Below are 101191 nucleotides of genomic sequence, written 5' to 3'. Positions count from 1 at the left end.
AATCACTCTTTCAAAAAGTAGCAAGAAGTAAACTGGAACAAGACACCACGGTTCAATCCCCTCACTCAAACGAAACAGGTTCATAATTTGAGTCCAGAGTATGTAGAGAGGTGATACCAGGCTCAGAACTCATCACTCCTGGCAAGGATTCATCAACCTCAGCCCAGCTTAGATTGGGTAGGGATACGAATGTCCTCAGCCAAAGATTATTCACAGCATCAGAGACAAAAAAAAAAAAATGCAGGTCCAATATGTGAGCCAGTTGCATCCATTGCTGTTTTGTTAAAACAGGCTGTTTTATTGTTAAGCTTGCATCAATATGTTGCCTTGACTACAGTCCATTTCTTTTTCGACCCCCTCTGAACACGCCTTTTTAGTTGATTTGCATATGTGATTGCAAACTGTGTTCTAGATGGTAAACTGTGTGAAATAAGTGTGTACCCCAATCCCGGATGATTTGTTACCATTCCCATCAGGACTGTGTGCTATGCACTCAAGCTGTCACCAAAGAACAGCTTTCATAGTTCATCATGTGCCTTAAGTGAGAACCCTACAGTGATATGTCCCTATCTGGTGCGTTAGCTCGGGCTCAACCTTTTGTTCTTTATGCACGGAATAAATATTGCCTTTATAAAAATGGTGGTTGGTGATAGTGATTTAGTGTTTTTAGCGTGTTTCATATAGCCAGTTCCGATTTCCTCTCTTCGCAGTTTGCTTTGATTCAGTCTTTGATTCCTTTTGTTTTTACTCCACTCATCCACCAATTTATACATGAGCTACAGTACCACTACACAGCTGTAACATTGAAAGCCACATTCATTTTTGAAAACGTTCACATACCGTTGCCATTGTTTTATGTTTTTTTGAAAAAACTTATTAAGATTAAATATTTCAGAACTGGAACGCATTTATTGTAAAAAATAGATCCACTTTGAATATGTATACTATAGGCCTATTTGAGGGCAGTTATTTTTATAGGTCATGCTGATGTCAGTACATTCAAGGCCTGAGCATCTAAGTAACAAACTGCATCGTCCCCTAAGGCCTGTTGTCTGTCACCTCCATTTTTCAAGGCACACAAAGCCCATAGTCCACCCCATTGTTTATGAGTGTAAAAAAAGGCAGTGAACTTTGCGACAGTATATTCAGGCCTGAAAATGAACTTGCCACAAAGCAGGGAATCAGAAAGTTGCTGAAAATGTAACCATTTATTTTTGTTTTATTATGTTGCTCTTTCAAACACTTCAGAAAGTTGGAATTTCCTTCAGATGTGTTATGCTAAAGCCAATACAACCAAAGAAAGTCTGCACAAGTTACTTGTAGCAGAGGACACACCTCAACATCAAAAATGTGTGACGATGGTAGGAACATTGTGTTCCTTTTTTTTCACTTGTATTTCCTGCTTACAAACTCAAGAAAAAATAAATTTGTAGCTGCTTGCACTATTGGTAGCTGTCTTCAGTCACAATTAACTAGTTGCTCACATTTTATTTCTTCTTTTATTAATCATTTAGTGCTCTAGGGTTGCCTTCAGGGAGTGGAGACGTAAGTGTCCTTTGTTCTCTTTTTCCAAACCATTGTTTCAAATAGATGCTCTTAGAGGCAAAAGCTATATACATGTCAACGCTAGTACTGAATCTCTGCTGATGTGAGTTTGTACCCACCAGCAGGACAATGACCACATAACTTAAACTCCCCTTGATCCCCGTGTGTCCCAGTCCAAAAGAAGGGAAATATACAGGTAGAGGATTAAAGACAGAGAGAAGAGAGATAGAAATTACTTTTGCAAAAGCCCTGCTTAGATACACACTGCAGCTGATTCCTTTCACTATCACACCAACCCAAAATACATTTTTCATGAACTGTTTCATGCTGTTCTCCCTTTCAAACCACTCTGTGAGAGAGAGAGAGAGAGAGAGAGAGAGAGAGAGAGAGAGAGAGAGAGAGAGGGAGAGAGAGAGAGAGAGAAAGAGAAAGAGAGAGACTGACCCCTCCCAAGAAAAAGTCAACTCAGCATGTTACCCCATTAGAAAAAGGCAGATGTCATGGAAAGTGAAAAAGGAGAGGTTGTGTATAAGATGAGGGACTAGTGTTTCAAGTTTATGTTTTATTGTTATGGTATCAACATATACTGTAGCTTTTTCCTTAAGGGACTGTTTGGTTTCACTTCACATTTTGTCAGGAGTGTAGGAGACAAAAAGAGAGGAAAACAAGCTGTTAGATCTAAATGTAGAAGTTTCCAGCGTTGGATGTCTGGATTTTTCTTATAGAGATCTGGGCAGTGTTTCCCTTTTCTACATGGCAGGCACGTGGAACCTCCTGATACTGGGTGAGTCACATCTGTCATCGATTTGAAACAATAGTTTAAATGGAAAATCATCCGTAAAGAGCTTTAAATGTTCTGTGCACTGTGGAAACTAACTGGCTGAAGAAAACTAAAACCTTTTAACAATGATAGTTTAAGATGACATTTTAGACCAAAAACTGATGTCATATGAAACTTTTAGTATTTAAAACACTTTAAGCTGTAATTAAATTGTGGAGTTGTAAAGTTGACAATCACTACATTTGTTGATAGAGCATTTAAAAATTGATGTTGACCAAAGTGCTTTACAGGGGACAATCATATGAAAACAAGGACAAAACAGGAAATAACTGAAGCAGCAGACACACTTCTATTTCAACTTTTAGTTCAACATTTTACTACTTTGTTTAAGAACTTTCCAACACGACACAATCTGCCAGCAATTCTCACTGGCTGAAATGGTAAAGGGAGAAACTCAAACCCTCCCGTTGCTTATTGGAGCCTCTCTACAGCGGCCAGAGCCTGAAGACTGTGCAAACAAGCCCAAATGAATAGGGAGAAAGGGAAGGCGTGTGATGCTTTTCCTCAACAACTTGAATTATCTGGGCCCCGCTGCACAAAGGACTTCTGTACTTCTTCTTTTAAAATATATTGTTACACTATGAGCTCATCACATAGCACTCGTGGATGGCTCCACAGTCACACAGGAAGAAGATGTGTTGCCACATGTGAAGCGTTTCATAATCTCATGATTTCAATCCTATCATGTCATTATCATTTTATCATTTTTTCTTCTCTTTGACATTTCTATGACTTTCATATAAATTACTTCCTCCTTAAGTTACTCAGTTATAAGTTTCAGTTCTCTCAAATTGCTAAGACCATGCCGTACTTTCCCACATTCCCCTACTATACTATCTAGCTTTTTTACTGGAAATTATTCTTTGGTAAAAAAGGTCAAACAAAAAGGGAAACTTTTGACGGAGAGGTTTTTCCTAGTACAACATATTTTTGAACCTCTGTTTAACTAATCCCACAGTAAACACTTGAGCACTTGAATTATAATAATAATAACTGTAAAGTTTCTTACAGTTTCCATATGCTGTACATATCACCAATCTGGTGTAATTTAGGCGATTACAGTGAACAATCGGAGGATGTGATGCTTCTTTAGTGTTCGTCCCATGCCAGCTGATGTTTCTTCAAAGGAAGTTGAGTTCTCCTGACACCAAAGTGTTGAATTGTAGGTAACAAGGTCCTTGAGCAATCTTAGGAAAGGAGGGTATACATTTAAGGAATTTACCTTTTTTGCAGAGCTGCTTTTAAACTGACAACATTTAAGTAGTCATTGGTGTCACCGTATCTATAGGGAAATATTGAGGACTGATTGTTTTTCAAGGAGTGTGTATTAAGCATGAGTAGCAGATGTTGCATTAATGCTCAGAAAGTTTTGAACTTGTACACTGACAGTCGCCTGGTTTCTTTTCAGCTCTGAACCTCTCCATTCTCATTGTCCAGTCAGAAACAGAATGCCCTGGCGGATTTACTTTGACGAAAAACAAGTGCATTGGTATAAATAACAAACTTTGTTGAACACATAACTCCGAATGTAAAAACACTGAGTTTTATAAATGTAGTTTGCATAATTCATTTCTATCTGCATTTAGAAATTATAAATGGGAAAAAACGACACCATTATATGCATAAAAAAGCATTTTAAATGTATAGCTACCTAAACATATTTTCTTAGGATAAAACCTGTCTTGTTTGCATCAATAATTTTTTCAATTCATGTTTCCTTAATTAAGATCTCGATGAATGTGGGTCTTTTGAGGACTATATTGATCAGCTATGTGGAGAGAACGCAGTCTGTAAAAACACGATTGGTAGCTTCTCCTGCCTTTGTGCTGACGGTTTCAGATCCTCATCCGGGGCTGCAAATTTTTCAGCAGCAACATCTGATAAATGTGAAGGTAAGTTACCATGTAGATTAAATCGAGGACAGCAGAGAGTCTGTTTCAAATGAAATTGAAGTTTTACTGATGCAGTCATGTACACAAAAAGTATTGTATTTTATTATTACTTTTAGATATCAATGAGTGTTTCGAAGACAGAGGCCTCTGCGGACCTAATGCCTTGTGTTTTAACACAATTCCACAATATTCCTGCATTTGTGATGTTGGATACATTTCCACTAATGAAGAGGAAAGTTTTCGTAACGGTGACAACATCACATGTAGAGGTAATATGATTATCAGTAAGCTACCCTCACTGTTCTCTTATGTGTTTGAGGTGAGCACGCGTTGGTGATAGTTCTCGTCTTTTCTTTTTCTCGTTCCTGCTCAAACAGATTTGGATGAATGTCAAGAGGAAAACGTTTGCGGTCAGAATGCAAAATGCATCAACACACAAGGCAGTTATCGCTGTGACTGCAATGCTGGCTTTGAACTGAAATCTGGCAATCTCTCTAGTAATCAGGAGCAACGTGAGGGTAAGAGCATTGTCCCACAAACATGGAAATACATTTTAAGTAAGTTGAAATGACTGTAGTTCTGAATTGTGATTTAGATGAGCTGTTTGGTTTTGTGGTTGATTTTGTGCTTTGTTTATTTTTTATCAAGCCCCACTTTTACATGAACGGCCAGTTGGACCAGGATATTAATGTTCCATTAGAATTGACTTAAACACAATGTAATCATTTTGCTCTGCCTGGTTTGTCTCCATTTTAGACATATGTAGGACTGGTACGACAATCTGCGGAAATGGAACCTGCTACCATGGAGCCAGTGGCCATTACTGTACATGCCATGCAGGGTTCACTAACTATGGAAACAAAAGGGCTCGCTGTACCGGTAAGAACACAGCAGCACTCAACTATACCAACATCCAGCACAGAACTGGTGTTTGATCAGTAAATATATAAAAAATATCACTTTTCTTAGTATAAGCATTATCAGCAAACACATTTCATCACACATAACTCCTGTTTCCTCAGAATTGAAGTGTGATGTATTCAAAGATAAGATCAGTTTGACAGAGGTAATAGCCATTTTGATCACAGTTCAATTTTTGCTAAGGTCTTTTAAGATCTATTTCCTGATAGTATTGTTTAATTCTGCCAAAATTGCATTCACAGGGATTTCATGTTGCACGTGATCTTGTGATGCAGTTAAAAGAAAGCTGTCTGCAGCTTACAATGAGTGAACATCCAAAAGAGCTGGATGGAGAGGACATACTAAAGGTATATTTCTGAGCATTTATAAATTAAAATGCAATTTCACAATGCAAAAAAAGCCTTTAGTTCTGCCGAAACAATGAAAACAGGAAGTTCTGCCCCTTTGAAGCTCTGTCACATGGTGTTCAGCTGTCTGTGCTATGGCAACTGTTTATGTTGATCTGAGGTCGTATGCAGCCTGAAAGTCTGCCTCGACTGACTCTGTCTCCTGTTTCTCCATGCACACACTCATGCTCCCTCTACCCCTCCTCTCCTTTGGCTTCAGAAACTGTTGTCTTTGATCGACAAGCTCTTGTCCGGTGGAGCCTTCAAAAATAACAGGAAAGTCTCCATCTTTTTGACCATGGTGGAGGAAACTCTGAGGCTTATAGGACCTTTCATTAAGGACCCTTGGACAGCAATAACCTCCACTCAAACAGGTACAAAGAAAACTCCATTAGGTTTACATCTTTTCTGATGTATTTCAACAACTGGTAGATTTCTCTTGTATTTAAGTCATCTACAGTATTTTACAGACAGTTAATGCATGTTCACAAAAAATAATAATCCATCTGGATCTAGATTTGAAGCTTCTGGTAAAAAAGGGGGATGACATTCCCCAGGGAACCAAGACATTATCATCCAAGGGAGCTCATCTTAATATTTCGTTGAAAACAGCGGCTGGAGATCCTTACCATTACCCAGGTAATCATCATGCATGAATTAACAAAATTGTAACCACTTTTATTAAGATGTAGATAACTTAAGTAATGTGATGAATGTCAACCTAATCAAGTTTCATCCTTCTATGCTTGTGAAAGGCTTTACAACAGTGTCCTCTCTGAGCTATGCAAACCTGGAGGACTCTGCAGATGGCTTCTTTAGCGGTATGAAACGTCAAGCGGAACACAACTATAAGATCAACTCTAAAATTGTGACGGTCACTGTCAGTAACAGAAACGCAAACCACCTCAAAGAGCCTGTCATATTGACTTTCGAACATCTCAAACAGGTAGAACCTATTTTGCCAATAAGGATAATAATCTATCCCTGCATGAAAATGTTATTTCTATAATAGTCATTAATCTACTTGAATTCACAGTCAAATGAAACAAACCACACATGTGTATTCTGGGATTCTTTAAAAGAAGGAGGGTCATGGTCTGCTCGTGGTTGCAGTGTGGTGGAGTCCAAACCTAAATACACTGTGTGCTCCTGCAACCATCTGAGCAGCTTTGCTGTGCTCATGGCACTCCATGAAATAGAGGTTAGCACTCTCATGTTACAAAGCCAATCATGATGCCTATGAGTCTATAGATTAAACGTTAATCCGTACTGTACCACTTCTCGGTCTCTCCCAACAGGACAAGTTTGAGTTGCAGCTGATCACCTGGGTGGGTCTGTCCCTTTCACTAATTTGCCTGATTATCTGCATCCTGACCTTTTCACTGATCCGCTCCATCAAAAGCCCACGAACCACCATCCACCTGCACCTCTGCATCAGCCTCTTTATTGCCACCCTTATCTTCCTTGCAGGCATCTCTCGTACTGAGAACCGGGTAAATACAAACAATAATAACAGCTTGTACTGTCCAAATGGGTGCTGTAACATTTCTGACACCTTCAAAAACAGCAGAGGAACATACACCTGTAACAGCACAGCTATTGAATGGTTTATGTGGATGCTGATTGAAGATTTATAAATAAGTATATATAAAAAAAAACTGTTCAGCAAGAATTTTCTGCACTTTTCTTCTCCCCAATTCTAGGCATCCTATGTCTTTTTTTTCGTTGCTGTCATCATAATCTTCATCTCCTTCTGCATCAGGTTGGCTGTGCAGTTGTAGCAGGGCTGCTGCATTTCTTCTTCCTGGCAGCATTTTGCTGGATGTGTCTAGAGGGCATACAACTTTTCAGAATGGTGGTCCTGGTTTTCAACACCAACTTCAAAACCCTCTACATGATGGCAGGGGGTTATGGAGTCCCAGCTGTTGTAGTCACGGTTTCTGCATTAGCTAATGCCAAGGGATATGGCACAAAGAGACAGTAAGTTGCCTCCACTTGTTTAATTTTTAATGTATTCCTGAATACCAGGTTATGTTGACACCTTTGCTCAATAAAACTCTCACTACTAATTGCAGCTGTTGGTTAAGCCTGGATTTAATTTGGAGTTTCTTTGGTCCTGTCTGCGTCATCATTACTGTAAGTGGAATTATTGAGTTGAAAGATGTCCTTAAAATGTACAAAGGGCTTCTTTTAAAAAATAAAATTTGCATTTTGTTGGCTTTCAGGTCAACATTTTCTTCTTTCTCATCACTGTGTGGAAGTTGGCACAGAAGTTCTCAAGTTTAAACCCTGACCTAGACAATCTGCAGAAAGTGAAGTGAGTGTCTGTGTGTATGGAAGTGGTAATGTTTATAAATATGGTAACATATATTTGACATATATATATTTGGAACAACACATTTTTTATATGCTTCTCCAATTAACAATACACCGCATAACAATTATTACTTCTATTAAAAAAAAAAAACAGCTATTTCCTTGAAGTGCCCCAGATTTTAACCATGTGTATCTTTGTTGCCTCCTGCAGGGCGTTCATCATTACTGCAGTGGCTCAGTTGACGCTTTTGGGCATCATATGGATCTTTGGTTGTTTCCAGTTTGAAGGGGGGCCAATAATCATAACATACCTGTTTACCATCTTTAGCAGCTTTCAGGGGGTTATGCTCTTTGTCATGCACTGTCTGCTTTCAAAACAGGTTTGTCTAGCCTCCTCCTCTCAGAAATAGAAAACTCCGGCTCTGCCTGTATTTCTGGTGTCAAAACTTAATTTGTATTCTAATTTTAGGTGAGGGAAGAATATGGAAACATCCTGTCCAGATTCTGTGCACCTCGAAAGAAGAGTTACTTTGACTTAAGCTCCTCACACACCAGCAAAGCTCATGTAAGCAATTAGTAATATTTTACTTCAGTGTGTCTCATTTAGGCAATGTAATATCCAGAATGTTGCTGTACACTCCCTCGTTTTAACACAATGCAACATAGAAATGTTCATTTATGTGATAATACAGTTTGATTTCTACTTAAAGTTTATTTGGCTACATATTAAGAAGAAAGAAGTTCTGGAAAATAGTTGTACCATTTAATGAATAACTTATGCCTTCATTTCTCGCCAGGCCACAGTACAATTAAGTGAAACATTTACCATGCATGTGGACAGCATAGTTCAACATTGCTTAGAAGACTTAATTAGTTAAGTCATCTGAACATTACTTGGAAAGCTTCCTAGAAGCAAACACATAGTATTTTACCATGGTTTGAATGTGGCATGGTATTAACGGAGATGTAAAGTGAAGGGTGTCAGAACAGACCTTTCCTGATAAAGAAAGAATACTGACGTGTCCGTTGTGACTCATGGGCGTGACTTTTTTCCTGTTACTCAGGCATCCAAGAGCACCCAGGACACGGGGGAGTCTCGCATCTGAGGACTTAACAGGGATTTGGGAGAAAAGTCTGATTTATTTCAAGAATACTGCCATCTAAGATGAATAGCTTACTTTTGCCCTGACGTGTAGTCAATGCATCAGCTTCATTGCAACATGTTCTTAATGCTTCTTTACATTTTCATGCCTTTTTTTCATTTTTGTTATTGAGTTGGTATTTGCATTTGGAAATGTTAAATAGGAAACATTGACATGTATGATGTATTACAAATTAAGATAAGAAATGACATTCAACAGTGATGAGCATTACATTTTGTTATTCAAACAACACTTTTATGATGACCCATGATAAGCACATAGTAAACTTTATCTAGTGGTAAAAAATGTCTTTATTTACGGAAAAGATGTAAACGTTTTTTTAAATATTCAAGTGATCCTCAAGACCTGTTTTATCAGGTATATGTTTTATGGCTTGTCATGTCATCCAGGTACTTTATTCAACATGCAAAGATAATCTAAAAAGACATATCTAAGACAAGCACTTTTTTTGTGGAACTTATTATCTAAATATGACCACCAAAAAGAAGGACGACTATAGAAATAGATTTTAAATGTATTTTGTGTGTATATATTGCTGCGCAATTAAGTATTTATAGTAAGTTACTGTATTTTCTGCTCCATTTAGCAAGCTTTTACTTGTTCAAAGTATTTCATGTAATTATTGTTTGGTTTTTATTTACTTAGTTCCCAAACCTGAATGTTCAGAGAAAACGTTTGTATAATTGGGTTTTATAATTCAAGCTTTGTTTTAAGCACTGGTTTTAGCCTTTAAGTCAGATGTTTGTTCAGAAAAATGTTCTTTGGATCCATGTTTCTGATTGATTTCATATTTTTTAGGTTGATATATTTAAAAAGGTGTTCTCATACTTTTCATCCATCTCCTAGAAGCATTAAATAAAATGAATAATATTCTGATGTCTGGCCTTGAATAATTTTATCTAAAATATACAATAAAGATTTTGTGAACAACTAAAGGATTTTCTTTAACTTTTTATATGCAAGATTACAAGAAACAGTAACAAGATATCAATAAACTAAAAAGTATGAGTTTTGTTTAAGAGCCAACTTTTATTCCTATCTCTATTTCTGACACCCATACGTTTGCCAACTGTTGGAACACTTGACTTGATTGGCACATACAGAGGAAATAGAAGATTATCTCCTCTTCCTTCCTGTTTGTGCAGAATACAGACAGGATGTTTTCAACAACAACAAGAAGTCTGAAATCTTAAAACTGATACTTGAATATTAATGTGCAAACCTTAAGTAGTCCTGAAAACGTATACTGCTAATTTCAAAGTATATAACACTGAGTAATCTCTCTTTAAACAGGCAAACCTTGGTACTGATGCATGCAATGCACAAGTATACCAGAAACCTTTGAGGCACCTCATCATCATCATGGTCTTTCGAACTCCTTTAATGTCCTTGGTTGTGCCTACTCTGTGTTTATGTGACAGACACTGGGTGATCATAAACATGGTAAAAGTTGAGTAACAGACTCACATTTCTTACCTCTTGAGGGCAGTAAATGTATCGTTGTGAATTTGAGAAAGCAAAATAAGAACATGTTTGCACTAGCTGACTTTTGTGACTGATGAATTATTCAGCATGCACTGAATCAATACTACAGAAAGTAACGACTAAGATCCCCTCTGGTTCAAACAATCAACAGAGAAGATGAATAGATGCAAGGACTACATCAAGGGAGGAAAAGAGGGTAGGAAAATGCAGATCCGGTATATGGAGATAAAATAGCTGCCAAGTCTCTGGAGAGGGAGAAAGTCAGACCAGAGAGAAAGGGAATCTGTCAGAGAGGCAGGGGAGAGAAACGGAGGAGAATGAGAGCAAATGATTGTGAACAGTTGTGATTACCGAAAATAGTAAATTAAGCAGATCTGTTGACAAGAGAGATACATTCGTCCTCTCTCATCCAGTGTTCATTTGGAGTCATTTGAAGGTACGTTTAATTTATAATTCATAACCATTTCATGGTGATTTACCTCATAGATAACACACTTATATGATATTCTTCTCAGTTGCAAATTAGTCTCAAGGACGGTGAATCTCTAGGAAATCCAGGATTTCTCCCTGATTCCATCTATTTAATCCACTTTTACTGTGAATGAGAGCTGTGAGGGATTTTGATGGGATTCAGACATCCGTATTTAAATATTTAAGTGTTGGATAATACAGAAGGGGCACTCCCACCCAGGTCCTGATTTTCTTTGTTATAGCTTGGATGTTAAGACATTTTTTGTCCTCTTTAAAGAACACAGTTAAAGGAAAATAACAACAGATTCTGCCTTTAGGGTTAAGAAAAGATAAAATATCCAGTCAGATTTTTTTTAATGATTTCATGGTAAACAGCACAGCTTTTTTTGTTATACAGACTGCCAATCCCCAATTTAAAAGCTGCATTTACCGACATTTGATATACTATTGATTAAGTAAGTGATGGGATAACAGAACCAAATAAATATATATATATATATATATATATATATACCACCAATTACCTGCTTGATCAGCTGTGAGTTGCTGGTTTAGACATAATAAGAAACGGCACAGGTTATTCGTTTTCTCTTAAACTCCAAGTGGTCTCTTGTAACCTTTGAAGGTCTATGTAAAATTAATAGGAGATGTGGAAGTTTATGTAAACAAAGCAGATTAAGGATTATGTTCTTTTTGCTATCTGTCCGAAAGATGGAAACAAAGAAAAGATCAATTTTAGCTGCAGCTGTGACCTTCTTCTTGTTTTATTTTATAATGACATGTCAGTTGCTGGAGACCTTCGCCACTGTAGAGCATTTATAAGTTAACTATACACACTCTCACTAAAATAGTCTGTGCACATTTTTGCCTGGAGATTGAGAATCAAGTAACCGGTTACAAATATCAAGGCTAGTGTCTGATGCGTGATGTACCAGGATGAAAATTGCTAATGCACAATGGAACATTCAAGTGACATTACTATAGCTCTAGTAATTTTGGGGTGATTTGGTGTTATTATGTAGAATAATCCAAATTGTAAACCCAAACCCTTTATTTCCAGCCTAGGTAATCTGATGCAGACTGATGGCATTATTACAAATGCAGTGGAAATAAATGTGTTGAAACATTTTGTGAAATAGCATACAGATGAAAGGTGGTGTTCAAACTGCCCGTATAAAATCAGCAGAAATTACATAAGTTCCTACATTTCCACACCATAACTGACAGGAAAGTTTGGTAAATGTTGATAATTCTCTCCTCAGGGCATCCAATTGGCATATAGCCGGTGTTCTGTATTTAAAGCTGGCCCGTGGATTATGCCGTGTGTCTCGTTATAAATCCGTCGACCGTCTGTGACTGTCAACAGTAATGAAGAAATAATCACTCTGCACAATCACCCTGCACAATTCTAAAAATATGACACACTGCCATAAACTCAATCCTTTAGACTGATGGGGTTTTTGTCTGTGTTTTCCATGTAGTGTTCTTTAAAGTTTGAATTTGTGAGAATCCATTGTTGTATAAGCAAGCACTTCAATGTGCATGTACTTGCATAACATAGGAAACGTCAGGGTGGGGTAAATAGGACCCAAGTGCAGTAAAAATAATCCAAAAAGGTTTCAACAAAAGGCGAGCTTTAATGCAAAAAAAAGCCGATCACAGAGAAAACAAGAATGAACTTATCCTTAACAAACTGGGGAGCACAACTGGGACAAACATGGAGATGACATGAATTCAGGAACAGACTATAGGGAAAGCGACAACGAACTGACAAGGAAAAAGCAAGACTGAATACACAGGACTAATCACAACACAAGACACAGCTGGAGAAGGGAGGTGAAACACAGGGACAAAAGGTGAACACAATCTGACAATCAAACAGGAGGGAAAACACAGAGACAAGAAGCAAATAGAGACACGACAGACAGGGGGTGAACACCTTTCAAAATAAAACATGAAACCGACAGTCTATGACAATTCAAAATAAAACTGAACAAAACCCTATAATCATGACAGGGAAAGGTTTAGACTGGGTTTCATCCATTCCTCTTTATTATTGCATTTGCAGTAGCTTCTCTTCTTATGAATCTAAATCTTTAGTGTCACTGGCAGACCACATTTCTTTGAGTAGCTCAGAGAAGCATGTATCATAGCATTCACTAGTACACAACTTTGCAGTTAAGACATCTCTTTTCAAGACCCCTCCTGTCTATGAAGAACTTGAGACACATTTTAATAGCAGAACAGGATGGTATAAAAACCTTGCCTGAAACTATCACTCACTGCCTTTGTTTGAATTAATGGACGCAATTATACTTTGCCTGCACTGTTCCGTAGGTAACACTGAAGATGAGAACACCATCTATGACTACATTTTCTACCTCTACGCCATCCATCCTCCTGCAGAACCTAAAGATGAACTCGTCTGAGCAGTCGGGTCCCTGGCCGAACAGCAGCACCTTGCTACCTATCAAATCGTCAAGTTTGGGGATGTCCTGCTTCACTATGACATTAGGCATAATTTCCAACCTCACAGCTCTGGGTATCCTGGCTAAATCCCGTGTCCGATTCCGCCGCCAATCCAAATCCCCATTTTTGCTTCTTACTGTAGCTTTGCTTCTGGCTGATCTTGCAGGTCACGTTATCCCAGGCGCATTTGCTTTGTATATGCACACAGATCAGATGAATAAAATAAAGGATGTGAATCCTGACAAATTATTCTGCAAGATCTTTGGGGCAAGCATGGTGTTTTTTGGATTATGCCCTTTACTGTTGGGTTGTGCCATGGCAGTAGAGCGCTGTGTGGCCATCACCCGGCCCTTTTTCCACGCTGCTATGGTCACATTGGGTCATGTGTGGCGAGTTGTGTTATTTCTATCTTCTGTTGCACTTATGCTGGCAGTTCTACCTTTATTTAAGGTGGGGACCTACACTACCCAGTTTCCTGGTACATGGTGTTTCTTGCTTATCCATGGTCCAAAGTCTAAAGTTGACACCAATTTGGCTCTGGCCTTCTCATGTTTGGGCCTCACAGCACTTACTTTTTCCCTACTGTGCAACATCCTGAGTGGTCTGGCATTGCTGCAAGCCAGGAAGAAGTCCCACAATACAAAATCAGCAGGTCGCTGCACTCGTCGTGCATCATCAACATCTTCAACCTTTTCTCGTTCGTTGAATGAGGAGATGATGGTGCAACTGGCAGCGATCACTGTGGTTTCTTGTGTATGTTGGAGCCCCTTTCTTGTAAGTAGTATTCTTTTGGATTTCCTCATTTGTTTCCAGAACCCTAACATATTGGTCAGGTGTTTTTAAGAATATTGTAAATGATAATGTAATAGCATAACTGATTCTGTGTCTCTTTCCAAATAGATCCATATTCTTGTGATTCAGTTGAAACAAAGAACCTCAGCCGAAGAGAAAGATGGTTACATTCTTCTGGGCTTACAAATGGCAGCCTGGAATCAAATCTTGGACCCTTGGGTTTATATCTTACTGAGGAAGGCAGTGCTTCTGAGAGTTTGCTGTGCTTTCTACCCACAGCGAGCCATAGTGACAGAAAATAGGTCGTCTGAAGACTCACACAGGCAAGCCTTCATGCTGCAATGACCATTTTGCTCTAACCAAAATAAATGATCTTTTCTTGTGTATTCTGAAAAATATACAACTTGGTGTGTGTTTTCTTTCTACAAGGCTTTGTGAGGTCAATATTCAGCAAGCCAGGCTTACAATGCAGCAGTGTGAATAAAGGATGCAAACAGACTTACCCAACATTTCCCAACATTTAGTTAGTAGTCTGCGCTGGTGCTACTATCAATAGCAGCCACCTGCAAAACTGGTGGTTGGGCAATTGGGCGGGGTGTTAGTATTGCCCAATCAAAATTGAGAAAAGCTTGACAGGCGCCGAGTTTAACAAATGGCTGAGCTGCTGGAGAAGGCTCACACCCGGGATGGGAGGTGCTTCTTTGGCAATGACTGTTCAATATGGAGTACAGAAACTAGCCTGATTCGCTCTGCATTTCAGTGCTCTCATTCAGTTTTGGGTCACTTTAGCAATTCGGGCTCACATTATGAACTTTCCGCCGTAGTTGTCAGCCTACAGGACTCTCTCACGTACGTTTGACATATTTCCAAATGTCGTTTGAATGTAAGTTGTTTACTAGCTTACTTAACAATAACAAAAACCGGGCTGACGTAAACTGATTTGAAACTGTGGTAAAACACTTGAAAACTACTGATTAACTCGAAAGCGTTAGGCAAAATTGTATATTTTCTCGACGGTTTCGACATCCGAAGGAAGATTTCTGGTACTCAATTGTTACCAAGTTGTGCAGACCGACTGGTTTAGCGGGTGAAAGGTGACATCGCTTCAGTCTATCGATTCGTAGGTAAGTTATGTGCGATGCATGGATGAAGATATTATTGACGAGGAGATGTTATGTGACCCGATGAAATGTCAGTTTAAATACGAGCTGTGTGGCAACTTTATCCCAGCGAAAAGCTTTCATATAATTGTTTAAACCTTTCCTTATAACAAAGTTGTGTGTACCAGTTTGCACTAGCCTACATTAATCCAACCTCCTGAGTGTAGGCTTCAGCTTATGCCTATTATTTCCTAAAAGCCCTTCTTTTTCCACTCCCTCCATGACAAGAATGCACAATGCGGCGAGTGTCTCAGCCTCTCTGGGGTCCATGGGACTGCTGCGCCTCTTTGGGGTGTCCTGGCCCTGGAGTCTGGCAGCAGGCCTCGGAGTTTATCTGGGCACAAGAAGCTGGAAATACTTCTACATCGCAGCACGCACCGCCAAGAGAGACCTCAAGTAAGTTAAATATGTCCAAATAAAACTAGTGTCATGCGTTTGCGTTTACATCCTTATTTATTTCTCACTTTTCTCCCTCCTCTGACCCTCACCAGTGGACTGTATGTGCTGTTAAGAGTGAAGGTGGCTTTATGGCGCTACATGCGTAATGGAAGCAACATTCCTTCCATATTCGCTCAGACAGTGAAACGGCACCCAAATAAACCTGCACTGATCTATGAGGCCACAGGGGAAACATGGACCTTCACTCAGCTGGACGAGATGTCCAATGCTGTGGCCCACTGGTCAAGAAGTCAGGGGTGGGTCTCAGGTGATGTGGTGGCCCTCTTCATGGAAAGCAGACCTTTGCAGGTGGCGCTTTGGTTGGGCTTGGCCAAGGTTGGGGTGGAAGCTGCACTCATCAACTTCAACCTGCGGCATGATTCCCTTGTGCACTGTGTTGGGGTGTCAGGGTCCCGGGCTATAGTGTTTGGAGCTGAGCTTGCTGATGGTAAGAATGCATCAACAAGGTAGGACAAGCTGATCAAGAAATTAGGTTTTTGATCGTATGTCGTTGGAAGGTACATTATAAAATGCTGTTCTGCAAGATAAAATCTTATTTAGGGGGGGGAAAAAAGGTAGATGATTCCTGAAATGAGCAACGTTCAATTGACATATTCTATATAACATCATGGGATGTGGTGTTGTGTCACCCTTTTATATTTATTTTTGTGTGTGTAACATTATAACTGTGTCTCCTGAATATCATGTGATCAGGACATGCTCTTGCTGATCACATTGCAAGTAAAAACTCCCTCTACTCCATCCCTTTTTGAAGTTAGTCAAAATTGTATTGTGTTGGTTTTCTGTTGCAACATAAAACACACCACTGTTTTTTTTGTGTGTGACTACTTTATTTACTGTAAATGGTCTTTTTTTTCATCAGAGATGTGAGTTTACTCCTCTTCAGTCGGTTGTATAGGCATCATGGCTTCAGAAAGGAAATTCTTAGTTAGTTTGACTTAATAAAGTGTCTTCTCTTCTTATCTCCTTTTCCTCTTACTGAATGACAGCCATGTCAGAGGTCAGTTCCTCCATCAACCAGACCATGGTACGTTTTAGTACAGGAGACCTCAGTGCAGAACATCTGGCCCTTCTGGCTGCTCAACCTCTGGACCCAATCTTAGCCTCTTCACCTAAACATCACCCTACACCTTGTGTCCCCCCCAAAGGCATGAATGGTGAGTACCTATCAGTATCTGAAATCAACTGTAACTCTGTCTAAGACTTCATATCTTAATGATTAGTTTCCTGTTTAAATACCCTATTAAAACAATTTCATATTTGGTTGATAACCTGGGGCTGTCACTAAATAAGTTTTGTTTTTGAATAATGTGTTTGTTCTTCTTCGGATGAATCAATTTGTTGTTTGGTCAATAAAATGTCAGAAAATAATGAAAAATATTGTCTTTACCAAAGCCCATTTTGTTATTCTGAAATCTTATGTTTAGAGTCATTAGGAAATCAGAAAATATTCACATTTAACTAGCTGGAAAAATAGAATTCTTATATACAAACTGGTTAATTAATTATCAAATCACTTTGTAGTTAATGACTCAAATATGAATCTTTGCAGCTTAACCGTTAACTTTAACTTTATTCTAATTTCCCAAAGTTTGTCCTGCATCAATCTCTTTTCACTCTGCTGTCTACCTTCTGAAGTGACATTGCTTACCAGTCCTTATGTGACTCAGGTGGGATGAGGGACTACATGACTATGCCAAGCTATGAGAGTTATGAGTCATTTTGAATTTAAGACATTGTGACATTTTCTGAATAACAATTTAAATCCCTGAATAATGGTACATCTGTCTTAGATGAATAATATTTAAAAGTCATCATTAAAGTTGCGAGCCCAAGATATACTCTTTCCAAACAAACTATAGGTCTATGAAGCACAGGAAAAGCAAAGCCGCAATATTGTATTTATTTTTCCATAATTCTTTAGTTTTATTGATGGAATTCCTTGAGTAACTGAAATGCTGTGAAAACCAAATCTGTTTTTTTATTAATGGTGTTTTGTACTTTCTTCTGCAGACCGTCTATTTTACATTTACACCTCTGGCACGACAGGACTGCCAAAGGCTGCCATTGTTGTACACAGTCGGTACGTTGCTCACAATAAAAGCACCACTCTCCAAAATTGCTGCGTAGTTGTCTAATAATCTCTCCTGTGTTCCCACTGCAGTTACTACAGAATTGCTGCTTTTGGGTATTTTGCCTTTCGCATGACCCCAGTTGACATCATCTATGACTGCCTGCCTCTCTATCACTCTGCAGGTATTTGATGGCAGGCTCCAGCTCTTAAACAATACAGGTTACCTGTTTTAGGTGTGCATAACCAAAGTGTCAGCTTTTTCTTTTTCCCAGGTAATATCATGGGTGTCGGCCAGTGTCTGATCCATGGTCTCACTGTGGTAGTGAAGAAGAAATTCTCTGCCAGCCGCTTCTGGGAAGATTGCATTAAGTACAACTGCACTGTAAGAGGTTTTCTCGGAAAATATCCAGAAGTGCAATATTTTACTAAATCAATAAAACATTAATACTGAACAAGCCACAACAACTATTTTATCCCGTTGTAGGTGGTGCAGTATATCGGGGAGATCTGCCGCTACCTCCTGTCTCAGCCAGTACGGCCGTCAGAAAAAGGACACAAAGTTCGGCTGGCTGTGGGAAACGGGTTGCGCCCCAGTGTGTGGGAGGCCTTCACAGAGCGCTTTGGGGTGGCACAGATTGGCGAGTTCTACGGAGCAACAGAATGCAACTGCAGCATCGCCAACATGGATGGCAAGGTCAGCAAACACCTTTTCACTTGTGTTTCGCCCATGATAAAATGTGAATTAGATGAGAATTTTGTTTATTCTGTGATGACAGGTGGGAGCCTGCGGATTCAACAGTCGCATTCTCCCCAATATTTACCCAATCCGTCTGGTGAGGGTGGACGAGGACAGCATGGAGCTGGTTCGTGACAGCCGGGGGCTCTGTGTGCCTTGCCGCCCTGGTGAAAAATATTAATACTACAATAATTATTTTTTTCTAGATTTGGGACACGTTTTTCAAACATGTTAGTCTTCTGAAATCAAACTATGTGGCGCCTTCATGTCTTACAGGGGAGCCAGGGCTTCTGGTGGGTCGTATCAACCAGCAGGATCCACTGCGGCGTTTTGATGGCTACGCCAACCAGGATGCTACTAAAAAGAAGATAGCTCACAATGTCTTCAAGAAAAATGATTCTGCATATTTATCAGGTTACCCATCTTTTTAATATGTTTTATTAATTTGTAAAAAGTCTTGTTATTCTTCAAGATAACAGTTTTTATTTTTTCCAGACATGAATTTTTATTCCAGTTCTTTTTCTATATGTCTTCTCTAGGTGACGTGCTGGTGATGGATGAAATGGGCTACATGTACTTCCGTGACCGTGGCGGAGACACGTTTCGCTGGCGAGGAGAAAATGTCTCCACCACAGAGGTGGAGGGCGTCCTCAGCAGCCTTCTGTGTCAGACTGATGTGGCTGTGTATGGCGTAACAGTGCCAGGTATGGTTAACTTTGCATGCTTAATGCTTTCAGCCTCACGTTGAGACCATAACTCTCTTTTGTCTTTGATGCATATTGCTTTTGACTGTGCTTACAACTTGATTATCATTTATCTCTATGTGTCTAACAGGGGTGGAAGGTAAGGCAGGCATGGCTGCCATTGCAGACACAACAGGAACTTTTGACTGCAACAGTTTCCTGCAGAAAGTCCAGCATGCACTTCCTTCGTATGCTCGCCCCGTGTTCCTGCGAATTTCACCACAGGTGGACACCACAGGTACAGAGTCCTAACATCCCTACTAAATGAAAAAAATATCAACCTACCTTTTTTAATTATAAATCAACAAATCATAATCTATTGAATGTATCAACATGTTGCTTTGCAGGTACATTTAAGATCCAGAAAACCAGGTTGCAGAGGGAGGGATACGACCCGCGCCGCAACACTGACCAGATCTACTTTTTAAACACTAGAGCCGCGTGTTACGAGGCTGTGGATGAAGAGCTGTACAATGCTATAGCTGAGGGAAGAATGTCTCTATGACATGGACGCCATTGCAGGGCAGTCATGTTGCCTCAGTTACAGAGATGCTGTAGAGAGAACATATGCATACGCTGGTGTAGGGATCAGTCAGGCTGGGTGCTCCACTGACTGGATTATAACATTTCAGGAAACGGATGAGAAGACTACTTACATAGGCAGAGTATTGTAACAGATGTTTTAAACCTTGTATGATTAACACCAGGACATAATGTAAGGGAATTTATTCCTTTAATAATTTGTTGTGTAATTATACATGAACACCTCAAAAAGCCTTTAAGCATCACCGCACAGAGTGGGTATCGCACACAACCAATTTGAAGTAGGATACATGCAGTAGCATTAAGTCAATCTGTTACAGGGTATACTCCCATACATGAAGAACATTTATTTGTAGGTTTAAACAGTACTTGAGTGTAGAGCTATGGAGTTACTAATGTGTGTTTGGATAAAGCTGAAGGCCAGACTTCCACATGCAGCTACTAGATAAAGCACTAACCATAGTCTTTTTTAAAGGAAAACTAATCTCATTTGTGTCATATTTAAACCTCTGAACAAAACTGGCACTTATTTGCAGATACACAAAGGTTGTCACGGTATGTGCCTTATATGAAATATCAGATCTGTGTTTCAAATGTTTCTGTTTTTTTTAAATTCGCTTTTCTTGGAAAGGAGCTCAACAGGTTGTGGTAATCACTAGTGATCCATTGCCATGCAAAGCTGAGCCACAAGTGTCATTGTATAGAACAAATATTTTGACTGTAATATATGGGTGTTAAAGCTATTTACAATTTCAAATTTCAAAGAATACATATTTTGTTGTAACTCAAATTAAATATTTTAAAACAAGTTTGTTTCATGTCATTTATTTAAAAGGACGATAGAGCTGCATTTTTTTATTTGCTCTTTTGGAAATGTAGTGCTGTGATTTTCCACAATCGTCTCTCGTTTCACATTTCAAGCAGCCATTTTCTCCTTTTTTAATTGTATAATTCTATTATAAATATTTGACAATATGTCACCAAAATAAATGATCAGTCCATTGACAATAATATTCTTGTGGGCAGGATTCTCAGCGGATGCTCTTTGCAAGCAGAGCAAAAGTAGGGAAAGGCTCTGGGTGATATTATCCCTGTGAAGGTGTAGAGGGGTGCTCTCTCTCCAGGGTCATAAAAGGTCACCTTGCCCCTGTCCATGTCTAAAACTACTCTTATCACTTCTGGCACCTTAGTCATGTTCAGCGGCTCCCACGGTGCTGTGCAGGCCTTATGCTCACTGTTGCGAAACCGTATAGTCCAGAATCCCTCTGCTGGTGTCAGCACATGCTTGCCCTTCCTGTTGATGGAATCGCTGGCTACTCCCACCACCCAGTAGGTGTTGTCCTTCACCTCCACATCCCAGCTGTGGCGTCCAGAGGTATACCCCTCAGCAGCCAGCATCTCAGCACTGATGTCAAAGCGTTCTGGATTGTCAGGTAGCTTGAAAATCTGGGTAGAGTTCTGCACAACTGTGAGATCCTCTGAGAGGATGAAGCAGCTAGCCGCTGTGTTTGGATCCAGAATCACGGGATCTAGAGAGAAAAAACAAAGTAGAAGTTGTGTTAAATGGTCTGGGAGAAGAGACGCTCAGTAAAACATGGCTATTTATTTTTGGAAGAACTCACTATATTTAACTATAGTCTTCATCTTCTCCCACACTCTAAATTTCAGAGAGCCCAAGTGCTTGGCCACATCAATCAGAGCACCAAGTGTCATTTCTGGATCAAGGGGAGTTCGCCAGGTTCTGCAAAGATACATCAGCAGTTAGTTGTTGAGAATTGTGTCTGTAGGGCTATATTAACCTAAAAACATTAGCTTAGCAGGATCCTTGGCATTAACACTTACCTCTTGATTGTTTCCTTGTAATTCTGAAAGAGAAATAGAAGAGCACAGTTTGAGACCAATTGAGGTTAAGTTTATTAGAAGAAACAGTCGTATCTACCTTAAGAAATGGTATATCTTTAGAGTTCATCTCCTGTTCCACCAATCTGATGGTGTTTGAGAGAGATGCAATTTCATGGTTCATCTCCTCAAACCTCTGGGTAACCTCTAGGTTCTTCAGATCCTTCTCAGCATTTAACGCAGAAAGTCTGGCAGCCTCCTGCTCCTTCAAGAAAATGTGAAGGGTTTCGAATTCATCCTTGATCTGTGTTTCGGTATGTTCAGCCTGGTTCTGGAAAGAAACATGATTAATGGGTGATCATTGCTTCCTCACCTTGGCACTCTAGTACTTTCAAAGTAGCATTTTGTACCTTGATATGTTCTGCCATTTCCTCACAAGCCGTTTTTGCCTTCTTATACAGCTGCAACTTCTCTTTCAAAGGCAGCAGCGCACTCCTCAGTTCCTCCTAGAAAGAAAGTGACATGGCATGTACACATAAAAACAAGGTCAGTGTGGCAAGTATCCCAGCTGTCAACACAATGTCAGGCTTTCAGCTGCCACATACTCTTCCATTGGAGCATTCCCAGTTCACTAAAAGCTGCACAATACAGGTGCATAGATGGAAGAGGCAGAATAATCTTAGGACCTGGTAATACAACACAATTGAGATCATGCACCATAGAGTTAAGGCAGGGACACAAAATGGTACCCAAGAGGTTTATTTAACATTTGTAACCAAGGTTTCCCTTTCTCAAGACAGAAGGCAGAGGAGGGCAGGAGTAGAATAGTGTCACAGAAACCTGGTGGGAATCAAGTTTCAAACCTCTCGGGACCCCAATGCCAACGGCAACCCAAAAATATAAATCTATTATTAGAATGTGAATGAACTCTGCCAAACACCTTCACATATCAGCTTATCAGGCTTAGAGAGGCACAAATTAGCAACACACATTTTTGTTAAATGCTGGAAAATTGTATGTTGACAAGCTATAAATTCAAACAATGTCCAGGTACAAAGAACCACTTATTGTATTTGTTTAACTTTTGATCTGAGATTTTAATGAATTTATTAGTACATTTGCAAATAACCAGTCAAGCTGAAATTGTGTTACCCCTGTGAAATACTGGGGTGACCAACCCTGTTACTAACTTACCTTACAGTCATGAGCACCTTCACCAATGGGATAGAGCCTGTGCCCGGTGTGTGCGGTTCCTTTCCCACATAAACCACAGATTGGCTCCAAGTCCTCCGGACAGAACAATGTCAGCTTTTCTCCATGCTCCTTACAAGCCTCTGGGTCATTCTTGCTCCTGTCCACCTTGAAGGATTCACAGGACTTCTCCAGCACAGAGCTAACCACGATTTGATCCATGGAGGAACGGCGCCAGCAAAGAGGACAGTAATGTGAATCCCCACTGCCCTGCTTCTCCCAGCTGTCTTTTAGACAGGCTTTACAAAATCTGTGCCTGCAAGTGAGCACCACTGGCTGGCTGAGAATGTGTCCACAAATTGGACAGGAAAGGTCATCCTCAAGATGAGCACGTCTAGCAGCCATTTCTCTAAACAGGGCTTTGATGAGAAGGCAGGATTAGAGGCCCCTCCCAGGTCTTTGGAAGGCTGCCTCATCTTGACCTCAGAAATAAGTGTTGATACCTCAGCTCCCAAAAGCATATCCCATGTTATCCTGTGCTTTGTGAAGCATGTACATTGCGCGTTCTCAAATAAACACCACATCCCAAAAAAATGAATTGGCTTAACATTGAAGAGACTGTATCTATGTAGATCAGAGTGAAGAGTACCCTGACCAACACAATGATGACAAAAGACAGTATGGTATGCCATGATCACCACTAAGTTATGTGAGAGGTCTGTTGAAACAACCTGTCACTGTGTAATGAAAGAGTTTACAGAGAAACGATGTCCAAAAAAAGACTCTGGGGGGAGGGTATAAATAGAGAAGTAACTGATTTGGACTGAAGTTATGTGGGTAAAGAAATGTCCTCTAGCTGACCATTGGAATATTTAAGCTAAGTGTTGTGCTACACATTAAGCTTTGGGCTACACATTTTAAGAATTGACCCATGTTTAATAATTATAACAACAGACTTAAATCCTACTGGTATAAAACACAAAGTTGTTTTAAGGTCAAATTGAGGGTGTTTCATATAAGATGTTCTCACAGTAGTGAAGGTTCATTTAGATAATAAATAATAATATGACCTTGGTTGAACTGTAATTCAGTATTTTGTTGTTGGTAGTTGACTTAAATTAGTGCTGTGCCAAAAATAGTACAAGAGTTTGTAGAGCGAGATGGAAAGGAATACAATCCTTCCATTAGGAAACACTCTGTTGCTTTAACTCTTGAGGTTTATTACACCATATGAGAGGCCTTACACTACCCACACAAGGCTTAAAAGGAACCTTTAAATCATAGTTACTGTGCACATTGTATCTGTAGCAAGCCAACATTACCTACTCAAGGCTTTAGTATATTTGTTGACATTTCATTATTATGCTTCATTTTAGAATAACAAAGTCAGATATAATTACATTTTGATGTTTACAGTCCCCTAAAGGCCTTCTAATATAAACAGCCAGGCAACACTGATATCACCACAAAACTAACAGGTAGGAGTCTAACAAGAGTTATTTGGTTTGGAATGCATTCTGTGTAGGTCATTGACCCTGACCAAACTGACCAAATAAGTGAAATTTGAGAAGGGAAAATGTTATTTGTTGAGCAGTTCAGAGCCATTGATAGTGTAACAGTGACCTGCCAAAAGTGTCAACCCCAACACGCTACAGCCTGCTGGATTACTGGCGGCTCTGCATGCGGTTACTGGACAGGTAACAGATGTTTCTTTTACGAAGCATTTCCTTTTGTCAGTTGTAATGTTTGAAATATATAATAACTTTAATAAGGTAGGCTTATTTAAAGTTGTGGCTCAAAAAAACGTTTGTGTTGTTATTAGTTGTATTAATAGCTGTTTTAATTTAGCAAGTGTCTCTGCTCTTCTTATCTTCAAATGAGTTAGTTGAATACAAACAGTTTGGCAAACTGAATAAAGTTTCTGAATGGAAAATGTTAAAATAGGTGGGAAAAGACAGATGGATTGCCATACTGTGATGTTTACAAACAGCTGTGTGTGTTAGTGTGTGTGCAGATATAGGAGGACATTTTACTACAGTGCACACTCTACTGAGCACTGGGGGAGTAGCAGGGAGGCATTAGTTAAAACATTTGCCCATTACAAGACTGTTGTTTGTACAGATGAAATTTCCAGCAATTTGTGTGTTGATCATGGTCATCATTGTCTTTCCTAATATTGAATTAGCCCAGAATCAAAATCACCTATACACAGAAATCAATGTACCAGCTAGGAACAAAAACAAGAACGCTGGACAGACAAAATTAAGGTATAGGCAGGATTTGCAGCATTTCATAAAATAGGTATTTATATTAATACAATCTAAATGCAGATCTAAAAGTAACCAATACACAGCAATACATTAATACAATTAAAATGATGTCCTTGCAATTCAAATAGTTCTGTAAGTTGTGTAGTAGAGGTACAACTAAATAAATAATGAATGGATATACATATACCTGGTCAGGATGATTATGTAAAATATGTATATTTTGAGGTTTACTGTATATACAGTGTGCAGGGTATGTATTTACTGAGACAGATTATTTTGACAAATCTGTGCCTTTATATCTGTAAAAGTTATAATCTATAATAGGAGAAGTTGACTTTATGGTGTTAGGATTCAGGGTATTGACAATAGGACTGATTTACCTGTTTATTTAACTGACAACACTATTAAATCAGCTTACCTTATGATTATTGAAGGCTTCCTTTATAGAATACACTATATGATTCATGTGGCGGCCTGATCCGTAGCATGTTGAACAGACAGGTTCCAGATCAGCTACACAGATGAGAAATAATCGCCTTCCATGTACTTCACATGATTTAAATGGAAGTCCAGGGTTCGCTTTAAAGCAGATAGGGCACTGTCTGGTACCATTTTGTATCCAGAATTGCTCCAAACAACAATTACAAAAACTACGATCGCAATCGAGGCAGCAGAGGACCATGGAAGACAGGAATATTTCCCCACACACGGCGCAGGAGGAATCGTCCAAAACTTCAACCTCCATCTGTGAATCTCAAGGCTACACTGGTGTGTCTCTAGCAGGGAGTAAAAACTCCTTTCCCTCTGAAAGTACAGTATGTACCATGAGTGTTCAAGTGCACATCAAGTCATGCAGCAGGAGAGAGAGGAGAGAAATCTAAACAGCATCTCTAGTTTCACCAGGTTTAGTTTCACCACATTCATACTCACTTTCAAACCATGCTACTAAAAAACTGGAAAGGATGCATGGGAACTCAGGGAAAATGTTGACATTGGGAATAAAAATGCAAGAACAAAAGAAAAACAACATAATAATTCACTCCTAATGGACTGGCTCCCCCCAGGGGGTCCGGGGACAGCCTAATATGAGAAGTAATGACCTACAGTTGGAAACTCCCTAAAGGTCAGGGGACCAGGGCAATGGCAGCCACAATGTTAATACAAACAGACAAGAGGATAAGCATTCAAACAGATAAAAGTCTCCTTTTGACCAATCATTCTCTAAAGGAAATCATCTTAAATGCAATCTATTGCTACTATTAATTTACTTAACTGTTTGTATTACAAGCTCGTAATCACAAAGGAAACCTAAAGGCAAAGTTCACACAATGCATTAACACAACCATATTGATTTATTGGGGACATTTGAAGCTTGTTATATAATGAGTCTTATTATAATAATAAATCCAGAGCAAAATATTGACATAACCATTTTCACAAGGCTGCAGGTTGTGCAGGATTTAAGACAGAAGGGAAACATTTATCGTAGCACTAATTTGTATGCTGCTTTGTTCTCCCCTTACACCCTCTTCTAGTATTTCTGATGCCTTTTTATGTCAAAATCAGTTTTGTAGTGTTTATATAGCTGTTGTGGAGAATATCATGGAGGCTTGCGCTGATAAAAAAAACTAGAGGGTAGTTATTATATCATTTTAACTTGAAACGGGTCACAGGAGCCCCGAACACATCATAAGGGTTCATAAATAGATTTGAAAAAAAAGTACATTTTGAATCACATGGACCACTTTATTGATTTTCACACAATGACTGAAGTGGGAACCTTTTAAGATTGCAAGACAAAATTAAAATGTACAAAGAGAAAAACTGATCAGATGAATAATATATGACACATAATTAAAAGCTAGATATGTGTGACCTTTCTGGTCAGCTGCACTAACAAAAAGAATGAGGTGCATCAACATGGGCCTACCCAGAATGTGTGTCAGAGTTCAGTCATCCATGGCTGCCTAAGTTTAAAATCTGAGTTCAGCTGGGTCAATACTCTTTGCGTGAGATTTCTTTTCTGGCTGACAAGAGATTAAGGCAACTCCGAAGGCATGCTTTATATATACTGCTCAACAGGATACACAGTGAAACTCTGTGGTTCACATGGACATTAAATGTGTGTATTTATTAGTGTAATGTGTGTAACACTGGGGACACTTAATTTAGGTTAAACAAATCCAGGCTGCTGACAGGGCATAAAAGAAAGTCAGGTTATGGCCAATTAATCACCACACGTTTGTGACATAGGGGATTGTATATACATTCACCAAATCTTCACAGAAAGCAATACAATTAATCTTCATATTCTGAAGTGTATTAAATGTGATTTCTATTTAAAATGTTTTTTTTTTCTTCCTTATGTTACATTACATTCTCAATTTACAAACAAATCATTGTTTCCTGACAATGTATATTCAGTGCTCTGATAAGTTTTTAATCATAGTTAATAATACTTTTTGGCGTGAACATTAAAAATCTTTTCCAGAATGATAATATGTATATATTTTTCTGGTCCCTAGCACTTTTCTTTAACCCTTCCCTCGGTCACTATGGCAGAATAACTTCACATGAGTTTCCTGTCTGGGTGTTCAGAGGCACGTCCGGAGCGTTGGTGTCGGACCTCCAGGTGTTTGCTCTGAACGCGGTCAAAGTGCTGAAGCAGCTCATTGTAATCCACCTGAGTGTGAGAGGCACGTTTGGAGGCCACTTGCTGCTTCGAGTCCATATACTTTGACTCATCCACAGTCCTCATGAGCTCCGGGTTGGGGACACAGCGTAAGCGGTGGGAGAGCAGCTGGAAGGCCTGGCTCTGCGGCAGCAGCATCAGCAAGCCGTACAGAGCCTTTATCAGGTAGGGGTTGTTCTCCACATCTAGGAGCTGCAGGCGCAGGTAGGTGAAAATGGGGCTTTCGATGAGCTGTACAAGCTTGTCGACCTCCATCAGGAAGTCTACTGTGACCTCCAGATCTCCAAACTTCTGGATGAGGTCATAAGCATGTTTGTAGTTCTGTGTGAGGAAACAGAGCGACACAGTGCCTACAGGGTTGTGGCACCAGGAGCGATACAGGCAGCAAAACAAAGCACAGCTCTCCTGAGTGTGCAGATCTTTCAGCTGGTTGCGTAACTGGAAGAGCTCAGCCGAGGTGAGCAGGATGGTGTTGAGGGTCTGGACCATAGTGGAGGCGAATTTGAGGTCCTCTTCCTTCAGCAAGATGTCAGCCATGGAGTGGAAGATGTTTTCTGCGTGAAGCAACAGACAGAGCTGTCTGATAATAAAAGCTCCTCTGTTCTCCAGAAGCTTCCTCTCCAGACTGAAGCGTTTCAGCAGGTTGATCATGAACTTGTAGAAATAGGAGTTCATACTGGGGGTTGATGGGGATGAGTCTGCTGCTTTGGAGCCCGTACTGGGCTGCTGACCTGGCTTGTCGCCCTCTGGGACCTTGAGCTCCAGTTTGTTGTCGGTGCTGTCACAGGAGCCGCCTTGGTCTGTTTGGCCAGCAGGAGAGGATGCTATCTCAGCTAACACCTCCAGATCTTTTAGTATAACCTCATCGGATTCATCAGACAGGGTTTTCAGCAGCATTGGAAACAGACTGTCTGTGTGGCGGAACATTTTGCGTGGCGTCTTAATGTAGAGGTGGTATAGCCATTTGAGAACAGCGATGCGGGTCATCATGCCAGTGGAGGAGTCGTGAAGGTGCCGGTCCAACACCTGAACAATACCGTCCAAATCCAGAGTGACCTGAGGCCTGTCTGCACTAGCCGGAGTGAAGAAGCTGATATTACTGAACCCAACAGATTCTTGTGATGCATTCAGCATATCGTTGCTGTCTACCTCCACCTTAGGCTGGCCATCTTCCTTGGTTGGTGACTCTGTACTTCCACTTTTCTCCTCCTCCTCGTCATCCTCAGGAGTCACCAGCTTCATCAGACTGTGATTACAGGCACTGGCTGCTTCTTTGGTGTTCTTCTTTCTGTCGTCATAGGAAAGGCAAGGCAGCACTGCAGTTAGGATGCCAGAGGAGTAGGGGAGAACAGCTCTGCCTGCAAGCTGGATAAACTCTCTCATCCAGGTCATAGCCGTCAGCTGGATCAGGTCGTTAGTGAGTTTTGTTTCATCTGCAACCTGGCAGTGGATGACCAGGATGTTGGCCATCTCTGCAAATTTCACACTTGAGGGTGTTTTCTTAATCTCCTTCAGAAACTCTCCAAGCACCACCTCACAGGTCCTGCGGATCTCCTTGCTGTTGTCTCCCAGGATCTGGAAGAGCCCATCCAGGATTTCAGGGAGGTAGTCCAACAGGTTGATGTCTGGCACAGACTCCAGAACATGGATCCAGGAAATAATAAATTGCCGAGCATATTGATTATTGGAGTAAATTCTCTCTCTGAGCAAGGGGACAAAAGCCACTAAGTCAAACTTGTTACTTTCTGTCACAATGTCTTTCAGCAGTCTGTCAAGGAGTTCAGACCCACTTTTGACATTGGGGTCTGGGTCTGCTGCAAGCTTGCTAAGACCATCAAAGAGCAGGTTGAAGTGTGGTAGCACAGCTCCCCTGGCGACTTTAACTATATTATAGAGGGCCTCACAGGCATAGTAGCGCAGACGGCTGTCTGAGTCATTAAAGCACGTGAGTACAGGCTCAATAAGCTCCTTCAGATACAGACCTGAGTCCTTGCCGAGGGCGATAGAGCAAGCTGCAAGTCCAATGAGACCCCCTTTTCGGCTGTGGGGATGCTGGGAGAGCGCAAACTCCGAGGCAAGGATCTGTATTACATGCCTGATTTGAGTGGAGTTGTTCTGAGCCACAAACTCCCGCACCAGTTTCTCAATCTCTAGAGCTGCGACTTTCCTCTTCTCGTACAGTTTATCATTCAGAGCCCTGACAATGTTGGGCGTCAGAGGCGAAAAGTCCTTCTCCGTGTTCATTTTTGCAGTTGCAGCTGTACCGGATCCCGTCTACTGAAATGTATGTTATTACGTGCGAAAGCGGACAGTTTATAAGAGAAATACAGCGGTTTGACTCGCTCACCAGGAAGCCCTGCGATACAAAGCAGCTGACCGGATGCATCCGCCGGATACACGTCGTGCGTGTTACATTTATTTGGGTCCCGCTTTGCGAGTAGTGTTGGCTCCAATTAGCTACAACGGATACAGCTAATTATTTTTATATTATTTTCGCGTTTTTTAATCGTATTCATACTTTATTATTGTGAATAGTTGTTACAGCCAGGAGCTATCATGGCGAGCCGGGTCTCTTTACACTCACAGCTCTCCTCCATCATTGAGACAATGGCCATGTCCGCCCTGATGCAGGTCTGTGAGCTGGTGGATGAAGACTCTGCGGAGCTCCGTCTGGGGTTGTCTCAGCTCCTGGCGGCTAATTCAGCCCTGGTAGAGAAAGTCAACAGTCTGGAGTGCGAGCTGTCGACTGTGAGAAGCGAAGCTCCTAGGTTGTGTAAAACTAATTGCAGTGTAGGCGTGCAAACTGTATGCCATACAGACGGGGACGCTTATGGTACTGTTAAACACCGACTAATAGCTCAGATCAGAACAGTTATCATCGGCATTTTTTCTGTGTTTACTGATGTGCCTCCATGTCCTACTTTTACTGTTTGACTTTCCAGTGTCTGGGTCGCCCACCATAGAGGGGATCTTTGGAAAAGATTGGTGTATGAATCTGTGGAAAGACAGAGACCCATACAGTTTTGCGGGAGACTCACCACAGTGCTCTGACGTAAGAGGGGTATTCAATATTAAATGTTGGAAATCTGTATGGCCTTGAACAATAAACAGCTGTGGATATTGCAGGTTTGATTGTGAATTATAAAAACTGTATAATATGTTGGTTATAAATGGGTATAGACATGGTTATTACATTATTCAATGCAAAAGTAGTCCCTTGGAATAATAAAGAAAAAATAACATGAATGTGAACACAACAAACGACACAACAAGGACTGCGTCCCAGAATTATTATGTGGTTTTTGGACCAATCAATGAGTCACAAAGGTTAAAGAATTTTACAATTATGGTCTTTATAACATCTTAAAGTTAGGGGAAATGCCCATCACAAGTCCAAAACTGAAAGTTTAAAAACCAAGATATTATCACGAGGGAAACGGCAAATACCAACATTTAAAGAAGCTAAATTTCCCATGATTATTAACGTAAATATTTTTTCAAACATCAACAACTCAACTGATTATTTTAACTTAAGTCCGGCAAAGCATTGCTGTCATTAAAATACTACAGTTTAACATTTAGACTTGTTTTTATTTGCAGTCTGTGGCGACAGAGTCCAACGAAATTTCTGTTACTGAAATCAAAGAGGAGGATTGTGTGAAGGAAGCTCCCAGCAACTGCCAGGAAACACTTTGTACAGAAGGTAAGAGAGTGTAGAAGCATTGACATAAGTATTACAGAAGTGATTTAGCAGCTTTATATGCTTTTTGAGTAATTCACTTTGTATTTTTTAATGCAACAGAAAATGAAGAAAGCACAGCAGAGGAACCAGAGATACTGTCAGTCGGTAACTTGGCCCATGGCAGCACTTGCAGCCTGTCATTAGATCAGGATGGAGAACAGGTTGTGTGTGCAGGTGGTATGGAAGCACCGCTCATGCAGATGATATCCATCAATGACACAGAGGATGCCTTCAGCACTCTTAATAGTCCAATTGAAGAGGAGGACGATATAACTTTCCCTGAAGAAATTCAGCAAGAGCTTATGATAAACACTAAAGATGGTCGCAGAAACTCTGAAAACATCGCTGCTCTGGATGAGTTACTTGATGACTTCAATATGCCTGGTGTAGAATCCGCCGGAAATCAAGAGAAGGAAATATTTACCTGCCAAATATGTAGCAGGACTTTCTTCCACAAGCGCACTCTTACACTGCACATGAAGTCCCACAAGTCAAACTTTTGCAATATTTGTAAGCAACATTTTCTTCGCAAGAATAAGTTAAAGTCGCACACCTGCATGTCTCAGGTCCAGCCTCACAGAGACAGTAAATCATGTGAGATCTGCGGGAAGACCTTTGCAAACCCATCAGCTGTGAGGATTCACTATGTAGTCCACACTGGAGAAAAACCACACAGGTGTGGTTTATGTGGGAAAGGGTTCACCCAGAAAGGCAATCTGAAATGTCACATACGTATCCATACTGGAGAGAAACCGTTCTGCTGTATTAAATGTGGGAAGACATTCACACAAAAGGTCAACCTCAACCATCATTTAATGGGACACAAAGATCTTAAGGACTGATAGCTTGGAGACATCGTAAAGGCTTCACGCCTTGATTGTGGTGCATGGACAACATTTCTTTTTTTTATTGGAATACATTATGTGCTACTTCTCACATTGGTGTAAGTGCACCAACTGTCATGTACATACACTTATAGTATCTGTAGGATACTTTTAAAAATCCTAGTATTAAGCAAGTCACTGTTTTAGTTATTTCTGTTTTTGCAATAAAACACATGTTCATTTTATTAAACTTCTGTTTGATAGAACTCTCCTTTCTTAATTACGAGTTGTGTAATGTGTAATCGAATTTTCCCTTCAACTTGAATAATCGTTTTTATTTATCAGTGTTGTCTTGCCATTTTTGACTTTTGACTTTTACAATCTGAGAAACGCACATTTGATGCGGCTCTTTAAGAGGCATGCAGTTAGTAAAAATGGTGGGGGGTTAACAGCACAAGGCAGAGATACTTCACTTTTCAGGGGAGTCATTATTACAATTAAATGTTTTTATACAGAGAATTGCTTTGTAAGGTATGATGACAGTTCAGTTCAGAATATGATATGATTTCTTGAAAATAGTTCACATTTTAAACAAAACGACTGTACACTGACAAAACCACTTGTCGTATTATGCAGCCAGACACTTACATTTATTTAAACAGTAACACCATTTGAGCCAGAAACATTCCAGAACTCAAGAACATTATGTAATCAACACACATCAACATTTCACAAGTAGTGTTTTCAAAACGGACACATTTTGGTCAGGTACAGTAAATACCAGTAAATGAGGCATAATGTCATGTGAGATAAAAAAAAAGCAAGGGTGAGTCAGTGAAGCAAACAGGGAGTTGTATTACTTCAACATTATTGTGAAGAGGTAGTTTTGAAGGTTTATGCTACATGTGTGCAAACAATGGAGCAATTGTCCAAAGTATGTATTTTGGCATTATTTGACCCAGGCCTTGTGTGGCATGAACTGAGGTATGTATGTTACTCTAAACAACATGCAGAGTAAAAAGGAAGCATTTTCAGTCATAGCTTAATGTTTTATCTGATCTGTGACACATAAAAAACATGATGCAAAATAGACTACTAAAAAAAGGGACAGTTGACCCCAAATCAAAATGTAGTCTTTTCCTGTCGTGCTATTTATCAATCTAGCCTGTTTTGGTGTGAGCAGGTGTAAGGGATACATCAGCTGGCATTCACTCATTGAGTGTTGTAGTTCAGTACTCGGAAAATTGCACCAAAACAATCTAGATACATTTTTAAAATCACTACAATTATGACAACAAAAACAAACCATTAAGATTGTACATGAGTAAAGACAATCTGCTGTTGTTTGGATGCTGCAGCATTTCTCCTAGCAATAAATCTAAAAATACATCAAACAAACCATTATTTTCTCAGCAGCATCATTACCCATACAGGCTATTAAATAGGCCTTTATTTGATATAGATAAACGTTTTTTTTATATTAATCCTTCATCTACATTTGAGTTTAATTTCAAGTTGGCACGTTAACCCACTGAGCGTGACAGAGAGCACTTTAGTAGAAGTGATTTCATCGGTCATTTGAAACACTGGTGGTGATTTAAACCATACTTGTATGCGTAACATTTCCCACAATCCACACAGCTGTAAGGTTTTTCGCCAGTGTGGGTTCGAATATGTATGTTCAGAGAGCTTTTCTGGGAAAAACTTTTGCCACAGTCTGGACAGCTGTACGGCTTCTCCCCAGAGTGCACACGCTGGTGCAGTTTCAGGTACGTTTTCTGAGCAAACCGCTTCCCGCAAACGGAGCAGCTGAACGGCTTCTCACCGGAGTGTCGCCGGATGTGGACCTTTAAACTGCTCAGATAGTTGAAGATCTTCCCACAGAATAAGCACTCAAACTGTTTGGTTGGCCTCCCAGGTTTGGGCTGAAGTTCTTTGGTGCCATTCATGTGGATATTGTTTGAATAGTCCTGAGTACTCGGCGGTAGCTGAAGAAGAACTTGTGTTGTCAACCATTGCGCTCATTGTTGCATCATCTATCAACTTGTCCATTAATGTTGGCTGTGTGCGTTGTTGAGTTTGAATGTCAGTTGTCATGGGGTAGCTGTTTAATTCCCCTGAGTTAAGCTGCAGCTCATCAACAGATCTATGAAGGATGCTGTCCTCATCAAAAATTCCACCAACTGTCAAATAGGAATAAATGCTGTAAAATCACATAAAATATTGTGATTATAATTTCTGATTCTTTTTATCTTTTACTTACTTTTTCTGTTATCTGTGAGCCTCATCTGGCTAATGGGATGATCTTCATACGTCTCCTCTTTGACAAAGCTCAGATCAGGTTCCCTCTCCATTAAGTCGATTGCCTGCCAACACGACATGTGACAACAGCTTTAAATACATTGACCATTCAGTCAGAAAGCATGGGGGGGGAAATAAGCTAGTTGGTGTTATAAACACTGACCAGGGGCCCCATGCTTGTCATTGCAGCAGGCGCCAATGTTGCTTTTCTTTGACTTAGGGCTTTTTCTTCTCTCCACAGATCCATGCACCAGTCTTTTCCATAAACTCCCTCAATGGCTGGAGCAAGCTGCGGCTGGTCTGGAAGAAGAAGCAGGTGTGAAATTCCAACAAATGGTAAACAAGCGCCATTTACATTTAGAGATATTAAACTGGTTTGAATCAAACTAAGAACAGCATTAGTGATTCGTTTTAGACCGGATGGGCTAAACTCGACCTAACAGAGTTGGGGTAAGCTAACAAGCAAACAAGCACTGACATATGAACATTTAATGTATGCAGAGGCAGTTTGAACCAGTTTAACTGTCCAGATGGTGGACCCTGCTGACCTGCAGGCTGTCTGCGGCTGACACTGTTAACATGGGAAGGATAGGTCTGTGCCTCCCTGGCTGCTCTCAGTTGGACCTCCAGGAAGTAGCACCTCTTCTTCAACGCCTCATTCTCCGTTTTGTGCAGGGAGATCTCGGTGTGAAGGACAGAGGAGCATTCATCTGCCAGGTTCCCTATTTCAACCAGAGCCGTCTTCGTTAGCTTGTCCAGGACAGCGGCTAACTGCGCCCGAAAACTCCGGTTGGTGGTGTCGCACATCATCTTGAAAGGGAGCCTGAATATTTCCAAATTATTTGCAATATTCCTAGAGGAGCGGCTTTACGCTTCCATCAAATATGATATAGCTGTGCCGCGATGCATTGTGGGAAGATATTGTTCTTGCATTTCGAAATGTACGAGGAGCACCTGAAGGCAGCACAATCTGAAAAAAACGTTATTTGACTGAGCTAGAGACTGAAACGTTTTATAGTTCAGTGGGAATGACAGATAAAAAAGTAATGTTAGTACTGCCACCAATTCTGTCTTAAACAATGAATACTAAATAGATTAGAGGCGGACCCTTTCTTGAAACAGCCTTGTAGTGTTTACAAACGTGAATGTTCACTGCCCTCCAGCGGCCACAAGGAGGAACTGCAGTACTACGCCACATTGTGGGTAACTGGCTGTCAGCATTACTGTTATTGTTAATAACAATATGTACAAATAATTCTGAGTGTAGCGACAATAAATAATACAGTAATACCAATAACTGTATTTTTAGAGCAGCTTTTACAGCAAGATTTTATCATTTAGCAGCATAGTTATTTGTTCAGTTCGTATTTGATCCAAAAGCACATTATCTTTAATTATTATCATCGTCAACGATAGAAATCTAACCTGAAAATTGTGTTTACACAAGCGCCAATGCAGACAAGGTAGAATACTGGAACTTTATAAAGTATCCAGTTATAAACCAGATCATGTCACAACATAGTCTCAGTAATCAGATTTCAAAGTCAGTTCACATAAACTGTGCTGTTACAGCAGTAGCACAATATCAAGTTTGCACAGTTCGAAAGGGGAACTTTGATATATGAGCGGTAGACAGCAGATACATTGTACCTTTGTATTGTTAAAGCAGGTGATACACACTCAAATCTGGAAAGAATATAACTTTATTATGCACACATTATTTCAATCAAACAGCAGTTTCTTTATTGACTGGCTGTTTTAGGTAGTTCCATTTATGATTGTCCCACTAAATGTTGGTACACCAGATTCCCTACCATACATGTTTAAACTAGGGTCTAGATGTACTGTAAGGTGTTTTTTCAGATTACAGTTCTTTGTAAAGCCCTTGCCACACTTCATACAAACAAAAGGTTTTTCTCCGGTGTGTGTACGCTGATGCATATCAAGAGTGCATTTCTGAATAAAGCCTTTTCCACAAATAGGACAGCGGTAGGGTTTCTCCCCAGTGTGTGTGCGCTGGTGTGTGTACAGATGTCCTTTTTGTGCATATCTCTTTCCACACAGCGTGCACCTGAACGGTTTTTCTCCTGTGTGACTTCTCTGGTGTATTTCTAGCTGGCTAAAGCATCTGAAGTTCTTCCCGCACTGCACGCATCCAAACCTCTTAGCAGCTGAGTTCCTCAAATTGTGAAGTTTCATATTTCTGAGCACACTTAAGCTTTGGGTGGCAACATTTTCGACAAAGCTTTTCCCAGCAACTAGGTTTGTGTGTGCAGGTGTAAGCTGTGGATTCCACAATGTTTCCCTCCTCCCTGGTCCAGCAAAAGACGGCTGATTGCTCAAGGTCACAAAGCTGTCAGTAAACAGAGGCTGCTGACGATCTGCCATGGGTTTTGTACGCTGCATCACTTCTGGACCCTTGTGGGTGTCTTTGAATTCTTCCCTTCCTGTTGACAACAAATACACAATTTTAGTTTTTGTACATCATGTTATAGCATAAATATCAATGTGCAACAACATTTTTATTTAATACTCACTGTGTTCACTTGTCCTATCAGGTTCACAGTCTATGTTGTCCACCTCTAATGGCTCTTCTTTTACCACTATCAGTTCTGGCTGATCTCTCTGTTGGTTTGGGAGCTAATGATTTTCACAGCTGTTACAAATAGGGATATGATGCATACAATACAGTGACACAATTTGATCAGTGTACAACTTACTTCAGCTATGGCATGCTCCTCCTCTTGAGGATGATGCCACTTGCTTATCTCAGAAGAGGAACTTTCCCATGGACTTTCACTAGGAGGCAATAAACTTAGATTAGAAACACCAGGCAGGGTGTAGCTCTTTTTGCACAGTTATGATGAAGTTGTAATTATTGTGCCAACACCAACTCACTAACGTCTCACAGGCTAAAAACAGGAATCAACAAGCCTACCTTTTAATGGCAGGTCTTGTCCTGTCAGGCTCCACAGTCCCTTCCTCCGAATCGTCCCTCACCACTGCGCATACTGCTGTGTCCTGTCTGCTGCCCTGCGCTATATACAGCAGTTTCTCCATAAGCTGCAGTTTCTCTGTGAGCGAGGAGATTTCGTTCCGCCCTCGAGTTATCTCAATTTTTAGCATCTTGGACTCTATCTCGACCAGTTTGCTTATTTCCATTACAGCGGTTTTGGATAACGCGTCCATGATGGAGACGAGCTGTGTCTGGAACGAGAAGACTGTCGACATGGTTTAAGCCTTTGTTGGGACCTTAAGTTGCACACGAACGAGTTGTTGCTGCAGAACACAGATCTTTAAATCTTCAATGTGAAAATGTTGTCACAACGTAAAACAGGAGAAGAGCTGTCTGTGTGCATGCCAGCAAAATACGCTTGAAGAGTGTCTTCAAAACTCAGGTAGTTCAAACGATGCATCATTTCCATCTACCGGCTTGGAGGAAGCATAGCACCGTTACAAAAAACTACAATATCAAGCTGTAATGTTGACGCTGCTTCTTTTTGACTTCAGTGTCTTTGAAACTTGAGTGAAACTTTCCAAACATCTTCTAAGGTATTATGTGAATTGCCTCTTTTTAAACCTTTTTTGAATCAAGTATGTTGTTGTTGTAGCTACTTAATCTGAGACTACACTGACCAGAATGCAGTTCGGTCTAAACACTGATTGTCCATTGGCGGTTTTCTTTATACATCCATGATTGGTTGGTGAGAAAAGTTTCAGGAAGTAGTTCCTAAAATTACATTAGCCGACTAAAACTCCTCATGACAATCTGCTGCTGGGATTACTAGTAAGTAAGGACAGATATATTTCCAACATCTATTGTAACTGCTTACAATTCAGGTTTATTGAAGAAATGAGCAAAGATTTTCATACATTAATTCGATACTGGCTACCGCAATACCATGTAGAATCGGCTGGGGTTTGTAGCTTTTAGCGCCAGTCTTTGTATATATACTCAAATGCTACTTACATTGCAGTTTCAATATAAACTTTAGCAAAGATAAACTTTGCTCATCACATGTTTCCTCTTAGATATACAAACACACTGTATGTGGATACTCTTTACAGGCACATCATGATGACTTGCAAAAGTTGTTGTAGTTGACTTCCTTACATATTGCTCAAAACCTGTTATTTCCCCATCTCTTTCTCTGTACTGACAAGTCAATCCTTTTTTTTAGAAAGCTATCTCATGGCTGGCAGAAGAGTTGTGGTCTTCCCATCCTCAGCGGAGCTTGGTCCAGTGTTGGCCCAGCTTGTGACATCTCGGGCTGAGAAGGCAATCACCTCTCATGGCAGGTTCACCCTGGGCCTTTCTGGAGGAAGCCTTGTGTCCATGCTGGGCAAAGAGCTGCCCGCCCTTCCCGACCTGGACTGCAGCAAGTGGGTGGTTGGTTTCTGTGATGAGCGGCTGGTTCCCTTCGATGATCCTGAGAGCACCTATGGGCTATACAAGGTAATTTTTCGGGTTGCAGTTGTTTGTCCTGGTTACTTTAATGTACGATATTCTATTACATTGGAGTCAAATTTAATAGTTTGTTTTTTGTAGGGTCAGTTGTTTTCCAAGGTCAACATCCCTGACAGTGGGATCTTGACCATTGACTCATCCTTGCCAGTCAACGAATGTGCTGAGGATTATACCCGCAAACTGAAGGAGGTGCAGACATCTTAACAGTTCTGTGATCAACTTTGGCTCTAATGTCCCACACCAATATGTTTGCAAAATGTTTACAGTATTGTTTTGCTGCTTCCAAACAAATAGGTCTTCCCAGGTGATAGCTTCCCGGTGTTTGACCTGTTACTGCTAGGTATGGGGCCTGACGGACACACCTGTTCCCTCTTCCCAGACCACCCTCTCCTGGAGGTGAGGGCCGTACTTAAGAGAAACTATCAAACATACACAAAGAATATGTAATGTCTAACTGGGTGTCTGTTTAAGGCTTGTCATTGGGCATAAATAAATCCCTCGGCCATATAGGTCTCAGGAAGTACACAGTTTGCCAATTCAAAGCTTTGTTAACAATTGTTTTTAAAAGCTTGTCATATTTTGGACCATCATTATAAACCTAAAAACATAATTCCACATCTGGATGTTAAACCATGTTGGACAGTGACACTATCTTAGGATTGTCTATACATTTGATTTAATTACAAGTTTCTGTGCATGCAAATGTTTCTGTAATATAGGCTTATAAAAGTATTTGATCATTGATGTGGTCCCTGCTGATCTAAAAGAACCATGTATGTTTTCCCTTTTATATTTCAAGACACTCCCCTGACAATGTATAGATCATTGATGGGTTTTAATTAAGGCGAAACTTGAATTCTGTGGTCTGCACTGCCTTCTGTCTTTGAGGCAGTCTGACTCATTACACATCATATAATTGAAAGTCACAGTACAGTCTTTGGTTGTGGTTCTCACACTGACACTTTTTGGGTGACTGTGTACTTTACACAAGATGAATGATTGGGTTTTGGTGTACCCCATATTTAGGAAACCAAGAAGATTGTGGCCCCCATCAGCGACTCTCCCAAACCACCACCACAGCGTGTAACTATGACCTTTCCAGTGGTGAACTCTGCGCGCTGTGTGGCTTTTGTGTCAACAGGAGGAAGCAAAGCGCCCGTTCTGAAGGTATGTGTATTTCCTTCAGAACGTATATGAAGATATGTGTAATTCTCTGAACACATATCATGTTCATAATCTTAAAACCCTTTGTTTCCACGGCATTATAAGTCATTTCAGACTTGGCCATATTTAGTTACAAAACCCAGTCATTATGAATTGGACAAAAAGTGTTTATTAAGTGCAAAAGCATGAACAACATTATTGAAATTACTCTACAGTTTTAATTACATGACTCAGCAGTTACAGTTGGCAGAGGGCCTGGGACTAAAGTGACAGGATCATTAGCTTGACCACAAATATATGCCTCTATTCTATTACAATAATTATTGGTATGACCCACTGACCAGGCTGAAATATGATTCATACTGCTGAGTCATGTAACACAATTAGAATAAGGTTAATCGCTTAAGATTAATGATCTAGAATACAAAAATATAAGAGACACTATAACAAATACTATAATAAATATGTGCTATATGAATGTTAAGTGCTGTTGAATTCTTACTCGATGACAATTTCCTTTCAGGAAGTGCTGGAGGGAAGAGAAGGTCCAGCTTATCCAGCAGCCCGCGTTGTCCCGACTAATGGCGAGCTGTTTTGGCTAGTGGATGACCCCGCAGCTGCCTCCTTAACCATACAGGTAGAGAGGCTAGGTTCAGGGGCCAAACTATAAAGCTGCCCATCACATAAATGATGGCAAGAATCTAACCTTAAAGTAGTAACTTGAAAGAAGTGCAGAACATTCCTAGCTTCAGACGACAGTGTTATTCCTTTATATAGATGAGTTGGTGAGATAGGGTATGGAGATGATTAAAACACATTAAATATGGTTGTAATCAAAGTCATAGGATTCAGCACTTATTGGAATGTGGTTAGTATGAGAGCTTGAGGTGTAGCTTTTCCCCAGTAAGGTTTTTACTTTAATAGATGTCTGAACATAACTGTACAGAATATTGCAGAGTTTGATACTAGAGAATGCACTTCGGGTGTGGGAGACATCTTGCTCTGGCTATAAACTATCAACAGAGAATGAGTTGGTGTACATGTGTGCATTTAGAACAATCTATTTTCTTTTGTTGTGATAACCCCGTACAAAAAAATACTAACTCATAGTATTTCACTGACTAAAAATATGTCTGAGGTAGATCTTTAAATTTAGAAATGTTTGGCTTTGAAGTTCAGGAGATAAAACAGAAAACAGTTCATATATCTGACAACGTTATAATTAATACATTGTATTTGGGTGCATTTTAGAAACGCCTTTTAAAAGGTATTTTCATTAACAATTTGGAAAAATAAAATGTGAATTGAACGTTTGCCTCATGGTTTTTACTGAGCTATCTTACTCCATAGCCCATCCCCTTTAAGGTCACCCCACCCCTTTAATGCTCAACTTTGCAGCGTTGTCACATCAGGAGCTGCTGCACAGATTTCGCTGTTTTTTCTGCGATGACCGAGCAAAGTAAAGAGACGCCTTTTATATAGCAGTGTCTCATCAGGAGGCACAACTATAGTACCATTTATTATATTGTATATTTCTTAATTTATTGCCGCAATGCCCGGGCTCGCCTGGCTCCCCGCCGCCGTGCTCCTCCTGCTGCTGTCCGGCTGCTCTCCTGCTCGGGGATATTTCGCCGAGGAGCGCTGGAGCCCCGAGTCTCAGCTCCTCGCTCCCCGGGTCCTTGTCGCCCTTATCTGCAGAAACTCCGAGCACTCTCTGCCGTATTTCCTCGGTAATATTGAGCGCCTTAACTATCCCAAGGACCGTATGGCTTTGTGGTAAGTTGATCCGAGGACGTGTTTGTTTTCTTCCAAGCTATCAAGCAGCTAAGAAGTATTTGTAACCTCCATGTCGCTAGCTAATGTTTAAAAGTTATCCTAAGACTTTACTTTTGAGTTGTTTTGCATAAAAACTGCATTGGAGGCTGTTTGGCTCAGTTTTAGTGGGTGAAAATGGGGTGGACCCCCAGGCACTCACGGGGTGCTAATAGGAACAATGTATCCAAGTTGCTTTGCGGGTCAAATGTACATGTGCAAAAATGTCAACAAGCAGGAGAAGAACTGACGACGACACCAGAGCACTAATGCTGCTTTACATTAACCTTAGGTGGCCACTGTGGTCGTACAGAGGTGAGCACATCTGGTCACTGCTCATTATCAGGGGGTATGCATTGATCTGTATACGTGGAGGGGAGGGGACTCGTCTTGCCGCAAGGGGAGCTGTATGATTTAACCCAAATCCAACAAAGTGACTTATTGTTGAGTCTGCACTTTCCATTAATGCATACATAAACCTTTTAGTGTCATACCAGCTACCATCCCCCCCAGCCTGTATCATGTCCTTACTGCGGGTAAGGCATCTGTGTTATTTGGAGTAATTGACTGTTTTATATCCGACAGATTCCATCTTGTAAATCTTTAGCTTCAAAGGACGCCAACTGGGAGGAGTTTTGTTGGCTATAGAGTTAAGTTTGAACTGTAAAGCATATAATCAGTAAAAACTTAATAACTTCTCTTCCAAGATGTAATTAATCACTCATTTGACTACATTCTGTTTCACTCCTCTCATGGACATTTTATGTAATTCATGTTCAGCCTTCATCATGAAAAGTTGTGAAAACAAGAACTGGGACAATTTGGGTATTTATCTTTGTGCAGGGACAGGACACCCTCAAATATAGTTTGTGAGCATGGAAGCTAAACCTAGTTGAATTATCCCCTATTATGGCTCACTAAAAACGTGTTTCTGTCGACCACATTCAAGGGTTAAAACAGTTGAACCCAAGCTGTGACAAACTTAACATTACAAAATTATCTTGTGGGAGGTGCAAAGGGATGTTACAGACCTCTTAAGCATCTGTCTGCTGTGCACAGGCTAAGTTTAGGGAAGTGAAAGGGAGGATTTTCTCACATAATAACAACATGCTGCAACAGCCCCCCCATGTTTATACCCTCAGCTCTCACAGCTCTCAGCAGTGAGCATGACTGCCTGGAGGGCTCAGAGAGGTATGCTCTTCGCTCACGGACATTTTACTTTATTGAGGGGCTTTTTATTTTTTGGGTGACCTCTTCTTCTGTTAATATGGTTGAGGTAAGAACCGTGATGTTTACATGCTCCACATCACATTAAGATACATCTGTAGAATCCACACAGCTGTAAAATGTTATAAACACGTTATGCTGTATGCCCTTTGTTAAAGCTATTTGCAGCTGCTAGTAAGCATGCCAAGACACAGAATCAGAATCTGCCAAATTGTCATGGAAATCTTGTCTTTAAATCTAAGCCCTGCATTTTGTACTCACTGGATGTGAATGGATTGACAGCAGGATTTAGAGATGAAAGGTTTTACCAAGGAGCTGCTATGTTCTCACAGATCCATGTGAAATATGTTGAGATAAGTTTGGCCTTCGTCCTTCAGAACAAAAAGCAAAGTCGACTGTAGTGCAGATGTTCTTTTTGCAACAAACAATGTTTCCCTCCACTACACTACATGCCTGAAGCCAGGAAGATGCTGGATTTCGTTTCGCGGCATGATTTCTCTGACCTTTTTTTATAAAGAAATTCAGGCATTTGTAACGGTCTTAATTGTGTTCCCACTTGGCCTAATGGATGGCTTCTGCCAATCATTTCCTTTTGTTTTAAGCTATTGAAGAAAAAGTTTTACCTTTTTATATAATGGTATATTGTATATAGTATGATTGCTCTTATTACATTTCCTTGATTCCTATATTTTGAAGTCTGATATGCTACCCTAAATGATGTCAATAAGATAAGAGTGTCTTTGTTATGGGATGTTGGTATCATTAACACTCATGTCAGTTCCCACAGCTGCAGACAAAGCGCTTACAAAAAGTGAACATTGGGCTTTCGTAATGTGAGCCATGGTGTTGTCTTTCAACTCTTGGATCTTGCTCTGCATTCAACCAATGTTACTGTTCTCGTGTTTTGGCCTCACGTGTTGATAATGTTCAACCCCTCTAATGTTGAATAGACTTCTTTCTAATGATTTACCTTTTGTTGTTTATTGACAGGGTGGCAACTGATCATAACAAGGACAACACCACCGTCATTCTGCGGGATTGGCTTGTAAAGATGCAGAACATTTACCATTATGTGGAGTGGAGGCCTAAAGAGGAACCAGAGTAAGTTACTTACTAGAGTCTCTGGTGAAACAATGTATTTCTCAAAAAGCTCACTCTGACCACTACCCAAATGTCTCTTGTAGAGGTTATCATGATGAAAGTGGTCCGAAACAATGGACAGACCTCCGCTACGAGCATGTAATGAAACTTCGGCAAGCAGCGCTGGAGTCAGCTCGTGAGATGTGGGCAGACTACTTCATGGTAGGTCAACAAAACGCACAAAGTGAAGCACAATAACTCTGAAAATGTTTCCATTTTGAGCATGTGCTTCTCAAAAATCTTATAGCACCAGAAGGCTTACTGCAGAGTCAAGTCAAAAGCACCACCACAGTTGTAATTTTGTCCCCATAAAGGGTGTTGAAAATTGCCACAGTTATATTTTTCTGCCTCCATATGGTTAAAGCTTATCTGGATCCTTACAACGGCACAAAGCTTGACTCGACATGAACCCTATTTTAGAATGCTGGACGTTTCTATTTGTATTCCCCAGCCCAGCACACACTGCTGAGCTTCAGTGGGGTATAATTTTGAAGCAAAGTACACCCAGAATTGGAAGGATTTTGTGCTACCATTTTTAACCCTCTTAAAAACTGAGATGAGCAGTCGGTGGGGTTTGAAACCAGTTTTTGAGTGCTCCATTCAACTCTCATGAACTGACTGAGCATTACTTTTGAGTATTCCCCAAGCCAGTTTATGGTGTGAAACACTTTTTTAACAATTCACAAACCTATTAACACTTGATCACCTTTCCTTGTGTAGCTGGCAGACTGTGATAACCTCCTCACCAATCCTGACATGCTCTGGAAACTCATGGGAGAGAACAAGACCATCATTGCTCCAATGCTTGAATCCCGTGCAGCCTATTCAAACTTCTGGTGTGCAATGACCTCCCAGGTACATTGTTGTCGATTGAATGTTCATGTTTGTTTACGTAAAACTGCTTTGTTTGATTTTATGAATGCTCTTAAACCTGTCTTTTTTCTTTAGGGTTACTATAAGCGCACTCCTGCGTACTTGCCCATAAGAAAGCATGTGCGCAAGGGCTGTTTTGCAGTTCCAATGGTCCACTCCACCTTTCTGATTGACCTCAGGAAAGAGGCGTCCAGGCAGCTGGCCTTTCACCCACCTCACCCGGAATACAGCTGGGCTTTTGACGACATCATTGTGTTTGCGTTCTCCGCTCGGATGGCAGGTATGTCACAATTCAATGCTTAAGTCTACATATTTGTATCTAACCTTTTTAACCTATTTGGTTTCATATTGGTAAAACATTGGACTGCTCTGCTCTCTACAGATGTTCAAATGTTTGTATGTAACAAAGAGACCTACGGTAACCTTCCTGTGCCTCTGCGATCCCACAATACCTTGCAAGACGAAGCTGACAGCTTCTTGCACGCCCTGCTGGAGGTTAATGGTGAGTAGCTTGCGTTCCAACTGAGGGCTTTACTTCTGCATCCATCTCTCTTTTTGCTTGATATTCTTCCTTCTTCTTTATCTAATTATTTCCCCATCGGCATGGGTTTCTATATATCATTTATATACCATTTCTGCATCCATCTTCCCTCTCAATGTGTAGTGCGAAATCCCCCAGTGATGCCTTCCAAATACATACCTGTTCCTAGAAAACAACCTGACAAACTGGGCTTCGATGAGGTGAGTATCGAGTGATGTGAAGATGGAGTCTGCAAAAATGGCCCTCTTTCCACTGCTGTGCTGATTGCCTCCCCTGCTGTTAGAAACCTGTTATTACATTGACTGGCTCCACTCTTGCCCATGTGTAGGTGTTCATGATAAACCTGCAGAGGCGCACTGACCGCCGAGAACGTATGATGAGGACGTTATATGAGCAGAAGATAACATGCAAGGTTATTGCAGCTGTAGATGGAAAGTAAGTTCACTCTTACCTAATGACTTACTCCAATTTTACCTTTTTTTGCATTGCCATTTTGTCACATCTGTTCTCCTTTCTATTTCAGAGCGATGAATATCAGTGAAGTTCATAATTTAGGCATCCACATGCTCCCTGGATACAATGACCCCTATCATGGCCGCCCACTGACAAAGGGAGAGCTGGGTTGCTTCCTTTCCCATTATAACATCTGGAAAGAGGTGAACACCGGAGGCCAAGCATTTGAGCGCTTGTGAACCAGACAGATGGGTTAGTGATTGATGAATCTTTGTGTGGCCTTAGATTGTGGAGCGACGACTGGAAACCTCCCTGGTGATTGAAGACGACCTGCGCTTTGAGATCTTCTTCAAACGACGCTTGATGAACCTGATGAAGGAGGTGGAGGAGGAAGGGCTGGACTGGGATCTCATGTGAGTTTGTGCCTCATTTACAACCTTAAAATGTTCCTTAAATCTCCTAAATTAGCAATTGCTTCTCACACTTTACTTCTATCTCTTTCTTCCAGTTATATTGGTCGGAAAAGAATGCAGGTGGATCATCCAGAGAAAGCAGTGCCTAATATTCACAACTTAGTGGAAGCAGACTATTCGTATTGGACTTTAGGCTATATGATGTCATTACAAGGTGCAGAGAAGCTTTTGAAAGCAGAACCCCTGAAGCGGATTTTGCCAGTGGACGAGTTTCTTCCGATCATGTTCAATAAACATCCTGTGTAAGTGTACCGCACTCAGTACAAGTACAGAACACACACAACTACCACTTCTGATCAGAAATGTTGCTTTATTTTGTTTGTTCTTACTGACATTACCTTCTCCTCCGCAGATCTGACTATATGGAACAGTTTGAAACCAGGGACCTAAAAGCATTTTCGGCCGAGCCTCTTCTAGTGTATCCAACTCATTACACAGGCGACAGCGGCTACATCAGCGACACCGAGACTTCCACAGTGTGGGACAATGACAAAGTCCGTACAGACTGGGACAGAGGGCGCACAGGAAAAACTGGGGAGCAAGCTGAGATCAGCACTGAGGCCCAGAACTCAGATGTGCTCCAGTCGCCTTTGGACAGTGCAGCACGGGAAGAGCTATGAGAGCTGTGGAGAATGTTACAAACCACCTTTTATAATCATGCCTCAGCTATACATTTTTGGTTTTGTGTCACATCCCTGGATCAGATTTGGAGAAAGATTGAATTTATCCAACTGTGATAAGTTAAAAAGGGACCAGGGGTGTCTTGTGTTTTTCATCATGTTGTCAGTTTGTCATTTTGACTTTTATAAAGGCACTAGACTTGCCATGTGGAATGGCATTTGCAGTACCCAACTTCTGTCTGTCATACAGAAATGAACATATATATAAGCCAGGAATGCAATTTCACTTTAACATTTCAGTAATTGGGCACTTAACTTTGTCCTTATGTGAGATTACAACATGAAATGCTTCCTGTTGAATACATTTCTCAAGACAAAAAATATATTTGAATGTAACCGAGCAAAATCAAGACTTTGTGTTTAAATCACAGTAAATCATTTTTCTATGCGTTTACCCAAGATGAGAAACATCAGCATGTCTTTTGCTTTGATACTTTAGTATTTTGTGTTTTTTAAACTTCATATTACTGTTTTATTAAATAATCATTAGCCATCACATAAGATGCTTTAACCAGAGCTTCTCAAAGCAACAAAACACACAGTCAACAAATGCAGTACTCCGTATATACCAATGCTATTCCTTATTTCTGTGTCTTTTCTCTCCGCTTTGGGATTGTTTCCAGACTAAACACGCTGTTGACATTTTTATGGTTAGACCAACCACTTTACATGTCTCAAACTTGGTGATTTGGGAGTAACTAAGTATTTTAAGCCCTTTAAGTTCACTTTAAAGAGAACCCACCCAGCCACATTCAAACAGGCGTTAGTTTCCAACTCTTAATCATTTTCAGTTAAATGTGAGTTTGGGTGTGCAAGTCTTGATCAAATGTCCCTGCAAAAGAGAAACAAACAACAAAAGGTTTGTCAGATCTTACAATTTAGTAAATATTTATTCTGTCTCTGTTTTAATTGGAGCCGTTCACCCACGGATATTGCACAAACATGTTAGTGCTGCATTGTGCCAAGGATAAATAAACTTTTCTATTTTTAAAAAAGCTGAATTTGTGATTTATGTGATGTTGCGTATCACAATGACTGTGTAACCAATTTATCTCTGTTGATGTTAGTTAGTGCAAATTTAACAAGATAGGGAGAACAAACAAACGCATGAGTTATCACTAACATAACTTTAGCCCTTAAAACTAAATGTACTATTTTGACAGAAAAATGTTTCATGTGTGATTTCTCTGTTAAAGTAGCTGTTTATTCAGACCTCATGTACCATGTGAAAAGCATGTGGCAATTCTGTGGTGAGCCATTATTTGCATTTATGCGTAGTCAATTTGTTTGTCATGCAAGCATTGAGTTTATACTCACTTGCTTTTATCTTTGTAACCCTCAAGGTGTCATCATTTTACCGACTGCTCTAATGTGAAGCTGTGAAGGTTGTATTGTATGTCCCACAAACAGTACAACCTTCACAGTTCCCAATACGTAACAACCAAGTCCTCTGAATATGAGCTCCTCTTTCTCATAAAGAACTTGAGTTTATCAAATGTTGAAAACTGATATAGTATAAAGGTTTTGCAGGTGGTATAATTGTCACAGATCTGTAATCTGTAAAAACAAATGCTCTATCCAAACAGTTTGTACATCACACATTCTTTTTTATTTTGAGTGAAGAGACAAAATTAACACTTGCAACTTGTGACATGGGGTAGTGTGATAGCGTAGGTGGGGCCTACAGTGACAACTAGATACACTTCCTCTTCCATGGTTAAAAAAAAAAAAAACAGCTACCTACCCACTCTACAAGAGGAAGATTTTTTTTCAGACCACAACTGCAGCAAGCTCAGAGCTGCATGCTAATAATCCTTCAGTGTGTGTGCGCTCTGCCGTGCAGTATTCCTGCCCCCTCAACTTTTATCGGTGTGTTGCAACGCGACCTTAAGGGCAGGTGATGCTGGATTGGTGTCGATAGGGTCTGGCTCCTGTGGTGATATTGTAGAAATGGAAGAAGATCAAGTGCCAAACAAAGATTCCCCTCAAGCCACGGGTGAGTAATGAGACTTCTTGAGTTAATTTTGAGAAAATGTTGCCTTCATATATAACATATGTTACCCATTACGCTTGTAGGTATGTTAACACTTTTGGGTTCATTTTAAAAAGTCTTCACTTGTAATGTTCATTTTGGATGTGTGGTTCCTAATTGCAAATTTGCTGACATTGCTGAAGTGGCATTAGGACATGCTTGTGTATGCTTAATGTGCCTGGTTCTGCCTTTGCAAATGCTGTGTGTCACCCTCCAAGTCAAAGGAGGATTGCTGAACTTCCTGAACTCTTTATCCGTTTGACACGTTACTGTTCAGTTTTTTCCGTGTGACTTCTGTAATTTTATTTAACAAGACATGGCTTTCCTGTACCTTTGCATAAAGCCCAGAATAGAATACTAACTATAGATATCCTTTTGATTGGTGTGACAGTTAAGTAGATGATTTTGAAATATGTTTGTAAGTTCATAGGAAACATTTCACAATGTGACTTCAAATCACAAACGTAAAATATACATCATATAGGTCTACAGCAAACAAAAACAGTCAGTAGTTTGGCTCTGATTAAGAATAATTTGACACTTAAACTCTGTGTTTTAGTTTTACTGAAACCTTTTATATTGCCTCTCAATTCTCCCTCTCTTACTGAAACACTGCTGGTGTGAAAAACAAAGACTGTTTTTATAGGACGTGACACAAATTGGAAACAGGATGTGGTTGACCAAAATTTAGACGTCTCTGAGAGAGTGAGATTGCTTTTTCTCATTGTTGCATCTGTTGTAAATCAACAGTTTTTAACGGTCTGGCAGGACCAAAAGTGAACTATCAGTTAACTAGTGGGAGTAAATTAGGCTGAGACTTCATTATCAAGGTGACAACCATGTTGTTCCAATATTACATCCAAGTTCTTAGAAATATAAAGGAAATGCTATAAGCCATTAATTCAGAGGAACTCAATTAGATTTACTATGACATACTATCTATTTATTAGAAATTATATCTCTATCATGTTAGCACACTCAACATATTAATGCTATGTGTTGCACATAAAGTTTTGAGCTGATGCCTCTGTGGTAATAAGTAGTGCATAGGTTAACTATAGTGTATGCTTCAATCAGCAACATGTCAAGGGACCAGTAGAAGCAGTTCTGAGCAACATTGCTTATTCATCATTCATACCTACAAAGTTCTGTTTGTTTTGAGGCATTAGGTCTGTGTTTGATGGTTGGATCAGGTTTAAGATCTCAAATTTACAATGGTGTACTTTGCGATAAATAGTTACGTGTATCTTAGCTTTTCCATTACTTATTTCAGATGTGAAGAAAGTGCAACGTAAATCGGAAACCAAGCGATATAGTGAGATCTTCAGAGACTTTGATAATCTTGAGTTAACTTTAATTTCTTGGTAAGTATTTCACATTTACAAATTGCACAGTGTAACCACATGTTTATCTTGTCCTTTTCATCACTGGGCTTGCCCTGAGTACTCAATACAATAACTATACAGTTAGTGAGATGTCATTCAGACATGCTTTAAGCATGGCTGGTCAGAGTAAACCAAATATGATCAAACTATTCAGATCGAGTTGTCAACGAGTTGTCAACTTATTTACATTTTTCTGTGTTTCCCTCCCAATACATTATTTCCCTTTTCAGCGAAGAGGATGATCAGGAAGACATAGACTCCCAGTCCATTGCAGAGTCCATCTCGACAGAAGGCGCAGATCTCACAGAGCAGCATGATGTTTCTGTAAGGAATCAATACCAAGCTTAAAACTTATATTGTGATTTTGTTACAAATAATATTATATTTGCTTATCCCCCACATATTGTGTGTTGGGGATTAGTGAGTCAAACTCAAGTTTTAATAGAGTCAACCTTTTGTCCACAGGTATGTGCTGAGGCCAATGAACTGGATGGAAACCAACCAGGTATGATTTCTGTCAAAGAGAGGAGATGGAACAAGGAGAGTGAGTGGAGGTGTGTGTATGTGTGAGTTTGTGCTCTGCTGTTTGTGTCAGTTTTAACATTTTATTTATTTTATATAGTAGTCTATTTTCTTCTATCTTGAGTTCTATTCTTGTAATTAGCTGTGAGTTGTAATTGCCCTGTTGTAACAAGATTAGGATAAAGGAGCCAGGATTAAAGCACGAGACAGCTGCTGTCAGTTTTTGCCTCAGACACAAGCGGGAAACAGAGGGGTCTGCTGAAAAAGGAACTGTCAGTGTTCAGCACGCAATTAAAGTAAATACAGGGTAGAAAGAGAAAAGGACTAGGCCGCCTTTACCAAGTACTACAACTCAGTTTGACCTTAACTACAGGTCACAGCACACAGTAAGAGAATAGGAATTACAGACACGGATAGCATTTAAAAAAACACAGTGGTAGTAATAATGTATAAAGGTATTAACAAACTATTTTTATTTCTCACTGTAAGTGCGTTTTCAATGTCTTCTTTTAGCTTTTAGTCTAGATCCGTTAAATGCCGCCACTGATGTTGTATCCGGTTAAAAGTGATTCCTTATATCAGACTGCAGAGAAACCAGTTAATTTGTGTATGTGTAATCAAGTCTCACTAAGCACATTGCTAGAACATGCCCTTTGACGATCTGGTTTCATGTGTTTCAATTGGTTTGGCATCTCAACCCCCCCTTTATTCAGTCACACACCATGAGGAGGTAAACCTCACTGATGCTCCTCTAAAGCCTGTCACTTCACAATCTGGACCTGACAAGGATAATCCCCAATCCGAGTGCGGGAGGAGGAACCCATGTGGCGGCACAGAATCTTTTCGGAGGCTCATTTCTGAAAGTGCTCTGAGCTCTTCCTGAAACAAAACACAGAGAAGAAGGCAACAAGAGGTCAACCCTGGAACCCAATCTAGCTGCAAAGTGTTTTCATTTTGATTTTGCTTGAAGACAGAGATCAAAATATCCCACTGCTTGGATTTGTATACAACTGACTTGATGAGGTGTCTGATTAAAAAAAGAGCAGACCAGAACCAAAATCTGCATCTCTGAGTGAAGAAGTGAAGGGAGAAGTTGCTGCACTCTCTCTAGCTATGCGTGCATACTCAGTTAAAAGCAAAGCTGCTTCTTAGAACTGAACTGTGGACCTTTCAGAGTTCACTTTCTTGAACTGCATCTGTTGCTCTAACTCTTGTTTACAGAAGAAAATAAGGATATGTTCTAATAGATTTTGACATGTTGTTGCAATTGTTGTGAAAGTGTAGCACAGACATAAAGAGGAAAGAAGAAACTGACGTGGGGAGTGCTTGAGAGAACACATGATTGTCTCAAATTCACCATTTTGGTATGAGTCAGACAGGAAGGAGCAGAGTGGTTTTCATATAAACGCCCTGTCTGCCTGGCCACAGTAGAGTTGTGACGGTGTGTACGGTGTCTGATACTACACACTGGCACTGGACTTGTCTATTATAAGTGAACAGGTGTAAGAGGGAGGGGCCAGGCAGAGAGAGGAAGAGAAGAGAGGAGGGAAGTTGTTTAGCTAAAGCTGTTTGTCTCTGGTCCATAGAACAATCCTCTCTCTGGTCACTTCTCCATATGTGCCTACTGAAGGACTTAGTCGTATACATCCACTGTACGTGCAGTGTTCTGAGACCTGTTGAAACCACAAGGTTTTTATTCTGAGGAGCAGATCTCACTTGGAAATTGCAGTCATTGTTTCCTGCGTGGGGTTTTTGTCAACCATTTTTATAAAGTGACATTCTTTTTTTAAGTCCAGTTGGGGTATTTCTCTTTACACTAGGGAAGTGTTTATTTTAGGCTGAAGGCTGTTTGAGGAGCAGAAAAAACTTGTGCATAACCTAATGGACAGTGTAATCGCTGGGTCCGGCTAAGAAGGCGTGGAGCCTGCAGTGATGGTGATGTACTCCCTTTCAGTCCAGGAAGCAGACCTGGCTCTCTGTCGATGTGACGATGGAGTAGAGACGGCCCTGCAGTACACCAAGATGTGGTGCCGCTACGCAAAAGACATCCTGGCCTGGATTGAGAAGAGAATCAGCTTGGGTGAGCCGGGAAAGAAAACTGTTATGTAAAATGCAAATTATTGTCATAACATGGTAGTGGTTCCATCAAGGCAGCTGTGCTTACAATGTTATGCATTTGAATAAACAGTGAACACACAAAAATATGAGTTGTTACTTATAAAATGCAAATTTGTCCCAATGTGACAGAATCCACTGCATGGAAATCCTCTTCGCAGTCACTGGTGTTAGAAAATCTTGCTATTTATCTGTTTTTAAGTGTGGGCTATTATATTTATAAGTATGTGGGACTTTTTTCAAATGATGTCTAACAGATTTAAACCTGTTGTTGTTTACCGAATTGAAACTCTAATCTCAGAAACATAGCAACAAGACACCCACATGTTCCTAGAAGTCAGAAAGAATTTCTGTAGTCGGCAGGCTTCAAGAGAATAGATCCTTCTTTCATGTTGTTCATGAATGAAGAACCAATACTTTAGGTTAGAGGGTTGTATGCAAAACACCATGTTGTGACTTCCCATGACATGGATTCTGAGGGTGATTCAGTTACCTCAGTGAACCACAAACTGTACACACGGAGGGAAAGGATTAGACGGCAGATTAACAGGGCACAGTAGGGTAGTAAAAGAGACGGGTGCTTTTGGAATAAATAGGCAAGCAAATATGTCCGAGTTCATCTTAGTTTGTGCTATCAACAGCAGACACAAAATGCAGAAATACGCTGATCTTCTTCAAATGTATTTTTGGTTCATTTGATATGGACAGATACAGTATACAGGAGAATGTACTTTTAAAAACAAGACATTGTTAAAGGTTTGTTGCTGAATTAACCAGGATTTGATCTCTCTGTTAGAAGTTATGAAGTTTGCAACAAACGTCAAACGATGGGGTGAAAATTAGATGAGTTTTCAGTAAATATAAGGGTTATCTGATGAAAAATTGAGGCTAAAAACAAAGCAACAATCAATATGGTGGTTCCAGATAAGTCAACCGACTAACTCTGTTGATCTTTTCTCAATGTACATGTAGTGTAAGCTAAAAACTATTTTGATTTTGTTGACAGAACAAGAATTTGCCAAAGGTCTAATGAAGACAGCTGAAGGAGCAAAAGCCAATGTGGGACAGCAGGTACAGCTTGAGTTTTTAGAACATGATTATAACAATGTGTCACTGTTTAATGTGTCATGGAAATAAATGAGTACAATAGAGTAGTTTTATATGACATTTTACCTCTCTTAGCAGTATTTACAATAGAAATGATGTCTGAAGTTGTTTTTGCCATTGTAGGAAATGATGCCCCTGCAGTATATCTACACAATGGCGCTAGAGCAAGACATCAAGAACAGTGTGGCTTCTAGAAAGATGTCAGAACTGCTTCAAAACCGCTGTCACCAAGTATGGAAGCCCACACACACACACACACACACACACACACACACGCAAAAAGTTTGAGTTTTATTATAAATCTTCTCTGACTTTTTGAGGCAGGTATGTAGCTATGACTTTCTGTTTAATCCAGTATCTCTGTCCCATAGGCCTTGGCTGCCAAGAAGAATGAGATTGACAAATGGCGCCGGGAATTTAAGGAGCAGTGGGCAAAAGAACAAAGAAGGATGGTAAGTGAATTAGGAATATCTTGTTTGTGGCTGACGTTGAGCTCAGTTTATTACACTGTCAGAACTAATTTATATCACATTCCTACAGACTGGATAACAAGCCAGAATGTAAAGCAAACATTTCTCTCTGTTAAAAAATCTCTCTCTTTAAAGACCTTGTTGATTTCTGCTTAACACATGTTAGACCGCACATGGCTTGCACAATAGCAACAAACTCATCTGTGCTTTTTTCCCCTCTATGTGTCTGCTTTCATGTTCTTTTTTCCAGAACGAATCAGTGTCAGCTTTAAAGAAGGCTCAACAACAATACATCCAGCGCTGTGATAATCTAGTATTGGCTAAAGCTATCACTGCTAAAGCCTTGGATGACACAGCTGGAATGAAGACACTGGATAAGAGGCGGAAGTCCAAGGATGACGCCCAGGCTAAGGTGAATGTCCCCTTAATGCAAATTACATGGCAGTCCTAGTGCAGTTAAGTACAGAACAGATACTGTGTGTTATTATTTTGCTGTGTGTTTATTATGACACAAATGAAGAAATGTGCAGATCTCAGGTCTTCTGTGTTTCTCCTACAGGTGGTGGAGGCAGAGATGTTGTACAAACAGTGTGTTATTGATGCTAAAATTCACCAGGATGAGTTAGTGAAGGTCAAAGAGAGAATTATTTCCCACATTCGCAAGCTCATCTTTCAAGGAGACACTGTGCTTAAGGAGGTTGGTATCAACTCAAGAAAAACTCTGAATCTGTCTTTCTGGTAGCCTGCTTCCACTCCACTGCAGCCCTTTCCAAATATGCTTAAGCATGGTTGTGGTATAAATTAAAGACATGCTGGAATAATTGTGTATTTATTTTAGACACAAAGTGAATCTCCCTCGTATAAATACATATGATGCGACAATGATACGTTTGCTTGAATGTTATAAATTACTTAAGCATTGCTTTGTGGTTTGCACGCTTCTCAATATGGGAAAATATAAAGGAAATACTCTTGCAGAATTGTACAGTCATGTCAACTTTTATTTCAGTCATTTTTACTGCATTTAAAAGACTTCTGGTAAATCAGCATAGTAAACTCACTGCTTTGTCTCTCCATTATTTCTCCTCTCTGCATCAGGCCACAGTCAACATGTTTTACTTCCAGCGGCAGCAGACAGAGCCTGTTCCCCTTGGCTATCACAACCTGGAGGTGACATGCAGGTCCCTGGAGCCTGGAGAGCCCTATCTGCTCTACATCCTTAGCAAGCGTCTCCCTGAACAACCTCTCCAAGTCTTCACCTTCCAGGACTATATGCCACAGTGCAAACAGTTCGTAAACTGACCAATGACTGTCTCTGATGTAACTTTGGCTGTAATGTTTACTGTGGATATCACCAGAGCGTGTAGATCTTTTATGTATCGTAATCTATTGGTTTTGGGACAGAAATGTAACTTATTTTAGGAAGAGAACTCTTTATAATGTTTTAGAAAGAAGCACTTAAGAAGTAACTGTGTGTTCAAATCTTAAATATATAGTTTATTCATTTTAAGTGGGTTATAAGTGGAAAATAGCTTACATTTTGTGTTCACTTCAACTATCTATTTATTCATTGAAATGTTGTCCCCACCCATTTGTTGATAGGAACAAGCGAAAAACCAGTAACCCTCTCAGCTTACTGCCGGACTCTTCCCCTATGACAGATGATAGTCCTTTCAGACAACACAGCGATGGCAGTAAGGACTTCTCATGTATACACTGTAATGAGGTAAATGATGCTCTTTAATAACATTATTGTTTTCTTATGTGTTTTGGTGCAATAGGGAGAACAGGGCACAGTGACAATGAGAGTTTTGGAGGCAGTTTAGAATCTCTGTCCAGCCCTGGTGAGCACAAGTCTGCATTTTTTCCACTAACATTTCTTTCACGAGCATATGAAAACATTTCGAAGATAAACATGTTTTCACTCCCGTCTACGGTGTCCCTTCTCTTCTGCAATATATAATTGAAGCTCACACTAATAGGAGGCTGCCCAAAACCGCATCCACTTTGACTGTGTCATCAGACGACATGGACGAACGAGATGTTGCCTCAGAATCAGGTTTGTTATTCCCATGGTACGCCTCCAAAACCAAACATGTGAATTACACAGCATGATTGTATCCTTGACCTCTCCACTCAGAATACATTGACATGCAGCCAGTCAAAGTGCGAACGCTGTCAAGAGCTGCACTGACGCACCAACTGAGGAAGATGAAGAGCAAGATGGTCAAATGCAAGCATTGTGAAAACTACATTGTTGTCAATGGAGTCGAATGTGAGGAGGTAAGACATAGCAGAGATGAACAGTGACAGGGTGTATTGAGAAGAACAGCAGAAAATGAATGATGAATGGTGCTGAAACTGGTTGATAATGTCTTATACTTGTCCTACTTTCAGTGCGGGCTTGCTTTGCACAGAAAGTGTATGGAGGTGTGTCAGATGGAGTGTGAGAACAGGAAGGGGACCGTGTTCGGGGTGGACCTCTCTCTGATGTGTCAGGACGGGCAGGACAATGTCCCCTTTGTGGTGCGACTGTGCACATCTGAGATTGAGAATCGCGCCCTCTCAGTCCAGGTATTATTAATATCACCCAAATGTTTTATAGAGGCTATCAAGTTAGTTGTTGTTTCATAACAGTTTGTTGCTTCCTTTTTTTCTACCCCCAGGGGGTGTATCGTGTGAGTGGCTCCAAGCCTCGCATCCAGAAGCTTTGTCAAGCTTTTGAAGTGCAAAAGGAGCAGGTGGAACTTTCTGACCTTTCCCCACATGACATTACCTCCATCCTTAAGCACTTCTTCAAGGAGGTATACGAGTCATTGCCACATTGCTTCACTGACTGAATAAGGCTGATTAAGTGACCTAGCACTTTATATTTGCTTCCATGACACTAGGGCCTAATTTCTAACAACAAAAAGCATGCAGTAAAGAATATGAGTGCTTGACTTTATGAACATATTTGTTTTTTGTTCTTCAGGAGGTTTTTTGTTTATAAAAGTAATAACTATATTATAGACATATTTAGAATGGTATGTTCATTTCAATTACACATTTGAACCCATGCACAAGTACACAAACCCTGAGTCATCAGTGAAATCATGCACAATACCTTTGATATCACATTTCTTATTATGATTGTTATAAAACATGATATTATTATGTTTCATTCTTTAAAATTCCATTTGCTGTCAGGTTTTAGAGAGTTAGTGCCAAACCTGTCATGTTTTTTCTCTCTCATCTCAGTGAGCAACCTTTCTCTTCCTCACTCTCTCCCAGCTCCCAGATCCCTTGCTAACCTTTGACCTGTACCATCATTTCATCGCAATGGGAAAGACCATTCAGTACCTGAGTGAAAGGGACCCGGCATCAGACACTAACGAGATAATGGACATAATTTACAACCTGCAAAAGCTGCTACAGAAACTCCCTCCATATTGCTACAGCACCTTACAGCACATGATGTCTCACCTCCAAAGGTAAGCATGCCGCAGACCTTTCTGGTTACAGTTTAGCCAACCCTCCTAGAAGATTGGCTTTTCATGGGTTTTAAATTTGTGTGCTTCGCAGAGTTTCAGAGAACTACGAGAACAAGATGTCCCAGAGCAATTTGGGGATAGTGTTTGGGCCAACACTATTGCGCCCTCTAGTGTCTACGGACATGTCAATAAATGCCCTGCTGGAGACCAGTTACCAGTCTGTACTTATTGAGTTCTTCATCACACATCATGACAAGGTTTTTGGCCTTGAACGAAGACCCAGTACGCCCCCGCCTCCAGCTCCCACTGCACCTCTACCAGACAGCCCTCCCAGAGCTTCCTGTGCCCTGGATGGGGACGTTTCAACCAGAGAGCGGCCACACTCACTAGAAGTAAGTCTCAAAACATCCAGCTCAAACAAAGTGGTTAGTGGTTACTGATGTTTTCAAGGGATGGATTTTCACAGGACTCACAAATACACAATCTTTTATTTTTAAAGCATTTGACTGCTGCTTCCAGTAAAAAGGATCCATAGCAGTTGCTTTGTATAGGGTAGAGAGAGTTTGTTGCTGAGCTACATGTTTAGCTGTGGTTTTTAAAGTCTTAATTAGCACCTGGCACCTTATCAGGATTAACACGCACGGCAGCTGCTGCTTTTTTATTCCTGCTTTCTGGTCGCTGACCTGCACTGCCTTCTGTCAAGCTATACTGCTATGCTTTATAAACAAAAAATCGTTAACCCAACTGTAGACATTTACAGTGGTTATACCTGATGGCTTGAACTACACAAAAGTAAGAGTATCTTTTCATAGAATGGGTTTAAATAACCTGCTAATAAAATACGGCAGAATCATCCAGTAGTAGTTAATGATATTTCCTGTTAGAATCACCGTCATACTGTAGTTCTGCAGTATGTCAGATCTAGACGTGGTCTGTAAACACTTGCACCACTCAACTTGTGTCATCCCAACAGAGTCGAACAATCAAGAGGCAGTCAAGTGAGGGTTATATATCTGACAAGTCTTCATCCAATGAGGCAGTGGACCAGCTCAGCCCTGAAGCCAATGATAAAACAGGTAGGCGGGACGTAGTGATAGAGCAGTTCCTCCTGACTAGAATAGGTGAAAATATTTGATGTTTATAGATGCTTGGGTCTTAGTTGTTGGTAAAATTGGTAAGAGATTATCATGCTATCTTGTACCTTTGCTGCTTGAGGACCTTTTTTAATTGAGCCTTTGGAGATCTAGGTATTACACATACAGCCCCAATTTTTTCACTTCACTCCTCACAGACTTGTGGTTTGTTCTAGCCTACTTTTACTCAATAATTAACCTACGCACCAAATACATTGGAAGCAGAGTGCTACAAGGGTCAGTTGCTGTTTCAATATTTCCAAGCACTTTACACATTGCCTCCAGTTATTTATGGAAAAAGATTTTCTTCTTCTCTTTTTTGCTACCCATCTAGTTGTATTTATCTATAGAACCGGGTGAGTGATTGCATCTAATCTTTTCTTCTTGCTTTACTCTTACTGTTCTGAGGTGCTTCTTTCTATGTGGCTACAAAAAAAAGCAGTTTTAAGGCCTATATTCACAACCAGACAGACATATTCATCAACCTCAAATCCAGAACACACATAGTTGTAAACACGTTTAAATCAGTAAATAGATCCAGTCTGCTCTGTAGACCTTCCATACAGACTCTGTATGAATGCTTTAAGGTAAGGTTTGAAATGTCTAGAAAACAATATGCAGGGAAAGCCAAGTTTAATGTACTCAATTACTTGTGTTTATTTCAATTTTCTGAATCACATCTTGGTTTTCCTCTTCTGCTTTAGTCATGGCTATGAGAGGTGCATCAAGCGACTCTCAGGGTGAGCCGGATTCTGTTTTGGTAACCCAGCCACACTATCGCTTCACCAGACAGCCTGTGAAATATTACCGTCATCATAACCCAGGAACAAGACTCCCCCACCCAGGTCTTGTAGCCAGACAGCCTGCAGCCTCAGCGAGGGGTTGTACAGGAAGTGCTGACAGCAGCCGCAGCTCTTCTCCAGAACCAGGGACACAGAGACTTTCCCAAAATGTAGACATCCAATTTGAGAACGCCCACCAGCCACACCAGTCTGCCTTTGCAGCAGAGAATAAAGTGGACGGCCCTCTGAGCCCCCGCAATGTTGTGCAGTACATGCTGGGAATTGACTCAATATTTGCACCAGCGGCAACTGAAACATCAATCAGCACAGGACAGAAGTCTTCTCAGGCGGTGGCATCTGGGTGTCAGGCTGATCAGAGCAAAAATATGTCCTGTAACATACAGAGTACTGGACAGAGGCTGGTTCTGTGTCAGTCACCAAAGACACTTCCTGTTGAAATGAACTTCACCTCACCGGCACAGAAGATCCTGTCAGGCCTGAAACTGAGGCGCAGCCTCTCAGGGAAGGACGAGCAGCTCTTTGTCTGAGGCGCTAAAGAAATATCAAGACTGTTCACAGGAAAGGATTCAAAAACACTCAAGGACATTAAACCATTCATTCTCAACATGCTCTCACATCTTACACTCAAATATCTATACAAGAAAAGTACTTAACGAAGGTTTGATCGCCTTAAAGTTAAATGTGTTGAACTAGGATTTGAGTCGCTCTGAGAGGGTACACAGTTAAAAGGTTCAAACCTAATGCTTCCTTGGACGCAAACGCCTTTTATGACTAATATCCTTGATTTGATTTTGATTTGAGACCATCCAGCTGTCTTATATACAGACCAGACAAGATAGGTTCACCTATTTATCCGTTTTTTTTCAAAATATGTATTTTTCTTTTAATATAACTTGCAGATGGCTGGAGGTTGCAGATGAAAAGATGCAAACTATTTTTCCCTGAACATAATATAGTCAGCTAAATACAATTGCCATCAAGAGTTGTATTTTTATGGTGAATTTTTTACATGTTTGTTTTGCTTATACATTTTTTATAGGTTCCAAATGGCAGATTATGTTGTACATAAACTAAGATATGCCTTCATGGGTGTCATTTGACTGTTGTTAAGTTTTATGCACCCTTCTCTTTTTGACACAAGGGGGCAGTCTTCTCCCAGTGTGTGGAGAAAATGCCAGACACAATAGCAGAAGGGCAATAAATCAGTTATTTGTAATAACATGTTTTGAGATGTCACTTTTCCTACTTTCATATGAGCCTTTTTTCATCCATAGACCTGTTTCACTATATATATAGATTGCAATGGCATATAAGGTGAAGCAGCAATTTCTGATGTCCAGATGGAATTATGATTCTCTTTAAGTCTTCTCCTCTTCATCTGCCTTTGTCCTGATGATAAAAGGCTTTTCTCCAGAATCAGGCAGTTTAAGTATAGCATACAAACCTTTTTGCGTCATGAAAGATTCCCGTTTCCCATGTAGAGGTAGATTAATGTCTCAGTCCAAGTATTTTCCTGTACCAACTGCGTCCTATTAGACTCTGTCTAACCTTGAACAGAGAATGCGAAAGATCATCCTCATCTGAGTTATCAATAGGCTGCATCATCGCTCATCTTCCCCTCATCATCTTCTGCACCTCCCTCCCTCCTTGTGTGTCCATCTCCTCCCTCTGCGCCTTTTTACGCACAAGTCAGAGCGCACACACGGCTGGCGAAGAAAACGGGAGAGACAATAGACAATAGTTTGTGTCATCATGGTATTTGGATTTTTACCGTAGGCAACATGCGCGCCGGACTGTGAGATACAGGTGAACAATCTGTGAACGCGTCTGATCATTTACTGGTCGAAAGTTTGCCCAGGTTTTGATGTTGCCAACTGAGATTTCAGGAGGAGTGTGCTTCACCTCAAGGTAGGACTCCGTAACTCAAGAACAGGTTTTTAGTGAAGGCAGACTGGTGATTCACAAGTCATCGTATTTCTTGAATGTGTGTGTTCCTTATTCCCGCATCAGGGAAGAGACAGAAGAGAAGCGGTTGTATTACTGTTGAGGGTCAGTATCAGATATCTGCTTTGGAGAATACTTGATGCTTATCGTGGATAAAATGTTATTATCACATTAGTTTACAGCTGTTTTATGAGTAATCACATTCAATTGTTTAGACAAAAAAAGAACTCGTAAAAACTCTACTTTTTACTGTTTATAACACGAGGATAATGTTGGCCATTTCAACATATTTTCACATTTAACTTAACATATTTCCTCTTCTTTGTATATTAATTCCGAGCTCAAAGGATTGGTCATTAGCCTACCTTTTAAACCACTGGTACTTAACCCGTCAATCTTCCCAGTGCGCTTTGAAACCAACTTTGTAGAACAGTGTATTGATCCTCATATGATATGGCAATTATATTACCTTCCATTATATCTCCAGGCGACTTGCAGAAAGTTAATTAAATATTTTTTAACATTTTATTCCAGTATTCATTATCAGAGTGTAATGATTGATGCTTTACTAAATTATGTCAGTAATGTCTTTCAACCGCAATTAGGCAAAAACATCATATCAGATTAGCTGCATTTACATAATTCATTTGTTTTATTTTATTAATTCATTTTCCATTGCAAAGTGGCATTACCCGAAGGTATTCAATATCTGTATTGAATGGATTTTATTTTAACCCTAACCTTAACTGTCCAAGCCTCCCCAAAAGTAACTATATATTTTTTATAAAACAGCATTATTTACAAATATAACAACAAAATCTCTATCTCAATATCCAAGAACATGAGACTATAAATATTATGATAGACATATTGATTAAGCGAGAGAAAAACAAAGGGAATACCACAGAGACCGGTAAGGCCACAGCAAGGCATCAACATTGAAGTGCCTGTGAAGAAGTTCTCAGATTGTTTTGTTTTTCTCCGTCCGCCAACTTATCTGACCGATTTTGAAAAGGCATGGGACAACATTTGCCTTCAGCGACTGTCAGTGCTTCTGCAACACTCTATTTTATCACACAATGAAACAATATGAAACAACAAAAATAACCGGAAACCTAGCTGTTAAAATGTTGACTGTTATTTCAATGAGAAATGGTAAAGATTTACACAATAATTTCAACAAAACATTTTCGTTTGAAATGGAACTGGAACTATTTAAAAGGAAATGCTAAACATATGTGAGAACGTACTTTTTTGTACAAAATTGCATAAATATCCTCTTTTTTATAATGTCATATTTGGAGGCCGACATAAACTTTTAAAATACCACATTTGACTTTACCAGACAATATATCGATTTCGAAAGGGTAATCTTATAGTTACCAAAATATGCATAATATAATTTTGGTTCTCATATTTAGGTGTAATTCCTTTATTTAGATATTAAAGAAACATATCTCGCATTTAATTTTTTTCTATTGTCCTCGTTATTATTTTTGTATGTATTAACTTAAAGCTGCAAATTCAGCCTGCATTTAATATCTGTCCTATTTTGTGTATATTCTGAATGACTGCATTCCCTAATCTGCGTGCATCGGCCTACATTGTGTCTCATGTATTTGTTTTTGTTTTGGAATCACTGCATTGGTTTTGCTGATATCTTGAAGAGAAATTAGAAATATTAAAAAATACGTTGTGCATTTTTTTTTCTATTTGTAGCGATCACATTGAGGGAAGGAGAGAAGGGATGAAAACAGAGGAAAGCCCGCAACCCTGTCAGCAGCAGCCTCCATCCTCAACGCCTTTCGGTGAGTTAATGTGCTACATAAGGCCCAAACGTATAACCTCGCAATGAATAATACAAATATTACGCCCGTTACTGCAGACAAATATTAGAATATAAGGGCTCGACATAAACGTGGGCATACTATTTATTAATTTGAGGCTCTACAGACCAAAGGCAAGAATTAACATAACATAGACTATTATCACGATCAAGTTTAATGTCATATTGCATAGTTTGGACACAATATAAATTCCCATAGGAATAGCGTGAGTGTATTAGTAAACATGCAAGTACGATAAAAACAATGCCAAAACCAAAAACAACACACACACACACACACACACACACACACACACACACACACACACACACACACACACACACACACACACACACACACACACACACACTACTATGTTGTCATAGTAATAAAGTAGGCTATTTTTCTTTCTGTCCAGGAAATAAAACAAAACATAATATTGCTGCATATTATAATAAACTACAACAACACACAAATGTATTTTTGAATTTTAGAATTCAAATTATACTCGACTTTTTAAAACTTGAGATAAAAAATGATATTAGAAAGTGGGGTTTCTGTAAAGATGTTCCTATTGGATACACCGGGCATATGAAAGAGTCTGATCATTTTGTCTGAGGGTCAGCAGTTTTCCATTTAATGTAGGCCTACACATTTATTTTTTATGTCGAAGGCTATTATTATTTTAAATCCATGTAACAGCATTTGTTGATTTTTTTGGCCATTAGGGAACTTTGGGGGAGTAGACACATTTCCCTATGGGGTGGGGCTTTATTTGGGATACCTCGATGTTTTGGAAATACTTGGCCCTGCATCTGAGTCTCTATCCACGCACTGATATTTTCCTTCCAGGTCCAGAGTACAGAGGTGGGGGAGAGGTGTGTGCGGGCTGCGAGTCTCCCATCGCCGACCGCTTCCTGCTGCGCGTGAACGAGCGCTCCTGGCACGAGACCTGCGTCAAGTGCGCCGTGTGTTTGAGCGCGCTCAGTGGGACTTGTTACTGCAGGGACCGCCTGCTGTACTGCAAACACGACTATGAAAAGTAAGAGCAAAACACACATACTGAAGTTCACACACACACACAAACACACCGAAGTGCGGTTCGCTGTTTATTTGGGCTCATTGAATGTGTGGGAGAATAGGGCAACAGTGCAAGTATTACGGCTCAAACATTCAAACATGAGTAATTCTGAAATATAAGCAGAATACTAATGCTCTTAATGACCATATGCCAATCTTTTCTTCTCTTGAACTCAACTCTTAAAGAGGAAAACGTTACCCTATATTTGGCTCACTGGCAACTTTTCATTGACAGCTCACACGCAAATACACAGAACCCACAAAGTATGTAAAAATGTATTTCTCAGTCAAATGATTGATGAGTACTGATGAATAGGAATAACACAGACTAGGTGCTTGACAAGATATGTGTGGCTCTTATTGAAAACATAGTGAGAGCGAGATTCTCTCAAAGACTTTATACAAGCTTGTTTACATACCCAAACAAAAGCAAAAATCTAGGGGGGGATTCCCAACAAAAAAACCACACTTGACCACGCCTCATAGAGTACACAGCGCATTCTTCATGTTGAAAGACCTGGACCGTACCATTCAATTAAGCATCATTTGACACACACCTCATCAATGCAGGTGTCAAGAAAGGTCATTTTTCTGTTTGATTTTGAAAAAACTAAACATTTGAGTGAAGCCATCAGTGCATCTTAAGACATAGGATTGGCTGTGGATTTCCACATAGGCAATATAATTCTTTTTACAATTTCAGGATCCACTTAATTTAAAACATTGAAGTCAAGATTTCCTAACATATAGAATTGCATAGTCATTTTTAAATTATAATTATTTGTCTTGAATAATGCAGATGGGTTTGTCGGTTTATGTCGAAGAGTTGTAGAACCATTACTGATCATGTCCACAGCCATTACACTTGGTTTTGGACATAGGCCTTTTTATACAATTCAAAGGTTTCATCCTTCAGCTGTTCAGGCCACGGTGTGTGTGTGTTAGTGTGTGTGTGCGTGCTTGCGTGCATGCGTGCATGTGTGTTTTTGATGTGTGTGTATTTTATTTTGGTTATTTGGTGTGTGCCGCCAGTGGGTGTGCCTGCGATGGGGGCTCCAGGGCTAGACAGCTGAAGGACGGGCCTGTAGCTTGTTATCATTGTTTTGAAAAGTGTCAGACGGCATCCAGCAGCACAGACTCTCCCACTGTACCTGACATCTGGAGGAGAGGGAGAGAGAGATAGTTAGAGAGTGATAGAGGGAGAAACTGGCTAATGAAGGTCCCATTGTGTGACGTTTATCTGGAAAAATGAGGGGAAACGGTAAGGCAATAGCTTATCATGTTTTTATTTTTCAGTGATGGAATGAAAAAACCTGTTTGCTTCCCTCATGTAATGACTGTAGTTGTAGATCCAAATTAATAGTCAGCGGCTCATTCACTGTGGTGTTGATTTAGTCCCCTATACATTGCATGTGGATGGTTGCCTTGTTGTGTGAGGCGGTGCCAGACTTGGCACACATACTGCCAGTGACCTTCAGCAGATCAGCAACAATGTCTCCTTGTTTTCCCTGCAGTCTGTCCATCAGCGCTTTACACTACTACCCTCCACCCCCCCATCTAAAGCAGGTGTGTGCATTGTAACAGATAATATATGTCCAAGAATTTGGAATATGCATAAAAAAACATCTGCAGCTATTAGGTGTTCTTATTTTTGTTTTAACCCTCTCCTTGTAGCTTTGTTCCACTTTAGTTCCAGCTGGTTGGAAGAGTCAGTTGCATATATACACATTCATTGTCAGTACTTTTTAAAAGTGTGGATGAAATGTATTAAGATGGTAAGACGACATCTTGAAGGGTTTTATTGTGCATACTTGGCTAGCCATCTCATGCAGTATCTGTGGCTTGTCCAAATATTTTTTATTTTATATTTGCTTTGATTACATCACTCAGTACTCACTTACAGGCAGACCTCTTCTCCCTGACACTCCGTCGGCATAAGCTTAAAGCCACACTATTACCTCTTACATTTGTTCGCATGCGTTTTCTGTAGTTGGTATTCCCAAAAGAAAATGAATTTAATAAATACTTAATGTGTTTGGAGAGATATATCAGATTATTTTATAATTATTCTCTTCTGCTTAGGTAAAAAAAAAAAAAAAAAGCATGGATGTCTATCAATAATAATGAGAAATCTAATTTTGAAATGTGACCCATCCCCCATCCTGATTCAACTGGACTAAACTGCCTTCGAGGCAAAAGTTTATTCAACATTTGCATGTTTAATATTTTGCAAAGGATATTTCGCTTCACAGCGATTCTCAATTGATCACTGTGATGCTCAATGTTAGGCTTAACTGTAGACTTAAGGATGAAACACTCTTATTCAATATCTTCAAGCTATTTTTATATCTACAGTTTATAGAATAAAGGTTCAGTTTAGAGCCATGAGTCACATTCAAGTTCAGTCACTTAAACTTCTTATAATAAATTAAGGCTCACCTTCCTGCCAATCATTATCTATGTAATAAAACAGGAGATATATTTAATTTCAAGATTCCCTGGTTTCAATCTGTTATGGAAATGAGGGGATTTAAACACAATAAACACAAGTGCATTTTGTGGATTTATTTTTGTTTTGAAACCTTAAGACATTCTCTGGAATTCCCTTCCGTTATAAGCAGATGTTCAACGTGAGGCTTTAGAAAATGTTGTGGCAAGGCTTACCTCCGTGTTTTTAATCTAATGGTGCAATGCATCATTGCATTAAAACGAGGATGTATTGCTCCACGGGCAGAATATAAAACACATTTATGACATTAGAAGCATGAGAGGTATTTAGTGACTTTTCTTAAAGATCTAAGTGAACTATGGTACATTTGTGGTCAATAAGTTTAAAAGAAATGTGTTTACTCTGAAGTAAAAACATAATTATTTTTGAATAAAAGTTACAACATGATTAAAAACTGTATATTTCTGATGGAAAAAAAGACAATCAAACCACATGATAACAAGAGGGGAATGCATGAATGTTGTTTACTATCCTCAAAATCTTTTGCACACATTTTTTACAGTCATTTCCTTTTCCACACTGGCTTGACATTATGTTTCCTTGCCAAAATGAACAGTATAAGGCCAGTGTTCCCTGGTTAATAGTGCCGAGCCGAGACAGAATGGAGGTAGTCTGGCTGTGCGGAGCCTGCAAGCTCCCTTGTAAGCCCCATAAAGGCAGCTTCAGCCCTGTGAGGAACAGGTCACCAGGGTGGATATTTACTAAACCTTAGGTTTAATACCTAACTCTGTGGGGTGGAGGGCACATCAACTACATCGAGGTCCACCGACCCTGTCTTTGCAGCCAGAGAGAGGGAGACCCCGACGCCAAAGTTATGGAATCTCCCTCTGCTGACCAGACAGATATATGTGAGTCTAACACTGGTGGCCTGACAGAGTATCCTCTCAAGTTACCGTGCATTTATGAGTGGAATTCTGAGTATAGCTGCTCTAAAACACAGAGGCTGAGGATAGAAACTGCATCTTCTACCCCCTGTCTCCCCTCCATACCCCCACCCCAGCCACTGTTTCTCTCTGTGTCTCTCTATCCGTTACCTCGTTCATCACTGTCTGCTTTGTAATAATATTTCTCTATTCCAAATCTCATTTCCTCCTCGTTGAGATTGATGGCAGCGATGACACCAAACAGTTTATCTCCCCGTTTATCCCTTGTTTTCTCTTAATCGCCTCCCCTCCCTCAGCGCCTCTTTGTGTCTCAGGATGGGAACGGGAGGCGGTGTTGGGGAGGCTGATTGGGTACAGTGGTAATTACCCAGCATTCAGTAGCTGTCCTGTGATGACAATCCTGACACTAGGCTGTAGGGAAATACTATTAGTGAAAATTATGCAACAATACGTAAGAAGGACAACAAGCTCTTATCCCCAGCAGCTAGCAACAAAACTCTGGTTAAAAGTTTAATGTCATATTAATATGTTACTTTAAATGTATAAATCAGAACATAATGTTATCATATACAATGCCAGGTCTGTTCAACAAAACATAAAAAACACAAAACTCTCTGTTTGTTAAGCATTTTGGTTTTATTGTATTCTGAGATATTTGCCTTTAAAATTGGAGATGATTTGTTTTTTTATGTAGTGCTCACAGCAATAAAAAGTTACTTTGAGGAAAATGTGTAGCATAAAAGTAATGTCTTTTCAGCAAAACAGTCATGTAAAGGATGGCCTGCAGAGCCCAGGAACTTTTGATCCTGGGCAAATGGAACTTAAATGATCTGCATTGCTATGAATCACCTGAGACAAGTGAGAAAATATTAGATTTTTCTGCAAGGTATAGTTTGTGGTTCAGTGTTGATTTAGGTGAATCATGGCTGCACCGATTGACAGGACTGTACTTCATGTGTAAATCCCAGTAAGTAACACAGAAAGAAAGCGTGTGGATATGAAGCGTTCAAACACTTCTCCCTTACCCAGGAGCCTTACTGAGAATAAACCTGCAGCTCAACAGTTGATGATGGAGGTGTGCCAGGTGAAAGTAAAGTGGGGAGTTTTTGTTAAGTTGAAGAACAGTAAGATTTATGGTGTAAATGAAAGAACAGCAGGAAGACAAATCTTGATAATGGGCAAAGGGTACAAAATGGGATGAAGAAGGGAACGGCGAGGTGTCTGATATTTTTAGGAAGGGATGCAGCCTCAGATTTTGGTCTGGGTGCATGTGTATATGTGTGTGAGGAGGGGGTGATATTGCCACTGTTTTTGCATAATGTGAGATGAAACCCCATCATCTTTCCTCCCCCACAACAATTTTATAACAGACAGCTAATAAATGTTTCATGGCAGAACAAGCTGCTCGCCTTGGCTTTATTAAATCTGAGATAATAAAAGCAGAGAGGGAGAGGAAAAAAGAGAGAGAGAACAGGGGGTCGCACCAGAGAGGGAGAGATAGGGAGATCGGCGTAGACTTTTCTCAAATCGACCGGCTGTATCTCCTGTTTCTGGGGCAACGGGTCCCGCTGTCCCCCGCCACCCCCTCCCCGCTGCTTCCCACTCCGCCAGAGACAGACAGGAAATGAGAAACCGGCAGACAGGATATTGCGTTCTGGTGGCCTGGGGATTAACTGTTTTATCTAAACTAACACACACACACACACACACACACACACACACACACACAACACACACACACACACACACACACACACACACACACACACACACACACCCACTCACTCACTCACTCACACACACACATCTATATCCTCACACATAGCATTCATTCTTGGTAGCATCAGGTGTAGATGGCACACACATATCATGCACGTCATGCAGGTTTTTTGTTTTTACTTCAACCAGGAACATTTAATTTGGGTCTGAATATAGCAGACATCATTGCTGCTCTCATGTTGCGTTAGTCTTATTACTAATGTGACCGATTTACAGTTTGAGTCATGACAGGTGTATAACTGTGAGATTGGCTGACGGTTTGTGCAGAAATGCCTTTAAAGAGGAATTTCATACACTGCAGGCCATCATGGTCATCGGATAACAAGCATAACATAGCTTTTACAAATTTCAAACAGCGTTCATTGAGCAAGAATGCTGCTTATGATGTTTTATTGTTGGATATGGTGCACGAATGATAGCATCTGTCAGTGTTTTATTGATGTTTGTACCCAGGCACCTTATCTGTGTTTACAAACTGTACATATTTGTGTTGATATATATATGTCTATGACTCTGTGTGTGTGTGTGTGTGTGTGTGTGTGTGTGTGTGTGTGTGTGTGTGTGTGTGTGTGTGTGTGTGTGTGTGTGTGTGTGTGTACTGTATATATGTGTGTTTTTGTGCGACCGAGTGTGAGTGAGTGAGTGAGTGAGTGGTGGCAGGGGTAGCGAGTATCGTGGGGAATGCTGGGAGATTTTAATAACACAGAAGCAGTGCAGGGAGATTTAATAAAAGGAGATGATGTGATTACTGAACCCTGGCTCTGAGCCATTTTGCTTCACAGAGCAATATCCGCCGAAAGTGCACACACACACGCACACACACACACACACACACACACACACAGACACACACACACACACACCCTAACACACACATCTAAGAATTGGATACTAAAAAGTATACAACTTAAAAGTATGATTGTTGCATATTGTTTGTTCTTTTTGCATTCATCACATGAATCCTTGGGAAGGATGTACTTTAAATTTTAGGGAATGTGTAAACATCATTATCTGTATGAAACACATGGTCATTCTGAGCACAACACCTTATTTAGAGATAGAACTAGATAAAGTCTATGGGTATGGAATCTAAATGAGTGACAGTGGTAGATCATTGTTGAGGCACGGGTTCAGAGTGAAGCTTTAATCTGTCCAAGTATTTCTAGGCTCGCTTACACACAACTGATCCAATAGTGCAATACGAGGCAATCAAAACCTAGAGAAAGTGTAAGCATACCCATACCTATATAAATATTCATAAATTATGAAAGCAAGCACAACAACTGTAATCGCTTTAAGACACATCCATATTTATGGAATGATTGTGTTGCGGTCCACACAATGTTTTGCTTGTCAGAGCTCACAGGCAAAACAATGCCACATGACACAGCTTAGGGAGATGATGAAGATTCTGTTATTCTGTTTGTATGTCTAGGAATCTACAATAAAGCAAGACGGAAAAGGGGTGATTATAACCACCCAGTACTCACAGAACAACACCTTTGTCTGCCTCTCTGCATTTGATCTCATAATCAGTGAGCTTGTAATTAGTTGTGCCCCCTAACCCCTCAGAAATCCTCGGCACTAAACATAAAAGTGCCCGCAGCTAAAGTTACTAAGGTTTTGTACATCACAAGCTCATAAGCAGACAGTCTTTTGTCTGCACTTACATTTCTCTTCTTTGTAATTCTGAATATAACACATCACTTCATTAAAGTAAAGCCATCTTAACCCAAAGCAAAGTCATCTTTCCAATATCTTTACTGATAGCTTTGTTCACAGCTGGTCTTCACGCTATACCTCATCTATTTAAAATCTATATTTAATTTCCAATTTTTTCAGTATTTTATGCAAAAATCATTTTTTCCCTCCACTGTTTCCTGATATTCAAACTTTAAAACAAATATTTGTATGTGGCTTAAACAACATAAAATCAACATCAGCACTTGACAATGTATATATATATACATTTATATATATTTTTTAATAAAATCTCTGGACGAGAGAGATTTTTTACAAAGTCACTAAGAGTTTTTTATATCAGATTCATGTAATGTTATTAAACTAAGTGTACACATGTGGTGCGAACTTAAATAAGCCTTATTTATTTGGCTTTTCCTATACAATCACCTCCATATTGATTTACTGGAAGCTACACCCTGGTCAGGGCCAGTGTGAATGATACTTCTATTAGAAGGATTAGACTGATCTGCTTACAGACCCCCCTCTGTGGCAGTTGCCCCAAGTTGCCTTCATTTGCCATGTTGAGTAAATTCCTGTCATGCTGTGTACACCCCGATTAGGGAGTTTGGGACTTAACCACCAACATCATCAGTCTAATGTCAACCCTTTGACAATTCTGTTTTGTTGTATTTTGTTCACAGTGAAAGGAGGCAGTTAAAGTGTTGAAGTGTTTGCTACACACAGCAGGGAGCTGATTGGACTCCTTTGTGGAATATGTAGAAAAATGCTATTGTAATTAAAACGTTTTTTGCAGATATTTTACATTAGATGAATCTCTCTAAGATGCAATGCAGTGTTTCTAAATGAAGATTGGCTGAGCAACCTTTAGTTTAACACAAGGTCCTGCCACACCAGAGGTGTGAAGGGCTGTTTGGGGACACTTGTGTTTGTGTTATGATGTTAAGTTAGCGACACTGTCATTTGGGGAAGAGTTTGGCAGATGGATTGAGAAAGATTAGCTGCAGCAGCTGCGTTTGGGACAGAATCACAGATTAGGAGCTCTAATGTGCAGAATCGGCTCCTTCTTTACACTCCAGATTTGGGCAGCAACACCTTCCTATCACTCAGTCAGGGAGCGTCAACACTTCTGCCTTCTCCCTTCCCCCCCCCCTGCTCCCTCCCCTATCATCCTCCCTCCCCTATCATCCTCCCTCCCCTCTTGTCCAGGTTTGTGTTTTTTTCTTGCTGCTATTTCTTCATCCGCTGACCTTGCTTGCTTACTCCTATACGCTGACTACCTTGTAACTATTCCAGCTAAAGAAATACTCTGTCGATTGAGCATATCCATCCTGATGATGCATTTTGCGACCAGGCATAATCACGGGTAATACTGATCACTGGTCACTAGTCAATGTCTGACTAGATATTCATTGTGTGGATGCCTGTGCGTGCATGCTTGTGTGTGTGTGTGTGTGTGTGTGTGTGTGTGTGTGTGTGTGTGTGTGTGTGTCTATGTTTGTGTGTGTAAGTGTGTTTTAGTGTGCATAAACGAGAGGAGAGAGATTAACCCCATGCTATCCTCAATCCCTGGTTATGAGTTTACAGCGTCTGTCTGGCCATCGCACTGTTTAAACAACAATCTAATTAATCCTGTCTTTATTAGTTTCAGTGAACTGGGGAGGCAGGCTGGGAGGGCGTGAGGGAGAACTGGGAATGCTGGCAGAAAAATACTTGGTAGGGAGGGGGAGGAAACCAAGTGCGAAAGCAGGGATTTGAGAGGAATTTAATGGCAGAGACTTAGGCCCCGTGAATGGAAATAGGGATGTGAAGAGATGATGAGGCAGGAGAGATATTGAAGGGTTATAACATCTCACAGGGGGAGACAGAGAGGGACAAAAGGAAGAAAGTGGTCATGGGGAAAAGCAATGGACCCGAGAAAGACTCTGTACTAAGCTTTATTTATAGAGTTAAATAACTACCTTAAGATTGTGGGTGGCTATATGAATAGACTGGAGTTCACCCGATCAAACAGATGTCCACATTTAAGGGACAGGCTGCTCTCCTTTCATAAGCTTACTACTGCCACCTACTGTAATCAGGGAGAAAAGAAAATCTAAAGATGCACAGTATTCCTCTCAGCAGATGTTCACCATGTTGCTCTGTGAATTGGGTAACGTTTATATGACCTTTAATCAAGAGACTATGCTAATCTCCAGAATCGTTTAATATGAAGGTAAAATGTATCAGAGCTTGTTGCCTGTGCCTCCATCTTTAATTACCTCACCTCTCTTTCTGTACTCCTGAACTCCCAGAATGCCATGCTTTACAGTTTATTTATCCTTCTAATATAAGCCCATATTTGTGTCTTTTTGTGCACTTTCAGGCTGTTTGTAAGAAAGTGCAGTGCTTGCCTGCAGGTGATTGGACGTTCGGAGCTGATAATGCGCGTGCTAGGCCAGGTGTACCACCTTGGCTGCTTCACCTGCTGTGAGTGTGAACGCCGGCTGCAAAGAGGTGATGAGTTTGTGCTGAAAGAAGGCCAGCTGCTCTGCCGCATGGACTATGAGAAGGAGAGAGAAATGCTGGCTGCTATTAGTCCCACACCTACTGAATCAGGTAAACTAGGTTCTTTACAAAGCTGCATTGCCTGGACGCCATTTAAAATAATTTTGGGTTCGATTATTTTCCCGATGATTCTCCAGTTGCTCCTCTGTTCACTAGCTGGTAATTTAATTCCTTATATAGTGAACTGGATCTCAAACAGGCAGAAGACTAACTGAGTTAGTGGGACAACATAATTGCTTGCAAAAACATCTCACCAATATAGCAAATTGTCTAAGATAGAAAATAACCAGTAAATATTTAACAGTGCATTCTGTGAATTCCTATGGTATATGAAGCTGAGCCTTCAGTGCACTAGCTGCAGAACTAGTGGCTAGTTTAAGAAATCCATAAAATTGAGCTCACAGTCCATTCAATGTTAAATACTTAATGTCCATTTAATGGAATGATAAAATGTACCTCGCTCGAACCAGCTGACTGTTTTGTTGTCTGTTACCTTGCTCAGTGAAAAGTGAGGATGAAGAAGGTGGAGGAGGATCTGGAGGAGGGAAAGGTGGTGAAGATAGCAAGGAGCACAAGCGTTCAAAACGACCACGCACCATCTTAACCACACAGCAGCGGCGTGCTTTCAAGGCCTCCTTTGAAGTGTCTGCTAAGCCTTGCCGCAAGGTAGGAGGACCAGCTTGTTTTATCAATGTGTTCAGGAATATACTCCTTTGCCATGCATACGTTATTGTTTCATATACTAATCAGTCTAAACTGGTTTTTCAACCCTTGTATTTAAATAACGATTAAAAACCAATCTGCAGGTGAGGGAGACATTGGCTGCTGAGACTGGGCTGACAGTGCGTGTTGTGCAGGTGTGGTTTCAAAACCAGAGAGCCAAGGTTAGACTTAGTAAAGACTTACCTAAGGTTAAACATTTTCTGATGACATATTCTGTCTCACAGATCAATACAAAAAAAGCAGTTTTACATACACTGTTTTTGTCTCCTAGATGAAAAAGATAGCTCGCAGACAGCAGCAACAGCAGCAGCAGCAGCAGGAACAAGAGCAGCTGGGGGGAACCAGGAGAGGACCAAGTAGAGGGGGCCGTCAGAGCAATGACGACAGTGAGGGTAAGCCCTTGAAGTGCCAATGCAACATAAGAAAAAAAGGCAGAATAAACAAAGAACAGAAATAATCTATTTATTGGGTTGACTAAAATGAATCTCACCTCTACACAGATGGCTCTAGTACCCATGGCATGGATGGGATGCTTGTATATCCCTCTCTGCCACGTCAGCAGCTACTCGCTCTGGATCCCAACATCTATGGTGGAGAGCCATTTAGACATGGGCTCACGCCGCCTCAGCTGAACAATGAGCAGCTCCACTCCTATGGTAAGACATACGGTCAAAGACTTTAACTCCATACAAACCTTACCTATACACTTCAATGCTGTCATTATCTCGCTTCAATTGTGGTTTGACTGTCATGGGTGCAACACAGTGGTGGCTGGTGGTTAAAATAAAGTATGAAGCACAAAGTTGCGGAAAGGGGACATTCCCCACTGTAGGACATTTTTGAAAATTAAACCCTTAAATGGTGACTTCTGGTGAATTTTGGAGAAACAAATTGAGAAAATTATGAGATTAAGTTTCAACAGATTGAAGGTATCACATATTACTGCATTCAAGCATTGCATGACCATGCTTCTACTGATAATTGTCAAATGGCTGTGGAAAATACTGGAATTTTCACTTAGGCTATGTCCCTGTCTGGGGTTTGGGGAACATAAACAGTAGCCTATTACATTCTCCTGCCTCAGCAGTACCCAAACAAACTAAAGATTTAATCAAATTAATTAAATGTATTGCCAACCAAAAAAACTAAAGGACAGGGAGAGGCCAAAGTAACAATAAGTAACAACAGGAGAATACCTATTTTGAGTAGAATAAACTTGACCTACCACAAAGCAAAAGTCAAACTACAGAAATAAATCTCATACTACAAAACGTAGAAGAAATGTCCCCCTTCTATTCAGATATTTACAAACTATTTACAATTAAACAAGTAATATTTAGGTATATTATTGCTGTAAGGTGAAACATCCTAACACTTTAGCTGCAAACACCCAACAGTTTCAAAATGCAGAAACACTTAGATACTACCTGCATGACTTTTCTTTCCTTAGCAACCGTTGCCACTAGTAAACAAAACCTGAGGTTTGCTGAAAGCAGGGCTTTTTCCGAAACCTGACGTTTATGTTGTATTCCCTTTAAACGTTAGCACAGCAAAGCACTAACTTGGACACACAGAATATTGTGGCAGAGAGTTGGTGGTGATGAACATTGTTATTTGTCAGACCTACTGTCAATCATCTTTGAACGCGCAAGGACGCGCACGGCCTATGTCACATCACAGTTGAAAGCAGGAAGTACCTGTCAAAAATCGCTGAAGCAGGGTCTCCTAACTTCCGGTTAATGCATTCAACATGGCTGACAGTTATCGCTGGACAACATCGCTGCATAATCTTCCGAAAGTCGGTCAAGACGATGTGGTTCAGCTAGTGAATGACACCACTTGACATCACCTCTGGGCACTGCTCCAATACACTATCCTGGAAGCTGAGGGGGCGACGGATTCCCAAAACAACCAAAATACTTTCTCTGACGGAAACCGGGTGTAGAATCGGAACTCCGCGTCAGTTGCACAGTACCTGTTGATGTTTAGTGTACAGGGAATGTCCCTCAGTTGATTTTCTAAACTCCTGACCTTAGCTTCCAGTTGCCTCATGGTTTCAGCCGAGGGACCTTTATCCCACCTTATCAGCCTCACCCAAGACTTGCGGAGAAGAAGAAATCTTTCGGGAAATCGTGGAAACTGAGCTACGGCTGTCTTTGTTTTGACGTTGAACAGCCCGGTACACTACAATAACAGCGACGAGGGGAGGGGGCCATAGTTTGGCACGTAACTAAGGTAACTATGGTCACTACCGGAAGTACGTGTACTCTGCTCGGTGATTTTGAACGTTCCGGAAGCAGGAAGTGTGACAGGCCTAAGCCAGTGGATTCTCAAACGTTTTACCATGAGTACCACCATAGAAATGATTTGGCTCGCCAAGTACCACTGGAAATGAAATAAAGTAGCGTTGGCCTTTAAGAGTTTACACAGAAGGCATTATTATTGTTATTATTATTATTGTTATTATTATTATTATTATTATTATTATTATTATTATTATTATTATTATTATTATTAAGAATATTATTTATTATTCACATAACTTTACTTGACTGAAGCAACCAAGTGCCTATATAAACTCATGTATTCAAACACTAACAAGTGACAAAATAACAACTACTGCATCAAAACATAGGCCTACCGAGCAAATGGGGATATCATCTTGCATATAAAATACCAGTCAATCTAGTGAGGTTATTAACAAGTGTAGGCTACTGCATTAAAACATTCACAGTACTGCATATTCATTTAAAAAAACTGGAGTCAACCAATCATGTGAGGTAAATTGTACTGTATCATAACATTCAAAAAATTGAACATGAATATTCAAATACTGGAGTCAAACAATCCTGTTATAAGCAATTGCAGTGCATTAATCATTCACAGCAAAGAGAGAAATAATTTTTACACCAATATCACTGTAATCAAATAATCATGAATAAGATCAAGTGTACTATAGAAAAACATACGGGAAAAAATGTCTGACAAATAGGCCAGCTGACTGATCCACACTGTGTCTTCAAAAACATCTGATGCGGGGAAGTTTTTGTCCTGTAAGAACACTTGGACCTCTCTGTGCAATTCGAAGAGCCTGGACAGCACCTTCCCTCTTGAGAGCCATCTTACTTCTGTATGCAGCAGAAGTTGGACATGCTCGCTGCCCATCTCTGCTCAGCTGTTATCTCTTTGGCCAATGGTAAACATAGTTTTTCTCCAATCTTGTGCAGCTTACTAGCTTTTGCTAGCCGAAGGCTGGCAGAATAGGAAGCTTCTTGTGCTTTGGTTACGGGTGTAGCGCTGTGCCGAATTGTTGTCTTGGACTGTTTTAGCTCATCACGTTTTCTGAGAAGAAAGTCAACTGGCTTATCGTTCAGTGATGGATGCTTTGTGGAAAGATGCCGCCTGAGATGTGATGGCTTCATATATTCGTTACTGAGAACATCTCCGCACACAACGCACTTGGTTCATCCACAGCCCCACTCCAAAAAAATCCAAGATTTATGTAAGTCGAGTCGTATCTCCTTACAGTTTTGCGTCGTTTGCTAGCCCGTGCTGAAGCATCACAAGCACTGCTCAAATCGCTGCAATTAGCACTTGCACGGGTATCACTAAAACCTTCACTGTCAGCAATTCATCTTGTGCTGTGCTGCCTGACACATTCAACTCATTTCTAATCCTAATATTCCCTTTTTGGAGCCAGGATTGCAACGATTTTGCACCATTTTTGCTTCCCCCACTCATCATCACAGTAGAGTAGTCAATGCAGGTTTAACATCATAGCTAATGCTCCAAAGAAGAGCTAGCACAGTAGGCTAAACGTATGGGCTGAACACAAAAAACAAACATACGTACAGGAAGATTAAAGCCTAGTTTAATTTTAATTCCAGGGTTTACAGATGTGGCTTATGTTTTTATTGTGTGTGTACATGCAAAATGATTTATTAACGATTGCTTCAGCTTTTTTTTTTTAATCGGAAATACTCCACGTACCACTAGAGGGTGCTCGCGTACCTCAGATTGAGAACCACTGGCCTAAGCGGTGAAGCGGCGCTTAACGACATCGCCTCAAAAGGTGAATTGACCAATCCAAAAATTAGATATCGTCCCATTGACTGCCAGCCAAACGCTTAACATCTTGAAGCAGCGCTTAATTGTGTAATGCCAAGTTTGGCCTGTGAGAGCCACTGTTTGTACAGCTTACTTTGTCAGTTTGTTTAATACACATTAAATATAACAGAAACATGTCCATGTGACATTTTTCACTTTCGTGAAATGTTTTATTAGGCATCGCTTCATCTGCTTAAATGGACGGGACGCCAACGGTGCAACAATACATCGATTAAATGATCAAAGATCCAATATTCTCAATGCAAAGTTCAAAGTTTGATGCATATCATCTTTAAGATGCACATTTATTTATAAATTCCCATGGCACGTCACCCTTTCTTTCCAAGACGTTTATTATTTATTTTAGTCAACATAAATGTTTAAAATGTTGTATTGTTCTCCAAAAAATGCACATAAAGGTTTACCATGATGAAACCTGTGATTTACGCACCTAGTCATGAGCAGTCAAAACCACACTTCAAGGTCATTTTGTCTGAGTAGTTACAGTAAATGTCAGCCTACTACCAAAGCTTGCATGGAGCCTTAGCAAAACAGATGCATTGCCCAATATTTTCTTCATTAATTCCTAAGATAATGAGCAGTGGGAGATAGTGAGGCAAAAATATTGGGCTCAAACGAGTTGCATTAGCTGAAGGGAGGATGATTGAACCACTTTTGCTGGATATCAGTTGTAAAGGTTGTGTGATTCTGGGAATGCAAGCAAAAAGGCTGAGATTAAACTACAGGCCCTGACTCCCTGCTTGCTTTGTGGAATAAAATGTGTGCTCATTTTTTTATGTTCTTTTCATATCGTTCCGTGCTCTCTGGTGGAAACTGAAGACCGATCCACTTCAGCTGTTCACAATATTTTTCTCCACAGACTCAGAGACAGTGTTCCATGACCTGGACAGCGATGGAAGCCTCGGCCACCTTGGAGACTGCCTCTTGGCAACAGGTGACGGCAGTCTCCTGTCTGGACGAGTGGGAAACCCCATTGACCGCCTCTACTCCATGCAGAACTCCTACTTCACCTCCTGACCCCCATAAACTCTCAGCCTTCCCACTCCTGTTCCACCTTTCACATCAGAGATGCAGCTAATTGAGTCCATCTATCAACATGCCTTTGGGACTACAGTCTACACCCAAACACACTCTTGAGCTTTTTTTAAAGCCCAAAATCATCATAAGCCAGGCATAATCATGATATCACTTGGAGAATATTAGCGTCATGTCCCACCATCTTTCCTTGATAATAATCACATGCTGGAAATACAGACACTGTAAATGTCCAAAATATGTAAAGACCTCAATTTCTCCGGTTGTAGTAATGTTCAATGAAACAACTTTCATGGCACTTTCAAAAAACAAAACAAAAAAGCGCTAATCAAAATACACATACTCATATGTAAATTTGGATTTACAGAGAAAAATTGGTTAAGTAAATTCTTCATTCAAATTACATGTATTTAGGAGTTTTGGCAAGCCGTATGAGCAGCTGAGAGTCTAAATGAAATGAAGACATTGCAAAATGTTTTATGTTTCTGACAGAATTATTGTGTGTGAAAGACTGCAGCGTATACAGTACAGTATATGGATTGGAGTATAATTTTGCTCTCAGGTTAGTGTGTATGATTGTTCGACCTGAGCTTTAACTCAGGATATTGTGCTAGATAGGATTACAATTCAGTTTTCCCAGTAAATTCAAGGATGCTCATTGGAATGAGGATGAAACTCTCTATGAAAAATGGTTATTTCCAAATCCATGCTTAGTTTTTGATTTTGCATGACAGGTATAATATGGACCGAAAAAAAACAGCACTAGAGTACAGGGTCATTTGAGAAGCCTTATGCGGAAACAGGGTTGTATACATGATTATTGCTTTAGCTTTCTCTTTTATAATGTAATCACTCAGAAGCAGTGACGTTATTGACAACCAACAAGTCTATAATCCCCAAAAGTTAGGACACTGAGCACATGATGGTGTGCTTTTAAATGTAAATGGAAGTATGACTGTGTTACAATTAATTATTGTGGTCAGTTTAAGTAATCATTTCTTTCTCAGAAAAATTAGACGTTGTTAGGTTGATATTTTGTACCTTATTCTGTGATAATCAGCAAATATTTAAACTGTAGCATGATATCTATGTGTCACAAAGTAGGTATAAAAAAATAGCCTCCAAACAGAAGTTGGATAGAAAGTGCATAAAGCATCAAGGTCAAATTTACAACGCGGTGCAGAAAAAAATAGGATTAGGGTTATACTTGTTTTTGTTTAGGTGCCAGTGATCGGATGCAGCACGTTAAGATTTTTTCATGTTTGACTCTGATCACTGACACATGGTGTTTTTACAGTGATATTTTTGTGAATGTAATTTATTTGTGCGGTATTAGGCAAGTTCCTATCTAACTTTTTTGTTCAGTGACTGCCAGGTGATGTGCTTTGAATGTAATGTTACCGTATCTTCAATACACTCTGCGGTTTCATCTTTGTAGTGCATTTGCCTTATTGTCCTATGTATGATAAATTATGATGCACTAATCACTTGTTCATCTGGTATAAACCAAAGATATTTAAAACACAAGAAAGGGATCCTTTTCCCCTCCCCTTCAAAGCTTTAATAATTGAACCAGAAAAGGTCTGTTCTGCTGAGTGGTCACAGGGCTCATAACTCAATATCCTCCCTCTCTCTCTCTCAGTAGTCCCGCTGATTAGAAATGGAAAGTCTCCTCCTTTTCCTTTCATCCCAGACTCCCTATTTCTCTGTCATTGTGTAGTCGAGACAGTTGGTGTGGGAGCGATACATTCTAGTTTAATATTTGACTCTGACTCAGACCTGGAGAGGGCAAGTGTGGGAGGGACAGACCTGAGCAACAGACAACAACAAAGGATAACCACACCGCATAAGAATCACAAGTACATTTAATGAGGTGGTTCAATAAAAATATTATATCCAGGCAAGAATAAATGTGTATGAGTAAAAGAGTATGAGAAAAAGGACGATGCGGTAATTAAATATTCTACACAAAGTGTCTTACTCAAAGTACTGTTGCATTTCTCTCATATCTTTCCTGAAGAAAGACAAATAGTCATATTAAGTTGCGTAGAGGTAAACAGATTTCCTAACTTTCACTGTACATACAGTAACATGGCTGGGAAATGTGTAAAACCAACCAATCTGTGCTGCTGTGAAGACAGAAATGATCTGACGGAGATGGAAGATGTCTTGATGCTACAAAGGCTGAGGTACCGGATCTGTAGATGAAGAGAAGAACATTTACTGGTATGTTGGCTTTAAAAGTGATACCACTCAAAGACGGTGTAGTACATATTGTCCCATTGTGTACACATTTGATAACCCATGGGTCTGTTCTAATGTGTTGCTGTATCAGACAAAAACGCACAGAACAAGACCTTAAGGAATACTTCCTAAGATTATTTGGATAATCCATTAATTATAAGGGGTTACTTTGAATTAATGAATGAAACCTTGGTTTTCTTAAATGCCTCTACGGTGAAGACAGAATTCAAAAGCGGATAAAACAACCACAGTACGACTTTATCAAAAACGTCCATATACAACAAAAACATTGTTTTGAACAGTAAGGTTTTAGCAAAATACATCGATAAAAGAGACTTGTATTGTACAGCTGTTGTGTGAGATTATTCATTCACCATGCAGGCATGCGTGAAAGCAAAAGTTTTCTTCACGAATCCAAGGTAAAAATGTAGGGGGTGAAGTATTCCTTTATCATCTACAATTCTGAAAAACCAGCAAGCACAAACCATTCAGTTTGATAGAAAAACATGCTTTTTCAAAGGTGAGGGGGCATAATAATCTGCACATTACTATCTCCTAGTTTTATAAAGATGCTATTCACAACTGTTCATATGGGACCTTGATTGTGTATGGCCAATTCCAAAGGGACTTACCCGCTCCACTGAGGTCTACTGTCTCTGCACAGGCCAGAAAGCGAGCTACATGAGGGGAGCAGGAGGTAGGTTTGTCCTGGTTTTCTCTCAGGCAGCGCTCAAACTCGACAAACTCCCCTGAACACTCTTGTCTGATCTTCTGAATCACTGGGCTATATAAAAACATAAAAGAAATTAGGAATAAGACACAATTGTGCTTTTTAGATGTGGGTGTGTGGTGGTTGTTGAAGAAAATTGGAGTGAATGTACAGATATGTGGCCTTACTGGGATGATGTGCACTGTGCAACCTTTATCTTCAGTTCATGACACTTTGACTGCCATGTTGATGGGTTGGAGGCCACACATGACCCATATGCCTCCATTTCTTTATTGCAATACTTTGCCGTGATGTCCATAGCAGCCTGCCTGAAAGACGACACATGTTAATAATTCAGTGATTGTAAGCACACGTCCCTTAAGCCCTCGGTCGTCAACCTGATAACTTTCTAATCAAGCACTAACAATAAACGGAATGAAGTAGTTTTATGGTGGTAGAAAATGTCATTATTGACAGGCTGAATCTATCTCTCTGCGGTACCGTTCCTACCTCCCAAGACCAAATAACATAGCAAATGTTTTGTTGATATGACTCCATATTTAAAAGTCTTACATGTTGTTCTTTTAGGCTTTTCTCAAACGAAGAAGCTGATGAACCAAGGTTATCGCACCAGTAGTGTTGCATGTGGAGCCATGAATGTGCCGTAACTACACTACACCCAACCTATGATTGGATGGAACTGCAACAATCTGAAACAGTTATGAAATCGTATTGGCTCCTGCTTGTGTCAATATCAAATATTAGCCCACCCCCTTTGATGACCGTGCATTTCTTAAAGGGCTATACACCCTAATCTTATAATAAAAGCACTCAACTACGAATGCAGCCGATATTCGACACATGTATATTTATATGTAACGTACACTTTAAACTCAACCACCTTGTTTTAACTCGGTTGAATATCATAAATTAGTGTTTTTTTCCAGGTCATTTGTGATGTACTGTCTGAGACAATTGTACGTGTCTTTGCGTGTTGACGTATGCGGAAGCTACGGTCAGAAACCGAGCGATTCAGTAAACGGGCTCCGAAGGCAGGACCGAACACCGCTCCGTGTGTTGAATCATATTTTATCGGCAACAGCACGACGGGGTGGCGGTGGATGATAGAGGGGGGGCAGAGGTGTGAGTAAAGTACAATGAACGACGCCAAGAAAGAGGGAAACATGGCTGCAGATGGGATCCAGGGACCGGGAGAGCTGCAAATGGCCCCCTCTGAGAACCACAGCCAGCATGACAGCAGCACCAGCGACGAGCTTGTGAGCTCGGTGACGCTTTACCGGCGAAGGCCCCGTCTACTACACGGCACAGTCCTCCCGTTTCTGGCTGTTCTTTATCCAAGCTGGATGTACGTATGGTTCGGAGTGTATGGTGCCTCCGAGTATCCAGAGGCAGGCCTCCTGTCGCTAGCCGCTATCGGGATCGCGCACGTCCTCACAGCACTCTCTGGTTATTGGTCCGTGCACGCGCACTGTTTTCTCACTTGTTCAAAGGTAAACATAATGTATGCAACAATAAAAGGTATATTTCAAGGGTATCCACTGTTTTTACCGTATCCCTCTCATAGAGAATTCAAAGGTGTTCAGGGTCAGCACTGATACAGGAATCATTGATTGCTCAAGGGCTCTATAAAAGTAGGCAGGTGTTAGGCATTGAACCCCTTAGGGGTGGCTTATGTGGTAACCAATAATCAAACTTTCACATCTGGAATCAGCAATGACACTTCTCACAGCCACATTTTGACATTGATCAAGTCATAAAAAGGTCTTAACGATGTGTGGACATGACTGATGAATGTTTTTGTTTTGTTTTTAAACATTTTTATTATTGTAATTATAGTCCCACAGTAAAACTTGCCAATAAAGAGAGCAGCATAAATAAAAACACATGTTACAGACACAACAGAAAAGTAAACAAAACTGAAAGCATCTCAAAGTAAAACTCTGTTTTTTAACCAGGAAAGGAATGTGCCTCTTATTCTTTCACTTAATATTAAAATCATTAAACTGATACATTAATTTGGTTTAAGTCACTTTCCATATTCAGGGTGCAGATTATACAAATGCCGTTTTTTACAATTCCATATGGCTATTTGTTACCCCAAATCATAAAGAAGCCCCGAGAGCGCAGAGTGTTTCCCGGCTATTTTCTGCTTAATAGATGCATACATTGCGAGGCAGCAGATCAAGATTGGCCTTCAAGCAACATTAAGTAGCAGAGGACTATAAAGAGAAGAAAAAAAGTATCATGCAAATCTATTGCCTAGTTGCTCATTCATACATAGTGTGATAGCTGTTAAATTATTTTAAAAATCTGTGACTATCACAGTATGGTAATGGGAATGTGTCTGGAAATAACTTTTCTGAAGTTTAAGCTTTGTACTACCTAAATTCAAGGGTATATAGCTTAGCATTTATTTACATTCTCTCAGGAGGCAGTTGTGTAAGAGAGGCTAAATCTTACAATGCATTAAAATTGTATCAACAATGTATCCAGGTTAGCTTAGACATTTATTGCTGTTAAATGTTAGTAGATGATTTTTTAAAAATGTGCCTTAAGTTCATATGATGGACTAAGCACCAGAGGCACACAGCAAAAATAACAGTGACCTTGCACAGTGTGTGAATTTGTTACCTGTTTATTTGTAAATACAGGAACCAGACCCAAAAAAGGCTACACTGGCTAAGGTCGTTCCCACCCCCAACAACGGTTCTGCAGAGCTTGTGGCACTACAGAGGGACCAGGTCAGTTCACAGATTTACTCTTTTTTTTGTCACAAACCATAAGATTGAAAGTTTAAAAAGAAGAAATTGAAAAAAAAAACCCAATCTTGAATAAATTGTGTAATTCAAATGTTCTTTCCTTTTCTGACCTACAGGATGAAAATGGAGAAGGGATTTTATCTTTGGAGTTTCAAAAGATCTGCTACATATTTGACCACAAAGAGAAGAAACGTTTCCTTCCAATAGCATTCCCCATAAACAACCCAATGCGTGACTTTCAGTCCTGGCGTGGCTACCAGGAGGAGACAGAACTCCGGGCTGCAGAAAAGCGTTACGGCACCAATCGTGCTGAGATGATGGTGCCAGATTTCCTAGAACTCTTCAAAGAGAGGGCCACAGCTCCCTTTTTTGTTTTCCAGGTATATCTTTTATTGTAAAAGTCCTTCTAAATACATCTCTTTAGATATGATGTTGCTTACCTTATAATCAAATCTGTATCCATTTGAAGTAATCTGTTTTCTGCCATCCCCCAGGTGTTCTGCGTTGGCCTGTGGTGTCTGGATGAGTACTGGTACTACAGTGTTTTCACGCTGTTCATGCTGGTGGCGTTCGAGGCCTCTTTGGTCCAGCAGCAAATGAGGAATATGTCCGAGATTCGCCGGATGGGAAACAAGCCCTACATGATTCAGGTAGGCTTTTATTATATTTAATAAAATAGAAACAAAACGTATAGACAGTGTCTTCCATGTAAAACGTAACTCCTGTATCTCCATGTATTTTATGCTAGGTATATCGCAATAGGAAGTGGAGACCTATTTCAAGTGATGAGCTTGTTCCTGGTGACATAGTCTCAATAGGTAATGTCCTATTAACGTTTGTCAGACTCCTCGCCACAAACATCAGATTGACTCTGTTGGTGAGTGTTTTAAAATGTGTATTCTCCACTACACAGGACGTTCGCCCCAGGACAACTTGGTACCGTGTGATGTGCTGCTACTCAGGGGTCGTTGCATTGTAGATGAGGCGATGCTGACCGGAGAGTCGGTGCCCCAGATGAAGGTTAGAGGCAAACTATTATACGTGGTGACACTATACAGATCTGAGGGCGTACACTTTGGAGTGAAAGCCTTATTCACTCTAAAGGGCATGTCTTAATCTTATTGTGGGGTGTGTTATTGGGTGTGCAGGAGCCAGTGGAGGATTTGGACCCAGAGCGAATCTTGGATGTTCAGACTGACTCTCGACTTCACATTATCTCCGGGGGGACAAAAGTGGTGCAACATAGCCCCCCTTTGAAGGCCAGCGCTGGACTCAAACGTAATTGCTCATTTCTTTTTTCATTTACCCGTTACAAACAACATACGAGGGCTGTTGTAAATTATAATCCAACTATTGCCCGTTTTCTTCATAATCAAATCAAGATGCAAGCCCAATAATCTTCTTTATGTGCAGCTGTCGACAACGGCTGTGTGGCCTATGTACTGAGAACAGGCTTCTACACCTCTCAGGTAAGGAAGTTGCTGAATGTTTTTACAGTTTATTACTACGCTCAGTTTTTTATTGTAATGAATAATAAAGTGTACTAACTGTGTGCAAAAACTAACCTCCAGGGTAAACTTTTGCGAACAATACTCTTTGGTGTGAAAAGAGTGACGGCAAACAACCTGGAGACCTTCATCTTCATCCTCTTCCTCCTTGTGTTTGCCATTGCTGCAGCACTTTATGTGTGGCTAGAAGGTGAGAAGCATAGAACTCATTTTATCCCATGTACTTCTTATTGAATACAGCCATTATCACATTCTAAGTGTCTGCAAATAGCTGGAGGTTATGGCATATGTAATATTTAAAACCTGTCTTTTTCCTTTGTATCATATCCACAGGGACCAAGGATGCTAGCAGGAACCGCTACAAGCTGTTTTTGGAGTGCACTCTAATCCTTACTTCAGTTGTTCCACCAGAGCTCCCCATAGAGCTTTCTCTGGCAGTTAATACGTCTCTCATCGCCCTGGCTAAACTGTGTATGTCTGTGTGCTCCTATTCTGAATGTGTTAAATAGCAATTAAGAGAACTGGACAAAGCAGCTTATAATACAACGCTTGATACAGCAGTAGCTTGATTCAAATCCTCTCTTTCTACCCCTTCTTAGATGTTTTCTGTACAGAGCCCTTCAGGATACCCTTTGCAGGGAAGGTGGAGGTTTGCTGTTTTGACAAAACTGGAACCCTGACCAGTGACAGCCTGGTAGTACGAGGAGTAGCAGGCCTAAGGTAAAACATGCCAACCACTGTTGATCTGACTTCAAATCTTTTGAAGTACAAACGCAAAGTAAACTATGCTGTGGTCTAGGTTTGTAAATACTTTGTGTCTATTACAGAGAAGGAAAGGAGGTGATGCCTGTATCTGAGATTCCAGTGGAGACGCATCGGGTGGTGGCCACCTGTCACTCACTGGTCACTCTGGATGATGGACAGCTGGTCGGAGATCCACTGGAGAAGGCCATGCTGACAGCCGCTGACTGGACCCTCACTAAAGGTACTGGGATCCTCAATTAAATACACTGTGCAGGGCAGCGGGGGATGTGCCACGGAACATGTGTGTGCTTAGGATTGTGTTGTGTTCTGTCAAATCATACCAAAACTGCTGTGTTTAACTTGGTGCAGTAATTTGACCGGAGTATCGGAAAGGAATACTCCACCTGCTTTGACATTGAATGAAAAATTGAAAAAATAAGTTTAAAAAAAGTCTTGATGGATTCAAGTAAATGGGGTTGTGTTTAACAGCAGCAAAACTATATGAAAACATTAGTTTACAAATGCCTACAAAACTAACTGTGTGAATAATTGAACTGAAACTGCTCATCTTGTGGGTGAATGTGGCTTTAAAGTAAAGCTGTTTTTCATTTTAATCTGGATGTTGATGTTAAGTTACCTCTTAATAGCAATATGCTGTGTCTCATTCACTCTTTCCCTTTTGACCAGATGAGAAGGTGTTCCCTCGGGGTATCAAAACTCAGGGACTTAAGATCCACCAGCGTTTCCACTTTGCTAGTGCTCTGAAGAGGATGTCAGTCCTGGCCTCTTATGAGAAACTCGGCTCCACTGAACTCTGCTACATCTCAACTGTCAAGGGAGCTCCAGAGACACTCAGAGGAATGGTACATATCCTTAGTATATACATGCTCTAGTCTAATCATGTGTGCTAACTGATTTTCTAATGTGGCTTTTATTGTAGTTCGCAGAAAGTCCAGCAAATTATGACGAAGTCCACAAGGAAATGTCTCGTGAAGGGGCTAGAGTGCTGGCCTTGGGTTACAAAGAGATTGGACACCTTAGTCATCAGCAGGTTCTTAATTTATTTTTATCTGAAATATATCACAGATTGTCTGGTCCGAGTAGGCTTGACTAATGGGAGAGTCACAAACTGAGATGGAATCTTTCTGTGTTTCATAGGTCCGGGAGATGAGTCGGGATGCTTTGGAGTGTGACTTGCATTTCGCCGGGTTCATGGTTGTGTCCTGCCCGCTTAAGAGTGACAGCAAGGCCGTCATCAGAGAGATCCAGGAGGCATCTCATCATGTAAACAAGCTGACCACACAAAATGGTGCATACACTCTTAAACAGCGTGGTTTATAATTGCCTTTACTTTGCTTTCAGGTGGTGATGATCACAGGTGACAACCCTCTTACGGCGTGCCATGTAGCAAGAGAGCTCCACTTCATCCAGAAAGAACACACACTTGTTTTGCAGCAAAGCCCCGATGAAGGTAAGTCAAGTCATCACTTGACAGAATAACGTGTTTTACTCATGTAAGCTAGTGGAGAACAATGTCAGTTTAAAGGTTGCATCCAAAGGGCATCCTGATTTCCATTGTAATGCTCATGCAATGGGTGTTTTAACCAAGGACAGAATAATTTACCTCTAATGTTTATTTCCAGGTGCGTGGCAGTGGGAGTCCATTGATGGCAATGTGTGTGTACCACTGCCCCCTCCCTCCATTTCCTCATTCGTGAGTCAGTTTGACTTGTGTGTAACAGGGGAGGGGCTCGCCAGACTGAGCTGTGACACCAAACTATTCCATAGCCTCTTGCCCCACGTACAAGTGTTTGCCCGTGTCAGTCCAAAACAGAAGGTAGGTCCAAAAGACTTACATTACATTGAGGTTTATAAACCACAAAAATAATGTGAGATGTAGACAAATATTAGTCTACAATACAACAGCAAAGTACATGTATTTGAACTAGTTGACACCACTCATTTTGTGACTTTTTTAAATGTATGTCAGATTCAGTGTACTGTACAACAGTATCTACGGGTAAATTTTAAGGGTATTTATGAGCCATAATAACCTCCTGTTCTTTTTTCAGGAATTTGTCATCACAAGTCTCAAGGGGCTCGGCTATATTACCCTCATGTGTGGTGACGGAACAAATGATGTTGGAGCTCTCAAACACGCCCACATCGGTACGATTTATCAACCACCAAGACTGAAAGCATGTGTCCCTATATATGAGCCCCAACATTGTGCAGTGATGAAATTTCTTTCTCAGGTGTTGCTCTGTTAGCGAATGCACCTGAGCGAATGCCCGAAAGAAAGAAACGGGGGAAAGAAAAGGAGTCATCCGCAGCAGAGCCCAGACCTTTACCACCTGTCAGCTCAGGAGGGAAGCTGAGTTCCAGGGCAGCCCGGCAGAGGGTCCTGGCCCAGAGAGAAGAGCAGCTTGCAGCACAAAAGGTGTGTGTGTTCAAAAAGGGCCTTCTTTTTCAGGGAATAATTTACAACTTACTAAGGTTTATTGGACCACTGAATGCAGCATGGTGGCTTCCTCCCCAGGGTCAAAAAAACGTATAGCTTAAGAAAGAGGAATAAATGTGTGTCTGTTAAAAATGTATAGTCCACTGGTCTTAACATCAGGGGTTTATTCATTTACAGGAGAGGATCAATCAAGTCTTACGGGAACTTGAAGAGGATCAGATTCAAGTAGTGAAACTAGGTGATGCTTCCATCGCTGCCCCCTTCACCTCCAAACTCTCATCCATACAGTGCAGTAAGTAACGTACATTTATGATTTCAGCTTTGACACAGTTTGCATAAAATCTGAGCATGTATCGGGTCTCCACATCTGATTTATTTATCATTTGATTCCTCCAGTCTGCCATGTAATAAAGCAAGGCCGGTGCACTCTGGTAACAACACTCCAGATGTTTAAGATCCTCGCTCTCAACGCCCTGGTGCTGGCCTACAGCCAGTCTGTACTCTACCTCGAGGGTGTCAAGTTCAGCGATTTCCAGGCAACACTGCAGGGCCTGCTCTTGGCCGGATGCTTCCTCTTCATCTCTAGATCAAAGGTGAGAATTTATGTCAGAAAATACAGGCTCTACATGCTTGTGACTGATTGTTATTCAAGCAAGTGTGTCTTTACTGAATGTTCGTTTCTACCATGACATAGATTTACTTTTTCCCCCCCCTCTGTGTACATAGCCACTGAAAACGTTGTCTCGAGAGCGGCCCTTACCAAACATCTTTAATCTTTATACGGTGTTGACTGTGCTTCTGCAGTTTGCTGTTCACTTCTGTAGTCTGGTGTTTCTCTACAAAGAGGCACAAAGCAGAAGTCCTCCAAGGTAAAAGCCACTAAGACCGAGAAACAGAAGTTAAATATTTACAAAAGTCACATGACATTAATACATTATAATGACACTTGTCCTTTTTTTTCGCAGATCGGAACAGTTTGCAGATCTATATAAAGAGTTTGAACCTAGTCTAATCAACAGCACCGTCTATATAATGTCCATGGCCATGCAGATGGCCACTTTTGCCATTAATTACAAGGTACTTATTCTTAGTACAATTTGTATTTATGGTCACTACATTCTTTTATGTAAACTCATGGCATTTCTTGTGGTTTTTGTAAGGGTCATCCCTTCATGGAATCTCTCACTGAGAATCGACCACTACTATGGAGTATCGCTCTGTCAGGTTTAGCGATTGTGGGACTTCTTTCTGGTTCCTCACCCGAATTCAACGAACAGTTTGCTCTTGTAGATATACCAACTGAGGTGAGTGGAAATGTGTTGGCCATCAACTGTTAAAATAGCCTCCTATTGATGATTCATTAGGTAACCTTCTTCCCATTTACTTCTTTGCAGTTCAAATTAATCATTGCCCAGGTTCTGGTAGTGGACTTTGTCGCCGCTCTGCTGGTGGATCGTGTCCTGCAGTTCCTGCTGGGCAAAGGAACTCTCAGGCTGCCTTCTTGAACTCAGTGCCAAAAGCTACCGCTGCCCTTACCAACTAAACTGTAAAGGGAGAGGTTCAGGACTCGTGAGCAGGAGGATAAGAGCTGTTGTGATACAAGACAGATGAGACAGTCATGGCCTGCAGTACTGTACACTCTGTGTATCCCTTATTTTTTCCAATTTTCTCATTTCTTTATAACTCTTTTCTACATTTCTCTCTCTTTATTCCTCTGTCCCTCCCTGCTGCTACACAAGGCCATGAAGACAGCAGTATTGAGTGGAGTGCGAGAGCGCAAGACTTTGTGCCAGCCAGAGTGAAGCATACAGGCACACAAAGGGTCATTCTCCCAGAGAACTGCAAAAGTGTTTTTGATTCTTTTGATTACTCTCTTTGATTTTGTAAAAAGTGAAAAACATCTCTAACAGACTTATAAAGACTTACAGATACAAATTTTGAAGTCTGTCAAATGTTTTTTGGGTGCGGATACTGATGTGTTTTCACTTGGATGGGATGAGCATGCTGTTCATGAGCTATCCTGTTCCTTTAAGTTGGTAAGTAAAGAATGATCTGGGTATGAGAATATAGTGTAACCGATCAAAGAGGACAGTTCTTATGAAACCTGGTATCATCATGTCACTCATGACTTGGGACAAAAACAATTGTTCCATCTCTAAGCATCAGTTGATGGAAGACTTGTACATTTGGTGTTAACTTGCAGATTGATCTTAACTCGCAAACATGCTTATCTCAGGAGATCAGACATCGATAAGGGTTTGATATTTATCTTTGATATGGACTTACAAATAACATTTGACAAACAAACTAGAATATCTTAAATAAATCACTTTCCCCCCTTAAAATATGTGGATAGAAATCCAATCCATTGCATGGTAAATAAAGTACTGAATCAAGCATTCAAAAACTGTGTCCAATGGCTGTAGAATCAAAGTTTATAAAACATGTTTTTTATTTATTGAAAACTTGTGGATATAGATATGTGACCTCATGTTTGCAAATTAATTCAAATTTGTTGTTCTATTACAACTGGACAAGAAGGACAGACCTCTTTTTTATATATTTTAGGGCTTTTCAATTTTGTACGATCATGATTATGCAAATTCTCATCAGTTTCTCTTATTTGTTAAGTCTTATTTCATTTGAATAGCTTCCTTTTGATGCGACCCTGGGACTCCAAATAAATGCAGCATTGTGTTAGTACACTATACAATAAGGCCACACCACTTTTTGGGGGGTTAAAGTGTATTTTATATTTATATGAATATATTAAGAATATTTAGCCGTTTTATTGAAAAAGTCAAGATTTTTCAATACCTTCCATGTCAAAATAAGGTTAAATTCGGAGGGTTTATTTATTATTAGAAGCTTAAAAACGTTCAAAGTTCCAAAAAGCAATAGTAGTCATTTTACATGGACTATAAATTACCAAGTGAGATGATGATGAGCATAATGAGGATCATGATGATGATGATGAGATGATGATGATGATGATTATTATTATTATTATTATTATTATTATTATTATTATATTATTATACTTTATAAATTTAAATACTTTATACAATGTTTTTGCTAATCGGTGACATTGTCATCCTACAGAGACTTATATGAACTGCATGGTATTAAGTTTACATACAATTAAATGTTTGTTTTGTTTTTCATAAAACAACAAGATTTTCATTATGTTAACACACTTGCACCAAAAATGTTAAATTCTGAAAATGTATACATCTTGTATGTTCATAGGATCCTTTGGTTATTCTTTAGATTTTTCCCCACACGGATAAACTCAGTTACCATATACACGTATTTTCAATCAGTATCTTGTAATTGAATTCGACTGTTTAAAGTATTCAACGACTGCAGTTCCTACCTTTGCCTTGGCATTTAGTTTGTAGTTGCTTGAGTTAATGCACACTACATTTCCCATGGTGCTTGTGTCAGAAGAGGGGTTTGGCTTGTTGGGCGCGCGATGCGAAGAAAAGTATTTGAAAGAAAAAATGGCGGAAAAACATACAGGAGCTGGACAAGAAGGGTTTGTAATCTTTTTTACTTTGACCCTTGTGACAAAATACTTACGTACGACGGAGTATTAGGGCCACATATGAAGAAAAAAAATATTTTTGCCGTGACGAGATTAAAGTCGACACGGCGACTTTAAAGTCAACATGTCGACATTAAACTCGAAATGTCGAGAATTAAGTTGAAATATTATGTCGAGTTTAATCTCGACATGTCGAGAATAATCTCGACTTTATGTCAATTGACACTGAAAACTATTCAGAGAGAAAGCAACCGCTCCACAGGTGCAGTTTGAGTCACGCATGGTTCTTACACTAATCACCACACTGTGGTTCTGCGCTAAAACAGCGAGGATCTCTTTATTGTTAAATCCAATTCGGAAGTATAATTTGACCAAATGATCTACACAAGCCATTTCGGATTCAGTGCAGGACCTGTGGGAGCGGTACTATGTCTCCCAACTAATTTCAACTTTATTCTCGACATGTCGAGTTTAATCTCGACGTGTCGACTTTAAAGTCGCCGTGTCGACTTTAATCTCGTCACGGCAAAAAAAAAAAATTTCTTCATATGTGGCCCTAATACTCCGTCGTACTTACGAGATGTAGTGATGTGTCGTTGCTGTCTTAGTTTCGCCCAAAGCAATGTTAAATGTTCGTTATTGTTGTGGTATTCAACGTTTCTTACAATGTGAAACACCGAAGAAACCAGTCCTTGATTTTAGTATTAGAATAACAGTTGTTTTTTTAAATTTACGTTCATGCTGGCTTACATTCAAAACGTGTTTTACAGTTGTGTCAGTGTCGCCGTTGCTGGTGAATTTCCAGATGAGGTAAGGCATTTTAACATTTAAGCTAAGGTAAACTGACATCGCATTATGCTCTTTCTATATACATGCGCTGAGCTATAATCGGAGGTGGAACAAGTGCTTAGATCGTGTACTTAGGTAAAATAGAAATACCGTAAGTAATACTTGATTACAAGTACAAGTCCTGCAATAAAAAAAATATATAGTATATGTTTGGATTATAATTATTGATGCATTTATCAATGTGTTTATCACAGCTGGAAAAGGTGGAGCCAGTTTTATTTACTTAGTATGCTGCAGGGTAGCTTGTGGATTTACAAAGTTTAATGTCTTATTGAATTGTTGATTATGTTTCATATCATTAATCAGAATCTGCAAAGTAACTGAAGGTATTCAATAGATGTAGTGGACTAAAAGTACAATTTTCATATCTGAATTGTAGTTTGGTAGCAGTACACCATAGAACAAACTAAAATACTCAAGTTAATTACAATTTCCTCAAAAGTGTACTCAAGTACAGGACTTCGTTACCTCACACCACTGGCTATCATTTCTAGTGTCCATGGTACTTTACTGTTTGTTTCGTCTTACAAGGTCAACTCGGTGAAATCAACACAGAAAAGATGCTCCACAAGCCCCAGCACAGTTCCCCCAAACAAATCTCATCGTACCGTTTCCCCCACCAAATCGACGGCAGGGGAAGGCCAGTCAGAAATGGACACACTTGTAATGGAGGGACCTTCGAGTCCCACTGCACGGAGGAAATCCTGGAGGAGAGCAACCCTAACCCGACGCTCTCTCCCAGCCCTTCCCAACCCATATCAGGGTGAGATGTATGAGAGAGATGTTTAAACCTAGCTTACTTGTGCATTGTTATCAGGAAAAATATGGTCACATGGTTTGTTTTTTGTTGTTGTTTATTTTATAATAATACTCCCTATTTATATGTTTGTAGTTTTGGGCAGGAGCATAAGTACATCCCTACCACAGCAAGAGAGGCTCGAGAAATTTATGAAGGCAATAATGAGGGTGAGTGCAACGTGATAAAACACATTAATTGTGACAAGGAAGGAATATTAAGAGACACAATAGGTTACTCTCCATCTCTCAGGTTTCTCTATTGGCGATTTGAGACAAAAATAATATTTTTCACTGAAAATATGTGGGTACATGTTGGATTACAAATTTAACCACTCGGTAATAACAAAATAATGGGCATTGGCTCTGGGACGAACATCACTCAAGCATTTTAAACCTCCTGCACAAAGGATGTCTTAAAGGCTAATCCTCTGGATATAATGAGTAGTCTGTAAAGTTCTGGATGTTAGGTTAGAGGAGAACATAAAGTTAACTTTAATTAGTCTCCAAGACTAATGAATCACTGTGTAATTGCCTCTTCTTTGTCTCTAGGTGGAAATAGAAAGAACTCAGAATTGGCTGCAGTCAGTACCGAACAGCTCACTGGAGTCTTTTCAAAAACAAGGTTAGAGGATGCGCTGCTTCACCTGATGGATATTTCAACATAAATAACTGTCAAAGAAATATTAACTTCATGTTATTAATGTGTGTTCTGTGTTGTCCTTGGTGCAGTGGAGCGCATCGAGAAAGATCTGGATTGTCTTACTGAAAGCATACGCAAAGAACCAGGGAATGATGAACTCTCTGCTCCAGCAGCTAGGTATAATAGCCTCTTTTTTTTTTTACTACTGCGCATGCATTATATCACATTATTTATTTTAATTGTTATTCATGTTTGACCTACAACTTATTATTATTTTTTACTGGATTTATGCTTATGTTATTTGTTTTTTAATTCTAGTGACCCTGCAGTGCATAAGGCCAAGGAAAAGGTCCAGAAGGCTATCAATAGGCATGTTGTTTTGATATCACTATAGCACACACATACTATATGCACCAGTAACCTTAGATTCAATCTTAAAAACAAACTTGATGTGACCTACACATTAACTAATTTTGTTAACCAGTCTATGTTCTTTTTTCAGGCTACAAGCTGAAAGTGAATCTTGGGGGGCACTGTTGAACAAACACAGGAGTAAAGCGGAGGAACTGGAGAGGTGAACATGTGCACTTTCATTGAGGAATATTGTAGCAATACTATTTTAGTGTGTGCCAATATTATCTTCTCAATTGTGTTTCAATCATGTTCTCTTAATTTTTTCAGGAAAGTGGCACAGGGCCAGGAAGGAGGCATATCATTAGACTCAACATCTGTGGCCCAGTCATCACAGTACCATTGCATACTGAGTAAACCCGACTACAACGCTCTCCTCTGTAGACAACAGCCCATACTCCACACTATGACAATCATTGTATGTACACTTTCATATATTTACTCCTAGTCCTAGTAACAGTACAAACTATATACACTTTTAGCAAAAGCTGAAATCTTTAAAAGTTTTGATACTAAATTGTTCTCATATACCATCTGTATGGTGGCGTGTTGTAAAATACAGAAGCTGGCTGCGGTGAGAGTGATAAAACATTAAGCAGATGCTTCTCTCTTATTGACAGTCCGTGCCAGCTTAAAGAGTTTAAACCAATCACATTAAATGTTGCCATTGGCATTTTTCCTAATCATACCTTGGACTTTGGGCACAAATAGAATAATAATAAATCCACATTTGACTTATCTGATGACTAATTACAATATTCTTTGCTAGATAGTAATAATGTTGATGTATTGCAGCAACATAGTAAATGCTTTAGAGACGCCCTTTTTTATGGGTATTTTTACTTTAGAGATTTTGTTTGGAAGAATGTTGATCACATATTTTTTTGCACCAATCAAAGTTTAGAAACTAATAAATAAAAGAATGAAAGTAAGAGGTTGTTTGCCAGTGCAATTAAGACCAAACAAAAGCCACACAGCCCTGGTTAAACAGAGGATCTGCGTTTCTGTGTGCAGTGTGCATTTATCAATAATAGCTCAAGACGTATATTCTAAACTTTAACTGATATGGATCTTTGTTTTCCTTATGAATATGTTTTGCTATAGTGCACTGTAAATATGCTTACTATTTCTCAAATATGAATGCATCAGACTTTAAAAAACAAGTAACATCTGAGTGGATTTTTTATTTTATGGCTTTACCATGTTATGTAATCAGTTATTTCTTTTTTGATGTGTAGATGGACAATCAAACTAAGATGGTTAAAGACCTTTTGTCCATCAAGGAGCAGTCAGAGTTATTGTTGAAAGAGACCAGTGGCAGATTGGGTAATTATTTTATTTATTTTTCATTTTTACTATGGAACAAACTGGAATGCGGTATTTTAACAGTTACTGTGATTACTTTTTCCTAACAGCGGCAGAGGCCGGAATCCAGGATCTTTCACCTGACATCATCAAGAATTACCTGGCTGCACCTTTACCCTCCTCAACTACATAGTCCCTTTGGCAGGAGGCAAGAATAAGCAATCAATCATAATTGGCTGTGACTCATTATGGCTTATTAATGAAGCTCATATATTTGCGTACCTCCTGATAAATTCACTGACATATGAATTGAAAACATTCATGGGCAATTGTTTTATTTGTCTTGAATTATTACATACAGGTATATTTTAATGTGTTCTTTGTCAAATAAACCACTTCTGTCAGCTGAATGTCTGATTGTGGCAATAGTTCAGGTAATCCATGTGTTTGACCAGCAGGTGGCAGTGGCTGGCTATACAATGTTATGAGAAGCTTGGTGAATGGCCAGTGTGGATTTTTCTGTTAGGCCTTCATTAATTGTATTACCTGTAAAACCTGAAGCTGTTAATACTAGACTGCAAGCTGTTAGGAATTAAGGAACAGGTCAATGTTTCCAAAACCCTTGTAAAAACATCCCCCCCAAATAAGTATTTGCTCCTTGTTCGAAATTTGTATTAGAAGGAAACTTTAAGTGGTTTGATTACTACAATTTATAAATATCCTAAATCCTGTTGGTGTGTGTGTGTGTACATATATATATATATACATACATATATATGTGTGTATATATATATATATATATGTGTGTGTATATATATATATATGTATGTATATACATATAGTGTTGTTAAACCTGTGAAGAAATGCCAATTTATCAACTGAAATGTACTTGGGATGGAAAAAGTCAAGTTTGACCAATATTGAATATATAATCTCCATAAAGTCTTTTTTTATTTACATCCTTTTTACACGCTCATCCTCAGTCACATTTACTCTTTCTTTGGTGCTGCATCTATTTCACTTCATCAGTGTCCCCTGACCATTCAGGAGGAGGCCCCTCCCCCACCGTGACTCACCCCCATCTCTTGCATTTGGCTGGGTCACTGATGCAGAACGAAGCTTTGACATTGTACCAGTCAGTCAACGCTTTGTTCGCTATCACTCCTATCACTTGGACCCATTCACTCATTAATGTTCATACTTAATTTTTCTCTGATGAATAGAAAAATCCCCCCTTCCACCATTGACAACAATAAATGAAGTGTGAATGACTCTATGCTCTGCAGTTGTGAGATCCAACATGGGGTATGCTGACTTTTTCTTGTTATTGTATTCAAGGGAGTGACTAGAGAGCAGGGGACAAGCACAGAGAAGACAAGCAGGGTTGTGACCGTGAGAGTTGTGAGTAAGGGAGGATGGTGCACAGCAGGAAAGATCGATTCCTATTTAGATGAAAATGAGGCTTGATGCTTGTGGGGTGAGAGGAGGGCAGCTTTAGCATCCAAATGAATAGAAGTTTCACAGAAATGATCCTTAAATGAATTACCAACAATAAAACAGATATAGAAGTTAACAAAGCCTCTGACAGTCTTTTTTACTTTCAAGGGAAAGTCTCTCCTGACTTTAGAGTTAGATGATAACCCCTGCAGTTTCTCACTTGCAATTGTTTAATAAACATGTTTTAAAAATATCAATGACCCATGTAAATGGCATGTTAGAAGTATCTTAAGTGTGTGATTTAGATAAAGGTGCCCGCGTTGTGCCCAGTCTCCCCAGGTTCTTGTTTGTGGACTATTTTTAGAAAGGTTACTTTTTCTTTATCTAGCTAAATGTAAATTGTTTATAAGAATAGAGATGTTCGTGGCCTGGGTAAACAATAAAATACACTGCTTGTAATACCACCAAGAAACCTAAATTGTGACTTGTAGTATATGCACATGCAAAGCACAATTACTGTTTATGCTTGCTATATTCTCTATCCTTGTTGTCTCTAACTTTAGATTGATTAGCTACAGATTGTAGTAGATGGATGTGTGGAGAGTCAGCATAAACCACTGCCAGTTTGGTCCTACTCCCTCATGCACACCCATCATCTCTTCTCAGCACAGCAAGCCAGGCTGCAGCTCTCCTCCACATCCATTCAGCCAGCCATTCGTCTTGGAAAGCTGTCTCTCTGATCTGAGTGATAAACTACAGCAGAATTGCCCAGTTTGCAAAAAACAAGGACACTTGTTTTCAATCTGTGCTGTCAACATTTTCATACTGAAAACTGATGGGAAGTTTCATTCATCGGGGGTTTAGGACAAAATGATA

General features: G+C 40.1%; 14 protein-coding genes across 26 annotated transcripts; 10 read left to right on the top strand and 4 right to left on the bottom strand.

Annotated features, from left to right (window-relative positions):
- The first annotated feature begins 2023 nt into the window (after positions 1-2023).
- On the top strand, positions 2024-9937 carry LOC134877532 (adhesion G protein-coupled receptor E1). Of its 2 annotated transcripts, XM_063903068.1 has the most exons (19): positions 2024-2329; positions 3795-3875; positions 4114-4278; positions 4395-4547; positions 4656-4796; positions 5035-5157; positions 5301-5344; positions 5442-5546; positions 5806-5959; positions 6102-6224; positions 6341-6531; positions 6622-6786; positions 6884-7078; positions 7348-7565; positions 7661-7721; positions 7811-7902; positions 8113-8281; positions 8371-8466; positions 8966-9937. In XM_063903068.1, exons 1-19 carry the CDS (start codon positions 2299-2301, stop codon positions 9005-9007), a joined length of 2349 nt encoding a protein of 782 aa, XP_063759138.1. In that variant the 5' UTR covers positions 2024-2298; the 3' UTR covers positions 9008-9937. The 2 variants fall into 2 exon arrangements, with proteins under 2 accessions (XP_063759138.1, XP_063759139.1); XM_063903069.1 differs by lacking the exon at positions 3795-3875.
- A 462-nt stretch (positions 9938-10399) lies between these two features.
- Positions 10400-14638, top strand: ptger1c (prostaglandin E receptor 1c (subtype EP1)). Of its 3 annotated transcripts, none has more exons than XM_063903091.1 (3): positions 10400-10513; positions 13358-14263; positions 14390-14638. In XM_063903091.1, the coding sequence occupies exons 1-3, from the start codon at positions 10427-10429 to the stop codon at positions 14624-14626; spliced, it is 1230 nt and encodes a 409-aa protein (XP_063759161.1). In that variant the 5' UTR covers positions 10400-10426; the 3' UTR covers positions 14627-14638. The 3 variants fall into 3 exon arrangements, with proteins under 3 accessions (XP_063759161.1, XP_063759162.1, XP_063759163.1); XM_063903092.1 differs by lacking the exon at positions 10400-10513 and adding an exon at positions 10835-10985; XM_063903093.1 differs by lacking the exon at positions 10400-10513 and having other exon boundaries at positions 12731-14263.
- Positions 14639-14962: 324 nt separating this feature from the next.
- Positions 14963-20804, top strand: slc27a1a (solute carrier family 27 member 1a). 2 transcript variants are annotated; one of them, XM_063903072.1, is made up of 13 exons: positions 14963-15405; positions 15670-15837; positions 15933-16327; positions 16890-17057; positions 17914-17983; positions 18065-18156; positions 18247-18356; positions 18459-18668; positions 18751-18877; positions 18987-19124; positions 19250-19414; positions 19545-19691; positions 19801-20804. In XM_063903072.1, the coding sequence occupies exons 2-13, from the start codon at positions 15671-15673 to the stop codon at positions 19956-19958; spliced, it is 1947 nt and encodes a 648-aa protein (XP_063759142.1). In that variant the 5' UTR covers positions 14963-15405; position 15670; the 3' UTR covers positions 19959-20804. The 2 variants fall into 2 exon arrangements, with proteins under 2 accessions (XP_063759142.1, XP_063759141.1); XM_063903071.1 differs by lacking the exon at positions 14963-15405 and having other exon boundaries at positions 15662-15837.
- On the bottom strand, positions 20170-26056 carry trim35-13 (tripartite motif containing 35-13). 2 transcript variants are annotated; one of them, XM_063903081.1, is made up of 6 exons: positions 25715-26056; positions 22246-22341; positions 21936-22166; positions 21839-21861; positions 21619-21737; positions 20170-21525 (listed from the first exon to the last, which is right to left on the bottom strand). In XM_063903081.1, exons 1-6 carry the CDS (start codon positions 26039-26041, stop codon positions 20990-20992), a joined length of 1332 nt encoding a protein of 443 aa, XP_063759151.1. In that variant the 5' UTR covers positions 26042-26056; the 3' UTR covers positions 20170-20989. The 2 variants fall into 2 exon arrangements, with proteins under 2 accessions (XP_063759151.1, XP_063759150.1); XM_063903080.1 differs by lacking the exon at positions 25715-26056 and adding an exon at positions 23030-23705.
- A 961-nt stretch (positions 26057-27017) lies between these two features.
- vac14 (vac14 homolog (S. cerevisiae)) lies at positions 27018-30367 on the bottom strand. The gene has a single exon (XM_063903067.1). It carries the CDS (start codon positions 30230-30232, stop codon positions 27866-27868), a length of 2367 nt encoding a protein of 788 aa, XP_063759137.1. The 5' UTR covers positions 30233-30367; the 3' UTR covers positions 27018-27865.
- Positions 30368-30377: 10 nt separating this feature from the next.
- On the top strand, positions 30378-32834 carry LOC134877541 (oocyte zinc finger protein XlCOF29). The gene is made up of 4 exons (XM_063903082.1): positions 30378-30821; positions 30931-31040; positions 31589-31691; positions 31791-32834. Exons 1-4 carry the CDS (start codon positions 30545-30547, stop codon positions 32570-32572), a joined length of 1272 nt encoding a protein of 423 aa, XP_063759152.1. The 5' UTR covers positions 30378-30544; the 3' UTR covers positions 32573-32834.
- A 348-nt stretch (positions 32835-33182) lies between these two features.
- Positions 33183-38557, bottom strand: LOC134877549 (zinc finger protein 572-like). 2 transcript variants are annotated; one of them, XR_010167585.1, is made up of 7 exons: positions 37794-38459; positions 37576-37654; positions 37393-37495; positions 35404-37302; positions 35019-35155; positions 34818-34920; positions 34499-34737 (listed from the first exon to the last, which is right to left on the bottom strand). XR_010167585.1 is itself a non-coding variant. In XM_063903097.1 (6 exons), the coding sequence occupies exons 1-6, from the start codon at positions 38084-38086 to the stop codon at positions 34129-34131; spliced, it is 1338 nt and encodes a 445-aa protein (XP_063759167.1). In that variant the 5' UTR covers positions 38087-38557; the 3' UTR covers positions 33183-34128. The 2 variants fall into 2 exon arrangements, 1 of the variants encoding a protein (XP_063759167.1); XM_063903097.1 differs by lacking the exons at positions 34499-34737; positions 34818-34920; positions 35019-35155 and adding exons at positions 33183-34408; positions 35395-35398 and having other exon boundaries at positions 36724-37302; positions 37794-38557.
- On the top strand, positions 35626-41796 carry pgls (6-phosphogluconolactonase). 3 transcript variants are annotated; one of them, XM_063903115.1, is made up of 6 exons: positions 35626-35644; positions 39037-39311; positions 39405-39512; positions 39618-39719; positions 40350-40490; positions 41011-41796. In XM_063903115.1, the coding sequence occupies exons 2-6, from the start codon at positions 39048-39050 to the stop codon at positions 41155-41157; spliced, it is 762 nt and encodes a 253-aa protein (XP_063759185.1). In that variant the 5' UTR covers positions 35626-35644; positions 39037-39047; the 3' UTR covers positions 41158-41796. The 3 variants fall into 3 exon arrangements, with proteins under 3 accessions (XP_063759185.1, XP_063759183.1, XP_063759184.1); XM_063903113.1 differs by lacking the exon at positions 35626-35644 and adding an exon at positions 38492-38642; XM_063903114.1 differs by lacking the exon at positions 35626-35644 and adding an exon at positions 38591-38646.
- Positions 41797-41877: 81 nt separating this feature from the next.
- Positions 41878-48681, top strand: colgalt1a (collagen beta(1-O)galactosyltransferase 1a). Of its 2 annotated transcripts, none has more exons than XM_063903073.1 (12): positions 41878-42263; positions 44517-44627; positions 44711-44828; positions 45387-45521; positions 45615-45819; positions 45922-46041; positions 46204-46280; positions 46409-46515; positions 46604-46736; positions 46819-46946; positions 47042-47248; positions 47359-48681. In XM_063903073.1, exons 1-12 carry the CDS (start codon positions 42040-42042, stop codon positions 47624-47626), a joined length of 1833 nt encoding a protein of 610 aa, XP_063759143.1. In that variant the 5' UTR covers positions 41878-42039; the 3' UTR covers positions 47627-48681. The 2 variants fall into 2 exon arrangements, with proteins under 2 accessions (XP_063759143.1, XP_063759145.1); XM_063903075.1 differs by lacking the exon at positions 41878-42263 and adding an exon at positions 43467-43575.
- A 768-nt stretch (positions 48682-49449) lies between these two features.
- Positions 49450-61945, top strand: gmip (GEM interacting protein). 4 transcript variants are annotated; one of them, XM_063903059.1, is made up of 21 exons: positions 49450-49682; positions 50992-51082; positions 51334-51427; positions 51569-51608; positions 53580-53705; positions 54747-54811; positions 54971-55078; positions 55219-55299; positions 55568-55729; positions 55877-56014; positions 56416-56606; positions 56920-57011; positions 57099-57161; positions 57287-57376; positions 57458-57600; positions 57715-57891; positions 57984-58121; positions 58591-58790; positions 58882-59182; positions 59764-59866; positions 60628-61945. In XM_063903059.1, exons 1-21 carry the CDS (start codon positions 49637-49639, stop codon positions 61251-61253), a joined length of 3075 nt encoding a protein of 1024 aa, XP_063759129.1. In that variant the 5' UTR covers positions 49450-49636; the 3' UTR covers positions 61254-61945. The 4 variants fall into 4 exon arrangements, with proteins under 4 accessions (XP_063759129.1, XP_063759130.1, XP_063759132.1 ...); XM_063903060.1 differs by lacking the exon at positions 49450-49682 and having other exon boundaries at positions 53585-53705; XM_063903062.1 differs by lacking the exons at positions 49450-49682; positions 50992-51082; positions 51334-51427 and having other exon boundaries at positions 51576-51657.
- Positions 61946-61976: 31 nt separating this feature from the next.
- lmx1al (LIM homeobox transcription factor 1, alpha-like) lies at positions 61977-82311 on the top strand. The gene is made up of 9 exons (XM_063903088.1): positions 61977-62634; positions 64390-64478; positions 65349-65538; positions 74815-75047; positions 75499-75662; positions 75803-75880; positions 75991-76111; positions 76220-76375; positions 80707-82311. Exons 1-9 carry the CDS (start codon positions 62591-62593, stop codon positions 80862-80864), a joined length of 1233 nt encoding a protein of 410 aa, XP_063759158.1. The 5' UTR covers positions 61977-62590; the 3' UTR covers positions 80865-82311.
- Positions 82312-82632: 321 nt separating this feature from the next.
- Positions 82633-84365, bottom strand: LOC134878014 (coiled-coil-helix-coiled-coil-helix domain-containing protein 5). Its single transcript, XM_063903760.1, has 4 exons — positions 84346-84365; positions 84024-84164; positions 83759-83910; positions 82633-82691 (listed from the first exon to the last, which is right to left on the bottom strand). The coding sequence occupies exons 1-4, from the start codon at positions 84363-84365 to the stop codon at positions 82633-82635; spliced, it is 372 nt and encodes a 123-aa protein (XP_063759830.1).
- Positions 84366-84826: 461 nt separating this feature from the next.
- atp13a1 (ATPase 13A1) lies at positions 84827-93270 on the top strand. Its single transcript, XM_063903057.1, has 25 exons — positions 84827-85346; positions 86508-86597; positions 86732-86995; positions 87110-87265; positions 87364-87433; positions 87529-87635; positions 87764-87893; positions 88029-88084; positions 88187-88313; positions 88457-88594; positions 88723-88843; positions 88951-89108; positions 89555-89730; positions 89808-89918; positions 90026-90151; positions 90230-90338; positions 90511-90704; positions 90940-91036; positions 91123-91307; positions 91506-91620; positions 91725-91921; positions 92055-92197; positions 92294-92405; positions 92489-92632; positions 92723-93270. Exons 1-25 carry the CDS (start codon positions 84993-84995, stop codon positions 92831-92833), a joined length of 3591 nt encoding a protein of 1196 aa, XP_063759127.1. The 5' UTR covers positions 84827-84992; the 3' UTR covers positions 92834-93270.
- A 1479-nt stretch (positions 93271-94749) lies between these two features.
- LOC134877554 (uncharacterized) lies at positions 94750-100154 on the top strand. Its single transcript, XM_063903104.1, has 11 exons — positions 94750-94866; positions 95646-95685; positions 96256-96487; positions 96617-96690; positions 97072-97144; positions 97252-97339; positions 97481-97531; positions 97665-97736; positions 97844-97991; positions 98812-98899; positions 98989-100154. Exons 1-11 carry the CDS (start codon positions 94760-94762, stop codon positions 99069-99071), a joined length of 1056 nt encoding a protein of 351 aa, XP_063759174.1. The 5' UTR covers positions 94750-94759; the 3' UTR covers positions 99072-100154.
- The last annotated feature ends 1037 nt before the right edge of the window (positions 100155-101191 follow it).

The sequence above is a fragment of the Eleginops maclovinus genome, chromosome 16, assembly GCF_036324505.1.
Source record: "Eleginops maclovinus isolate JMC-PN-2008 ecotype Puerto Natales chromosome 16, JC_Emac_rtc_rv5, whole genome shotgun sequence".
Classification (NCBI taxonomy): Eukaryota; Metazoa; Chordata; class Actinopteri; order Perciformes; family Eleginopidae; genus Eleginops; species Eleginops maclovinus.
Note: the sequence above shows the minus strand (reverse complement) of the source record. Positions and strands in the feature narration are given on the sequence as shown.

Coding starts and splice junctions, on each gene's coding strand:
- LOC134877541 (XM_063903082.1), top strand. CDS start 30,545: ATGGCGAGCCGGGTCTCTTTACACTCACAGCTCTCCTCCATCATTGAG. Junction 30,822..30,930: donor TACAGACGGGGACGCTTATG/GTACTGTTAAAC, acceptor TTGACTTTCCAG/TGTCTGGGTCGCCCACCATA. Junction 31,692..31,790: donor GGAAACACTTTGTACAGAAG/GTAAGAGAGTGT, acceptor TTAATGCAACAG/AAAATGAAGAAAGCACAGCA.
- ptger1c (XM_063903091.1), top strand. CDS start 10,427: ATGGTCTTTCGAACTCCTTTAATGTCCTTGGTTGTGCCTACTCTGTGT. Junction 10,514..13,357: donor TGATCATAAACATGGTAAAA/GTTGAGTAACAG, acceptor ACTGTTCCGTAG/GTAACACTGAAGATGAGAAC. Junction 14,264..14,389: donor TATGTTGGAGCCCCTTTCTT/GTAAGTAGTATT, acceptor CTTTCCAAATAG/ATCCATATTCTTGTGATTCA.
- lmx1al (XM_063903088.1), top strand. CDS start 62,591: ATGTTGCCAACTGAGATTTCAGGAGGAGTGTGCTTCACCTCAAG. Junction 75,048..75,498: donor TCCCACACCTACTGAATCAG/GTAAACTAGGTT, acceptor TACCTTGCTCAG/TGAAAAGTGAGGATGAAGAA. Junction 76,376..80,706: donor TGAGCAGCTCCACTCCTATG/GTAAGACATACG, acceptor TTTTCTCCACAG/ACTCAGAGACAGTGTTCCAT.
- colgalt1a (XM_063903073.1), top strand. CDS start 42,040: ATGCCCGGGCTCGCCTGGCTCCCCGCCGCCGTGCTCCTCCTGCTGCTG. Junction 46,947..47,041: donor GGGCTGGACTGGGATCTCAT/GTGAGTTTGTGC, acceptor TCTTTCTTCCAG/TTATATTGGTCGGAAAAGAA. Junction 47,249..47,358: donor ATGTTCAATAAACATCCTGT/GTAAGTGTACCG, acceptor TCTCCTCCGCAG/ATCTGACTATATGGAACAGT.
- pgls (XM_063903115.1), top strand. CDS start 39,048: ATGGCTGGCAGAAGAGTTGTGGTCTTCCCATCCTCAGCGGAGCTTGGT. Junction 39,513..39,617: donor ATACCCGCAAACTGAAGGAG/GTGCAGACATCT, acceptor CCAAACAAATAG/GTCTTCCCAGGTGATAGCTT. Junction 40,491..41,010: donor GCAAAGCGCCCGTTCTGAAG/GTATGTGTATTT, acceptor ATTTCCTTTCAG/GAAGTGCTGGAGGGAAGAGA.
- gmip (XM_063903059.1), top strand. CDS start 49,637: ATGGAAGAAGATCAAGTGCCAAACAAAGATTCCCCTCAAGCCACGG. Junction 49,683..50,991: donor AGATTCCCCTCAAGCCACGG/GTGAGTAATGAG, acceptor TACTTATTTCAG/ATGTGAAGAAAGTGCAACGT. Junction 51,428..51,568: donor CAGAGCAGCATGATGTTTCT/GTAAGGAATCAA, acceptor TTTTGTCCACAG/GTATGTGCTGAGGCCAATGA.
- trim35-13 (XM_063903080.1), bottom strand. CDS start 23,431: ATGGCTGCTAGACGTGCTCATCTTGAGGATGACCTTTCCTGTCCAATT. Junction 22,167..22,245: donor AAATGGCAGAACATATCAAG/GTACAAAATGCT, acceptor GTTTCTTTCCAG/AACCAGGCTGAACATACCGA. Junction 21,862..21,935: donor AAGATATACCATTTCTTAAG/GTAGATACGACT, acceptor TTTCTCTTTCAG/AATTACAAGGAAACAATCAA.
- slc27a1a (XM_063903071.1), top strand. CDS start 15,662: ATGACAAGAATGCACAATGCGGCGAGTGTCTCAGCCTCTCTGGGGTCC. Junction 16,328..16,889: donor TGGAGCTGAGCTTGCTGATG/GTAAGAATGCAT, acceptor ACTGAATGACAG/CCATGTCAGAGGTCAGTTCC. Junction 17,984..18,064: donor GCCATTGTTGTACACAGTCG/GTACGTTGCTCA, acceptor TTCCCACTGCAG/TTACTACAGAATTGCTGCTT.
- LOC134878014 (XM_063903760.1), bottom strand. CDS start 84,365: ATGTTATTTGGTCTTGGGAG. Junction 84,165..84,345: donor ATGTTATTTGGTCTTGGGAG/GTAGGAACGGTA, acceptor GTCGTCTTTCAG/GCAGGCTGCTATGGACATCA. Junction 83,911..84,023: donor GCACAGTGCACATCATCCCA/GTAAGGCCACAT, acceptor GTTTTTATATAG/CCCAGTGATTCAGAAGATCA.
- LOC134877549 (XM_063903097.1), bottom strand. CDS start 38,086: ATGTCGACAGTCTTCTCGTTCCAGACACAGCTCGTCTCCATCATGGAC. Junction 37,496..37,575: donor AGGAGCATGCCATAGCTGAA/GTAAGTTGTACA, acceptor GAAAATCATTAG/CTCCCAAACCAACAGAGAGA. Junction 37,303..37,392: donor TGATAGGACAAGTGAACACA/GTGAGTATTAAA, acceptor TGTTGTCAACAG/GAAGGGAAGAATTCAAAGAC.
- LOC134877532 (XM_063903068.1), top strand. CDS start 2,299: ATGGCAGGCACGTGGAACCTCCTGATACTGG. Junction 4,548..4,655: donor TGACAACATCACATGTAGAG/GTAATATGATTA, acceptor CTGCTCAAACAG/ATTTGGATGAATGTCAAGAG. Junction 7,903..8,112: donor GACAATCTGCAGAAAGTGAA/GTGAGTGTCTGT, acceptor TGCCTCCTGCAG/GGCGTTCATCATTACTGCAG.
- vac14 (XM_063903067.1), bottom strand. CDS start 30,232: ATGAACACGGAGAAGGACTTTTCGCCTCTGACGCCCAACATTGTCAGG.
- LOC134877554 (XM_063903104.1), top strand. CDS start 94,760: ATGGTGCTTGTGTCAGAAGAGGGGTTTGGCTTGTTGGGCGCGCGATGC. Junction 96,488..96,616: donor CCTTCCCAACCCATATCAGG/GTGAGATGTATG, acceptor ATATGTTTGTAG/TTTTGGGCAGGAGCATAAGT. Junction 97,992..98,811: donor TCCACACTATGACAATCATT/GTATGTACACTT, acceptor TTTGATGTGTAG/ATGGACAATCAAACTAAGAT.
- atp13a1 (XM_063903057.1), top strand. CDS start 84,993: ATGAACGACGCCAAGAAAGAGGGAAACATGGCTGCAGATGGGATCCAG. Junction 87,636..87,763: donor AGTCGGTGCCCCAGATGAAG/GTTAGAGGCAAA, acceptor TTGGGTGTGCAG/GAGCCAGTGGAGGATTTGGA. Junction 92,198..92,293: donor CAAAGCAGAAGTCCTCCAAG/GTAAAAGCCACT, acceptor TTTTTTTCGCAG/ATCGGAACAGTTTGCAGATC.